The sequence below is a fragment of the Salvelinus alpinus genome, chromosome 38 (assembly GCF_045679555.1).
Source record: "Salvelinus alpinus chromosome 38, SLU_Salpinus.1, whole genome shotgun sequence".
Taxonomy (NCBI): Eukaryota; Metazoa; Chordata; class Actinopteri; order Salmoniformes; family Salmonidae; genus Salvelinus; species Salvelinus alpinus.
In genome coordinates this window covers 8439981-8579003 of record NC_092123.1, presented here as the reverse complement: position 1 = coordinate 8579003, position 139023 = coordinate 8439981, and the positions used below count along the sequence as shown (strand labels likewise).

Sequence of the window (139023 nt, the reverse complement as noted above, 5' to 3'; positions counted from 1 at the left end):
GTATTATTGATGCTGTGACTGCTGACAAAAGTAGCAGGATGAATCCTGAAGTGTTTAGGGCTATATTATCTGCTCAGATTCAGCCAAATGCTTCAAAACTCATTGGACGGCGCTTCACAGTGCAGATGGACAATGAGCCGAAGCATACTGCGAAAGCAACCCAATACTTTTTTAAGGCAAAGAAGTGGAATGTTCTGCAATGGCCAAAATCACCTGACCTGAATCCAATTGAGCATGCATTTAACTTGCTGAAGGCAAAACTGAAGGCAAAATGCCCCAAGATCATGCAGGAACTGAAGACAGCTGCAGTAAAGGCCTGGCAGAGCATCACCAGGGAAGAAACCCAGCATTTGGTGATGTCTATGGGTTCCAGACTTCAGGCAGTCGATGACTGCAAAGGATTTGCAACCAAGTATTAAAACTCACAATTTTATGATTATGTTATTTTATCCAATTACTTTTGAGCCCCTAAAATTGGGGGGCTATGTATAGAAATAGTTGTAATTCCTACACGGTTTCTACAATAATTTTGACAAAACCCTTAAATTGAAGATTAAAGTCTACACTTAATTAAAGCACATCTTGATTGTTTCCTTTCAAATCCATTGTGGTGGCGTACAGAGCAAAATGATGCAAATTGTGTCACTGTCCAAATATTTATGGACCAGACAGTATATTACACTGAGAGTACAGAACATTAGGAACACCTGCTCTTTCCATGACAGACTGTGTAAGGAGTGCGTACTGGCGGCAGAGAAGTCAGGCGCAGGAGAGCAAAGACTGTGTTACAACGGTACAGTTTAATAATAAAAATCACGTGAACAAAAACAATATATAAAATGGGACAAAACCCCATCGCACACCAGACATAACGTGCACAAGCACTATACAATAAACAATTCCGGACGAGGACATGGGGGAAACGAGAGGGTTAAATACACAACATGTAATTATGGAATTGGAACCAGGTGTGTGGGAAGACAAGACAAAACAAATGGAAAATGAATGGCGATGGCTAGAAGGCCAGCGACGCCGACCGCCGAACGCCGCCCGAACAAGGAGAGGGACCGACTTCGGCGGAAGTCGTGACAGACTGACCAGGTGAATCTAGGTGAAAGCTATGATCCATTATTGAGGTCACTTGTTAAATCCACTTCAATCAGTGTAGATGGAGGGGAGGAGACAGGTTAAAGAATCCTTCAGACAATTGAGACATGGATTGTGTATGTGTGCCATTCAGAGGGTAAATGGGAAAGACAAAAGATTTAAGTGCCTTTGAACAGGATATGGTAGTAGGTGCCAGGTGCACCGGTTTGAGTGTGTCAAAAACTGCAACGCTACTGGGCTTTTCATACTCAACAGTTTCCAGTGTGTATCAAGACTTGTCTACCACCCAAAGGACATCCAGTCAACTTGACACAACTGTGGGAAGCAATGCGGACAACATGTGCCAGCATCCCTGTGGAACGCTTTCAACACCTTGTGAAGTCCATGCCCCTGCGAATTCAGGTTGTTCTGAGGGGCAAAAGGGGGTGGAACTCTTTCTTGCGGAACGAACTGCTCTCATTATGTAAAAAAATATATGAAAAAGATTGAGCTAAGTTCAACAATTATCCCTGCTGTTGACAGGGAGCCAAGGGGGTAGCTCTGCTCCGCGCTCACATCTTACATTCCTGCCAAATGACTAGTTAATGCTGGGACCACTGAGACTGAGAGGGGTATTGTATTGACACCTTCCTCCTCTCCTTGCAAAGTCTGATCCACCTGCCTCTAAACATGATATCTGTAAGAGGAGAGTCCCTTGTCCATGTGTCCTGTAATGGAGGTAGATGGGACATCCACGTACCTATCCTGGAGGAATACCAGGACCTACAGGTGGCTTTTTCAAAGACTCATGCTACATGCATGCCCCCTCGTCACCTATGGGACTGCACTGTCGACCTGCAAAAGAGTTGCCTCTCATACCCACTGTGATCGAACAGATGCACGGTGCTCAGTACTTTACCAAATTGGATTTACGCAGTGCCTACAACCTGGTGCGCATCAGAGAGGGGGATGAATGAAAGACCGCCTTCAGCACCGGCCACTATGAATACAGGGTAATTCCCTACGGCATGACAAATGCACCCTTGGTGTTTCAATCCTTCATTAACAAGGTGTTTGGAGACATGTAGTGGTGTACATAAACGACATCTTGGTGTACTCCACTACACCCGAGCAACATTTCTCTCATGTCAGGTCTGTTTTGGAGAGGCATCACTGTTTTGAAGAGGCTGACAGGGTGGTCTCCTTCCTGGGCTATTGGATATCCACCACGGGAGTGGAGATGGAAGGGCAGAGGGTCAGTGCAGTATGGTTGTGGACTGTTCCATCCAACATCAAGGTGGTGCAGCGCTTCCTAGGTTTTGCCAACTATTTCAGGTGCTTCATTAGGGGTTTCAGCACAGTGGTGGCCCCTCTCACCTCCCTCCTGAAGGGAGGTCCTAGACAGCTGCGTTGGACTGATGAGGCCAACGAAGCATTCCGTGCGCTCAAGGAACGTTTTACAAACACACCTGTTCTGGCTCATTCTGACCCGTCTCTGCCCTTCATTGTGGAGGTGGACGCCTCCGAGATGTAAGGACTGTTCTCTCCCAACGCACTGGATCGTCGCCTAAACTCCATCCATGCGCCTTCTACTCATGGAAGCTGTCTCCCGCGGAGCGGAATTATGACGTGGGGGATCGTGAGTTGCTGGCCGTCAAGAAGGAGCTGAAAACATGGCTGGACCCACTGGCTGGAAGATGCTCAACACCCATTCCTTGTTTGGACGGACCACCGGAACTTATAACACCGGAGTATATTCGAGCAGCGAGGAGGCTGAACCCGCATCAGGCCAGGTGGGCTCTATTCTTTGCCAGGTTTGATTTTACCCTCTCCTACCGGCCGGGATCTAAGAACGTCAAGGCTGATGCATTGTCCCGGGTGTATGACACAGAGGATCGGAGGGAGAAAGTGACACCCATTATTCCCCTGTTCTGCATTGTGGCTGCTCACTGTCACGAGGGGCGTACCTACGTGCCCTCTGATGTGCAGGACCGTCTCCTCGCCTGGGCACACACAGCACCTGTGTCGGGGAACCTGGGTATAGCCCATACTATCGACTGTCTCTCCGCCAAGTACTGGTGGCCCACCTTGGCCCAGGATGTCCGGGTTTACGTCTCTTCCTGTTCCACCTGCGCACAGAGCAAGACACCGAGACGCCTCCCCTATGGCAAATTCCACCCGCTGCCGGTTCCACAATGACCCTGGTCCTATCTCTCCGTGGACTTTGTCACAGACCTTCCCCCCTCGGAGGGGCACACCACCATTCTAGTTGTTGTGGACCGGTTTTCCAAAGCCTGTCGTTTGATTCCTCTGTCTGGTCTCCCTACGGCCATGCAGACCGCGGAGGCTCTCTTCTCTCACATCTTCCGGCACTACGGGATTACGGAGGACATTGTGTCTGACCGTGGTCCTCAGTTCACCTTCACCTTCCGTGTCTGGAAGGCCTTTATGGAACGACTGGGGGTCACGGTCAGCCTCACCTCCGGGTACCGTCTCCAATCTAATGGGCAGGTGGAAAGGGTAAATCAGGAACTGGGTAGGTACCTTCGTAGTTAAAGGTCAGGACCGGCCTTCTAGCTGCTGCGGAACCTGCTGCTGGCAAACGCCATTCACTCATCAACCCCGGACTTGTCTCGTCATCATTACACACACCTGGTTCCAATCCCCACCCTATCACTATATACACTCCCTCTGTCATTTGTCTTTGTTGGTCATTGTAAATGTTGCTTGTTTTCCTGAGAGGAATCTCTCCTACTATTTCCTGAGTACTTTGTTATTTTGCACTTTGGGTTTTGTCCCGCTTTAATAAATTCAGTAGTTCTAAACCTGTGACTGCCTCCTGCCTACTCCTCTCTACACTTGTGACAGTAGAGAGCTTTTGCAAGTGCAGCTGCATTATGGTGGGCATGGATCTAGGTCTAGGATATGAACTTTCATGTCCGGGGACGTTCTGAGAGAAAGCTTTCCTCCGGCCCATTCCATTTGCAACGCACTCACCCAACAGCTGACCTAGACCTAGATGAACAAACTGCTCTATCATTATGTCAAAAAAAAATATTAAAGAGATAAGCAACCCATGATTACCATTCCTTAGAATGTGCAGAACCAAAACAGCTCAAAACACTGTATTGTCTAAACTGGGAAGAGTTGAATACTTAGACACCTGAGGTATAACTACCTCAAGGGTCAGATCATTGCAATATTTCAATATGTCTGCGGTGGATGAAGTGAAACAACCGGTGGGGGATGCACCAATGCAGGATCAATGAATGAGCCAGTTAACTAAATATTCTGAAATAACTTTTACTTTTTTAGAAAAATAAGCTTAAAATGGGCATGGTCTAATTGACTCAACAACATATCTAAGCGTAGCTTTCTCAATGACGCAGAAAATCTATAGTTATTCCTGATTATTCCTCATTGATCCTGCTTTGTACTATACCCCTTTGATGAAGTACAAAGCCCAGTAAACCGCTGTAGGATTACAGGGTATCTCTTTTTTTATCTCTTTTACCCATGCAGTGAATTCCTCTGGATGGTACAGAACAGACAGTGCTTTCACCAGGCTCCACCTGGATTGTGTGTGTGTGTGGTGGGATTGGTCTATCCTGCTGTTGACAGGGAGCCAAGGAGGTAGCTCTGCTCTGCGCTCACATCTCACATTCCTGCCAAATGACTAGTTAATGCTGGGAGCACTGAGAGGGGGCATTGTACTGACGCCTTCCTGCTCTCTTTGCGAAGTATGATCCACCTGCCTCTAAACATGATCTGTAAGAGGAGAAAAAGAGAGCTTTTTAGGATATAAACTTTCATGACCGGGGACGTTCTGAGAGAAAGCTTTCCTCTGGCCCATTCCATTTACAATACACTCACCCAACAGCTGACCTAGACAGATATTGGATTGTCACACCCTGATCAGTTTCACCTGTCCTCGTTATTGTCTCCACCCCCTCCAGGTGTCGCTTGTTTCCCCCAGTGTATTTATCCCTGTGTTTCCTGTCGCTCTGTGCCAGTTTGTCTTGTATGTTTCCAAGTCAACCAGCGGTTTTCCCGTTCTCCTGCTTTTTGCATTCTCCTTTTTCTAGTCCTCCCGGTTTTGACCCTTGCCTGTTTCTGGACTTTGTACCTGCCTGCATGACCATTCTGCCTGCCTTGACCACGTGCCACTGTACCTCCTGGACTCTGATCTGGTTTTGACCTTTTTGCCTGTCCACGACCATTCTCTTGCTACCCCTTTGGATTAATAAACATTGTAAGACTCCCGTGTCTGCATTTGGGTCTAGCCTTGTGCCTTGATATTGGATACCATTTGGACCACACAAAAGCAATTATGATACACTACTACTGTGTTCTGTAACTCATCAAGCATAAAACAAACTAGGAGGTTGAGTTAGAGTTTTTCTGGATGATTTCAGCTGAGCTCAGGGAAAAATCCACCCAATCCCAAACAAATATCTGATCATATCATATACACTCATGACGTGACAGGACTGTTGGGGGGAAGGAGAAAGTGTTGACAATGGATTTCTTTCTCTCTCTTACCTTATTTAACTCAGCCTGCCCTTTACAGAATAGGTCCTGAAATGACTTAGTAATGCCTGTGTTGTGAGTAAGATTGATGGCATCTTGTGAAGGAGAGTTAGGAGTCTCTCCTCTCCTCAGGACTCTTACTGCATCCACTCCCATATGCAGCGAGATTGATGGGTGAATTTGTGGCAGTGAATCAAAGATCAGAAACCACTATGCACATCACGATGCATGTATGCACAGAATGAGTGTCTTGAGGCAGCGTGGCGTCAGTTTGAGTCGGATTCATGAATGTTGCCTTATGCTATTAGACCTTGGTGCTGCTCATACTGCTTAAATGTAGTGGCTACATAGGAAAATGATAACCGGAACTGACACTAACCATGGAATATCTAGATGTCAGAGAATAACAGCTGCAGAGGAGGACTGAGTCCCATATGGCACCCTATTCCCACTTTTGTTCAGAGCCCAAAAGTGGGAATATATAGGGAATATAGGGAATAGGGTGCCATTTGGTACTCAAACGAGGTCTCTCTTGTTTCCGTTTTCTGTAAACGGCAGATCCTGCATAACTAAAACCTCTAAAATGCACCAGTCACATATGGTTAAAGGGGCCATACTACAAAAACATGGAGATAACCAACATGTGGTATCAGCACATTTCAACCAGATGACATTGGCCTAGAACACATGTCAAACTCCAGTCCTCAAGGGCTGTGTGTCTGCCGGTTTTTGCTCCTTCCTTGTATGTGACTGATCAACTAAGGTAATTGATTAATTAGGAACTCCCCTCACCTGGTTGTTAAGGTCTTATTTGGACCCAAATTGAAAGTAAATAATAAAAACCAGCATACACACGGCCTTCCTGGAATTGAGTTTGACACTTCTGCGGCTTAGACGATAAATCTGACAATTTATGCTAATGCTAAGATACTTGTTGGGCCAGGTCTGTAAAGCATGTGCAATTGTATATCTGATACATCACAAGACTGAACTGTCACAACAGAGAAGAGTACACATTGACTTGGAGATCACATGGACTTCGTCACTGATTCTTCAGTCACTTTTTAGCTTGTTTTTCTCGCTCTCCCATCTCACATGTTTTTATTCGCTGCCTCTGAGAAGAGGATTTGAAGCCTTCACCACTACCACCTAATTAAAGGCTCTGTGAAGGATCGTCTCCGTCTCCATTCCCATCTCTGTCTCTGCTACGCTAATAATTAAAATGATAATGAGAAATTTTTATAGCTCCGGATAGAATGCAAATGAGGCCCTGTCTCTCTCCCTTTCTGGCTGTCTCTCTGTCCCTCTCTCTCTCTGGCTGTCTCACGCTCTCTCTCTCTCTCTCTCTCTCTCTCTCTCTCTCTCTCTCTCTCTCTCTCTCTCTCTCTCTCTCTCTCTCTCTCTCTCTCTCTCTCTCTCTCTCTCTCTCTCTCTCTCTCTCTCTCTCTCTCTCTCTCTCTCTCTCTCGCGCGCGCTCTCTCTCTCTCTCTCTCTCTGTCAATCTCTCCCTCTCTCTCTGTCTGTCTGTCTCGCTCTCTCTCTCTGTCTCTCTGTCTGTCTGTCGCTCTCTCTCTCTGACGCATCTCTCTCTGTGCTACTCCATCTCCCCAGCAATCTAAACTCCCCACAACTGCTGCTTCTCAGAGAGGATCAACAGAGAAACGAGAAACACACCAGCAGCGAGTTACCCTGCGTCTGAACTCTGATTCATCTTGTCTTCAACAGAATTATAGATGAGAATATTCATCAGAGTGATTGCCACCAGAGCCTACTGTGATGTTCAACAGACCCTGGTTCGATCCCGGGCTGTATCACAATCGGCCGTGATCGGAAGTCCCATAGGGCGGCACACAATTGGCCCAGCATCTTCCGGGTTAGGGGAGGGGTTGGCCGTGGTAGGCCGTCATTGTAAAATAAGAATATGTTCTTAACTGACTTGCCTAGTTAAATGAAGGTTAAATCAAAATAAAATAAATAAACCTGAGTGTGACCTCTTTAGTGAATTTTTTGTTTCTGCACTTGGAACACTGTTATGCCATAGTATGCTCTGAAGTGCATGGGCAAGATCAGGCTTCATCAGAAAGCCGTGAGAGTCTTTGTCTTTCCTCACTTCAACAGTCTTTCCTCACTTCTCTTGCATATGTAACCTACCGTGGCTGTCAAAGCAGACAGTAGCTCCACATAAAAGTGGTCTTTCTTCTCTTTGTGTTAACCCACACTTCAGAGAGAGACAGCCAGGGTTTGGATTCAGTCTGACTGAGCCTCCACAGACAGATGCCATTAAGTCCCCCCCCCCCCTCCCTCTCCTCTCTATAATCTGTTGAGCTGTTGTGGGGAATTCGACAGAGAACTGGCCATAGATCATACTCCTTCTCTCAGACTTGAGTTGTTACAGCTTGTTTACTATGTTAAAACTCATAAAAGTGTTTCGGAATATAATTATAGCATGCTTCTGTCCCCCTTCGGAACATGCTTCATCAAATGGCTGTCTAATGTCATGTAATTGTTTATGAAGGAGGAAGTCTCAGTTATTGTTTGTCCATTCAATGCTCACCTCTATGACCCTCTATAAACCTGTAGAACCTTTTATGTCTCCCTATGAACTCTTGGTTCATAACAACTGTCCTTAAAGACCCTGTTTGTTGATATGTCACATGCTTAGGGTTTGTCACAAGGCAGTTACTCAAAATGTACTTCGCTTACATAACACTGCAGTTGATTTCTATCCTGTCCAAATGGCAAACGAGATTTCAGGCTATACTTTCCTCATCTCTCAGTGGTGTATCTGTCTGAAACCCTCTGGCAAACATGGGAAAATCCCAGACCGGTAATGGAACTTACGTAACACGGAAAAATACACAATAAAACATATTGAAAGGACTTTTACATTCTTTTATGCAAATTCTCAAAAGAACGAGGGTCGGAATAGTCACGAGCTTTAGGGCCCTTAGGGCCCTTAATTAGTATATAGTCTATAAGGGGTTATAACAAGTCAACCAAGTCAACGGCTCTTTGACAGAGTCCAAGTGTCTCCTCTGGCTCTTTTCCTTACACGTTGGTCAGCAAATGATTAATGTCTAATGTGAAGATGAAGACTTATGGTTTGAGAGATAAAAGAGGAGAGGAATGAGGGGGAAGAGAGTAGTGTTCTATTTGAACAGAGGAAGAACGGCATGATCAGGTCCCGAGATGGACAACACATGTGTAGTCCAAGTGACTATAAAGCTAGCACATGTTCACATAAAAAAAAACATGCCCTGACTAAACATGTACAACCTGCATGTCAAAACGGCCGTCGTGTTCTCCGAGTGACTATGAAGCTTGCACACGGTCACTGAATGATGGCCTGACAGAATGTGTGCAATCTGCTCGTTACTCTATACCACTATGATGCCTTCCTAATCACTGAGCCACATGGAAAGGAGAGGCTTAAGCACATTCCCATCCCTATCATCCTTGTTTGCGGAGAATAAAGCAGCCTCAAGCTCAGTGGGGGGGGGGGGGAAAGCACAGTCTCTCTTCTCTTTTCGGAACGAGCTCAGCTGATGTCGCTGGAGATGAAAGTCAATGGATTAATCTACTGAAGAAGAAAAAAAACAGAGAGATTTAAATATCCCCACATTCATTCATGACCACCGACATAATCCATAAGAAGAGGTGGCTGAAAAAGCAAGATTATTCAATATTTAAGACCTGGATGGATAAACAAAAGAGAGAGTACAGTATATAAATGTGGCTAAGTAGGTCTGTATTTTACAGTAGGTTAGGAATAAATGAGTGAGAGAGAGAAACAGCAAAACAGCAAGAGTTTTATATGTGAGTGGGCGGGAAATGACGCAGGGAAAACTAGGGCAACAAAATAACACAGTCAATTGGAATGATCTTTTTCTGTAGCTCCCCTGTCAGTCGCTGCTTGAGTCAGTGAGAAATAGGTGAGGAAATGTTTTAACATTCGTTTTTGTGACTCTCACTGGAGCTACCTGAGGAGGCGGTTTAATAAATGGCCACTTTTTACCAGCCATGTACTTGACTATATAGAGAAACATAAAGTATATGCAATTATACTCCTATGGAGTCACTAGAAATACTTACCACCTGATGTAGACCTATTAGAAAAATCAAGCTATTTACATCTACTGAGAAATGCAGTTAAAGATGAAGAAGTAGAAGAAGAGAAAAAAGGGCATCGAGGGCAGAAACTAGTACTCAACTCCAACTTCTAACAGGCTCCTTATAGCAGAATAACAACACTCTCCCTGCAGACATACCTCCAGGGCCTTTCACTCCTCACTCCTGAAAGTGAGTGCATCTCCTCTACATTCCCCCATAGATACGTGTGTTCACTGACATCCCCTTGCTTTGCCCTGCTGTAAGAGCAGGGCAAGGCAAGCCTACCAAGGGGAAATGGCACGGCCGGGATGGAGGATGGAGTCTGTGTGTGTGTGTTAGGAGATGAGAGTTAAAAGCCTCTGTGAGAGGCAGTGAAGAGAGTATGGATGACAGGTGAAAGGATGTGAGAGGAGACAGGAGCAGAGTGTGTGCACTTCAGGACGAGTTTGTGGGAGAGAGAGAGGAGAGAGAGAGGAGAGTGAGAGCAAGAGAGAGAGAGAGAAAGTGTGTAAAATGTGCACTAGATGTGCACTAGATGGCTGCCTTCACACCCCTCTCACTCAGGTAGGAGTGTAGCAAAGTTGTGTGATGGAATGTGAGGGAAGAGATAGCTCCTGAATATTTCAGGAAGTGAGAATGAGTGCCTGAGTCCAATCCCTAGCTGGGCGGTGTCCCAAATGGCACCCTATTCCCTATGTAGTGCACTACTTCTAACCAGAGCCCTATAGCTCCTAGTCAAAATTAGTGCACTAAATAGGCAATAGGGTGCTATTTGGGACTCATCCCTGGTATCCTACAGTAGTTTATCCTAGAGGAACCACTCCAATCCAGAATTCCCTTTCATGTTGTATTTAATTGGCTGTGGTGTCTTACTTTAGACTGTAACCCAATAGCTACAGTCCAGGAGGAATAAGCATTTAGTGCACTAATGTTATGGTTGTACATAGTTTTAAATAGATTTATTGTGATTGCTATGCCAAATGACAAGCATTGTGTTTTTCAATTGGCATGCATGATTATGAAGGATAACATGTTATTACATTGCTATTTCAATCTAGAAACTTAATAACCCATTGTAAACAACAGCTTCACAACCCAAATGTATATATGAAATTTGAAGATGACAATAGGGGTTTTAAATGCTGTTTGTGCAAGACATTGCATTACCACCACAATAATAGTGGATATCACTGTGACTGTAATCGTGTAGTATATAATGGCGAACAAAACAATATCTCTTTGTTTTTCAAAAGAACACATAATATTGTCGACTAAGTCAGGTTAAGAAAGCTATATTACCTCCCTTTGCAACCTGCACAGTACAAAAATGTGTCACGGCCGTCAAAGAGAGGAGACCATGGGATGGGTACATACTAATTTATTAAAGAACGAACACTAAACAAACTAACAAAATAACAAATGAACCGTGAAGCTATACAAAAATGAGTGCTGACAGGCAACAACACATAGACAACTACCCACCAATACAGGTGGGAAAAGGAAACCTAAGTATGGTTCTCAATCAGAGACAATGATAGCCAGCTGCCTCTGATTGAGAACCACACCCGGCCAAACACACAGAAATACAAATCATAGAAAAAGGAACATAGAATGCCCACCCAAATCACACCCTGACCAAACCAAAATAGAGACGTAAAAAGCTCTCTACGGTCAGGGCATGACAAAATGTCCTGTTCATTTTACGGTAACTTACACCCAGCCAGTTGGCTGTAAGTTACTGTAAAAAAGGTATTTTACAGTAATTACTTGGGATTGGTTTAAGCATTGTTGGCTGCTAGCTAATGTGTTTTCATATTACAGCATACAAATATTAAGTTAATTGCAGGATTTGCTGTGATTAATCGCGATTATTTGCAAATTCAGAATTTGCTCAAAGTTAGCTGTAATTTAAGATTTTTTATACAACATTTCTTTACAAGAATATTGATGTCTTGACTTTGTCTGAAGTAACGGTTGGCAACATTTTGTAAATTGAGGAAGCATACTTTCTTTAACCTCAATGTCAACTTGTTTTTACATGGCTTTGTACATTTTTTATGTTTTCAGTGTATTTTCAACGATTTCAGACAATGTGATTCATTAAAAGGTGCACTAAAATGACAAAACCTCCCAAGGGATGATGCCAACAGGCTGAACAAAATCATCAAGAAGGCTGGATCTATCATCGGCACCCACCAGCAAAATCTAGAGCCCATCCTGGATAATCGGATCCTCAAGAAGCTCAGGCAAAGCGTCAATACAGCACTAAGATCGAATCGTACTACACCGGCTCCAACGATCGTCAGATGTGGCAGGGCTTGCAAACTATTACACACTACAAAGGGAAGCACAGCCGAGAGCGACACGAGCCTACCAGACAAGCTAAATTACATCTATGCTCGCTTCGAGGCAAGTAACACTGAAACATGCATGAGAGGATCAGCTGTTCCGGACGACTGTGTGATCACGCTCTCCGCAGCCGATGTGAGTAAGACCTTTAAACAGGTCAACATTCACAAGGCTGCAGGGCCAGATGGATTACCAGGACGTGTTCTCTGAGCATGCGCTGACCAACTGGCAAGTGTCTTCACTGACATTATCAACCTCTACCTGTCCGAGTCTGTAATAGCAACACGTTTCAAGCAGACCACCATAGTCCCTGTGCCCAAGAACACTAAGGTAACCTGCCTAAATGACTACCGACCCGTAGCACTCAAGTCGGTAGCCATGAAGTGCTTTGAAAGGCTGGTCATGGCTCACATCAAAACCATTATCGCAGAAACCCTAGACCCACTCCAATTTGCATACCGCCCAAACAGATCCACAGATGATGCAATGTCTATTGCACTCCACACTGCCCTTTCACACCTGGACAAAAGGAACACCTATGTGAGAATGCAATTCATTGACTACAGCTCAGGGTTCAACACCATAGTGCCCTCAAAGCTCATCACTAAGCTAAGGACCCTGGGACTAAACACCTCCCTCTGCAACTGGATCCTGGACTTCCTAATGGGCCGCCCCCAGGTGGTAAGGGTAGGTAACAACACATCCGCCACGCTGATCCTGAACACGGGGGCACCTCAGGGGGGGTGCGTGCTCCGTCCCCTCCTGTACTCCCTGTTCACTCATGACTGCACGGCCAGGCACGACTCCAACACCATCATCAAGTTTGCCGATGACACAACAGTGGTAAGCCTGATCACCAACAATGAAGAGACAGCCTATAGGGAGGGCGTGTGGAGCCAGTACAATAACCTCTCCCTCAATGTGATCAAGACTAAGGAGATGATTATGGATTACAGGAAAAGGAGGACCGAGCACGTCCCCATTCTCATCGACGAGGCTGTAGTGGAGCAGGTTGAGAGCTTCAAGTTCCTTGGTGTCCATATCACCAACAAACTAACATGGTCCAAGCCCATCAAGACAGTCGTGAAGAGGGCACAACAAAACCTATTCCCCCTCAGGAGACTGAAAAGATTTGGCATGGGTCCTCAGATCCTCAAAAGGTTCTACAGCTGCACCATCGAGAACATCTTGACTGGTTGCATCACTGCCTGGTATGGCAACTGCTCAGCCTCTGACCACAAGGCAATACAGAGGGTAGTGCGTACATCACTGGGGCAAAGCTTCCTGCCATCCAGGACCTCTATACCAGGCGGTGTCAGAGGAAGGCCCGAAAAATTGTCAAAAACTCCAGCCACCCTAGTCATAGTGTTCTCTCTGCTACGGCACGGCTTCTAAACAGCTTCTACCCCGAAGACATAAGACTACTTAACATCTAATCAAATGGCTACCCAGACTGTTTGAATTGTCCCTCCCTCCTGTAATTTTTAAAAGTATTTTTCATTGTTGGTTAAGGGCTTGTAAGCAAGCATTTCACTGTTGTATTCAGTGCATGTGACAAATTATAATTTCATTTGATTTGAGTATAGAGGTCAACACTGGCCACCCACGCGACAGTATCTGCTTGGAGCATCTCAGTGCGATATCAGACAGATTCATTTTACCTAGGTCCAAAATACTGTAGATCGTTTTTACGTTATGCCATGAGACTTTTTAATTCTTTGTTTTTATATTCATTGATGATGTGCTGCTATTAGTGTCTGTGTTTCCTTGTTGTGTTTTAATTGTGTGTTTATTGGTGATGTACTCTATGTATTGGCTGGTGCAATCAAATTTCTCCTCTGGGGGATTAATAAAGTACTATCTTATTTTATATACACTGAGTGTACAAAACATTAGGAACACATTTACATTACATTTAAGTCATTTAGCAGACGCTCTTATCCAGAGCGACTTACAAATTGGTGCATTCACCTTATGACATCCAGTGGAACGGCCACTTTACAATAGTGCATCTAAATCTTTTAAGGGGGGGGGGAGTGAGAACACCTTCCTAATATTGAGTTGCACCCTTTTTGCCCTCACAACAGCCTCAATTCGTTGGGGCATGGACTTTACAAGGTGTCGAAAGCGTTCCACAGGGATGCTGGCCCATGTTAACTCCAATGCTTGAGAAAAAAGAAGAAACGCGCACACTGCTCTTGCTTGTATCACTGCTCTTTATTATTAAGCTTTACGTATCGGCCTCAAGGCCTTCGTCAGAGCTTTTACTCCAATGGCTGGTAGACTATTCTTGATACGCGCGGCAAACCCAGCAGCGTTGCAGTTGTTGAAACACTCAAACCGGTGCCCCGGGCACGTACTACCATACCCCGTTCAAAGACACTTGAAAATGTAGTCTTGCCCATTCACACTCTGAATGGCACACATATACAATGCATGTCTCAATTGTCTCAAAGCTTCTCTAACCTGTGGATTTAACAAGTGACATCAATAATGGATCATAGGGTTGACCTGGTCAGTCTGTCATGGAAAGAGCAGGTGTTCCTCATTTTTTTGTGCACTCAGTGTATATACTATGTAGTGCCTTCGGAAAGTAAGACCCCTTGACTTTTTCCACATTTTGTTAGGTTACAGCATAATTCTAAAATTGATTCAATCGTTTTTTTCCCTCATCAATCTAAACACAAAATCCCATAATGACAAAGCAAAAACAGGTTTTTATTTTTGTTTGCAAATTTAGAAGAATAAAATATGTATAAAATATCACATTTACATAAGTATTCAGACACTCAGTACTTTGTTGAAGCTCCTTTGGCAGCGATTACAGCCTCGGGTCTTCAAGGATATGACACTACAAGCTTGACACACCTGTATTTGGGAAGTTTCTCCCATTCTTCTCTGCAGATCCTCAAGCTCTGTCAGGTTGGATGGGGAGTGTCGCTGCACAGCTATTTTCACGTCTGTCCAGAGATGTTCGATTGCGTTCAAGTCCTGGCTCTGGCTGGGCCACTCAAGGACATTCAGAGATTTGTCCCGAAGCCACTCCTGCATTGTCTTGGCACGTGCTTAGGGTCGTTGTCCTGTTGGAAGGTGAACCTTCGACCCAGTCTGAGCGCTCTGGAACAGGTTTTTTATCAAGGATCTCTCTGTACTTTGCTCCGTTAATCTTTCCCTCGATTGGGACTAGTCTCAGAGTCCCTGCCGCTGAAAAACATCCCCACAGCATGATGCTGCCACCACCATGCTTCGCTGTAGGGATGGTGCCAGGTTTCATCCAGACATGACGCTTGGCATTTAGGCCAGAGTTCAATATTGGTTTAAACAAACCAGAGAATCTTGATTCTCATGGTCTGAGAGTCCTTAAGGAGCCATTTGGCAAACTCCAAGCGTGCTGTCATGTGCATTTTTACTGAGGAGTGGCTTCCGTCTGGCCACTCTACAATAACGGCCTGATTGGTACAGTGCTGCAGAGATGGTTGTCCTTCTGGAAGGTTCTCCCATCTCCACAGAGGAACTCTGGAGCTCTGTCAGAGTGAACATCGAGTTCTTGGTCACCTCCATGACCAAGGCCCTTCTCCCCTGATTGCTCAGTTTGGCCGGGCGGCCAAGAGTCTTGGTGGTTCCAAACTTCTTCCATTTAAGAATGATGGAGGCCACTGTGTTCTTGGGGACCTTCAATGCTGCAGACATGTTTTGTTACCCTTCCCCAGATCTGTGTCTCAACACGTTCCTGTATAGGAGCTCTACAGATAATTTATTTGACCTCTTGGCTTGGTTTTCAATCTGACATGGACTGTCAACTGTGGGACCTTATATAAACAGGTGTGTGCCTTTCCAAATCATGTCCAATCAATTTAATTTACCACAGGTGGACTCCAGTCAAGTTGTAGAAACATCTTAAGGATGATCAATGGAAACAGGATGCATCTGACCTCAGTTTTGAGTGTCATAGCAAAGGGTCTGAATACTTATATAAATAAGGTATTTCAGTTTTAATTTGTATATATTAGCATATTTTTGTAAATAAAAACCTGTTTTGGCTTTGTCCTTATGGGTTATTGTGTGTAGATTGATGAGGATTTTTAATACATTTTTTGAATCCATTTTAGAATAAGGCTGTAACGTAACAAAATGTGGAAAAGGTCAAGGGGTCTAAATACTTTCCGAATGCACTGTATATACGGACTTATTGGATCCCTTGATAAAGATGAGCAAAAAAGACTGTATAAAATAAATAATACAAATACTCAGCTTTATTGAATGCTCTTTTTTTTTACTATATTAATACAATTGCTCAGAGAATGTTGTATAACAAGTTTTAAAAAAAAATCTTTAGAAGAATGGGGGTCGAAATGATTGGATCCCTTGTTTTTCTGAGACCATTCCTCCATACAGAATCTTTCCAGATCCTTGATATCCTTTCGTCTGCGCTTATGGACTGTCCTCTTCAATTCAAACCACATGTTTTCAATGGGGTTCAAGTCTGCAGACTGAGATGGCCATTGCAAAATGTTGATTTTGTGGTCAATTAACCATTTCTTTGTAGATTTTGATGTGTGTTTGGGGTTATTATCTTGCTGGAAGATCCAAGTGTCAGCCTCCTGGCAGAGGAAACCAGGTTTTTAGCTAGAATGTCATGGTACTTGGTAAAGTTCATGATGTCATTGACCTTAACGAAGGCACCAGGACCAGTGGAGGCAAAACAGCCCTATAACATCAAAGATCCACCACCATATTTTACAGTAGGGATAGGGTTATTTTCTGCATATGCCTATTTCTTTCAACGCCAAACCCACCACTGGGGTTCATGGCCAAAGAGCTCTATTTTCATGTCCTCTGACCACAGCATAGGTTCCAATCCAAGTGCCAGTGTCGTTTAGCAAACTCCAGGCATTTACATTAGATGACATGAAAATAGAGCTCTTTGGCCACGCGCACCAGTGGTGGGTTGTGAGTTGAACGATATAAAATATCGTCTCTGTCTGATGAAAACCTCATCTCCAAAACAGAAACTTTTCAGGAAATTGAAAAAACGGACACATTTTACCATTAACAAATCTAAAATGACCAAACTGCAGAAGCTATTTTGCATACATTGTCTTGGTCCTAGAATCATGAAATGATCCGAGTACATTGAGGAGAGTTACTGCTTTCAATACATGCAACATTTTGCACAAATTGAGTTACAAGGTTTTCATCAGACAGCGACGATGAAGGATATCAAGAATCTGGAAAGTTTATGTATGGAGGAATGGTCGAAGATCCCTCCCAATGTCTTCAAATAAAACATTTTAGAAAAAGGCTTACTGGCACCCCTGTTTTCAATATCTTTCAATACCTCACCTTGTGAGGATAATGGCACTGATAATTGTGAGGACAGACACTTGGAGATGAGAAGCAAGTACAGGGAGTGAACATTTAATAAATAACGGACATGAAACAGAACACAGACAGCGTCTTGCCAGGGGAAACAAAATGACATTAATGCTGGCACGGGGAACAAACTCAGGAGCAGACAGATATAGAGGGGGCAATCAACAAAGTGAAGGAGTCCAGGTGAGTCCAATGAAGCGCTGATGCGCGTAATGATGGTGACAGGTGTGCGTAATGATGGGCAGCCTGGCGCCCTCGAGGGCCAGAGAGGGGAAGCGGATGCAGGAATGACAGATAATGATATTAATATATATATTTAGAAACTGGGTGGTTCGAGCCCTGAATGCTGATTGACTGACAGCCGTTAATCCATGACGGCGTAGTGTGTTACTAATGGTTTTCTTTGAGACTGTGGTCCCAGCTCTCTTCAGGTCATTGACCAGGTCCTGCCGTGTAGTTCTGGGCTGATCCCTCACCTTCCTCATGATCATTGATGCCCCACGAGGTGAGATCTTGCATGGAGCCCCAGACCGAGGATGATTGACCGTCATCTTGAACTTCTTGCATTTTCGAATAATTGCGCCAACAGTTGTTGCCTTCTCACCAAGCTGCTTGCCTATTGTCCTGTAGCCCATCCCAGCCTTGTGCAGGTCTACAATTTTATCCCTGATGTCCTTACACAGCTCTCTGGTCTTGGCCATTGTGGAGAGGTTGGAGTCTGTTTGATTGAGTGTGTGGACAGGTGTCTTTTATACAGGTAACGAGTTCAAACGGGTGCAGTTAATACAGGTAATGAGTGGAGAACAGGAGGGCTTCTTAAAGAAAAACTAACAGGTCTGTGAGAGCCGGAATTCTTACTGGTTGGTAGGTGATCAAATACAGTACTTATGTCATGCAATAAAATGCAAATGAAATACTTAAAAATCATACAATGTGATTTTCTGGATTTTTGTTTTAGATTCCGTCTCTCACAGTTGAAGTGTACCTATGATAAAAATTACAGACCTCTACATGCTTTGTAAGTAGGAAAACCTGCAAAATCGGCAGTGTATCCAATACTTGTTCTCCCCACTGTATATAAAATATTTATGAATATCTGGTCTTTTATATCACTTGCATTTTTAGAGGCCTTTTCAAAGGCTTCCAAACTAGCAATGACTACAGTGCAAAACAGACCAAAGGACATGGCAAATACTCAATCATTACTTACTGACACTCCAATCTGTCCCCTATACACATGTAATTGTTGGTACACTACTACAGTACCACATATCAATGAAATGGGTACATCACTCTCACTAACGGGTGCAATACATGCACCCTCTTACAATGCACGCCTCAAAATATGTTAATGAGACAAAAGGTTTTAGGTGCTCCAAAAATACAGTAGGGTACTGTATTCTGTGGAGTGAAATTACAGGACCATTCGAAATACAGCAAGTCTTTACAGTAATTTACTGTTAAACTACTACTGTTCTTTGGCATTTTTTGTATAATTTACCAGTTATGCCTAAAACCAGAGTCCATTGCAATCTATTAATAATTAATAATTTACTATTCGGTTTATTGTATAATACTGAAAATAATAAATACAAAAATCACGGTGTGATATATTTTTGTGTCCCTCCTTTTAAACGCCCCTTTCTTTGAAAGGTAAAGTGTGTGGTTGGTTAGCATGAACTGGTCTGGGACATCCCATCATCACCGGCTCCTGAGTGGCACAGCGGTCTAAGGCACTGCATCTCAGTGCTAGAGGCATCACTACAGACACCCTGGTTTGAATCCAGGCTGTATCACAACCGGCCGTGATTGGGAGTCCCATAGGGCGGTGTACAATTGGCCCAGCGTCGTCCGGTTTTGGCCGGTGTAGGCCGTCATTGTAAATAAGAATTTGTTCTTAACTGACTTGCCTAGTTAAATAAAGGTCAAATAAAAAAAATAATCTGCCTAAGTCCATTAGCCTCTGTACCTGAGATGTGACTGTGCGCACACATTTTTTGTCACACTGTATAAGCAGTTTTAAAATGTAAGAATGAATGATGTATTTTGTATACCTCTTCACTTTTTAAATATTCTACCTACTACTAAAAAAACATCCTGTCACAACACAGTTGTATAGATATACTCAGAAAAAGAACAGTTTCAATGCAAATCTATCTGCATTGGACAATCAGCCAACAATCTCCACATTTAAATTACTCAGTCAAATCAAATCAAACACACTTACTAACATACCATTAAGTGTCAATACCTCTCAAGAAGTAAATAAAAGTGTACAAGTTTTGTTAACAAACATTTTAATTTCGAAAAAAATATGAATGTGTCTTACTGTACATACAGTTTGGTTTTTCTATTGTTGGCTAGTTATTATTCTACCAATAATTATTATTATATATATGTAGTTTTTTTAACCTTTATTTAACTACTACCAATGTAAACGAGGAAGTAGCAACTAGAACAGGCTGAGTATCATGCTATTGAAGTGAGAACACATAGGTTGCGGTCCAAACACTTAAAAGACACACGCTCGTCCACTTGCCTTCGCCTTATGCCCTTGGGGGAATCCCCGTCGCCATCTTGGCGGGCGGTCCAAATGATTAGCCAAGCAAGGGAAGTTTGCAACGTAAGCCCCTCAGCCCTCATTTTTAGTCGGCTTTGCGAGTGTACAATTATGTTCACACCGAGGCCTGAAACTCCCCATAATTCAATTCGTGACGATTGCACATCTGCTAAGAAAAGTCAGCGAAAACTTAAAAACAACATCAATGGAGAAGTCAACATAAAAGTGTAAGTAAAAATGAATGCAAATAAGTTTGAAATTGTGCTACTAATGCACATGACGGCACAAGCACGTCTCGTAAAAAGTAAATACGTTTTGTTTGGTTATCTTTTAGAAATTGTAGAAATAAAACATTTACCTTCTTCAGAAGTTCCAGCTACAGTAGGCAGGCTAACATTAGTTAGCTAATTAATTTGCTAGCTATCATACAGTAGGCGTATATTAATAATTATATATTTAATATAAGTAGACATGCACTCAAAATTGACTGTAGGGCATATATGAAAACACAATCATTATGTGAAAACACATGGGACCACACAGCCATCATATCGCTCAGGAAGGAGACGCGTTCTGTCCCCTAGAGATGAACGTACTTTGGTGCGAAAAGGGCAAATGAATCCCAGAACAACAGCAAAGGACCTTGTGAAGATGCTGTAGGAAACAGGTACAAAAGTATCTATATCCACAGTAAAACGAGTCCTATATCGACATAACCTGAAAGGCCGCTCAGCAAGGAAGAAACCACTGCTCCAAAACAGCCATAAAAAAGCCAGACTACGGTTGCAACTGCACATGGGGACAAAGATCGTACTTTTTGGAGAATTGTCCTCTGGTCTGATGAAACAAAAATAGAACTGTTTGGCCATAATGACCATCGTTATGTTTGGAGGAAAAAGGGGGATGCTTGCAAGCCGAAGAACACCATCCCAACCGTGAAGCACGGGGGTGGCAACATCATGTTGTGGGGGTGCTTTGCTGCAAGAGGGACTGGTGCACCTCACAAAATAGATGGCATCATAAGGCAGGAAAACGATGTAGATATATTGAAGCAACATCTCAAGACATCAGTCAGGAAGTTAAAGCTTGGTCGCAAATGGGTCTTCCAAATGGACAATGCATACTTCCATACTTCCAAGCATACTTCCAAAGTTGTGGGAAAATGGCTTAAAGCCAACAAAGTCAAGGTATTCGAGTGGCCATCACAAAGCCCTGACCTCAATCCTACAGAAAATTTGTGGGCAGAACTGAAAAAGCGTGTGCGAGCAAGGAGGCCTACAAACCTGACTCAGTTACACCAGCTCTGTCAGGAGGAATGGGCCACAGTTCACCCAACTTATTGTGGGAAGCTTGTGGAAGGCTACCCGAAATGTTTGACCTAAGTTAAACAATTTAAAGGCAATGCTACCAAATACTAATTGAGTGTATGTAAACTTCTGACCCACTGGGAATGTGATGAAATAAATAAAAGCTGAAATAAATCACTCTCTACTATTATCCTGACATTTCACATTCTTAAAATAAAGTGGTGATCCTAACTGACCTAAAACAGGGAATGTTTACTAGGATTAAATGTCAGGAATTGTGATAAACTGAGTTAAAATGTATTTGGCTAAGGTGTATGTAACGTCCGACTTCAACTGTATGTTTAAATTTATATTGCAACTCTCGCGTACGCAACGCGAGTCGTGTGGTCAGCATGTAACACGGAACTCAATCCGACTGCGTGCATGCGTCATCGTGCATAAATTTCCCCCACACCAAACACGATCACGACACACAGGTTAAAATATCAAAACAAACTCTGAACAAATTACATTCATTTGGGGACAGGTTGAAAAGCATTAAACATTTATGGCAATTTTGCTAGCTTATTTGTCCTATTTAGCTAGCCTGCTGTCGCTAGCTAATTTGTCCTGGGATATAAACATTGAGTTGTTATTTTACCTGAAATGCACAAGGTCCTCTACTCTGACAATTAATCCACACATAAACCGGTCAACCGAATCGTTTCTAGTCATCTCTCCTTCTTCTAGGCTTTTTCTTCTATGGACTTTATATGGCGATTGGCAACTTTCATAAATTAGGTGTATTACCGCCACTGACCTCGTATGTCTTTCAGTCACCCATATGGGTATAACCAATGAGGAGATGGCATGTGGGTACCTGCTTCTATAAACCAATGAGGAGATTGGAGAGGCAGGACTTGCAGCGTGATCTGTCACAAATAGAACTGACTTCTATTTTAGCCCTTGGCAACGCAGATGCTCGTTGGCGTGCGCAAGCAGTGTGGGTGCAATAATGGAATAATATAGATTTTTTTATTAATTTTTGCAACGCGACGCTAGCGGTGTAATCAGCCTGTAAGGCGAAAGTAAGTGAACGAGGGTGTGTCTTTTAAGTGTTTGGACTGCAGTCTCAAACTTTCTGAGTGTGGGCTAATGACTGTTTCATTAAAATTACACTATAGTGGCCTGGAAATCCGATGATATTACTAAAGACAAATAATTAGTAGAAAACAACTTTGCCATCATTATGATGTCGTCAAGTTTACTTGAGAGAGATGGCAATGTTGCCGTGAGATAGCAAAGTTTGTCAGAAATAGGTAACTTAACAATGCTAATGTTAGCTAGCAAAAATGTTGCACTCTCCCCTCAATCTTAGCTAGCTAAAGTTATACTGCATCTAAAGTCAATCTGGCGACATAACAATAATGACAAAAGCGTGTCCTACTAATTATTAGCCTCCTTTCGGAATGTCATCGTGTTTCCAAGCCACAGTAATGCACTTCAGACTAAATCTTCATCGGCACTTATTGACACTGCATTAAGTAGAATGGGCATCAGTCATGAAACAAACGTTCAAGATAATATTGTGATGAAACGTGCAAAATATGAATAGCCTTCTTTATTTGAAAGACACCTTAAACCCAATATAGGCTATTGTATTATACTATAAAACAGCACTGTTTGCCCAGTTAGAATGAAATGGACGGTCTCTCTCAAAATCCGTTAGTAACATAAACAGAGCGTGCAAAGTGGAAAAATAAAATTATAAGCACATTTATATTGATTAATGACGTCCATTCCAATCAGGAAATAATGTGGGCTACTCCAGTCTGTGTAGGCCATTCACTCTTCAAGAGAAAAAAAGTATTGACAAGAAAATACTGTGACGCAGCAACAAACAGGTACCACCAGCCTGCCAAGGACATTTCTGATTGCAAGAGGCAAGCTTTTATTTTCCTCCCTCTGTGTGATTGAATGTAACAGCACAGCTAAAAGTGACGAACTTCACCAATAACTCCAAAGCTATACCGTGTATCATAATAAACCACTGCAAGTGTAACAGTCTGCATAACAAGAATCACCTGACATGCCGACTATAGCAAAAGTCATGGTACAGCTCAGAAGATAGCGGTCAACTTCACAGTAATGACTTTTTATCTCTTTTTCTTTTGTTTCAATGATTTCCTTCGTTTCACAATCATTTCATACAGTTTATCCATGCCTTCATGGAGCCCTTCACCTATGATGGCACATGCAGGCTGGACATGGTAAGTGGTAGAAGGGCTGAGCTCATGCAGTGCCAGTTGCTTCTCAATCTCATGGACAGGTAGAGACTTGGGCAAGTCCTGCTTATTGGCTATCACCAGTAGTGGAGTCCCTTGGTTTTCTGCGAATTTGGTCACTTTATGCAGTTCTGTTTTGGCTTCCTCTAGTCTGTCCACGTCCACTGAGTCCACTACGTAAATAATGCCATCCGTGCACCTACTGTACGATTTCCATAACGGTCTTAGCTTCTCCTGTCCCCCGACGTCCCAAAAATGACAACTAATCCCTTTGGCGGTACCGTTACTCAGTTTTATCCTCTCGGTGTTAAATCCGATTGTGGGAACAGTGTTCACAAATTCGTTGAATTTCAGGCGGTACAGGACAGTCGTTTTACCGGCAGAATCTAAACCCAGCATTACAATGTGCAGGGACTGAAAAGCAGCTATGTTAGAAAAACTGTTACCCATTTTACGCACTAGTGAATGAGAAGTCCAATAAGAGGGACCTGCTTTATGCTAAGCATACACATAAGCTATAGCTTTCTGAGATCTATATGAAAAAGTAATTGTTGTTCCATCTTCTGCTATTGCGTTCTGCAAGCACGCATTTCTCAAGGTAGACAACATGTATGTATTGTAGACGAGCACAATTAAGTACTATCTGAAATTGTTATTGTCATCAGTCCCCCTTGGTCTATCAATAAATGCTGCGATGAGATGCAGTCACCTCTGGCACGTTGTCTCCCGTCGCATACAGCTGCAGCCAACAAATGCTATTCAATAATCGGATGCTGCCTAACAATCCACCACGGGTTGTTGTATTAACATCTCATCTTGACATGAATTAATATGCAAATGCTGACCTTCTCTGAAGAGGCCAGGTAGCCTAAATTCAGAAAATCTCTGTTATCAGCGAAAAAAATAACATCCTGAAGCCCAGCGCTGTGGACAGACTGTTGGTTCACAAGGTTGCCACAGGGGTTACCATTCAGCGTTGCGCACACATATTAGTCTACTACACTAGGAGACTCCGCCTTCGCGTAGCAGACAAATCAGGAATGTTATAGACTTCAGTATGGAGGGGCGAAACTTCACATTACCCGTGCCACATGTGCATAGCGGCAAGCAAACTGCACTAAGGGTCAATAGTGAAACGAAATTTCAAGGTTACAAAACTTTGTACAGTGTTATATTTATTTATTAAAATACATTGCTGGCACCTATGTAAAGCTATGACATGCAAATAAAGATACAAATGAAGAATATGTAGACCTATGACATGCCATGAATACTGCACCATAATTGAGGAGGTGGAGTTTAGACACACATTTTTACCAGGTGTTTTTCTCAGGGTTTTTTTACAGGTAGGCTATTGCCTTTTTTTATGACCCATGGCAAGTTACATTTACATCACATTACAAAAAAATGCATGTGTTGCAAAGATTCACCACTAGATGTCAGGACAACTCCCCAGCAGGCTTCCATAGCAAATCAAGTGGCAGGGCTGCCGTTTTATTTTTTATTTTATTTTATTTCACCTTTATTTAACCAGGTAGGCTAGTTGAGAACAAGTTCTCATTTGCAACTGCGACCTGGCCAAGATAAAGCAAAGCAATTCGACACATACAACAACACAGAGTTACACATGGAATAAACAAAACATACCTTCAATAATACAGTAGAAAAATAAGTCTATATACAATGTGAGCAAATGAGGTGAGATAAGGGATGTAAAGGCAACAAAAAAAGGCCATGGTGGCGAGGTAAATACAATATAGCAAGTAAAACACTGGAATGGTAGATTTGCAGTGCAAGAATGTGCAAAGTAGAAATAGAAATAATGGGGTGCAAAGGAGCAAAATAAATAAATACAGTAGGGGAAGAGGTAGTTGTTTGGGCTAAATTATAGATAGGCTATGTACAGGTGCAGTAATCTGTGAGCTGCTCTGACAGCTGGTGCTTAAAGCTAGTGAGGGAGATAAGTGTTTCCAGCTTCAGAGATTTTTGCAGTTCGTTCCAGTCATTGGCAGCAGAGAACTGGAAGGAAAGACGACCAAAGGAGGAATTGGCTTTGGGGGTGACCAGTGAGATATACCTGCTGGAGCGCGTGCTACGAGTGTGTGCTGCTATGGTGACCAGTGAGCTGAGATAAGGCGGGGCTTTACCTAGCAGAGACTTGTAGATAACCTGTAGCCAGTGGGTTTGGCGACAAGTATGAAGCGAGGGCCAACCAACGAGAGCGTACAGGTCGCAATGGTGGGTAGTGTATGGGGCTTTGGTGACAGAACGGATGGCACTGTGATAGACTGCATCCAGTTTGTTGAGTAGAGTGTTGGAGGCTATTTTATAGATGACATCACCGAAGTCGAGGATCGGTAGGATGGTCAGTTTTACGAGGGTATGTTTGGCAGCATGAGTGAAGGATGCTTTGTTGTGATATAGGAAGCCGATTCTAGATTTAATTTTGGATTGGAAATGCTTAATGTGAGTCTGGAAGGAGAGTTTACAGTCTAACCAGACACCTAGGTATTTGTAGTTGTCCACATATTCTAAGTCAGAGCCGTCCAGAGTAGTGATGCTGGACGGGCGGGCGGGCGGGTGGGTGCAGGCAGCGATCGGTTGAATAGCATGCATTTAGTTTTACTTGCGTTTAAGAGCAGTTGGAGGCCACGGAAGGAGAGTTGTATGGCATTGAAGCTCGTCTGGAGGTTAGTTAACACAGTGTCCAAAGAGGGGCCAGAAGTATACAGAATGGTGTCGTCTGCGTCGAGGTGTATCAGAGAATCACCAGCATTGTGTGGGCCTTTAATGTAACAGCCTGCCTCAGGGGTTATTAACTAAGCACCTAATTAATATTTTCTCCATTTATCACAGTTCAGCCAGAGCTGCATTTTATTTTCTGATCAGCCTTTCCTAATCATATATGAGACTATTTAGGGTAGGACTATTAGTGTATGCCTATGCTTAGGACTATTAGTGTATGCCTATGCTTTGTAACTAAATAGTTTATGCATAAATACCCACACTGCAACATATAGACTTGTTGGCTAATAGGCTATATATTTTGTTTATTCCTACAAAAACGTTTTTTCCCCAAAGAAGCAAACTAATTATACAGCTCAACTCAAGGCAGGTGAGAGAGAGTAGAGAGAAGAGAGAAGAGAGAGAGAGAGAGAGAGAGAGAGAGAGAGAGAGAGAGAGAGAGAGAGAGAGAGAGAGAGAGAGAGAGAGAGAGAGAGAGAGAGAGAGAGAGAGAGAGAGAGAGAGAGAGAGAGAGAGAGAGAGAGAGTAGAGAGAGAGAGAGAGAGAGAGAGTAGAGAGAGAGAGAGAGAGAGAGAGTAAAGAATGATGCTCCTACTAGGATCCAGTCAAGGGAGGCCTATAGCCTTTCTAACTATCTAACTGTGCAACCTGACTCAACAGGGCCGTGTTCCCCACAAGTTGCTTTATATCCTTGCGTGGCTCATTGATGCAGCTTGTGGTGGGAGCTGGGATCAATAAAATTAAGAAAGGAAGCTGAGGCTCATCACAAATCAACACATTGCAAATAATGTTGCCCTATCCAGCTCCCTAAAGGAAGACAAAGGAGTCTCTCTCTCTCTCTCCCTCTCTCTCTCTCTCTCGCTCTCTCTCTCTCTCTCTCCCTCTCTCTCTCTCTCTCTCTCTCTCTCTCTCTCCCTCTCTCTCTCTCCATGTGAAATGTCACTTCTTTATTGGTGTTTAACCAGTCCTACTGCCTGACACCTGAGACATCCTTCCAGCCAGGCTAGCTCATGCATTTTACATTAGCTCTGATGTAAAGTGCTTCAGTGGCATGAAGAGACATCAGCAACATTGATTTCCTTCCAGTTCTCTCAGTTTGCGTCTCAACTGGCTGTCTTTTCCCTATATAGTGCACAACTTTTTACCAGAGCCCCATTGGATGTGGTAAAAAGTAGGGCACTATGTGGGGAATAGGGTGCCATTTGGGATGCAAAGTGACTTTGTTAGTTTTTGTTAGTTTTAAAAGAACATTTGGTGCCAAACAAAGTGATTTTAGTAGCCCACGGTTTCTGTATATTACACCTGAAAGCCTGATTAACAGCTAAATGAGGATACATTTACTGTTCTAACTTCTGCTCTATCTAGTTCTACGTTCAGCGAGGTTTGACATTTCTCCTCCCCTGAAATCGACCCCACACACTCAGAAGTCCCTTCACTTTATCTTTCACTCCATTTCCAGTGTACCTGGTACTGCCTCTGCTATGGTCCAGCGGACACAGCCTGCCTGCAGAGGAGAGGGTACACTACAGGTGGACGGAGAAACAGTGCTGAAACACTGCTGCTATTTTCAGTAGGGAAACCGGAGTAAAATGGACACCACACACACACACACAGACACATGCGCAAACATGCACACACACACAAGCACGCACGCATGCATGCACAGAAACACACACACACACAAGCTGTTGTGAAGCAGGATTTGCATATCGTCTTTAACCAAAAATGTAGTTAACAGGAAAAAATGTACTTTATTCTATTCTATACTATTCTATTAAATGATATTTGTTTATAGATTAAATCAAACGGGGCAGCCTGTCACCTACACACAATTTCTTAGAGGAGCTTGAAATGGTGTGTGGATTAGAATAATATACATATTGAGATGGAAAGCAGAACACTCAACACATCTGAACACATGGGACCCATTCTGTTGCTAGGCACTGGCAGTTTCAAGAGCCTTGAAGTGTTCCTGAGACGAAAGGAAACGTGTCAAGGTATAGACACAAGGATGCATTCAATGGAGAATAGTAACACCCAGTAGACTTCATTTTGAGCTCAGACTTAAGCAACGATAAAGGTTAAAACCATAGAGATACATTGCAATACAATGCAATTTCATTCTGTGGCTAAAACACAGAACAGCCTATTTTTAATTTAAATTTAAATTCATACTTTTTTTAAAGGGGTGGATCAGCTTTAATATTGCGGAAATATTGTTGCTTCCATCAATGTAATTGTCTGCATCATTTCCTATCCCCCATATATGACATAAACATGAATATATATATATACACATATATACATACATACACATACATATATACAGACATGCATATACAGTACATACTTTTTTTTAGAATATACCTTTATTATTCCCCACAAACCCTGCCACCCTCCCCCCAATTGGAGTAAACTAATAAACAATAACACTTAGGCTTCTACCTTCAGTTTATACATCTTATACACATTTTACAGACACAATCTATTTTACAATAGTTATATTTTGTTTGTTTTTAGTCCTTCCTCTATTTACTACTGTATATACATTTTAAGGACCCTGTATGTTTGCATTGGTTATCTTGTTGTTATTAGTCCCACCCTTCAGCTCCATTCAACTCATCTCATCTGTCTCTTAACACCATCCATTTTGGATTTATTTTTGCCATATATTTTTCAACTGTGCTGTGATGCATCACAAAAGTACTGAACCTTTCTATTCTCATAGCTTCTACAGATTGTACATTAAAGAGAAACATTTTTGCTAAAATAATTATTATATTATTGATTGATTGACTATGGCTTTTCAAATCACCCAGTATTGCTATCTGCAGCGTTAGTTTTAGGCAAATGTTGCAATTCTTCAACCATTCCTGGGCCTGTGACAAAAAACGAGCTACATATGGACAGTGTCAAAATAAATGATCTAATGACTCTGCCTCCTCACAGCAGAATCTGCAGAGCTGGGAAGATTGTATCCCCCATATATATAACGTTCTATTGGTTGCAAGAAATTAGTATAATCATTTATACTGAAAAATTTTACGTTTTGGGTCAGGGTTGTTTTGCATGTCAATTCATAAACCATGTGCCATGGAATAGGTACATCGAAAATCTCTTCAACTATTTTGCAATTTATCTTCCTTACTTTTTCCCCCTTCTACTTCCCTCTTCCATTTCTGTGGTAATTCTGCAATTAGTTGGTTGTAATTTTGGGTAGAGCAGACATTTCAATATGTCTGTGTTAGCTGCATGTGTGACATAATACCACCAGTCCTATTTATGATATAATTTTAAAAAATTATACCTTTTTTAAACATTTTATCGAAAAATACGTTTTTTTTTAATCAATTAGTATATTTGTTGTATTATTTGTTCTGTATTTTCAGGTGGATTAAACTTAAATTGCGACCAACTGTCTAAGGCTTGTTTAAAAAAATCACAATATTTTTGAGATTATTTCCTTTTCAAACAACCGAAAGTGAGCAGGTGTAATCTGAATAAAGGGAAAAAGGCCATTCTTGAACATGGGGTGAGACATTCCTACCAATTTACTAGAGAACCATTTCGGATTAAAGTATAACTTTTGTATGACTGATGCCTTTAGTGAGAGGTCTAATGCTTTAATATTTAATCATTTCTGCCCTCCGAATTCATATTCGTTATATAAATAGGCCCTTTTAATTTTGTCCGGCTTGCCATTCCAAATGAAATGGAATATTTTTTTGCTCATATAATTTAAGAAGCAGGTCACTAGGTGTAGGCAAAACCATAAGCAAATAGGTCAACTTATTTAGAATGACTGTATGGAAGAAATCTACTGTAGGCTAAATGAAACTCCAGTCATGTTTTTAGAAACAATTACTACAGCACTCCTAGTATAATAATCACTTTCTCATTTGCAGAGGTTAGAAGAGGGGATGGTCTAATAACCTCCTATTGATTATTTTTAATTTTTAAATGTAACCTTTATTTAACTAGGCAAGTCAGTTTAAGAACAAATTCTTATTTACAATAGCGGCCTACCCCGGCCAAACCCGGACGATGCTGGGCCAATTGTGCGCCGCCCTATGGGACTCCCAATCACGGCCGGATGTGATGCAGCCTGGATTGGAGAGAGAAATAGAGAGAGAGACAGACATAGAGAGAAAGAGAGAGGGGAGAGAGGGAGAGCGAGAGATGGAGAGAGAGGGGGAGAGAGAGAGGGAGAGAGTACCAGTCTCCCTTCGCTGCTGAACCAGTGAGACCTCTAATTAAAGTGTCCCCTTTGTGCCATGGGTGTCCTGTCCTCCTCCCGTCCACCTGACTTTACTCCTACTCTCATGTGCTGACAGTATAATTTACAGAACTCTACAAGACTCCATGGGACGCTAGTGAAAAAGTGAACAGGAAAAGTAACAACAAGGCCATTTGGTATACTGCTTAGGACAGCCTTTTTATATGACCAGGCCTAGAGAGTAAGACTACTATAACTATCCTACACTGGTTTCACCTGAAACTAGGTTAGCAGGCTTTTGTTTCCTGGTTAGATTATTTATTTCCACAGATAAAATCTTTTTGAATATTGTATAAACATTGAATTGAAATCAACAGGATTTAAGATAATCACGGTGTGTAGTGTTGTAGAGTGACTAGACCCTCCCCCTCTCTCTCCCTCAGTGTCAGGCTGTTGGCAGTAGAAACTCAAGTGCTTTCCCCCTCTTCTCAGACAGAGGCAAGCTCACTCCCTTGGCAAGTGTTTATATGGAGAGGTTACCATGGAGACAGCAAATCATCAAAGCAGCACATTCAGCCAATATGTTCTCCCTCCCTATAAATTACAGTACTTTATGAGTGAACACACACACATACACTGGTACATGGACACACTGGCATACACACTATAGAGTCACATACACACGTGCATACATGCACGGACGCACACACACAGAGTCAGGGACAGAGGTGATTATTCATGATCCCAGGGAGACAGGATATGAAATCAAACAACATTTAGTAAATGGGACAAGCATTGCCCTCAGCTCACAACATCTTCCATCTGTAGACTAATGATCACATCATCCTTACCTCAAAAGGGCTTCCTCCATTATAAAACCCACTAGCCTAGGCACCTCTTTTGACTATAACAGTTAATTTACAGTTTGAGAAATTAAAGAACACATGAGGTGAAACATGGGCCTGGGAAACTAAACCCTTGCCCTGTCCCAAGCTTCAATTCCTCAGCTTATCTGAGAAAGTGACGATTGTAGGCCTGCTTTGCATTTGTACTTTGCATTTGCGTGAGGATTTCTTTCACAGCCATCCTCAATGTCCCAATACACTGTGTATGGTCTGGACTGGCCTTAATGTCTCATGGGCATTCATTGGTTTATGCATGATTCACAAGCAGAGGGTCGAACCCCAGACAATGGTGTGACCCTCTCTCTGAGCACGCACGGTGAAGGCCATTGAGCTGTAACCAGGCGACGGGCAGGGAGGAATGTTTATCGCCGTGGTGACTCATATGGAAGCAGGAAGAAGGGAACTGCAGGTGCCCCTCCATCACCATGGGGAGTCTGTCTCCGTTAGGGAGGAATAATTATCATAGATTGAGTTTAATTACATTTTTTTAACAATCACTTTGGCACTAATTTCAGAACCTTGATGTCATTTTTCAAAACTCTACACACAAAACTCACAACCAATGATCAAAATGCAAATTTTTCAAAACTCTAACACTTTTTCCAATTGCTTGGATACAATACACATAAAGCTAAGACCATTTGTTCATTGAACTAAAATCAACTGTTCAAAATGACACAACTTAACATCAAAGTATTACCATTTCAAAATGCAATTCACACAATTCACACATCTGAGATGACTGTCTATTCATTTCATTACAATGATCTAACTATCAATTGATGCAACTGCTCAAAATGATAAGTAACTGTTACATTACTCTTAATGCATAGTTTTATGGAAACTGACAAACAATATTCCATGTTTAGATCATGAAAGTTTCAGGATAACAAGATCCATTGACACCAATTACCGTGGAACATGAGCCAATTCGACTACATTATCTATGGATGTAATATTTCATCATCATTCTTTATCAGACACTGTTTCTATGGTCCCATGTACCACTTTTCCAGACCATGTTTTCAGATTTGACGTTACTGTACACTCACCGGCCACTTCATTAGGTACACCTATCTAGTACTGGGTAGGACCTCCTTTTGCCTCCACAACAGCCTGAATTATTCACAGTGTTGTACGTTAAGAGATGCCCTTCTGCACACCACTGTTTTAAACAGCTGTTATTTGAGCATTTGTGACCTTTCTGTTAGCTTGAATAAGTCTGGACATTCTCCTCTGACCTCTCTCATTAACAAGGTGTTTTTGCCCACAAAACTGCCGCTCACTGAATGTGATTTGTTTATCGCACAATTCTCTGTAAACTCTAGAGACTGTAGTGCGTAAAAATCCCAGGAAGGCAGCTGTTTCTGAGATGCTGGAATCACCATGTGTGGCATCAACAATCATACCACGGTCAAAGTTGCTTAGATTACGCATCTTGTCCGTTCTAATGTTTGGTCGAACAACATCTAAAGCTCTCTACTCTATATACTCTATATATTGAGTTGCAGGCAGCCACATGATTCGCTGTTCGAATGTAACCTTCCTTGATGGGCTAAATCAGGTCTGTAGAGCTGATGGAATGACCTATGTCATTGTGTGGGATAATGTCAGGTTCCACCATGCTCAAATGGTGCAAGCATGGTTTCAGGCCCATCCACAATTTACCACCCTGTACTTACCCCCATACTCTCCTTTCCTTAACCCGATTGAGGAATTTTTCTCCACATGGAGGTGGAAGGTATATGATAGGCGCCTTCACGAACAAGCCACCCTTCTCCAGGCCATGGATGACGCATGTAATGACATCACGGCAGACCAGTGTCAGTCCTGGATTCACCATGCCCGAAGATTATTCCCAAGATGTTTGGCTAATGAAAACATCCATTGTGATGTGGATGAGAACCTGTGGCCAAATCCACAAGACAGGGTTGATGGAAATATAGAAGTACAGTAATCAATCTTTTGTTTTGCTTTTTACAGTAAACCAGGTGAGGAACACTGGCCTTTACTGTAACTGTTTTTTCTATTTTTGTAGCTAATTCTTTTTGCTTTGATTCAAAGAAACCTATGTTGGGATTTTATTGTATTTCATCGATAAATTTCATATTTTGTTCAATGATTCCACTGTGTCTGTAGTATTCTCTCTACTAGTCCTTTTACAGTGATGTATTTACGTGTAGTAGCATAATGAAACATGTATCACATATTTTGTACTACAATATTTAATGATTGTACGAACAACTACACAGTGAAACTATTGGTATCTTGTGTGTGGGTGATCTAAATGAATGTTCCTATGGTAATTCATGATAAATGAGTTATTTGAACCAATGATTCTGCAAGTGCAAGGTTTCTGTAAAGATATGAATGCACAATGCAATGTTTTGAAAATTGGACAGCCTGTGTTACAAGTGATGACCGTTTTGAGTTTTGTGTCGAGAGTTTTGAAAAATGACCACAAGGTTCTGAAATTAGTGCCAAAGTGATTGTTAAAAACTGTAATTAACCCCATTATTATTATATAAAGGTGTGACAGGACAGACAGCTACACAATAATAGACGTGATCTATACGTTTAGGAATGCATTGGTGTCTGGCTACTCTTCTCCATCTCCTCTTTTTTGCTCCCCCTCTTTCTCCTTCATCCTCCTCTCTTTTGATAGATGCACGTTGAGCCTGTCCTCTCTCTGTCCAGACTGTGGAGAGGTGAGGGGGAGGCACATTTCGATCAGACCTATGGAAATCACATTGATTCAACTGCTGCAGTGCCCTTTGCTAGGCTCTAATGAGAGCTCTACCTTCAATATTGGGCACAGAGAAAGTTTCATACATTTAAACATCCTTCTACTGAACTATGTGTAATACCTCGGCTTGGGTAGCCACTCTCATATCGCTTGAACTCAGATCAACCAAGGCCGCCCATGAACTCCAACAACTAGTGACGCAGGTCCTAATCCAGGCACTAGTCATATCCCGTCTGGACTACTACAACTATCTGTTGGCTGGGCACCCCGCTTGTGCAATCAAACCCCTGCAACTTATCCAGAATGCCACAGCCCATCTGGCTTTCAACATTCCCAAGTTTTCCCAGGTCAAAAAATGTAAATAAAAGTTGCACTTGTCTTGCTGATAGCTTCTTTACTGAGGAAGAATTGACTTACTACGACTGTGATATGTGGTCGTCTCGCCTAGTCATCTTAAGATGAATGCACCAACCATAAGTCGCTCTGGATAAGAGCGTCTGCTAAATGACTTAAATGTCAAATGTAACGAACAGACAGTGGCTGCAACCCAATCTCACTTTTTGACGGCATAATTTGACATTTGACTTGCAATTAGACCTTGGCGCAACTTGGACGAACGTCAAGACGGGACATTTGTTTGTGAGATCCTGTTGCATACAGTATTTCATCCATCCATATATTACAGTGATTTGTTGTTCATTATAATATCTTTGTGTTTTCATGAATTCCAGAATTGTTTTAGCTTAATTCATTAATCAGTTACCTCATTAAAAGTACCTTTTTTTTATGGGAATACAAAAAAAAAGTGGGATTCCTTTTGCAAGTCTACAATTAATTGTGTTATTTAAATTCAGTATGAGATTGATCTCCTTAATCAGCCTGATGCAAGTGCTTAGGAATGTCTTAAATTAGCAAACAAGCCAACTGGCCACTAGCCCAAGAGTCCGATAACTCCTCCTCAGAAAACACTATAGCCTAGGCTACTCTCTCACTCCTTTGTGTAGGGCCATACTGAGACAAATCACATTGAATAATGTCTGTGAATGTCGAATCACGGAACACAAATTCCGACCATGAACCTGCCGGACAGAAGCACTTTAGAATTGTCAGTCATTTTATTGAGTCAATACGAACCAACGGGTAAAGACAACAACCAATAGAGGCATCGATGTGCAGAACTTGCCAATCTGTACCGTCACAGACCAGTGTGACCATTTAACTACGCAAATAATACTATTAATATTTCATCTGAAATTCACAAAACATACAAAATACAGCTCTTGCACTGAAAACACACAGTAGCGTTACACGAAGAGAAAGACTGTATAACGATTAATAGCTCCGGAGTTTAAGCTTTTGATTGATATCATTGAAAATGCAAAACACAGCAACCAAAATACATTCATGAGCAAATCAAGGACAAAAAGGCTTCATTAGTTCACAAGCTTCAAAATGGCGTACCAAACCATTGAAACCATCACAGCCAATTTAATTCCTCATGATAATTGTTCATTCCGTTACTGCCGGTTAAACAAATGAAATGAAGAGACCATGTTGTGAGGTAATTCTGCTTTTCAACTTTCAGAAAACAAAGAGAAAAGATCCTTGTTGGATACATTATGTAATTATTATTCAGCTTTTTGTGGCACGCATTTTGTCCTAAAGTGAACATAGAGGAAACTAACCAAAGGGGGGTTATTCTGAACTTATGATACTTTTGTGTAGAACAATAAGCTGTGATAGCTAGGCTAGCACCTAACTGTTTTGGCAAGCAAAAAGTACAAAGAGCAGTCAAAAAGAGATTTGAAGCACAGGAACACTTAAGGGCGATAGAAATCCAAAGAGGTTGCGTATAATATAATGCACTTCATAAATCAAGTTTCTGTACATTTTTCATTTGAAATATATCTATATATTTAGTGGGAAAAAAGCAATAAAAACGAGTGCTATGCCACTTTCTGTAGAAAAAAAATGTGTAGCAAAAGACGATACAGATTAAAAACCACCCTTTAGAAATTGATTGTAACATCAACCATTATGAAATCACATCGATATTGTGGCTTAATAATAATCTACTGTAAATTCCAATAAGAGTGTTGAGTGTTTAACCCTCTAGAGAAATAGACCTACAGTCTATATCTATGTGCTCTGTGTGAAGTGGTGGTAACTGGTTACAAACCATTGTAGTCCTGTGCAACAGGATGGGAGCAGGGTCAAGAGTTGAACGTTCAAGGTATAACAGCTACGGTCAAGGTCCGATTGGTGATTGGTCATCCTGAGGGCTGGAGGAGGCCAGTAGTAGTCCTGCTGGATCCATAGTGCCAAGCTCCAGAGACTCAGTGTGCATCCTAAATGGCACACTATTCCCTATATATCGCACTACTTTTGACCAAGTTCTTGCAAAAACTAGTGCACTACTATGTAGGGAATAGGGTGCCATTTCTGACATAGCTTCAAAATTCTCTGGGTGTGAACTCTAACTTCAAGTTAAACCAAACGTTCACCTAGTCTCCCACTGACGTCAGTGCATGACTAAGTTAACATTTCACGTCAGTGGAAGTTAGGAATCACCCCTCAGCTCCTGAGACTCACTACTTCCTACATAGTGCATTGCTTCTGACCAGGCTCCAGCCAAAATGTGTGGCCTACATTTACACAGGCAGCCCAATTCGGATCTTTTGTTCACTAATTGGTATTTTGACCAATCAGATCAGCTCTGAAAAAGATCTGATGTGAAAAGATCTGATGTGACTGGCCAATTAGTGGGAAAAATATCAGAATTGGGCTTCCTGCGTAAACGCAGGCTATTTAGGGAATAGGATGCCATTTCAGACGTAGATGGTTTAAGATCAAATGGCATAGTCCCCCTGTCCTACAGGGCTGAAGGCAGAGCTGCGTAACGTATCTAGGCTGTTGACCAGAATGAGCGTTCCGGTGAGGTGCTTCCAGCGCTTGGTTATGGGATTCTTCATCCGGTCCAGGCCCAGGTGCAGCTCCTGGATCACGTCCCGGTAGCTGTCCCCAATTTGGGCCGCCCAGGTCAGCAGGAAGTCATAGGCTGGCTTCCACATTGACTGTCAACATAGGATCAATCAATCAATTGACTGTCATAGAACAAACGATCAATCAATCAATCCAATGTACTTGTAAAACCCTTTAAGATCAACAGAGGGGACAGAGAATCATTCCAAATGCGCGTCTAAGGTCAAGTCTGACTGGCTGATATAAAAGAACACTGCACACAAGAACCAGATGGCAGGGTTAGCATTTTCTCACGTCCATTTTGATTACCGGTCTGAGGCAGCCAACATCAGTCACACCCAGTAAATGTTACAGTACCTAGAAGTAATGGGCTGATAATCTCACCTCATTGTCCACCAGGCCGTTCTTGTCCCTGTGCGGAGCCTCGTATTGCTCCATCTGCTGCTTGTTCACCCGGGCCAGCTTCTCCGCCAGCTCCCTCCAGCGCGGGGCCACCTCCACGGCCGTGGTCAGCAGGACAAAGTCCATGATCAGCCTGGCCACCAGACCCTGGCAGTCCATCTTCAACAGGGCCTAGAGGAAAGGCCACACAAAGACAAGTTGATTTACTCATTCAGGCTTTTAATTCCTGCTGGAGCATAGGTCGTCGACAACAGAAGACAACATTTAGCCACGACACAACAGTTCAACAACACACCCCAAGGATCAGCAAAGACACACCATTGTGTCACATGGTGTTCACCATTAAAGGGGGTAAAGACATGACTATCTAGACATAGTGAAAGGAGTGGGGAGGAACAGCATTAGGGGGCCAGGGTATTGTCTTGATACAATACATGTGCGTCTCTAACTACGGCTACACTATCCCTCCCGACTCTCTACAAAGCCTGCTGTGAACTCTGAGGGTGATTTATAGCATGATTGAGAAGAGCCTCTCTAGGTCTTACCACACAAACGCACATATGTGTTGAACAAGAATGAAACCAGGAGGCCAGAGAAAATACACTAGTAGTCCCATCCTCTCTCCACCAGAAACACCACAGACGAACAGGGGATGAAAGAAACAGAGAGACAGTTAATCAAGTCTATCAGGATCCCACGAGGAGGTGGGCTGACATACAGCATGTCTGTGTAGGCTACAACCCAGGAGGGCTATAGAATATCAAAGGATAATGGAAAGTACAACCCAGTAAAAACAATATGTTTTATGTACAGGAACTCGTGTTTTCAAGTCTGAGCCAACCAGTTTAAGCCTGCCAATAAGAGACCGCATATTTTTCACCACTAAATCTTACAAAACAGTTAATACATAAACGTTTTTTCCACTTCAAAGTCTCTTTGGAGAGTTTGCCTGCCACTTGACAGGATCTACTGAGACAGGTACACTATGTATATCTTGCACAGTACCGTATGTAAATAGAAGAGCCAGCATTTGTTTGCTTTGCAGAAAGAGAATGAGGCACACTGGGAGCTGAGTGCCTTCTGCATCCCAAATGGCACCCTATTCCCTATATCGGTGTTTCTCAACTCCAGTCCTCCAGTACCGCCAACAGCATATATTTATGTTGTAGCCCTGGACAAACACACCTCATTCAACTCATTTAGGGCTTGATGAATAGTTGAATCAGGTGTGCTTATCCAGGGTTATGTTGGGGTACTCGAGGACTGGAGATGGGGAAACATTGCCCTATATTTATTACATTTTATTTAACCTTTATTTAACTAGGCAAGTCCCCTATGGGGCCGTGGTCAAAAGTAGTGCACTAAATAGGGAATAGGGTGCTACTGGGACACATGCACTGTCTTCAAAGCATTCCAGTGCTACTCCAGTCACCTCGGCCACCTGGCCTGACTCTGAACAGCACTGTTTTAATGAGCTGGCCTCTGTCCTGCGCTGACTGCTGAATCAGGACTCACATTTCTGTCAAAGTTACTAAAATAGGACTGCAGCATAACGTCCACCATCACCACCACCTGTCTGGCTACTGGGCCGGCTTCTACCGCCATCTGCCAACAATGGCAACTGAGTCAACCGTGAATGACACAGTGGAGGGACTCAGTTCAATCACAGACCTAATGCTGTGTCATTCACACCATCTGACACTGGTCTGGCAGGGCCGAGTAGTCAACATGGTAGCGTAGTCACTAGGCTGAGTACCAAATGGCACGCTATACCATGTATCAGGGGTATTCAACTCTTATCCTACGAGGTTCGAAGCCTACTGGTTTTCTGTTCTACCTGATAACGAATTGTACACACCTGGTGTCCCAGATCTAAATCAGTTCCTGACTAGAGGGGAACAATGAACAAAATGGTGTGGAACTGGCTTCGAGGTCCAGAGTTGAGTTTGAGGGCCCTATACAGTGTACTACTTTTGACCAGACCCTTATGGAGTGCCCTTTGGAACGCAACTCTCGTTACCATGTCACAGTGTAACGATCGTCCGAGTAAGGGTCGGACCAAAATGCAGCGGTAAATGTGGACATAATGATATTTATTAAAGTAAAGACGAAACACGAAAACACTTTAACAAAATACACGAACGACAAACGAAACAGTCCCGTGTGGTAAACATACAGACACGAGAGACAACCACCCACAACAAACAATGTGAAACAACCTACCTTAATATGGTTCTCAATCAGAGGAAACGTCAAACACCTGCCTCTAATTGAGAACCATATCAGGCAACACATTTCCCAACATAGAAACACATAACATAGAATGCCCAACCCAACTCACGCCCTGACCAACTAAACACATACAAAAACAAGAGAAAACAGGTCAGGAACGTGACACACAGTTATGTCATATAGCCTTCAACCAGCAGGAAGATTAGTTGAATCACTGTCTCTTTAAACCTCTTAACTCAACATCCATCTTCATAATCCTTCAATCACTTCCTGTCATGGAAACCTACAACCGAATGACATGTCATTTCCCCATACAGTGCTGAGGAGTTGGGTAATTTATTCCATGGCAGCAGATAAACTTTGTGATAATGTACTATGGTTCATGCAGTAGTCTTTTATGAAACCAATAGCTAGTAATGTCATATTCCATTTTCTTTATCTTCAGAGAGGTACTGTATAAAAAGGAATCCAGCTCTTTTGAATGACCTCTTGCACAGTTCAGTGAGCGATCTCATTTATTTTTCAAACATTCCAGAGTGCAATGGAGCCTTATAAAAACTTCCAAATCCAAAAGGCCTTATGCCATTCACGTTTACCTCTCGTTTCAACTCTTAACCTAAACCTATGATAAAACTACGTGACTCGCTGAAATGTTCTGAAGCATATCCTGCCTGCGCACACGCGCGCACGCACACACACACACACACACACACACACACACACACACACACACACACACACACACACACACACACACACACACACACACACACACACACACACACACACACACACACTCAGACAGTTTCTCATCCGTTCAGAGAGCGGCACCTGAATGCCAGTGGTAAGCAGGCTGATGAAAATGAGGAAGCTATAGTGACATCCTTCAAAATGTCTGTGTGTGTGTGTGTGTGTGTGTGTGTGTGTGTGTGTGTGTGTGTGTGTGTGTGTGTGTGTGTGTGTGTGTGTGTGTGTGTGTGTGTGTGTGTGTGTGTGTGTGTGTGTGTGTGGATTACTCCATCTCTTTGACTTGATCCACATGTCCACTGGGGGAAAGCCCTGACAGACATGACTGACATCTCAAAAATACCCTGTGCACCAGAGCTCTCAGAGGCAGTTATCTCTCTAAGCTCCATTCCAAATGAGCCTGTCTGGCTCTTCTCCCTGCATTTAAAAGGCAGGGAAAGGAGCGTGCACACATACACACAAACACAAAGTGTCCCTGAGACTAACATCAGGGGAGAGGAGAGAGGAGATGGGAGAACACAGTAAGAAGGACTCAACCTCCTCATTAAAGTCAACCAGGGACTTTATAGGTGAGGAAAAGTTATCTACATCAGCAGTCTATAAACTTCTCTGTAGTTTGAAATAGGGAAAGTAGGCCCAACGGCGACTTTCAGTCATTCTATTTAATGGTGCGTACAGTACATAGGATGATGGCAGTGGTGACTGAAATCATTGCCATATCTATTTGTCAAAAGTGTTTGTGCAAAGTAATTCTCAACTTGCAGTGTCTCACTACACACAAAATGTATTACATGTATTTTTTAAATTTTGTATTCATTTATTACAATTCATATTTATAGATTGATTACATTTCATATTTAAAGATGATTTTTTATTAAAATGGTCAAAAATATATAAAAATAGCTTCTTAGTAAAGAGCAATTTATCAAGCAAGAATTTTGCTAGGACTGTCTGGGAGTGGTCTGAGTAAGGAGGGGAAAACAGAAAACTAGCTGTTATTGGCAGAGAGGTTTGGAACTCCATCCCACCAAAACAGGCTGAAATTTCAGGCGGTCTTTTCAAACTCTTACAATAAAAGGTCATTTTGGTCATTTTCACACAATTCCACAGTAGTATTCCAACCTCATAGTGTGGATATATACAGTTGAAGTCAGACGTTTACATACACTTAGGTTGGAGTCATTAAAACTCGTTTTTTTCAACCACTCCACAAATTTCTTGTTAACAAACTATAGTTTTGGCAAGTCGGTTAGGACATCTACTTTGTGCATGACACAAGTAATTTTTCCAACAACTGTTTACAGACAGATTATTTCACTTATAATTCACTGTATCACAATTCTAGTGGGTCAGAAGTTTACATAAACTAAGTTGACTGTGCCTTTAAACAGCTTGGAAAATTCCAGAAAATTATGTCATGGCTTTAGAAGCTTCTGATAGGCTAATTGACATCATTTGAGTCAATTGGAGGTGTACCTGTGGATGTATTTCAAGGCCTACCTTCAATCTCAGTGCCTCTTTGCTTGTCATCATGGGAAAATCCAAATAAATCAGCCAAGACCTCAGAAAAAGAATTGTAGACCTCCACAAGTCTGGTTCATCCTTGGGAGCAATTTCCAAATGCCTGAAGGTACCACGTTCATCTGTACAAACAGTAGTACGCAAGTATAAACACCATCTGACCACGCAGCCATCATACCGCTCAGGAAGGAGACGCGTTCTGTCTCCTAGAGATGAACGTACTTTGGTGCGAAAAGTGCAAATCAATCCCAGAACAACAGTAAAAGACCTTGCGAAGATGCTGGAGAAAACAGGTACAAAAGTATCTATATCCACAGTAAAACAAGTCCTATATCGACATAACCTGAAAGGCAGCTCAGCAAGGAAGAAGCCACTGCTCCAAAACCACCATAAAAAAGCCAGACTATGGTTTGCAACTGCACATGGGGACAAAGATCATACTTTTTGGAGAAATGTCCTCTGGTCTGATGAATCAAAAATAGAACTGTTTGGCCATAATGACCATCGTTATGTTTGGAGGAAAAAGGGGGAGGCTTGCAAGCCGAAGTACACCATCCCAACCGTGAGGCACGGGGGTGGCAGCATCATGTTGTGGGGGTGCTTTGCTGCAGGAGGGACTGGTGCACTTCACAAAATAGATGGCATCATGAGGCAGGAAAATTATGTGGATATATTGAAGCAACATCTCGAGACATCAGTCAGGAAGTTAAAGCTTGGTCACAAATGGGTCTTCCAAATGGACAATGACCCCAAGCATACTTCCAAAGTTGTGGCAAGATGGCTTAAGGACAACAAAGTCAAGGTATTGGAGTGGCTATCATAAAGCCCTGACCTCAATCCTATAGAAAATGTGTGGGCAGAACTGAAAAAGCGTGTGCGAGCAAGGAAGCCTACAATCCTGACTCAGTTACACCAGCTCTGTCAGGAGGAATGGGCCAAAATTCACCCAACTTATTGTGGGAAGCTTGTGGAAGTCTACCTGAAACGTTTGACCCAAGTTAAACAATTTAAAGGCAATGCTACCAAATACTAATTGAGTGTATGTAAACTTCTGACCCACTGGGAATGTGATGAAATAAATAAAAGCTGAAATAAATCATTCTCTCTACTATTATTCTGACATTTCACGTTCTTAAAATAAGGTGGTGATCCTAACTGACCTAAAACAGGCAATTTTTACTAGGATGAAATGTCAGGAATTGTGATAAACTGAGTTCAAATGTATTTGGCTAAGGTGTATGTAAACTTCCAACTTCAACTGTATATAAAACACAGGAATATCATGTTTTTGACTAGACTGTGTCTTTAATATGTGTACTGAAGTATTACAGGGATCATTTGTAAAAGAGACCTGGGTCTCAATACGACACCCTGTGTAAATAAAGGTTAAAGAAAGAAAGAATCTGGAGGTGTCTTTCTGCTACCCATAAAGATCCTCATATGATATTCATTGATGAGAGAAAAGCAGTCCACTTGTATAGCCTAATGTCTTACCACTCTGTGGAGTATGCAGGTGTCTCTCTCTGTCTTTCTGGTTGGCCATTGGGATCTATTTCAGTGATGAGCAGTGGGATGGCATTTCAATTGTCCGCTACCTGAGCAACGCCATCCATCACATTGAGAATTCTCAGCGGTGTCAGTTTGCGTTGGTCGCTCAACCCCCCCTGGCCTGCGATCTGGCCTGACCAATGTCTCCTTTCCTCTCCTCACATTTCAACTGACAACACCTGTCAGACCATGCTAGCGACTCAGAAAAAAGGGAAGGCAGGCTAGTAAATCCCATAGAGCACAGCGTTGTTTAGGCTAGACAGAGCTTTGTGAGGATTTGAATCATAGGCCACTTAGCTGATAAGTGATAATCTCGGTTATCTTCTATTAAGAGACTTTTATATAATAATCAGATACACTATATATACAAAAATATGTTGACAACCCTTCAAATTAGTGGATTCGGCTATTTCAGCCACACCCGTTGCTGACCGGTGTATAAAAACGAGCACACAACCATGCAATCTCCATACACAAACATTGTCAGTAGAATGGCCCGTACTGAAGAGCTCAGTGACTTTCAACGTGGCCCCGTCATAGGATATCACCTTTCCAACAAATCAGTTTGTGTCACGTTCTGACCTTAGTTCTTTTGTATTTTCTTTGTTTTAGTATGGTCAGGGCGTGAGTTGGGTGGGTTATCTATGTTTTGTGTTTCTATGTTGGGTTTTTCGTTTGGCCTGATATGGTTCTCAATCAGAGGCAGGTGTTAGTCATTGTCTCTGATTGGGAACCATATTTAGGTAGCCTGTTTTCTGTTGTGTTTTGTGGGTGGTTGTCTTCCGTGTCTGTTTGTTCACGGTACGGGACTGTTTCGGTTTTATATTCTATTCACTTTGTTATTTTTATATTGTTGTCGTGTTCAGGATTATTAAATATAATGGACACTTACCACGCTGCGCATTGGTCCGACCTTTCTTACTCCTCGTCAGATGAGGAGGACGAATTCCGTTACAGTTTGTCAAATTTCTGCCCTGCTAGAGCTATCCTGGTCAACTGTAAATGCTGTTATTGTGAAGTGGATAGGTCTAGGAGCAACAACGGCTCAGCCACGAAGAGGTAGGCCACACAAGCTCACAGAACGGGACCTCTGAGTGCTGAAGCGCGTAGCGTGTAAAAATCATCTGTCCTCAGTTAAAACACTCACTACCGGGTTCCAAACTGCCTCTGGAAGCAACGTCAGCACAAGAGCTGTTCGTCGGGAGCTTCATGAAATGGGTTTCCATGGCTGAGCAGCCGTATACACGCCTAAGATCACCATGTGCAATGCAAAGTGTTGGTGTAAAGCTCCAGCCATTGGACTCTGGAGCAGTGGAAAAGTTCTCTGGAGTGATGAATCATGCTTCACCATCTGGCAGTCCGACGGGCAAATATGGGTTTGGCGGATGCCAGGAGAACACTACCTGCCCGAGTGCATGGTGCCAACTGTAAAATTTAGTGGAGGAGGAATAATGTTCTGGAGCTGTTTTTCATGGTTCAGGCTAGGCCACTTAGTTCCAGTGAAGGGAAATCTTAACGCTACAGCATACATTGACATTCTAGACGATTCTGTGCTTCCAACTTTGTGGCAACAGTTTGGGGAAGGCCCTTTCCTGTTTCAGAATGGCAATGCCCTCGTGCACAAAGCGAAATCCACAGAAATGGTTTGTTGAGATAGGTCTGGAAGAACTTGACTGGCCTGCACAGAGCCCTGACCTCATTCTCATCGAACACTTTTGGGATGAATTGGAACGTTGAGTTCAAACTAGAGGTCGACCGATTAATCGGCCATTCCGATTAATCGGCCGATTTCAAGTTTTCATGACAATCGGAAATCTGTATTTTTGGGCGTCGATTTGCCAATTTTTTTTTTTTACACCTTTATTTAATCTTTATTTAACTAGGCAAGTCAGTTAAGAACACATTCTTATTTTCAATGACGGCCTAGGAACGTTCTGCCTCGTTTAGGGGCAGAACGACAGATTTTTAACCTTGTCAGCTCGGGGGATCCAATCTTGCATTGATTACATTGCACTCCACGAGGAGCCTGCCTGTTAGCGAATGCAGTAAGCTAAGGTAAGTTGCTAGCTAGCATTAAACTTATCTTATAAAAAACAATCAATCAATGACTGTCATTGCTCCAATGTGTACTTAACCATAAACATCAATGCCTTTCTTAAAATCAATACACAAGTATATATTTTTAAACCTGCATATTTAGCTAAAAGAAATCCAGGTTAGCAGGCAATATTAACCAGGTGAAATTGGGTCATTTCTAATTTGCCAGAACTTTACGTAATTATGACAACATTGAAGGTTGTGCAATGTAACAGGAATATTTAGACTCATGGATGCCACCCGTTAGATAAAATACGGAACGGAATAAACGTTTTGTTTTCGAGGTGATAGTTTCCGGATTAGTCAAAGGTATATGGTTTAGACAGAAATAGTCGACGCGTTATAATTCCTGTAATAACTTGTGGCTGAATTTGAAAGGGGTTCCTTCGTTATTTTACCGTTCATGTCTTCCATAGAGAATGTCTAAATCTACTTCAAATAAGGTCTGTGTTTCGTGCAGGCTTAAACCGCCTCGACGTTTTGATACCCGTGTAAATCTCACTAGGATAAGGTAACGTTTGTCAACATATTTTCATAAATCCACTCTACACATTTTTTTTATCTTCGCTTATATTTAGCCAATATTGATCAGAGTTACCTTGTCCTATGGATATCTACACAGTTATAAAATTGGCACGGTGATGTAAGCCTACACGAAACACAGACCTTATTTTAAGTGAATCTAAAAATATCCTATGGAATAAATGAAGGAACCGCTTTTCAGATTTTGCTAGGTGTCATGGGAATTATGACTCACACTTTGGTTGTCAATTCTTACCATGCCCATTATTAAAATAGGATTTCCTGCATATAGAAATTAAAGTTTTTGTTTTCAACATTCATCACAGGTAACTTAAACTCTATTTTTATTCAAACAGTTGAGAGTATTTGTCTCCTAAGCAGACTCTTCAGTATCATTGTCACTTCAGAGCTGTGTGTGTATTTATGTATTATATTAAGTTAAAATAAAAGTGTTCATTGTTCATTCAGTATTGTTGCAATTGTCATTATTACAAAAATGTGTGTGTGTGTGTGTGTGTGTATGATATATATATACGTATATATATTATTATTATTATTTTTTAAATAAATCGGCCGATTAATCGGTATCGGCTTTTTTGTCCTCCAATAATCGGTATCGGTATCGGCATTGAAAAATCATAATCGGTCGACCTCTAGTTCAAACATCAGTGCCCGACCTCAATAATGCTCTTGTGGCTGAATGGAAGCAAGTCCCCGCAGCAATAGTCCAGCATCTAGTGGAAAGCCTTCCCAGAAGAGTGGAGGCTTTTATAGCAACAAAGGGGGAACCAACTCCATATTAATGCTCATGACTTTGGAAGGAGATGTTCGATACTTTTGGTCGTGTATTTTTTGTTGTTGTGTTAATTCAGACAAGCATATGACCTAACCACGGTTCAGTTCTGTCTAACGATGCCTACTAACTGAGCTTTAAAGCTTCTTAGTTTACTTCTTGCACACATGTTTTGATTAACACTTTTAGTCCAGAGAAGTAATTACTACTGTGTGAGAATAAGGTCACCAAAAGGGCAAATTACTACCTTTGAGGAAAGGCCACAGAACCACAGAATGACCACAGAACAACAGAAAGACCACATAACTCTCACTACACTCACCATAGACTCTCACTATAATGACATAATGTGCTTCAATATTGTCAAACCTTTGTGCAACCATCTCCCCCACACAAACCTATATACAGATCTCGTATCTTAATTTGAGCCAGTTTCACATCGCAGATAAATAATCTTGTAGCAACAGGATATGTCAATTCTTATGTGGAATATAATTAACTAAAAAAATGTATAGCATCAAGGAAATGACTAACTTTAGGAGCCTTTTTAAACCTTGAATACATTACACGTTTGCATTTCTTCTTGCTATGCAGGAAAATTCCTGCAACAACAGGAGGATCAAAGTAAGACACGGCATCTGTAGACTACAACACAGCAATATCAATGGTCCTCAAGATCCTGCTCTAATGTACAGTATTTCAGGGATCAGTATGGACCAACAGTTGTGTCACTGATGTTATATCTGGTGTGTCTTGGCCTGATCAGGATAGGCAACAGCACTCTGTTTCTACTGTGGCTAGAAGGCGATCAGGACTGGCTGGAATGAAAAGATAAGACATGGATCTAATTCAAAGACCGCTTCCAGGCCACCATTAGCAGAGATACCAACAACCAGATGCCTCCAGGTTTCAGGGATACAGCTCATTCAACCTAGCTTCCTTTTCCACTGAAAACCGGATGTGGGAACTCCACTCGTGTGTTTTCTTTTACGCTTGCTATGTTAGGTTACTCCCAGGCTAGTGGGCACATTAAACAGATCTGTTTGTCCACCATAAATAGTGTGTGTGTGTGTGTGTGTGTGTGTGTGTGTGTGTGTGTGTGTGTGTGTGTGTGTGTGTGTGTGTGTGTGTGTGTGTGTGTGTGTGTGTGTGTGTGAGGAGGGGTAGTACGAGGGCTTTGGGCATGGTTCATTGCTTTCTGGGACCAATCCATCGTCATCCCTTTGTCTACTCAGCTTATCATGCCTGATGGCAGAAAAATGGTTGCTTGTTTGAATTCTAGCCTGCCTTTGATCAGAATACCATTGAAAGGCATAGACACCTGATATATTTCATGCCAAAATAAACTGATATATGCTAGCTCTTACTGATAAAATGTTTCCAAAAGCAAGCATTGTGAAAAAGACATCAACCTCACTTTCACAGACAGATCCAATTTCTCCACAGATCCAAATTCAAGCAACGGTTGCCTGTTTGTGACTGATGCAATGTGGGCTATAGTTACATTACCAAGCACTTCTGTCTAAAACTTAAAAAGGACAAGGGTGACTGGAGACTGAGAGAGAGAGAGAGAGAGAGAGAGAGAGAGAGAGAGAGAGAGAGAGAGAGAGAGAGAGAGAGAGAGAGAGAGAGAGAGAGAGAGAGAGAGAGAGAGAGAGAGAGAGAGAGAGAGAGAGAGAGAGAGAGAGAGGTGGGAGGCATGTTGAGTCAACACTTTCTGTCACAACAGCAACTCTGCCTGCTTTGAGGAGAATCTCTGTGAGTTGCACTGAAGGAGGTGGTGTAGCTGTGTTTTTGTGCATTGTAAGTCACACCACACTTATTCTCCCAACCAGTAGGCCTACTCTTAAGGCACCCTGAGGCGATAAGGGAAAACTGCTTACCACATGTGACTGAATAAGCTGAGTACAGTAACATATCAGCCTCCCCATCTCACAGTACATCACAGCCCATTGCCTCTGACAGAATGGGAACACCATGTCAACATCTGCTGCTGATGGAAAATAGGGAATAAACACAGAAGCGCTACCCATTTCCAGGTGAAAGTGGAATTTCCTATTTTTTAGCTTTTGATAAGGTTTCTGTATTGAACCATACATTTGAATCGCTTCTACAACCTAAGAGGTACAATGTGCACGATGAGGGGTTTCCAAACACACACACGCACGCACGCACGCGCACACACGCACATGCACACGCACACACACACACACACACGCACACACACACGCACACGCACACACACACACACACACACACACACACACACACACATCAGAGAGAGAGAGAGAGACAGAGAGACAAACACACACACACACAAACGTACTGTCATGAGTTCCTTCTGGAAGGTCTTTCTCTCCTTGATGTCCACGTTAGTGCAGTCCTCCTTGAGCTTCTCCAGAACCGACGCAACCTTCTCAGGCTCGTTGTCCAGTTCTGTCCGACAGAAATACGACAAAGGTAAGTTCCCATATCCCAGCGCGTCTGCAAAGGCCTTCCAGTTCCCTATATTCTCCATGAGTACCGTCCTCACAGAGGCGTAGATGTACGTGAGAAATTTGCAAGGCTTCAGAATCTCCTCCACTAGCACGGTAGTCGTGAGGTCTGGACCACAGAAATAAATAGGCTTGACTTTCCCCAAAACCAGAACGTTTTTCGCATGAACAAGCCCGGTCTTTCCCTGATAATATCCAATATACCACTCTTTGGTCCACAGTTGTCCTCGTAGTTTGATTTTCTCCTCACTCAGCAAGGCGATCACGTCTCCCTTCTTGTATTCCAACAGGTATGTGCTCTTGTTTTGCCTGATCACAGTTTTGAGCAACTTGCCAAACTTCAGGTTGGTGATGCAGCGCTCCTGAAACTGTGGATATTTGGCAGTGATGGCCAGAGGCGACAGAAGAATCTTACCCACCACCTCTTTCTTCTTCAGGAACCTCCTTTGGCCGGAGTTCCTCGCTCCACTCTTTGGAGGCGGTTGCGGTGTTTGGACGCAGAACTGAGCCAGAATACAGTCCAGGCCGTCTTTGACCTGGACCTGCAAGGTGAAGTCTGAGATGTCTTCAGGGTTGTTGGATGTGATCATGTAAATGAGTCGGCTAACCTTCCCCAGTTTGACCTGGGAGCCCCGAATAATCCTGGCTTGCTCATTAGCCTTGATCATATAGGTAGACATGTTGGAGTATAGACCAACCTGGAGGTCCTGGGGCCGTCCCAGGAAAAACTGATGCTTCCCCCACAGCGTGAGCGCCACTGGAGGGGTGGAGTGGGCCTGCTTCCCCACCTCACTCACCAGTAGGGTGTTAGGGGCACAGTCATGCCCAAATAGGGCCACGACCGTCTTGAACGAAGGATGGATGTGCTTGGGCCCATAGACACCCAGGGTGACTTTCTTCAACACATTGTCCCATACAGTTGTATTAAGGTTGACGTGCTGGGCCTGCACCACTACTACAACGTACATACACGGCTCCAAGTTATCCAACTGGACTTGTACTGTGTCCTTGTATAGGTAGGCATGTGGGATGATTATATAGGGTCCCTCCTTGCAGTCACTCCGGACGCAGAGCACCTCGGCTACCTGACCGCTGTCTTTCTTCACCGTCACGGACACAGTCATCTCCAGAGTGATGAAGGACTTGGTCTCCATGTTGGACAGTTTGATTTCCACCACTGGGCTGACCGTGGAGCAGTGGTCATTGTTCAGCTCCAGTGGAGGGTCCAGTAGGGCCTTCATGGAGATCTGCTGGGTGTCTTCAGGACCCACGTGTCCCTCAGGGACATGGACGCTGATCTGGGTGTCTGGGAGCTGAACGGCCCCTCCACGACTGTCTAGTTTACAGACAATGTTGGTCTCCACCGGCTGAGTCTGTCCCCAACCAGGGCTCTGCCCCAGAGAGTCCAGGTCATGGCAAGATCTGGCCAGCTTCCGATGGTTTAGCCACGCAGTCCTGAAATCCTCCCTGCTCTGAAACTGCTCTGGCGAGGGAGCCTTGAGGCCAGTGAAGAACCCGGAAGAAGGCAAAGGGGGGTTGGATTGCGTCTGTAGGACGGACAACTCCGATAAACTGTACGATCGCTTGCTCCTGAAGAATGGGTTATCCCTTCGTAGTGTCTGTAAAACCTGTTGGTCCTGGTTGGGGCTGGTGGATGTCATCATGTCAAAGATGTTGCAGTTACTGAAGCCATTGATCATGGTGGTGCTGGAGGTAGAGTTAGGTACCGAGGGGGAGACTGGGGATTCCAGGGAGTCAAAGACCAGCAGGTCCGTGGACCTTCCCCTCTCATTACAGTTCTGGTCCAGAGAACCACGTAGATGAGCACTGTTGATGAAGGGGTTGGTGGAGGAGGTATGGAGGGAGAAGGGGTTGCTGTTAAAATAAGGCGAATAAGGAGTGGTCTTAACGGATACCCCTGTCCACTCCCCTAGGAGATCCAGCTCCTTAGCCACTTTGTCTGTACACTCCCCTAGATTGTCTATCATGCCACTATCACTGAGCGATGAGTTTCTACAGTTGATGGGCTGGACGTATGCTGAGGGGATGTAGCCCATCTCTGTGTTGTTGTGGGCATACCACCACTCTCCACCCGACGTGTCCATCACATAAAGCCGGTCACCTTTGGAAAACTTTAACGTGGTAAAGCTAGACGGGCAGTAATCTTTGATGGCGACTACTTCACGAGCAGTTACGAGGGACTCTGAATTGTCCAGCCGTAAGGCACTGGAAGAAGGCACTGGATGAAAAGAAGAAGAAGATCAAAAATTCACATAAACATTCTCAATTCACATTTAAATCAGTATATCTTTAAATGCTGAATAACTGTCTGGTACATTAGTCAGTATTGAATCCTGACCTTTGACATCTGTGAGGCTAGCCTCAGAGAGCCCTTCGTTGAGATCAATGAGCGTGCCCTCCGATTTGCAGCGAGGGAGAACATGATTACTGTTGGTCACTCTGATGATCCGGTGGGCCGCCATCTTGGTGCGAATTGCCCGAGTTGCAGTCGCACTACCACTCTTCCATTTCTCCAATGATGATATTCAGTCTTTGGCAGCTCTCCATTGTATCTATACGAAAGGAAACAAAAATGAGAACATCTTCATTAGCTGTGACTGATCCATTCTTGTAAGAGCCATAAATGATCAAATCATCACAGTTTACAACATGGTTTGATTCAGTAAGAAGTGGGGACAGTCTTGGCTAGGGACTAAAATGAATGGGATTCCAGTAGATGCCAAATAATATCCAGTGAAGAGAATAAACATTCTGAGCAGTGCACCCTGCCTTGGAACAGTTTAACATCTTATGACACTCATAACCCACTGTTCACACACTGGTTGAATCAACATTATTTCAAAGTCATTTCAACGAAATTACACTGAACCAATGTGGAATAGACGTTGAATTGACGTCTGTGCCCAGTCGGTCTTCTGCTATCTTAACACCTTTCCAATTACTTTACAGTCATTGGTGTCCTCAATATGCCTGAATTGGCTAATTCTGAGTTCTGTATCTGTGTGCAGTTGAGGATGATAATTGCATATTTTCCATCTCCATTCTGTTGCTTTGCGAAGCATAAATCCTCAGGGAGGGACACTGAATCACATGGAGGATAAACAGGAAATCATGGACCATTCCCTTCTTAAACCTTCTCAGATGTACTACATTCAGTAAAAACCTAAGTGCAGACTAGATACAGTGCCTTGCAAAAGTATTCTCCCCCTTGGCATTTTTCCTATTTTGGTGCATTACAACCTGTAATTTAAATTTATTTTTATTTGGATTTCATGTAATGGACATACACAAAATAGTCCAAATTGGTGAAATGAAATGAAATTTTAGAAAATTATAAAAAATACAAAAAAGGAAAAGTGGTGCATATGTATTCACCCCCTTCACTATGAAGCCCCTAAATAAGATCTGGTGCAACCAATTTCCTTCAGAAGTCACATAATTAGTTAAATAAAGTCCACCTGTGTGCAATCTATGTGTCACATGATCTGTCACATGATCTCAGTATATATACACCTGTTCTGAAAGGCCCCAGAGTCTGCAACACCACTAAGCAAGCGGCACCACCAAGCAAGCGACACTATGAAGACCAAGGAGCTCTCCAAACAGGGCAGGGACAAAGTGGTGGAGAAGTACTAGCTACAAGACCATGGTGCTTGCCCACAGAGCTGTGAGGGGAACGGCACCTCCGTACCTTCAGGCTCTGATCAGGCCCTACACCCAAACAAGGGCACTGCGTTCATCCACCTCTGGCCTGCTCGCCTCCCTACCTCTGAGGAAGTACAGTTCCCGCTCAGCCCAGTCAAAACTGTTCGCTGCTCTGGCACCCCAATGGTGGAACAAACTCCCTCACGACGCCAGGTCAGCGGAGTCAATCACCACCTTCCGGAGACACCTGAAACCCCACCTCTTTAAGGAATACCTAGGATAGGATAAAGTAATCCTTCTAACCCCCCCCCTTAAAAGAGTTAGATGCACTATTGTAAAGTGGTTGTTCCACTGGATATCATAAGGTGAATGCACCAATTTGTAAGTCGCTCTGGATAAGAGCGTCTGCTAAATGACTTAAATGTAAATGTAATGTAAATGTAATGTAAATGTAATGTAAATGTAAGTACAGATCAGGGTTGGGTTATAAAAAAAATATCCGAAACTTTGATCATTCCACGGAGCACCATTAAATCCATAATAAGAAAATGGAATGAATATGGCACCGCCCCAAACCTGCCAAGAGAGGGCCGCCCACCCAAACTCACAGACCAGGCAAGGAGGGCATTAATCATTAGAGGCAACAACGAGACCAAAGATAACCCTGAAGGAGCTGCAAAGCTCCACAGCAGAGATTGTAGTCCATAGGACCACTTTAAGCCGTACATTCCACAGAGCTGGGCTTTACAGAAGAGTGTCCAGAAAAAAATAAGCAAACATGTTTGGTGTTCGCCAAAAGGCATGTGGGAGACTCCCCAAACATATGGAAGAAGGTACTCTGGTCAGATGAGACTAAAATTGAGCTTTTTGGCCATCAAGGAAAACGCTATGTCTGGCGCAAACCCAACACCTCTCATCACCCCGAGAATACCATCCCCACAGTGAAGCATGGTGGTGTCAGCATCATGCTGTGGGGATGTTTTTCATCGGCAGGGAATGGGAAACTGGTCAGAATTGAAGGAATGATTGATGGTGCTAAATACATGGAAACTCTTGAGGGAAACCTGTTACAGTCTTCCAGAGATTTGAGACTGGGACGGAGGTTCACCTTGCAGCAGGACAATGACCCTAAGCATACTGCTAAAGCAACACTTTATTTTTTTTATTTTTTTATTTATTTATTTATTTCACCTTTATTTAACCAGGTAGGTTAGTTGAGAACAAGTTCTCATTTGCAACTGCGACCTGGCCAAGATAAAGCATAGCAATTCGACACATACAACAACACAGAGTTACACATGGAATAAACAAAACATACCTTCAATAATACAGTAGAAAAATAAGTCTATATACAATGTGAGCAAATGAGGAGAGATATGGGAGGTAAAGGCAAAAAAAGGCCATGGTGGCGAAGTAAATACAATATAGCAAGTAAAACACTGGAATGGTTGATTTGCAGTGGAAGAATGTGCAAAGTAGAAATAGAAATAATGGGGTGCAAAGGAGTAAAATAAATAAATACAGTAGGGGAAGAGGGTAGTTGTTTGGGCTAAATTATAGATAGGCTATGTACAGGTGCAGTAATCTGTGAGCTGCTCTGACAGCTGGTGCTTAAAGCTAGTGAGGGAGATAAGTGTTTCCAGCTTCAGAGATTTTTGCAGTTTGTTCCAGTCATTGGCAGCAGAGAACTGGAAGGAAAGATGACCAAAGGAGGAATTGGCTTTGGGCGTGACCAGTGAGATATACCTGCTGGAGCGTGTGCTACGAGTGGGTGCTGCTATGGTAATCAGTGAGCTGAGATAAGGCGGGGCTTTACCTAGCAGAGACTTATAGATGACCTGGAGCCAGTGGGTTTGGCGACGAATATGAAGCGTGGGCCAACCAATGAGAGCGTACAGGTCGCAATGGTGGGTAGTGTATGGGACTTTCGTGACAAAACGGATGGCACTGTGATAGACTGCATCCAGTTTGTTGAGTAGAGTGTTGGAGGCTACTTTATAGATGACATCCCCGAAGTCGAGGATCGGTAGGATAGTCAGTTTTACGAGGGTATGTTTGGCAGCATGAGTGAAGGATGCTTTGTTGCGATATAGGAAGCCGATTCTAGATTTAAGTTAGGAATGGAGATGCTTAATGTGAGTCTGGAAGGAGAGTTTACAATCTAACCAGACACCTAGGTATTTGTAGTTGTCCACGTATTCTAAGTCAGAGCCGTCCAGAGTAGTGATGCTGGACGGGCGAGCAGGCGCGGGCAGTGATCGGTTGAATAGCATGCATTGAGTGGTTTAAGGGAAAACATTTAAATATCTTGGAATGGCCTAGTCAAAACCCAATCCAATTGAGAGTCTGTGGTATGACTTAAAGTTTGCTGTACACCAGCGGAACCCATCCAACTTGAAGGAGCTGGAGCAGTTTTGCCTTGAAGTATGGGCAAAAATCCCAGTGGCTAGATGTGCCAAGCTTATAGAGACATACCCCAAGAGACTTGCAGCTGTAATTGCTGCAAAAGGTGGCTCTACAAAGTATTGACATTGGGGGGGTGAATAGTTATGCACGCTCAGGTTTTCTGTTTTTTTTGTGTTATTTCTTGTTTGTTTCACAAGAAAAATATTTTGCATCTTCAAAGTGGTAGGCATGTTGTGTAAATCAAATGATACATCCCCGCCCCAAAATATATTTTAATTCCAGGGTGCAAGGCAAGAAAATAGGAAAAATGCCAGGTCAGATAGGTTTCTTCCTTGACATAGCTATTGTCTTGACAAGAATTTGGACATGACTTAGTGTCATTTGACTTCGTTTCACATGTAACATTTCAAATGTATGTCATGTGTATAGCGCAAGCAAATATCGCACAGCTGAGTACCATGTCACACAGCTTCCGCTACTTACAACAAACTAGCTCAAAGACCTCTCTCATGATTTCACATTTAGCCAATCCATCATTCAAAACACACTGTCAGTCGAGCTCAGGAGGAGAGTACTTTTATATGAGTGAGACCGTATTCTTGATTCCAGCATTTTCTCTCGCACAGGAAGCAGCAGGGGGTAGCGAGCTACACTACACCTCAATGCAGTGAACCGTACAGCCCTGGCCTAAAAGCGAAAAGGAGACACTAAAGTCCCCAGAGATGTCAGGAAGAGATTTCACACCCACTCTCAAGCCTTGAGGTAAATATGTGGCTCAATGTAACCTGTTAGTTTCTCCTTCCCCTTGCCAGGGAGCTAGCTAGGCTCGGGGGACAGTGACAGTCCATGGATGTGGGGATCAATAACGCTCGACTGACAAAAAGACTGGCATTCACTTCGATGCTACAGCGGGGTCAGATTGCTGCCGATGTTCTGCACCAAGCTAAATAGCAGATCCTTCCTGAGATGAATCCACAGATACCACAGCCAGACATGATGAACTGGAACCGGAAGCCACTTCTCCTTGTCACTGAGTCTCTGAAGATGCTAGATTGAGAGTCTCTCTAGATGCTATCAATCTTCAATTCAGTTCATGCCTGTGGGTGCAGCATAATCCAAACTTTCCCAATCAGGCTAATTACGTTGTCAAACGTAAGGATGTTAATCACGATATAAAATGTAATAAAATATCCAAATTATTTATGAGACTCAGAGTTTTCCCCTTCAATACATTCCGAAAGGCCTCATTTCCGTCAATACGTTCTGAAAGGCCTCATCTAATCTAGCTGACAAAGTGGAAAGGGTATATTGTTTCAGCAAACCGTTCCTTAAACACACGCGAGGGAGCTGAGACTTTAACACGCTTAATTAACTCCACAGCAATTTTCTCTAATCCCTGATTGACTTTCTACTTTAATTACCTTTTCCAAGTATGTTCTCAGAGATTGTCTTTCCCCCGTTTTTATAGCAACGTCATTAAGCGTATGCCTACTGCTTTGGCTCCTAGAAATATCTGCGGTCATTATAGGAATGAGAAGCCTGTCAGAAAGACGCAGTCTATGTAAAAACAGCCATTCACGGCAGGCCTTGTCAATAACAGTTACAGTACGCACAATTTCAACCGATGTGTAACAACTGTTTATATTCTTATATATTATATGTTTATATATTCTAATGTTTAGATATATTTCATCTATAAACTAACATTAACAGTTTCTAAACTATTTATAACCTTGTTTAGTATTTGTTTGTATATCTTCACCTTAATGTGTAACCTGATTTTCTCACACTATGTCGACTGATTCGTGCCAATGTCATCATTCTGTCCTGCTTCACTGACAAGCGAATGACTTTGTCAAAAGCAAGGCTGTGAATCCCGATACAAAAAGTAGCAAAAGATATGAATTATTTACGAGACTCTTAGACGATGTGAATGATGAGTCTGTAGGTCCCTTTAATTTGAGACCACAGAGAGCTAATGGTTGAAGTAAATCAGAACTGGGTTTAGTTCCTAGCCGAGGGATGAGAGTATACTGCAGTAAAACAGTCAGGACTTATACTTCTTTCAACATAGACCATTAGACCTTAGTCAGCATAGACCTATTGTTCTAATGTTATAACCAACAGTACTATGTTATTGGTATCCACTTTGGTGTGGAGAAGATCTCTGCACAAGAAGACATGGGTATGGTAGTCAACCGCGAAATAATTTGCATTCATTAGCATTAGTTCATTCATTAATTGGTGTTAAAGCATCCATTATCTCGCTAGAAACAACTAACAAGAGAACTATAGGAGCCTGATATTGAAGTCATGCCTTAGGCGAGGGAAGGATAAATGAGCTCTTAAAGAAAGCAGCCTTCCGGGAAGCTCAAACGCTGATTATTAAATTAATTTCCAACACAGTGACACAACATCATAATTAAACTGAAGTTATTTCTCAGCTAATGGAACTAAGTGGAGCTTTCTGACACTAATGGGCTTCAGACTGTTTCACTGAGAGAGAGAGAGAGAGAGAGAGAGAGAGAGAGAGAGAGAGAGAGAGAGAGAGAGAGAGAGAGAGAGAGAGAGAGAGAGAGAGAGAGAGAGAGAGAGAGAGAGAGAGAGAGAGAGAGAGAGAGAGAGAGAGAGAGAGAGAGAGAGAGAGAGAGAGAGAGAGAGAGAGAGAGAGAGAGAGAGAGAATATGTGTGTATATGCAGGCTGTAATAGCTAGGGCTAGGCCTATATCTCACGAGAATACATTAGATAAATATAAATTAATTCTACCCTAACTCTGCATTTAATGTCGCTCCTCATATCAGAGGTGCTAGGTGTTTTATCAAAAGGATTAGTAAGCAAGGTACTTGTGTTTAGCCCAACCATTAATTATGAAATGGAAAGTTGGAAAACAATGTTATTTTTCAGCCTTAGCTTAGCTAGCTCTAGCTTAGCTAGCTCCTGAGGGAAAAAGGCTTCCAGCATTACCAAAACCACCAGATGAACAAAACCAATTTTGGAGGTACTTTTGTTCCAATATTTTGAGATGTGTATGGTTGCTCGCCCAATATTCTCCCCCTGTCGGGTATGTGACTTCTAAAATTGATGTGAACCACAATGTGTTTGTATGCTCTCGTGTATGTGTATGCTTCGTGTGTGTGGAAATGGCCCACATTGTGATTGATCACATACTCTCATTGCCCTTGTTCCTCCATATTTTAGTACAGTCCTCTGGCACAGCCAGGCCTCGTTAATATGATGCCAGCCTCTGAGTGGGAGCAGGGTTAAAGAGAGGTTGACTGGTGAGTGACCCAGCCAGCATGACAGAGACTGAAACCTCATCATTATACTGTACTAGAGGTCGACCGATTATGATTTTTCAACACCGATACCGATTATTGGAGGACCAAAAAAGCCGATACCGATTAATCGGCCGAATTTTAAAATGTATTTATTTATTTGTAATAATGACAATTACAACAATACTGAATGAACACTTTTAGTTTAACTTAATATAATATATCAATAAAATCAATTTAGCCTCAAATAAATAATCAAACATGTTCAATTTGGTTTAAATAATGCAAAAACAAAGTGTTGGAGAAGAAAATAAAAATGCAATATGTGCCATGTAAAAATGCTAACGTTTAAGTTCCTTACTCAGAACATGAGAACATATGAAAGCTGGTGGTTCCTTTTAACATGAGTCTTCAATATTCCCAGGTAAGAAGTTTTAGGGTGTAGTTATTATAGGAATTATAGGACTATTTCTCCCTATGTATTTCATATACCTTTGACTATTGGATGTTCTTATAGGCACTTTAGTATTGCCAGTGTAACAGTATAGCTTCCGTCCCTCTCCTCACCCCTACCTGGGCTCGAACCAGGAACACATCGACAACAGCTACCCTCGAAGCATCGTTACCCATCGCTCCACAAAAGCAGTGGCCCTTGCAGAGCAACAACTACTTCAAGGTCTCAGAGCGAGTGACGTCACCGATTGAAACACTATTAGCGCGCACCCCGCTAACTAGCTCGGGAGTTGATAGGCTTGAAGTCATAAACAGCTCAATGCTTGTAGCACAGCGAAGAGCTGCTGGCTAACGCACGAAAGTGCTGTTTGATTTAATGCTTACGAGCCTGCTGCTGCCTACCACCGCTCAGTCAGACTGTTCTATCAAATATCAAATCATATACTTAATTATAACATAATAACACACAGAAATACAAGCCTTAGGTCATTAATATGGTCAAATCCGGAAACTATCATTTCGAAAACAAAACGTTTATTCTTTCAGTGAAATACGGAACCGTTCCGTATTTTATCTAATGGGTGGCATCCATAAGTCTAAATAGTCCTGTTACATTGCACAACCTTCAATGTTATGTCATAATTTCGTAAAATTCTGGCAAATTAGTTGGCAACGAGCCAGGCGGCCCAAACTGTTGCATATACCCTGACTCTGAGTGCAATGAACGCAAGAGAAGTGACACAATTTCCCCAGTTTAATATTGCCTGCTAACCTGGATTTTTTTAAACTAAATATGCAGGTTTAATAAAATATACTTCTTGATTTTAAGAAAGGCATTGATGTTTATGGTTAGGTGCAATATATTATGGTTAGGTTATGCTTTTTTCGCAAATGTGCTTTTGTTCAATCATCCCCCGTTTGGCTTAGTTGGCTGCTTTTGTTAGGAAGAAATAGTCTTCACACAGTTCGCAACGAGTCAGGCGGCCCAAACTGCTGCATATACACTGACTCTGTTGCACAGAACGCAAGAGAAGTGACACAATTTCCCCAGTTAAAAGAAATTCATGTTAGCAGGCAATATTAACTAAATATGCAGGTTTAAAAATATATACTTGTGTATCGACTGACATTGGTGCAACGACAGGGCTTTTTTCGCGAATGCGCTTGTTAAATCACCCATTTGGCGACGTAGGCTATGATTCAATGATAAATTAACAGGCACCCGCATCGATTATATGCAACGCAGGACAAGCTAGATCAATTAGTAATATCATCAACCATGTGTAGTTAACTAGTGATTATGTTAAGATTGATTGTTTTTTATAAGATAAGTTTAATGCTAGCTAGCACCTTACCTTGGCTCCTTGCTGCACTCGCATAACAGGTTGTCAGCCTGCCACGCAGTCTCCTCGTGGAGTGCAATGTAATCGGCCATGATCGGTGTCCAAAAATGCTGATTACCGATTGTTATGAAAACTTGAAATCGGACCTAATTAATCGGCCATTCCGTTTAATCGGTCGACCTCTATACTGTACTGCACCAGACAAGCTAGCAGAGAAGGGAGACAAGCTTCCGAGGAAACTTCAATGAGACAGTAACGGGTAATAGAAATGAATGGCTGTTTGTGCCCCTTCCCTTCCAAACAAATAACCCCTATTTAGAGGTTATTTGGCTATAGCTTGGTAACTAATAATTTGTGATGGGGGAAAAATCTATGCAGTTACATATGGGGATATTATTTATATCGTGTGGTATTGTTTGGACAATTTTTGCGCTAGCTGGCTGTACCAGTCCTGCACCCAAAATTTTTTAATTCATAGCTTGTTCCCCATCTTCTTTTTAAACAGGAAGACCATTTGTTTCCAGCACTTTTATTTCCATGACAGATCAAAATGTGTTTTCTCATGGCTCTCTCTTGTCCCTCTTCAGCAGACATATGTTTGGAACATCAAATCACAATAAAATTATAGAATCGAATCACAATACATATAGAATCGCAATACATATCGAAGTCAGCACAAAAGTATCGTGTTAATATCATATTGTGAGGTCCCTAGCAATTCCCAGCCCTATTAATACTAATATATATTGGTCCTGTTTCACACATGTACAAGTGTGTATTATACACCTGTAAAATGGAAATGTGCATATCTCAACTCCCCCTGAGAGTGGGGTCACAGCCAGGGTCAGTATCACTCCCTGACCTTAGATATCTCTGTTTTTCTATATATGTTGGTTAGGTCAGGGTGTGACTAGGGTGGGTACTCTAGTTTTGTATGTCTAGGGTGGCCTGATATGGTTCCCAATCAGAGACAGCTGTTTATCGTTGTCTCTGATTGGGGATCATATTTAGGTAGCCATTTTCCTCATTTGTGTTGTGGGATCTTGTCTATGTTTAGTTGCCTGTCTGCACTATTTGTATAGCTTCACGTTTCGTTAGTTGATTTTGTTGTTTTTGTTCAGTGTTCATTCATTAAAGAGAATGTACGCATACCACGCTGCACCTTGGTCTCTCTCATACGACGATCATGACAGAAGATCCCGCCAAAAATGGACCAAGCTGTGTGTACAGGAGGAGTGGACTTGGGAGGAGATCCTGGATGGAAAAGGACCCTGGACGCAGGCCGGGGAGTATCGCCGTTCTAAGGAGGAGATAGAGGCAGCGAAAGCGGAACGGCGACGATACGAGGAGATAGCTCAACGGAGCAAGCACTAGAGGCAACCCCAATAAACTTTTTTTTTGGGGGGGGAACATGGAGCAGTCGGCGGAGCCGAGGAGTGAATCAGAGCCAGTCAGGGATTCGAATGAGGAGCTCGACGCAAGATTCCGGAGAGAGGTGCTGTCATTGAGAGCGCTGCAGAGCGGGCGTGCTGAGGTGCGTGTCATCAGCCCGGTGCCACCTGTACCGGTCCCACGCATCAGGTCTCCAGTGCGCCTTCACAGCCCAGTGCGTCCTGTGCTAGCTTCCCGCACTTGCCGGGCTGGAGTGAGCATCCAGTCAGGAAGGGTTGTGCCAGCTCTGCGCTCTAGACCTCCAGTACGCCTCCACAGTCCAGTACGTCCTGTGCCTTCTCTTCGCACTCGCCCTGAGGTGCGTGTCATCAGCCCGGTGCCACCTGTACCGGTCCCACGCATCAGGTCTCCAGTGCGCCTCCACAGTCCAGTACGTCCTGTGCCTCCTCCCCGCACTCGCCCTGAGGTGCGTGTCATCAGCCCGGTGCCACCTGTACCGGTCCCACGCATCAGGTCTCCAGTGCGCCTCCACAGTCCAGTACGTCCTGTGCCTCCTCTCCGCACTCGCCCTGAGGTGCGTGTCATCAGCCCGGTGCCACCTGTACCGGTCCCACGCATCAGATCTCCAGTGCGCATCCACAGTCCGGAACCTCCAGCGACGGTCCCCAGTCCGGAGCCTCCAGCGACGGTCCCCAGTCCGGAGCCTCCAGCGAAGGTCCCCAGTCCGGAGCCACCAGCGACGGTCCCCAGTCCGGGTTCTCCAGCGACGTTCTCCAGTCCGGGGCCACCAGCGACGAGCTGCAGTCCAGAGCCTCCAGCGGTGGTTCCCAGTTCTGAACCTCCGGCGATGATCCACGGTCCGGTTCCACAGAAGCGGAGGGATCAGTGTAGGGAGCGGGGACTACGCCCCGAACCGGAGCCACCACCGAGGGTAGATGCCCACCCGGACCCTCCCCTATAGGTTCAGGTTTGCGCCCGGGAGTCCGCACCTTTGGGGGGGGGGGGGTACTGTCACGCCCTGACCTTAGATATCTCTGTTTTTCTATATATTTTGGTTAGGTCAGGGTGTGACTAGGGTGGGTACTCTAGTTTTTGTATGTCTAGGGGTTTTTGTATGTCTATGTTGGCCTGATATGGATCCCAATCAGAGACAGCTGTTTATCGTTGTCTCTGATTGGGGATCATATTTAGGTAGCCATTTTCCTCATTTGTGTTGTGGGATCTTGTCTATGTTTAGTTGCCTGTCTGCACTATTTGTATAGCTTCACATTTTGTTAGTTGATTTTGTTGTTTTTGTTCAGTGTTCATTCATTAAAGAGAATGTACGCATACCACTCTGCACCTTGGTCTCTCTCATACGACGATCGTGACAGTCAGCCATTATCAGCAGCGCCCCTGAAGAAATTAGGATTAAGTGCATTGCTCAAGGGCACATCAACAGATTTTTCACCTTGGGCATTCAAACTAGCTACCTTTCAGTTACCAGCCAAACGCTCTAACCGCTAGGCTACCTGCAACCTTTAATGGGGAGGCTGGATTGAGGCTTTTGAGGACTATGACACCGTTTGCTCTTCACAGCTCTGAGATGGCAGGAGAAAAAGTGAAGAGGAGAAGAGGAAGATCATTTGAATGTTAAAATCACCTTTATTAGGAGGTCAAACTCCCTACTATATTTATTTTTACGCGCTAGGATAATTTGTCATACCATTTCCCTGAGAGTATTAAACGAGACCTGACCAAGGCCCCTTTCACCCTCTCATATAGGAATAACCCCAGTTTATGTATTTTCTCTTGCAAAACTCTGTCCAGACCAGGGTCATTCTGAGTGAGCAGTTTTAGCGCAATAGAGTTAATATCCTGCTCAAGTGCTCTCAGTTCCTGTTTACATACACACGTAAGGGTAAATCAACGAGGGGCTATGCGCTATATGGAAATTAAGAACCGACGTGGAAGGTATTTTCCACGATGTGCAAGGGAGTTGCATTATTTTCCAAGGAATGCTAAAAATGTGTTAATTTGCGGGTACAAATGTATTCAACATCCACTGAAATAGCTTGCAAGTTTACTAGATAGCTACAGTATTTGTTTTGGTAACGAAACAAATAGACTTGCTAGTTTTGCTAACCAAACTACCTTGCTAATATGGAAATCGATTTCAACAATGCCAATGATGTTTTCCAATCTACTTTTGCTTTCAAAAGCAGCGCAAACATAGAACATTTAACAATTAACTATAGCCATTGAATTCTCCCGTTATGATATACAGTGTGTTACAGGGAAATAATCCACTCTCTAGAATGCCCTTGCCTTCAAGCCAATCAGAAACAAGTATTCAACACTGCCATAGTATAAAGAGATGTATACAGTGCATTCGGAAGTATTCAGACCCCTTGACTTTTCCCCCCAAAAAAATTGTTACAGCCTTATTCTAAAATTAATCTCATTAAAAAAATTCTCATCAATCTACACAAAATAAATATAAAATAATATAATGACGAAGTGAAAACTGCTTTTTAGACATTTTAGCAAATGTATTAAAAACAAAAAAGTATTCAGACCCTGTTCTATGAGACTCGAAATTCAGGTGCATCCTGTTTCCATTGATCGTCCTTGAGATGTTTCTACAACTTGATTGGAGTCCACCTGTGGTAAATTCAATTGATTGGACATGATTTGGAAAGTCCACACCTGTCTATAAAAGGTCCCACAGTTGACAGTGCATGTCAGAGCAAAAACCAAGCCAAGAGGTTGAAGGAATCGTCCGTAGAGCACATATCTGAGCACATTTTTTTTATTTATTTATTTAACCTTTATTTAACCAGGTAGGCAAATTGAGAACACGTTCTCATTTACAATTGCGACCTGGCCAAGATAAAGCAAAGCAGTTCGACACATACAACAACACATAGTTACACATGGAGTAAAACAAACATATAGTCAATAATACAGTGAAAAAAAATAAGTCTATATACAATGTGAGCAAGTGAGGTGAGATAAGGGAGGTGAAGGCAAACAAATATATGTATAAATAAATAAAAATATAAAAGGCCATGGAGGCGAAGTGAGTACAACACAGCAAGTAAAATAAAAACTAAAAAAACACTGGAATGGTTGGTTTGCAGTGGAAGAAAGTGCAAAGTAGAGACAGAAATAATGGGGTGCAAAGGAGCAAAATAAATAAATAAATAAATACAGTAGGTAAAGAGGTAGTTGTTTGGGCTAAATTGTAGATGGGTTATGTACAGGTGCAGTAATCTATGAGCTGCTCTGACAGCTGGTGCTTAAAGCTAGTGAGGGAGATAGGTGTTTCCAGTTTCAGAGATTTTTGTAGTTCGTTCCAGTCATTGGCAGCAGAGAACTGGAAGGAGAGGCGTCCAAAGGAAGAATTGGTTTTGGGGGTGACTAGAGAGATATACCTGCTGGAGCGCGTGCTCCAGGTAGGTGCTGCTATGGTGACCAGCGAGCTGAGATAAGGGGGGACTTTACCTAGCAGGGTCTTGTAGATGACCTGGAACCAGTGGGTTTGGCGACGAGTATGAAGCGAGGGCCAGCCAACGAGAGTGTACAGGTCGCAGTGGTGGGTAGTATATGGGGCTTTGGTGACAAAACGGATGGCACTGTGATAGACTGCATCCAATTTATTGAGTAGGGTTTTGGAGGCTATTTTGTAAATGACTTTATAGATGACATCACCGAAGTCGAGGATTGGTAGGATGGTCAGTTTTACAAGGGTATGTTTGGCAGCATGAGTAAAGGATGCTTTGTTGCGGAATAGGAAGCCAATTCTAGATTTGACTTTGGATTGGAGATGTTTGATGTGAGTCTGGAAGGAGAGTTTACAGTCTAACCAGACACCTAGGTATTTGTAGTTGTCCACATATTCTAAGTCAGAGCCGTCCAAAGTAGTGATGTTGGACAGGCGGGCAGGAGCAGGCAGCGATCGGTTGAAGAGCATGCATTTGGTTTTACTTGTATTTAAGAGCAGTTGGAGGCCACGGAAGGAGAGTTGTATGGCATTGAAGCTCGCCTGGAGGGTTGTTAACACAGTGTCAAAAGAAGGGCCAGAAGTATACAGAATAGTGTCGTCTGCGTAGAGGTGGATCAGAGAATCACCAGCAGCAAGAGCGACATCATTGATGTAAACAGAGAAGAGAGTCGGTCCAAGAATTGAACCCTGTGGCACCCCCATAGAGACTGCCAGAGGCCCGGACAACAGACCCTCCGATTTGACACACTGAACTCGATCAGAGAAGTAGTTGGTGAACCAGGCGAGGCAATCATTAGAGAAACCAAGGCTGTCGAGTCTGCCAATGAGGATGTGGTGATTGACAGAGTCAAAGGCCTTGGCCAGGTCAATGAATACGGCTGCACAGTATTGTTTCCTATCGATGGCGGTTACGATATCGTTTATGACCTTGAGCGTGGCTGAGGTGCACCCATGACCAGCTCTGAAACCAGATTGCATAGCGGAGAAGGTGTGGTGGGATTCGAAATGGTCGGTAATCTGTTTGTTGACTTGGCTTTCGAAGACCTTAGAAAGGCAGGGTAGGATAGATATAGGTCTGTAGCAGTTAGGGTCAAGGGTGTCCCCCCCTTTGAAGAGGGGGATAACCGCAGCTGCTTTCCAATCTTTGGGGATCTCAGACGACACGAAAGAGAGGTTGAAGAGGCTAGTAATAGGGGTGGCAACAATTTCAGCAGATAGTTTTAGAAAGAAAGGGTCCAGATTATCTAGCCCGGCTGATTTGTAAGGGTCCAGATTTTGCAGCTCATTTAGAACATCAGCTGACTGTATTTGGGAGAAAGAGAAATGGGGAAGGCTTGGGCGAGTAGCAGAGGGGAGGGCAGTGCTGTTGTCCGGGGTAGGGGTAGCCAGGTGGAAAGCATGGCCAGCCGTAGAAAAATGCTTATTGAAATTCTCAATTATAGTGGATTTGTCGGTGGTGACAGTGTTTCCTATCTTCAGAGCGGTTGGAAGCTGGGAGGAGGTGTTCTTATTCTCCATGGACTTTACGGTGTCCCAGAACTTTTTTGAATTTGTGTTGCAGGAAGCAAATTTCTGCTTGAAAAAGCTAGCCTTGGCTGTTCTAACTGCCTGTGTATATTGGTTTCTGGCTTCCCTGAAAAGTTGCATATCACGGGGGCTGTTCGATGCTAATGCAGAACGCCATAGGATGTTTTTCTGTTGGTTAAGGGCAGTCAGGTCAGGAGAGAACCAAGGGCTATATCTGTTCCTGGTTCTAAATTTCTTGAATGGGGCATGCTTATTCAAGATGGTGAGGAAGGCATTTTTAAAAAATGACCAGGCATCCTCTACTGACGGGATGAGATCAATATCCTTCCAGGATACCCCGGCCAGGTCGATTAGAAAGGCCTGCTCGCTGAAGTGTTTCAGGGAGCGTTTGACAGTGATGAGTGGAGGTCGTTTGACCGCTGACCCATTACGGATGCAGGCAATGAGGCAGTGATCGCTGAGATCTTGGTTGAAAACAGCAGAGGTGTATTTGGAGGGCAAGTTTGTTAGGATGATATCTATGAGGGTACCCGTGTTTACGGAATTGGGGTGGTACCTGGTAGGTTCATTGATAATTTGTGTGAGATTGAGGGCATCAAGCTTAGATTGTAGGGTGGCTGGGGTGTTGAGCATGTTCAAATTTAGGTCGCCTAGCAGCACGAGCTCTGAAGATAGATGGGGGGCAATCAGTTCACATATAGTGTCCAGAGCACAGCTGGGGGCAGAGGGTGGTCTATAGCAGGCGGCAACGGTGAGAGACTTGTTTTTAGAGAGGTGGATTTTTAAAAGTAGAAGTTCAAATTGTTTGGGAACAGACCTGGATAGTATAACAGAACTCTGCAGGCAGTCTTTGCAGTAGATTGCAACACCGCCCCCTTTGGCCGTTCTATCTTGTCTGAAAATCTTGTAATTGGGGATGAAAATGTCTGAATTTTTGGTGGTCTTTCTAAGCCAGGATTCAGACACGGCTAAAACATCCGGGTTGGCAGAGTGTGCTAAAGCAGTGAACAAAACAAACTTAGGGAGGAGGCTTCTAATGTTAACATGCATGAAGCCAAGGCTATTACGGTTACAGAAGTCATCAAAAGAGAGCGCCTGGGGAATAGGAGTGGAGCCAGGTACTGCAGGGCCTGGATTCACCTCTACATCACCAGAGGAACAGAGGAGGAGTAGGATAAGGGTACGGCTAAAAGCTATGAGAATTGGTCGCCTAGAGCTACTAGAGCAGAGAGTAAAAGGAGGTTTCTGGGGGCGATAAAATAGTTTAAAGGAATAATGTACAGACAAAGGTATGGTAGGATGTGAATACAGTGGAGGTAAACCTAGGTATTGAGTGATGATGAGAGAGATATTGTCTCTAGAAACATCATTGAAACCAGGTGATGTCATCGCATATGTGGGTGGTGGAACTGAGAGGTTGGATATGGTATAGAGAGCAGGGCTAGAATCTCTACAGTGAAATAAGCCAATAAACACTAACCAGAACAGCAATGGACAAGGCATATTTACATTAAGGAGAGGCATGCTAATCGAGTGATCAATAAGGGTCCAGTGAGTAGAGGTTGGTTGGGGTCGTGGCGATCCAGACAGCTGGCCGGGTATATGGCTATCGGTAGCAGCATAGGATGGAGGTCTGTTTGTAGATACCTCGTGCATTTCCGTCGGTAGGTTAGTGGGGTTCCGTGTAGTGGGGTTCCGTGTGGTAGAGGGGATCAATCCAAATTGGCAAAATAGATATAGTGACCCAAGGAAAAAATAAAATAAATAAATAATAATAATAATAATAGTTGTCCGATATACTTGTTCAAATAGCAGCCGATAAGACAGCTAACGATTAGCGGGCCTCAGATGAGCGTTCAGGTAACGTCGGGACGGAGGTGCCAGTTCGATAAATCCCTCGGGCAGATAACGTCGGCAGTCAGTCGCGGCAGTCAGTCGTGAAGGCCCGGTGGGGTTCCGTATCTGCAGCAGCAACAAAAGAAACGGGTCCGGATGGTGATGGAACTCCTCAGCTGGCTAGCTCCAGAATGATTTGAGTTTGCTCCGGGGTCGACGTAAGCCAATAGTCACACGGTTTGCAGCTAGCTAGCTGCGAAATCAAGGTGCAAGTGTCCAGAGCCTGCGGCTGGAATCCGGGGAAACTGAGAGAAAAAGAGTCCCGGAATGCTCCGGTCCGAGTCGCGTTGCACAAAAGTGCCGGTAGATTATCGAGCTAAAGGAATAGCTGATGACCACTAAACGTGGGCAGCTGAAACACCAACGCTAGCCAGCAAACCGGCTAATTTCGGGGCAGCTACAGATTAGCTTCTGGCTAGCTATCGGAGTAGCTTCTGGTTAGCTTTCAGGCTAGCTTCTGAATTAGCCCCTGGCTAGCTTCCACGATGGATTTTCAGATTGAGGTAAATAATACTTTTTGTAATTGGTGAAGCGGGTTGCAGGAAAGCTTTTGCAGGAAAGCTTTTGTAGTTGAGTTCTTGGATAATAAAATAAATAAAAGATATGCGAAGAAAGGTGTAAATATATATATATACAGGACACGACAATACGGAACAGAAAAAGACGTCTGAACTGCTAAGCCACCTTGGAACAAACTTGTCTGGGGAATATCTGGGGAAGGGTACCAAAACATTTCTGCAGCAATGAAGGCCCCCAAGAACACAGTGGCCTCCATGATTCTTAAATGGAAGACATTTGGAACCAGCAAGACTCTTCCTAGAGTTGGCCGCACAGCCAAACTGAGAAATCTGGGGAGAAGGGCCTTGTTGATCAGGTAGGTGACCAAGAACCCGATGGTCAGTCTGACAGAGCTCCAGAGTTCCTCTGTGGAGATGGAAGAACCTTCCATTAGGACAACCAACTCTACAGCACTCCACCAATCAGGCCATTATGGTAGAGTGGCCAGACGGAAGCCACTCCTTAGTAAAAGGCATGACAGCCCGACTGGGAGACCAGTCAGGATCTAGGGAAAGATGAACAGAGCAAAGTACAGAGAGATCCTTGATGAAAACCTGCTCCAGAGCGCTTAGGACATCAGACTGGGGTGAAAGTTCACCTTCCAACAGGACAACGACCCTAAGCACGTGCCAAGACAACACAAGAGTGGCTTCGGTACAAGTCTCTGAATGTCCTTGAGTGGCCCAGCCAGAGCCAGGACTTGAACGCAATCGAACATCTCTGGACAGACATGAAAATAACTGTGCAGTGACACTCCACATCCAACTTAAGTAAATGGTCTGAATGGTCTGAATACTTATGTAAATGTGATATGTGCAAGTGGTCTGTGGTCACCACCTGCAGAACCATTCCTTTATTGGGGGTGTCTTGCTAATTGCCTATAATTTCCACCTTTTGTCTATTCCATTTGCACAACAGCATGTGAAATTTATTGTCAATCAGTGTTGCTTCCTAAGTGGACAGTTTGATTTCACAGAAGTGTGATTGACTTGGAGTTACATTGTGTTGAATAAGTGTTCCCTTTATTTTTTTGAGCAGTGTATATATATATAAAACAGAAAAATCATGTTTTTGACTACTACTATATATATATACAGTATATATACTGTATGTCCACACTATGAGGTTAGTGTGGAATTTGTGAAAATTATGACAATGCCCTTTTAGTGTAAGAGTTTCTATCTGACCATTTTAATTGAAACAATTACAGTAAGGTACTTAATTGTTACCCGGAAATTATTTGATATTGAGAAAAAAAAACGGCTGCATCTGACCTTTAATGTCTCAAAGTGACAAAATGCTGATCTGTAAAACCCATAGGAGTAATGGCACACTGCATAATTCTACCACTGTAGTGGTCAGATACATACAGCATGGTTAGCCTTGCTACACTGACCTTACCATCACCGTCCTTAACCCATGTGTACTGCCTAACTTTTGTGTGTTTGACCCTCAACACATCAGACAGCTTAAACTCAGTTAGTAGACTGTTAGGTGACTGACTGTAGGTTATGGCTCCTCCTCACCAGTGCGAACAAACAGTGAAATACACAGTACAGTTCCAGTCCCCTCCCAAAAGTATACACCTCTCCTATCCTGGTCACACTGTCGTAAAGTTTCCTTTATTTGATCAAAGACAGCAATGTGCCCTGTACCAGTAGAAAAACGATATTAAGCTTTTTCTGTCTTACTTCTGAAACCAAAGCCCTCTTTTTCCTATGTCTCCCCCCATTAATTAAGAAGAGGAAGAGAAGAAGAGAAGAAAACAGGAAGGAAGAGATGCAGTAAAGGAGAGAAGAAGAGCGGAGGACGAGACGAGACGAGAGCAAGACAAGAGGAGATGCTTCTCTGATGGGAAACAGACCAACTACAGGCAGGTCTCCGGTCTACTACAGTAGAGCACCTCTCAGCCCACATTCCTGCTGTAACGTAGAATCCCCCAACCCTCTGGTTTAAATCATCTCAGCCAGGAAATGAAATGGTGTCTGTCTGATGTCACACAGCAAGACGGCAGAGCTAAGCTGCATTCAACTGCCTTTAATAAAGTCACGAGAGTCATGAAAGGTGTAGTTACTATGTTATTATGATCATTTCTTTTTGCACCCATCACGGGTTTAACAACATAGATTCTGGATCGCTTTGAAACCATGGGGTGCAAGGTATTTCATTGAATGAATAATAACTATGCTTGGGAAGGACCGGCCTATGACATAGTCTGATACATTCATTTGAGTCAAAGGCCCACAATGTTGAGTGACAACAGTAAAGGGTAGGCGTGAGGGGCATGTCAAATGTGAGTGAGAGCTGCATGTTCTCCAACACGTCCTGAGCCTTTGGTTTGTGTCCCAAATGACACCCTATTCCCTATAAAGTGCAGAGTCAAAAGTAGTGCACTATATTGGGAATATGGTGCCATTTGGGACGCACCCTGGTGGATAAGGTCATCTGATAAGCCTAAAATCCCCTCACTACCCAGGCAGGCCGCTACCCACGTCCCCGTCTCAGTCCCAAGCCCTGATCCACTTCTAATGCAGTCTGGGAGAAAGGCAATAAGGGCCTCCCAATACTAACAACAATGCTGTTCTGTTGCCACACACACACACACACACACACACACACAAACACACACACACACACACACACACTATGAATATGTAATTACCAAAATAATACTGAGGACAAATGGCCTGGCTTCAAAACCATTTTGGGGGAAAAAACGGTATCAAATTTGAAAGACTCCAATAGCGTAACCCTTTTCCTCAGTCGAATGACTAGTGTTATTCATATTTTTCAGAATTCCATAATTAATAAACAGACTTTTTTTAAACACCCGGAAATCTGTCAAACCATTTTGTTATATTTCCGTCTTCTGTGATGTATATAAAGTGCAATATTGGGATGCAAACTATAACCATGTGTGTGAGGTGTGTACTTTTGTTTCAAAGTAGATTTGTTTAATACTACCAAGAATCACTCTGTGTGACCCTGATTTAGCCCACTGCAGTAAAAGGTTAATGAATGTTACAACATGGTAAATCGCATCATTCATTACTTTCTATTTCTCCTTGAATTGAATGTGTGATATTTAGGAGCATATCCCTTCATTATGACAACAGACATGATATATGATTTGCTAATAAAGAATGGAGGAAGAGGAGAATAGGTAACAAGAGAAAGAAGAGTATGATGATGATGATGGTTTCTATAGTTCTATATTTTTATACTATGTTATAGTATAAAGGTGATGTTGATTTTCTTATTTCATTTATTTAACTAGGCAAGTCAGTTAATAATAAATTATTATTTACAGTGACAGCCTACCCCGGCCCAACCTTAACCTGGAGGACACTGACCCAATTGTGCAAAAACCTATGGGAGTTAGCCAGTTGTGATACAGCCTGGAATCGAACCAGGGTCTGTAGCGACGCCTCTAGCACTGAGATGCAGTTCCTTAGACCGCTGCGCCACTCGGCATGATGCTTCTGGTGAAAATGTATTATTTGGTAACACTCCAAACATTACAGGAAACCCCATATTGTTTCATAGCAACAGCTCTTGTGGTAGTGGGCTACACATGGTCAACGGTGTGGTATGAAGTGTCAGTTACCGCTGTTTGCCACATTCAACAAAGAGAGTTTCAGAAAAGACTATTCAGGGCTATGGTAAAGACTTTTAAATTAATTGCGCATTATTACAACCATTTATACATTATGTAACGGATACGACAAGTAAGGCATGACTTCAGAAAGTATTGGAAACCCAATAACGATGACTTGTGTGCTTCATCATTTAATCGGTTATCATAAATAGGCCTACTGTATCTTGACATCTCTCTCGTTTAACGAAATGTAAAATAGTTTAGAAGCTTGACATACCTCACCAGGGTTTGTGAACACCTAATCAAAATGTTGACCGGATTCCAAAACGTATCGGAAACTTCGGGAAAGGGCTTCGGACGTTGCTCTTTTCCAGCTCCCTTAGATGAGTGCTCGTTCTGTAAAAAGCGCTCTGCTCTAAGAGATTGGTGACGTCATCGACGGGGAGGAGACTGGAAACGGAGGCTAAACGAATGAATCAACATTTAATTGTACAGGCTCTGAGTCTGTAATGATGATGATTAGAGCTATAAATAAGTTACAACGTTATGCTCAATGTCATCATTGATCCTAATATCGTTAATGCTGTGTAACTATTTTTGTGTATCAACTTTATAATAACGCATTGTTCCTATGAGGCGAGAAGAGAGAGGTAGAGAGAGATAGAAAGACTAATATAATTTTCTCTTTGGAATCTTGTGTGGTTTTGGTGGTTGATAATCCCTATTGATTTCAATTCATTATAGGGTAGTGAAAGTAGCGCTCACAAGCAAAAAGCTGTCCCCTTAAAATTGCCTGCTACATCACATACAGTGCCTTCAGAAAGTACTCACACCCCTTGGCTTATTCAACATGTTGTTGTGTTGCAGCCTGAATTTAAAATGGATTAAATCACAATACCAAATAATGTCAAAAATAAAACTTATTTCCGTAAGTATTCACACCCATGATTCAAATACATGTAGGAAGAACCTTTGGCAGCGATTATAACTGTGAGTCTTTCTGGGTGAGTCTCTAAGAGCTTTGTACACCTGGATTATACAATATTTATCACATTATTATTTCAGAAATTCTTCAAGCTCTGTCAAGTTGATTGTTGATCACTGCTAGACAGCCATTTTCAAGTCTTGGCATAGATTTTCAAGCCAATTTAAGTCAAAACCGTAACAGGAACATTCAATGCTGTCTTGGTAAGCAATTCCAGTTTATATTTGGCCTTGTGTTTTAGGTTATTGTCCTGCTGAAAGGGGAATTTGTCTCCCAGTGTCTGTTGGAAAGCAGACTAAATAAGGTTTTCCTCTAGTATTTTGCCTGTGCTTAGCTCTATTCCATTTATTTTTATTCCATTTTTATTCCTAGTCCTTGCCGATGACAAGCATAAACATAACATGATGCAGCCACCACCATGCTTGAAAATATAAAGAGTGGTACTCAGTGATGTGTTGTGTGTGATTTGCCCCAAACTTAACGCTTTGTATTCAGGACAAAAAGTGCATTTCTTTGACACATATTTTGCAGTATTACCCTTGTTGAAAACAGGATGCACGTTTTGGATTTTTCCTTCTTTTCACTCTGTAATTTTGATTAGTATTGTGGAGTAACTACAATGTTGTTGATCCATCCTCAGTTTTCTCCTATCACAGCCATTAAACTGTGTAACAGTTTTAAAGTCACCATTGGCCTCATGGTGAAATCCCTGAGTAGTTTCCTTCCTCTCCGGCAACTGAGTTACTAAGGACACCTGTATCTTTGTAGTGACCGGGTGTATTTATACACCATGCAGTGTGTAATTAATAACTTCAGCTTGCTCAAAGGGATATTCAATGTCTTTGTTCTTCTTTTTTTCACGCATCTACCAATAGGTGCCCTTCTTTTTGAGGCATTGGAAAACCTTTCTGGTGTTTGTGGTTGAATCTGTGTTTGAAATTCACTGCTCAACTGAGGAACCTTACATATAATTGTATGAGTGGGGTACAGAGATGAGGTAGTGATTCAAAAATCATATTAAACACTATTATTATTGCACACAGTGAGTCTATGCAACTTATTATGTGACTTGTTGAGCACATTTTTACTCCTGAACTTATTTAGGCTTGCCATAACAAAGTGGTTGAATCCTTATTGACTCAAGACATTTCAGCTTTTCAATTTCAATACATTTGTTTTAAAAAACTTTGACATTAGGGAGTATTTTGTGTAGGCCAGTGACACAAAATCTCAGTTTAATCAATTTTAAATTCAGGCTGTAACACAACAAAATGTAGAAAAAGTCAAGGGGTGTGAAAACTTTCTGAAGGCACTCTATGTGCAGAAATGTCCAGCATGTTATTGCTTTCTCTCTCGCTCTGCTGTGGGTGCATCATGTGCATCTTGCTAACTGTCATTCATATGGCGAGGAGCTGAAGCTCATTGGTTAAACTCGAATTGCTACGGGCTGGCCAGCTTGGGGTTAAAATGTAGTGAAAATGGCGCAGCACAGCTTCCAGAAAATCATTGCTTTCAAACTAGGGATTTTGTGGCAAATTGAGGTAAAACAGTACTTCTGTTCATAGATTAGGGATGTATGAACCACACATTGAAACATCCAGCCCAAAGCGGGAGGTTTAAGAAATACTTGGTGTACTACTCACCAAAGTCCTAGAGCATGTCTTTTAGTACAGCCTACCATAACTGTCTGAGGTTAAGGCCTTCCTCCAGCTAACAGAAGTTATGCCCAAGTCACCTAACTTCAGCTCCCTGGAATGTGGAATGTGAGCAGCACTGACTCAGACTCTACTTGGTTGTACATTCACTACCATATCTGGCACTTTGTTAGAGGGTGTCAAGTTTTTGGTTGTTGTCTTCTGGAAAGAGTTGTAGACAACGTTGGGTAGGTTACTCACTGGGAAACAAATACACAATAGCAGACAACAGAACTTAGATTTCAGGATACATTAAGCCAAACAACTTTATAGAAAGCAGAGGAGAGCAATGTATTTATTATTTGGATCCCCTTAGCTGTTACAGTCGCAACAGCTACAAACGACGGGCTTCCTTCCTCGCAGGCTGGAGTTGAAAAATTGCCGATCAAGAAAGAAAGCATCTGTCAAGTCAGTGGACTGTGGGGAGCATAACTTAGATATGGAAGGTACAGTAACGTGTACTTTTCTCAGAGACAGAGGATAAAAAAGAAAAGAAAAAATTTATCGTAACTGCTCTCTCCTACCGTTTCATCTCCCTGTCAGAAGGCTATCGACTGTATGATGGATCTCCATGCAGAACTCCATAGCAACAGTAGACTCCAAACCGTATTGTCTCCAAGTGATAGATCCAATGTAATACTCCGATATTGAGGCTGTACTTTACTTTTTGCTGTCACCTTGATTCTGAGAGCCAAGCACTATGACATATGACCCCTGGTTAAAAGGTCTAAAGCTTTAACAAGAGCAAGGGACTGTGTTTCATTTGAAAACAGCATAACATTTTTGTAAAAGCAGAATATTTCAGTCATTCCATTGGAAGAGATGGCTGTTCCGAAGAGAGCCAAGAACTTGAGAGGAACCAACATCTTCCTCAACAAGGATTTCTCTGAAGCTGTGTGCCAGAGGCAGAAACAACAGCTATGAAAGATGCCAGAGAACACAGGGACATTGCTTACGTCTGCTATGACAAGCTCATTGTCCACCCTCCTTCCTAAAAGCCTGGGATGAGTGAGAGAGGCAAGCTTCCTGGTCAGTAGCTTCAACCCAACATCACACACACACACACCAACTGACAAGTATCTGATTGACTAACTCTATTAGCCAAAAAATGTCTTCATTTTTATTTCATTGATTTGTTGTCCAATAATCTACCCAGGAAAGGGCTAAGAATAACCCATATTAATAGATGTAGCCTTAGTAATAAAGTTAATGAAATCAATAACTTGCTAACGTGGGATATGGGGGAGGTGTTGCTGTATATATGTTCAGAGCCATATTCCTGTAAAGCTTAGAGAGGATATCATGTCAAATGTTTTTGAAGGGTTGTGGTTTCAAGTTCACCTGCCTCATCTAAAGCCTATTTTTGGGGTGCTGCTATAGGCCACCAAGTGCTAACAGTCAGTATTTGGATAATACGGTATATGTGCAATGCTGGATAATGTGTGATGATGTTAACAGAGAGGTCTATTTTCTGGGTGACCTAAACATTGACTGGTTAGCAACTAGCTGTCCTCTCAAGAGGAAGCTTCTAACTGTGACTAATGACTGTAATTCGAACCAGGTTATCCCTCAACCAACTAGAGTGCATACCAGTAGTGTATTGATCATCTCTTCACTAATGCTGAAGAGCTTTACTCCAGAGCAATATCAGGTCCCACTGGCTGTAGTGACCATAACATTGTGGCAATAATAAGGAAAGTCATAGTGCCAAGGTTGGGCATAAAGTCATTTTTGTTTGGGATAGGGGGCAGTATTTTGACGTCCGGATGAAAAGCGTTCCCAAAGTAAACTGCCTGTTACTCAGGCCCAGAAGCTAGGATATGCATATAATTGGTAGATTTGGATAGAAAACACTCCAAAGTTTCTAACACTGTTAAAATGATGTCTGTGAATATAACACAACTGATATGGCAGGCGAAACCCAGAGGAAAAATCATCCCCCCCAAAAGAAATTCAGCTTACCACTATTTTCAATGGCTATCACTTTTATTATAAGGCGAAGTCCTCCCAGATTGCAATTCCTAGGGCTTCCACTAAATGTCAACAGTCTTTAGAAAGCGTTTCAGGCTGGTTTTTGGAAAAATGACGCAGAAATTGTAGTTTTTCTAGGTGGCTCCCATTTTGGCTGTAGTGTTTCCAAGCGCATGGAAGAGAGCGCAATAACGATTCTCCGACTTAAATTTTATAATTTATTTGCATATTATAAATGTTGTTTGACTTGTTTTGAAAGGTTTATTAGTAACGTTTGGGATTTATTTTGTATGCATTTTGATGGAGGGAAACTGGGTAGATTATTGACTGAAGCGCCCCAGCTAAACTGAGATTTTATGGATATAAAGAAGGACATTATCGAACAAAAGGACAATTTGTGATGTAACTGGGACCTTTTGGAGTGCCAACAGAAGAAGATCATCAAAGGTAAGGCTTTTATTCTATCGCTATTTCTGACTTTCGTGTCGCACCTGCCTGGTTGAAATATGTTTTCAATGGTTTTGTATGCGGGGCGCTGTCCTCAGATAATCGCATGGTTTGCTTTCACCGTAAAGCCTTTTTGAAATCTGCGGCTGGATTAACAAGAAGGGAAGCTGTATTTTGATGTATTACACTTGTGATTTTATGAAAGTTAAATATTTATAATACTGTAGTTTGAATTTCGCGCTCTGCAATTTCACCGGATGTTGTCGAGGTGTCCCGCTAGCGTCACGCCTTTCCCAAAGTTAACACCCAGAGTTGTCTGTATTGTAGAACTGCCGGTCATTATGTGTCTACCTGTCCTTTAAATAGACCAGGCTCATCAGTAGGTACGAATACTCTGGTGGGCCATATGGAGAGTTTTTCTTCTCCCCTTACACGCACCCCTCTCCATGCCATCCTGCTGTGGGGCGACCAGTCTAAATCTCTCCGGGTTCTCTGGAGTCGACGAGAGTTTCATGGACGCCACCCTGATGTCTGAGCTGGGCATCCCCACTCAGCCCCTCTCCAGTCCCCTGGACGGGCTCTCTGTAGGCAGGGTTACCCACAATACTACTCCTATCCACCTGCGTGTGTCCGGTAACCACAGTGAGTCTATACAGTTTATGCACATCAAGTCTCCTCGGGTTCCCGTGGTATTGGGGTTTTCTTGGCTCCAGTGCCACAATCCCCTTATCAACTGGACTGCTGGTACTATTGTGGGCTGGAGCCTGTTCTGCCAGGCCCATTGCCTGAAGTCGGCACAGCCTGCCCCGGGATGTCTTCCTGTGGGCTCGGAAGAAGCCTCGGACCTCTCCGCTGCCCGCTCCCAGGACCTGGAAAGCCCTTCTTTTTAATTTTTAAATTTGATTTGACCTTTATTTATACAGGTTTTTTCTCATTGAGAAACAAAATCTCTTTTCCAAGAGAGACCTGGTCCAATAGCAGCAGAGGGAACAACGTTTCAGACAAAACAACTTACCTAAACTAACACAACATTAAACAAAACTATAAACACACATACAGCACAACAAAAACATTTTACATTAAAAACACAAACGTCTTGACTAAAAACAGCTGGCCTAAAAACAATTACACTCTTCTATGATATATACATTGATCAAGTGTTTAAACTCCACCAACGAAACTACTTCTTACATCAACTGATGTCACAAAGTGCTGTACAGAAACCCAGCCTAAAACCCCAAACAGCAAGCAATGCAGGTGTAGAAGCACGGTGGCTAGGAAAAACTCCCTAGAAAGGCCGGAACCTAGGAAGAAACCTATGAGGGTGGCCAGTCCTCTTCTGGCTGTGCCGGGTGGAGATTATAACGGAACATGACCAAGATGTTCAAATGTTCATAGATGACCAGCAGGGTCAGATAATAATAATCACAGTGGTTGTAGAGGGTGCAACAGGTCAGCACCTCAGGAGTAAATGTCAGTTGGCTTTTCATAGCCAATCATTCAGAGTATCTCTATCGCATCTGCTGTCTCTAGAGAGTTGAAAACAGCACGCCCAGTGAACAGGTCAGGGTTCCATAGCCGCAGGCAGAAGAGTTGAAACTGGAGCAGCAGCACGGCCACAGCAAGGAGTCATCGGGCCAGGTAGTCCTGAGGGCTCCTAGGGCTCTGAGAGAAAGAAAGAGAGAGAGAGAGAGAGAGAGAGAGAGAGAGAGAGAGAGAGAGAGAGAGAGAGAGAGAGAGAGAGAGAGAGAGAGAGAGAGAGAGAGAGAGAGAGAGAGGGAGAGGGAGAGGGAGAGGGAGAGGGAGAGAGAGAGAGAAAGAGAGAGAAAAAGAGAGAGAGAATTAGAGAGAGCATACTTAAATTCACACAGGACACCGGATAAGACTGGAGAAATACTCCAGATTTAACAGACTGACCCTAGCCCCACGACACATAAACTATTGCCGTAGAAATACTGGAGGCTGAGACAGGAGGGGGCAGGAGACACTGTGGCCCCGTCCGACGATACCCCCGGACAGCGCCAAACAGGCAGGATATAACCCCACCCACTTTGCCAAAGCACAGCCCCCACACCACTAGAGGGGTATCTAAATAAATGGATAATAAGTGTCCCGTTCTCCCTCCCTGGTGGGCGAAGGCGCCAGGCTCCCCAGCATTATGCACTCCTTCCACCATCAGTACGCACACCTGCCTTTCCTCGTCACGCGCATCAGCGTTTTATTGGACCCACCTGGACTCAATCGCCTGTTTATTACCTCCCCATCTCTGTTCCCCGCTGCTGCATTAATTGGCATTTGTCCTTGTATACCCGTATGCTGACGCTGCTTCCGTCTTGTTCTCTGTCTATTCCTCATTAAATGTCAACTCCCCGCACCTGCTTCTCTACTCCGGCGTCGGTTCTTACAGGATGCAGCAGCCATCATATGAAACATCGGGGAGCGCTGGCGTTCCGTTTGGTGGTGACGCCAGCTCGTCCCCAAGCCAGCTCGTCCCCTTATGCCGTAGTTTGTACATCTCAATTGTCAGTAGAAACCACATTTGTTTAAAAGCAAGTTCGCCATATCAGCTATGTTTTTTCAAAAGGCAGTAAATGAGGCTGAATGAACTGTTTCGCTGCCAGACAATGCTCCGCTGAAAGCCAGGTGTAGCAGTGGTAAGGTGTTGGGACTGATGTTGGGGCCTTAACAGTTTGTGAGCACAGTATAGTGTAATTAATGTATTGTTTAGTGTTTTGTTGAGTAGTGGCTTTGCTGGCATGCATCCCACATGTATTCCCCCCCCCCCCCCCCCCACACACACCAAGATAGCTAGTCAACTTTTGATGATCATATCAACATGCTGTAGGTTTGAAAGCAAAACAGCAATAGCACTTGTACTATTTAATAAAAATGCCTGTTCATTGGATTCTACTGTTACTGGACTAGATGAACACCAATCTATCATATGTGTTTACTGTAACACACACTGAGTGGGATGGCAGCTCTCTGGGCTGGCTGTGGAGTGAGCCAAGAGAAAAGCTCCTTTGAAGTCCAATCCATGCTCTTCTGGTTCCCATGGTACTAGATAGAACAAATGGCCCACAAAATAGATACCCAAGCACTAATTGACCAACACCATGGAAGTGTTGGTCTGCTCAACCAATCTACCCTGGCACTGTATCCTTTTTGTACAAGTGCAATTGCTGTTATGCTATCAAACATACAGCATGTGGATATGTTAACCAAACAATGACTAGCATCATTTGATGTAACAACTGCCATGAGTTGAGTACATGTATTTACAGTGTATACTGCCCAGATAGACTACACTGCTTCCCACATCTGTCTGTCTCCTACATAACCATGAGAACATGTCGTTGAGGGGGAATCATAAATGCAAAATTAAAAAAATCCCCATCAAAATCCTTCAATTTAAGCTTGCGATATCTGGTGTTTTGCATCTCAGTACACGTGGTGTGCGTTTGTGAGGCCGGTTGAAAGTACTGCAGAATTCTCTAAAACAACGTTAGAGTCGGCTTATGGTAGTGAAATTAACATTCAGTTCTCTGGCAACAGCAGACATCTGTTGCATTGTGTTGCGCGAAAAAACGACACATTTTAGAGCGGCCTTTTATTGTCCCCAGGACAACCCCTAGCACAAGGTGCACCTGTGTAATGATCATGTTCTTTAATCAGCTTCTTGTTATGCCACACCTGTCAGGCTGATGGATTATCTTGGCAAAGGAGAAATGCTCACTAACAGAGATGTTAACAAATTTGAGAGAAATAAGCTTTTTGAGCATATGGACAATTTCTGGGATGTTTTATTTCAGCTCATGGAACATGGAAACAACACGTTACATGTTGTATTTATATTTTTGTTCGGTATAATATGACCACTCTGTGGAAAGATGAGACTCTCACGAAAACGATGGTCCATTTTGCTCTACGACACCTACAAGCCCCATGGGACTCGTCTGAAGGTAACCCATACAAATGATTGGACGTTTTGAGGAAGTTTTGTGCCAACAAAAATAAGGAGTTAAAAATGTTTTTTAAAAAACAGAAATATTTCCTGAGCTTTCTTATATCTTCTAGATATAGGACAGACGCATCAAATCCTTATTCGTTATGATACAAATTTTTACTTTCTCTTTTGCCATTTATGAATGTGTTATTCAATATGTTTCTATGGGCTATAGTAAAGACCAAATTCAATATTTTATCAAATAATTATTTTATATTTTTTGGTGATAGCTAAAGGGGTACCAATATTGTAAATCAAATAGCTAAATGATCTAATGTATGGCCATCTTAAAAAAAAAGAATCCATATGTTAGCTCAGTAGAACAAACCCCCCCCCCCCCCCCCACACACACACACAAAGTAAAAATAACTGTGTGTAAAATCGCTAGATCCGTTCAGACATAAGTCCAGCTCAGGAGGTGACAACACATTCACGTTAATGTAACCTAATGCACATTTACTGTAAAAATACATCCCCCTCTTACTGCACACGTTGACATTCTGCAGAGACTCTGTGCATTCAATGGTGGAGGTCATTTGACATTCATTACAACACAGTAATACCTGGGAGAACTAATAATGGGCAGCAAACAGACGCTTCCTGTGCGTTCAGTTTTAATTGACGACACCGCTGTTAGCGCTCTGTCTCAGGTGAGATCAGTCAAAGACATGGAATAGCTGTCTGAGCCTCACACTAGGGAAAGGGGGTACCTAGTCAGTTGTACAACTGAATGCATTCAACCAAAATGTGTCTTTCGCATTTAACCCCTCTGAATCAGAGATATGCGCGGGGCTGCCTTAAACGGCGTCCACGTCATCGACACACCAACAGCATAACAAACGAGATAACATCTTGGAATATACTAATATATTGGAGAAATCAAACACCACACCATCGAGTGGGGTCATCAAATAAACACGGAGCAGTGAGCATATCGTTACTAAATGAGCAGTTTGACAGAGTGCTGAGAGAATATCATTGCATGAATCCAAAATGGCATCCTATTCCCTATGTAGTACACTACTTTTGACCAAGGCTCATAGTGTGTGTGCGTGTGTGTGTGTGTGTGTGTGTGTGTGTGTGTGTGTGTGTGTGTGTGTGTGTGTGTGTGTGTGTGTGTGTGTGTGTGTGTGTGTGTGTGTGTGTGTGTGTGTGTGTGTGTGTGTGTGTGTGTGTGTGTGTGTGTGTGTGTGTGTGTGTGTGTGTGTGTGTGTGTGTGTGTATGCGCACAGTACACCTACCCATCCCCAGAGGATATTTACATCGTATGTGTCTGGGGCTTTGGCTCTGGCCGATGCCCTTTAAGAATGATCTTCCCTAGTTAATGAAGTTGGCAGGATACAGAGGTGTAGGTTTTATAATCAAGGCAAATGTTTTCAATTTGCTCTCCGGTCTGAATTAATCTAGATGGACAGAATTTATCCCATTGCTAGACTCTGCAGTGAATCAATAAATCAATAAAATGTATTTATGAAGCCCTTTTTGCATTAGGAGTTGTTACAAAGGGTTTATATAGAAACCCAGCCTAAAACCCCAAAGAGGAAGTAATCCAGATGTAGAAGCATGGTGACTAGGAAAAACTCCCTAGAACGGCACAAACCTAGGTAGAAACCTAGAGAGGAACCAGGCTCTGAGGGGTGGCAAGTCTCTTTTGGCTGTGCCAGGTGGAGATTGTAAGAGTACATGGCCATTTATGACAGATCATTCTTCAAGATGTTTTAGCATTCATAGACAAACAGCAGGGTCAAAATATAATCACAGTGGTTATAGAGGGTGCAACAGGTCAACCCCTTTAGGAGTAAATGTGAGAGAGAGAGAGAGAGAGAGAGGAATTGATTTATTCTCAGCTCAGAGTCACGTCGTCAACTCTTTCACCTACCCGTCCAACAGTCCTGTCAGGTCATTGGATAGAGTGCATATGATATGATCAGAGGATTGTTCGGGATTGGGTGGATTGTTCTCTGAGCTCAGCTGAAATCATCTAGAAAAACACAAACTCAACCTCCTACCAATAACATTTTCCAGAGCGTAGTTTGTTTTATGCTTAATTAATGAGTTAGGGAGAGAAGAGGTATGGGAGGGGTGAAGCAGAACGTTTTTGGACACATAAATGAACAGACGTTTGAACAAATCACGTGAAAAATATCACTTGTAAAAAATATATAAAAAACAATTCACATGAGTCAGACATGTGGTTTTCAGACATGTGTGAAGTCTCATATGGATTTGTCACATGACTCAGACATGTGGTTTCCTAACATTTCACTGCTTTTGTAACCGGTGGGATTAGAACCCAGGTCTCCATCTCAGACTGTTCAATTAAAAAAAGGTCTGTCAAACATTTAACATTTTATTGAGTTAATTGCAGGATTTGCTGTGATTGATCACGATTAATCGCAAATTCAGAATTTGTCAAATTGAACTGTCATTTAAAAAATGTTTTAATATAAAAAGGATAGAAAGAAAATTGATGTCTTGATTTTGTCCAAAGTAATGGTTAGCAAGAGTAAATTGATAAACGCACACTTTTTTTAACCTCAATGTCAATTTGTATTTTGGATGATTTCAGACCATGAAATTAATCCCGCAAAAAATAAATGTGCACAAAAATTACAAGAAGTTAACTGATTAACTCTTACAGCCCTATTTCAAAATCATGTTTTTGTAGAAATGTATCTGTTTGCATTCATTCCAGTGGCAAACACATTCACACATTTTTAAAAACAAAAAAATCCCTTTTAGGGATTTTTTAGTTTATTAAATGTAACAAAAACCAATGGACAGCTACCAATAACTGAAGCTAAAAATAGCTAAGGCTAGCTAAGGGAAGCTAAAAAATGGAAGGCTAGCTATCGTCTATCACTAAGCAATCTAGTGGTTAGAAATTATGTGACCATTACATACACATTTCATAAAAAGTTACCTTCTAAAACCATCAGGGATCAAGGTAAGACTCAAGTGCAGACTGGGTGAAGTAACAATGTTTATTGTAACAACAGGGGCAGGCAAACGACAGGTCAAGGCAGGCAGGGGTCGATAATCCAGAGTAGGAGCAAGGGTACAGGATGGCAGGCAGGCTCAGTGTCAGGGACAAGCAGTGGTCAGGCAGGCGGGCTCGGAGTCAGGACAGGCAAGGGTCAAAACCAGAAGGGTGAGAAAAGAGAAACTGGAAAAGGAAGGCGCTGAGACACAAAACGCTGGTAGGCTTGAACAAACAAGATGAACTGGCACAGACAGACAGAAAACACAGGTATAAATACCCAGAGGATAAGTGGGGAAGATGGGCAAAACCTGGAAGTGGTGGGGACAAGCACAAAGATAGTTGAAACAGATCAGGGTGTGACAAAAATACATATCATTACATTGGTCCATATTTATACATTTACATACACTCATATAAAAGTGAGCTAGCTAGCTTCTTGGCTACACTCAAGTAGCTTGTTTTTCAATCGGTCAAAACAACAAAATTATACATCAAGATGACCAGAAAAGTGAACACAGTATATTTAAACATGCTATCTCTTGATTTGAAAACGTACAAATGAGTACAAACCGGAACACAGGATACAAAATAAGGGGAAATAGAGAGCAAGCTTCTGTGTTTTTTTCACTGGGCTTCTTCCAACGGTGACAGACCATTGACAAAGAACAGGCACAGGCGCCTGCAGCAAAGGAGCTCCGAATGCCTTTCCTAGTGGTAACGCTATGTAAACATGTATATACAGTGCATTTTGTTATGTTGCAGCCTTATTCTAAAATGGATTCTACACACAATACCCCATAATGACAAAGCCAAAACAGATTTTTTATAATTTGGGCAAATTTATTAAAAATACAAAACAGAAATACCTTATTTACATAAGTATTCAGACCCTTTGATATGAGACTCGAAATTGAGCTCAGGTCATCCTGTTTCTATTGATCACCATTGAGATGTTTCTACAACATGATTGGAGTCCACCTGTGCTAAATTCAATTGATTGGACATGATTTGGAAAGCTACACACACCTGTCTATATAAGGTCCCACAGTTGACAGCATGTCAGAGCAAAAACCAAGCCATGAGGTCTAAGGAATTGTCTGGAGAGCTCAGAGACAGAATTGTGTCGAGGCACAGATCTGGGGAAGGGTACCAAAACATTTCTGCAGCATTGAAGGTCTGCAAGAACACAGTGGCCTCCATCATTCTTAAATTGAAGAAGTTTGGAACCACCAAGACTCTTCCTAGAGCTGGCCAAACAGGGGAGATGGGCCTTGGTCAGGTATGTGGCCTTGGTCAGGGATACTCGGACAGAGCTCCAGAGTTCGTCTGTGGAGATGGGAGAACCTTCCAGAAGGACAACCATCTCTGCAGCACTCCACCAATCAGGCCTTTATGGAAGAGGGGCCAGACAGCACATGACAGCCCGCTTGGAGTTTGCCAAAAGGCACCTAAAGGACTCTCAGACCATGAGAAACAAGATTCTCTGGTCTGATGAAACCAAGATTGAACTCTTTGGCCTGAATGCTAAGCGTCACGTCTGGAGTAAACCTGGCACCATCCCTACGGTGAAGCATGGTGGTGGCAGCATCATGCTGTGGGGATATTTTTCAGCGGTAGGTACTGTGAGACTAGTCGTGATCAAGGGAAAGATGAATGGAGCAGAGAGTGCAGAGAGATCCCTGATGAAAACCTGCTCCAGAGCGCTCAGTACCTCAGACTGGAGCGACCCTAAGCAAACAGCCAAGACAATGCAGGAGTGGCTTCGGGACAAGTCTCTGAATGTCCTTGAGTGGCCCAGCCAGAGTCCGGACTTGAACCCGATCGAACATCTCTGGAGAGACCTGAAAATAGCTGTGCAACGATGCTCCCCATCCAACCTGACAGAGCTTGAGAGGATTTGCAGAGAAGAATGGGAGAAACTCCCCAAATACAGGTGTGTCAAGCTTGTAGTGTCATACCCAAGAAGACTTGAGGCTGCAATCCCTGCCAGAGGTGTTTCAACAAAGTACTGAGTAAATGGTCTGAATACCTATGTAAATGTGATATGAAAAAAATCTTTGCTTTGTCATTACAGTGTGTAGAATGATGAGGGGGAAAAAACATTGAATGCATATTAGAAGAAGGCTGTAACGTAACAAAATGTGGAAAAAGTCAAGGGGTCTGAATACTTTCTGAATGCAGTATCACCATGGAGGACTAATATAATAATAAATAAATAATCACTTTTAACGCACTTTAATTATTATACTCATGGTGTCTAAGTAGCCTTTTTACAGAATGGAATTACAGAATTTGAAATTCCACATGTGGGAACATTGCTACAGCAACATGTTAACATCAGCTTTTCACGTACAGTATGAGGAGAATAACACTTTTTCACCCCCACATGTGAACTTGCAATTCCACATGTGAAAGTGAGATTTTTTACATGTGGAGTTTTCTTACATGTGAAACTGCAAATGTGACCGTCACGTGTTCATTTTCACATGTGTCCTCTAGCGGAACCAGTGGACATTACAGACTTATTATAGAGACTGAAGTGATGCAAGTGAAAACTACCACACCCTTCAAAAAGGTTACACGGCCATTTCCTCCCGTCCAATTGCTCAGCTCTAGAATGTGTGTGTGTGTGTGTGTGTGTGTGTGTGTGTGTGTGTGTGTGTGTGTGTGTGTGTGTGTGTGTGTGTGTGTGTGTGTGTGTGTGTGTGTGTGTGTGTGTGTGTGTGTGTGTGTGTGTGTGTGTGTGTGTGTGTGTGTGTGTCCAACATGATTGGAGTGTAGTAGAGAGAGGCCAGTAATGAATTGGACTGTATAATAGGACAGAGTTACTGTAGGGGTACCACCCCCATACATTACTGTGAATTATATTCCCTCATATGGTTCAGGAGGGAAAGCAGTACTAGCAGCAAATGAGCTCTGTAGATCTGCATAGGCTTTTGACTAAGCATCATTTTAAAGCTAAACTAATGCTGAATTGATAGTAATTTATCAGGCGTCATTGTAAATTCTTGGCATATCTATTGTGTAACAAAACCAAGCAATTCTACCATTAGATTTTGTCTTACAGTACTGTAGCTGTATTCTAATTTATTCAAAACAATTTTAAAGAGGCTTCTGGCTGTTGGTAATAGTGCACCTAATCAAGGTGTTCTCTGCTTTATCAGTAGCACCCTTAAACAGAGGTGCTACTACCTCTTTAATCCAACTCCTATTACCATAATGAAATCCCCAGTTCTATTACAAATCCTTTCTGAATAACTGCGTGCCTAGATCTGAGGAAGAACGTAGGCCTACAAGGCTATACTCATGAAGGCTGTTCACATTGCTACCTGAGGCTACTATCCTTTTAGTATAATAATCAGACCTTGTCTTCTCCTAATCAGCCTCCACCTCTGATTGTAAGACCATGAATACAATCATTTATCACAGTAGTTATTCTTCTGGTGTTACGCAAAGAATTAAGAACAAGTCGAGACTTGTTCCAAAGTCTCAGCTGCCCCATGTAGTTCTGGTAATTCTCTTCGCTAAGCCTAGAGCTACATGGCCTGATGTCATGTGACCTCCGTTTCTTCCCCGGTGGTTTGTTCTGTTTGTTTGCCTCTTCTGGTGGCGTCTCTTCCCGGCAGAGACCGGAGACCCACATATGGTGTTAGGCCTGGCAGACATTAGCTGTCTGTCTCACTGAGGCAGTTGCCAGAGTTAGTAGGGAGTCTGAATGACAGGATTAGCCAACACACACACACACACAAGCAGACACACAAGCAGACACACACACACACACACACACACACACACACACACACACACACACACACACACACACACACACACACACACACACACACACACACACACACACACACACACACACACACACACACACACACACACACACACACACACACACACACACGCACACACACACACACTACTCATCCCCAGCCCTGCCCAGCCCTGCTAGTACACTGACCCATAATCTAACTAGGGGTGTATATGTTGCTATTCCTGTCCCTGGTCACTTCTAGAAGTCTCCTGACTGAGCCACTTCCCTTTCAAGTGTATACAAACAGAGGAGCACTACTGTTGCCAAGTCTGAATTACAACTGAGTTGAGCTTCAATCTGCAGGTTCTCCAATCAACAAATAAACCCCCACTAAATTGGCCTATTGTTGCTTTCTTTGCTATATGGAAATATCCATAGTTAAAGACTAGTTAATATTACAGTATGTGTTTCTGGCATCGAAAAATTGGTCCATACAGGTAGTGTACTATCAATCTAAAGTACACAGAAAATAGAGCTGTACTTCACAGGAAATATACTTAGAGTGTTGGCCAACAAGGATGTCTGTCCATCTGGGTGTTTTCTTTGTGGGGGGATGAAGATTAAGTAGATTGTGGGTGGGGATTGTATCCCCTGACCCCTGTCCTACTTTCAGTGAGAGTTGCATTGGAACACACACACAGGATTAGGATTGGCGGATATAGGCTCTCTCATGGTTACTCTGATGAACTGAGAGGCACTCAGGAAGAAGTCCAAATGCCAGTTAGTAGTTAATCCAGAGTGTGGGTGTCATCGGCCAATCTTCAGACAACTGCCAAGGTGGTGTCAGTATACTGTGTCAGTATGGCACAGTGTTTGTCTAATATAGACACAGTGATGATAACTACCAATCAATGGGTCAGTGGCAGTGCAAGTGGTCCTGTGTGGCTTAGTCGGTAGAGCATGGTGCTTGCAAAGTTAAGGGTTAAGGGGTTCGATTCCTGCAGGGGCTACCCATATCTTAAAATGCATGCGTGCATGACAGTGAATCTCATTGGCTAAAAGAGTCTGCTATATGGCATATTATTATTATATATCAAGTGTGAAGACTCCAAGTTGGCCCACACTTATCTCATCACATGGCCATCTTGTGACATCGAGAAGATGGTGGGTGTGATTCTCTGCCCAGGCGTTGCTGACGCATGCCAGATCTTACAACGCCTGGATAAGGTATTTTACGTATCAGCTAATCACATCATATTTTATAGCAATCTGGTGCCCGACTGCACAGTCGATTATGTGGCATGGGACCATTGAATGATGCATGCAACATTTGAGCAGGGGAAAGCGACTGGTCGCGTTGATAGGTAAAATGCCTATCCAGGCGTTGTAAGATCTGGCATGCGTCAGCAACACATGTGCAGAGGAACGCGCTCTATGGCATACATCTTGATCTGATTGGCTTTCACAAGCCTACTGAGATGGGTTGTAAGAGCCTACTACCAGCCAATGGGTGTTCTGTATGTGGGTATGCCAAGAATTCAAGAGCTGAAGTCACAACTTCTTTACCAAATAAAGTGTTTAGTTACTTCCCTCTAGTGGTGAATAGCGTAACATTATTATCATTATAAAATCTAACTCTCATCTAACTCCTATCATTTCATGAATGGACCAATTCCAGATATCTATTTTCTTCAGAGGGAAATGTTCTGGGAGTCGCTGCTAGCAAGGTACCTCACCATATAGAGTTCATTACTTTGCGGAATAGATCGTCCCCAACCTTCCTCAACCTTTCCGCCACTCAATTCCAGTGAAATGCTCTACTTATCTGTGCAAACGCTGGCGATGGGACTTGATGATAACCCGTCGAGTACATCAAATATGTTAATAGATGCAATGTAATTAGTAGAAGTTGATGAGGAGTGGTGTCCCTGAACACAGATTGAATCCAGAGGAAAATGAAGTGTCTTTGTGTGTTGAACGAAACGTTACATTTCCTTCTCATAAAAACAGTGTTCCCTGCAGGATGTGACTTTCTCTCCTCACCCATATCATAAACAGTGCGTTTTTTTAAAAATCTGATGGGTGCTACATGATGAAACTGCTAACGTTTTTCTGTGTCTTGAAACTTGAAACTTGTCCTCTATGTACAGCATGGGTGCCACCTTGTGGCAACGAGTCCAACATTACATTTCTAGAGGTCTTTTAAATGGCAAGCTAAGGGGATCAGTGGAATAACTGGTTAACCTAAAGCCCCACTCGAATGGATGACTTACAAGCAATATATATATATCCCAGTTGAAGTAGAAATTTACCAACTGGAGAAGGGGAGAGAATGGAAGAGAAGGAGAGAAGAGAGAAAAGGGGAGATAAGGGAGAGAATAAGAAAGGTCAGAGAAGAGGAGAGAATGGTTGAGGAGAGAATGGTAGAGAAGGGGAGAGAAGGAGAGAGATGAGAACATACTGTATGTCCTCAGATGACCAAACCTCAGCGTTGTTTTCTTAGTTCTACCCCTGGTTACTCCCCTAGTCAGTGTCCAGACCACTAGAGCTCCCTGCACTCTGCCAGGGATGAGTCAGCCACTTGGCAAACCTTTTCAACTCAGCGAGAGGCTCTGACCTGTAGCCATGGTTACAGCAAAACACAGGGAGGCCGCATTATCTCACACTACAAAAGCTGACATCTCTCTTTTGGAGAGTTCCAGCGAGAACTTTTTTCTTAAACATTTTAAGGGGGGATTTTTAACTTGTAAGATGTAAACTCAAATGTTTAAAAAAGTTAGAATACTGAACTAGAATTCTTATCTAGAATCTTTATTTGCTATACCAATTTTGAACTTATAAATTCATGATATATTGATGATGATATTATTGCCTTAACTCCCTTATCTTACCTCAATTGCACTCACTGTATATAGACTTTTTGTTTTCTTTTTTCTATTGTATTATTGACTGTATGTTTTGTTTATTCCATGTGTAACTTTGTTGTATGTGTCGAATTGCTATGCTTTATCTTGGCCAGGTCGCAGTTGCAAATGAGAACTTGTTCTCAACTAGCCTACCTGGTTAAATTAAATAAAGGTGAAATAAAAATAAAATAAATAAATATATACCCATTGATTCTTGAAGAATATAACATATCAATAGCTTAGTTCAACTGTCGTACCCCATCAGGGGCCTGTTGCACAAAACTAGGATAAGGGATTAAGCCAGGATATCTTGGTGATCCTGGCTCAATTGATCCGTAATCCGGTTGCACTAAAGATGGATAGGGGGCAGGAGGATATGTTATGGTATAAATTACCATGGAGATTTATTCTGTGGAGCTAGCCTGCTCCAGACCAGGCTAAATTCCAGGATCTATTTAATCTCATCCCTAATGTCAGTCAGCAGTCACCACAAATGGAAACCAATAGTTATTTCACTGCTCACTATACATTGTTATCACATATAACTAGACCCACTGTTATTATTTAAACGTTTGTGATCATTAATTTCAATGATTTTGGATAAAAAATGATTTTTAGATGATGTTGCTATCATTAGATCATTTACAGTTTCCCATAGACTATAAGGCTATATATAAAATGATAGAATATTAGGGCCACAGAGGGGAAAAAAACACAAGTCATAATATTGTAACCAGTTGTTTTAAAGGAGGACAGTTGTTAAAATGACAGATGTGGGGCATTTCGTGAAATTGTACTTCAGTATGGTTTCATAAACAAAGACATGCTGATGTGCCAGAATATTAAGTATCACATTGTCATAAGTATCAAAACTGTAAAAACAATATGTAGCTTTTCTGCAGAAAGAACCAGCCTCATAAATTTATGACTTTATCCTTTTTCTTCAGTGTGGCCCTAGTACTCTGTCATATAAACAAATACACATTCCATATGAATATAAAAACACAATGTGTAACATTATGTTCCTTTATTGAATAAGGACAAAACAAAGCAGGTAAACCATCAGCTCCTTTCGAAACTGAAGTCACAGTGACTCTACAAGATGGAAAGCACAGAATCCAAGCATATTATACAAAATGATACATACACATTCAAAGGTCTGTATATAACACACCCTGCATGTCTGCACACTAAAATAAATGCAGGACAAATCCATACACATCAACTGAACAGACAAATGAATGGATGCAGTAGCCTCCCTGCAGCCTTGTATTACACACAGTATACCGCACAAACATCATAAGAGGCCAAATTCGTCAAAAAACGAACCCAAAAAAACCCAAATTCCTCTGCCACCGCAGGACATATTTAACCAAAACTGAAAGCACACATACTAACTAAAATAATTCAACACATATTGGTCCCTCAGCAGCCGACCACTGTCGTCATCAGGGAAGATTGCCGGATTGTCCCAGTCCATGGCTGGTGGCACTCTGGGGGCCCTCTCCTTCCTCAGGCAGGCCACATTGTGGAGGACAGCACAAGCCACAGTAATATCACATGCCCTAACAGGGCTGACCCTTAATTTGTGAAGGCAGTGAAAGCGTGCCTTCAGGAGGCCAAAGGTCATTTCAACTCTGGCCCTGGTCCTGGCATGGGCATGGTTGTAGGCCTGCTGTGCTTCCTGGGGGTCTGTGAAAGGTGTCAGGAGAAAAGGCTGGCAGCCATACCCCCTGTCTCCCAGCAACACACCAGAGAATTCACCTGTCAACACAAAATCTCATCATTACTACCTCATAAACACAGTGATATTCTTGACACAGCCATGATGGTTATAAATAGGGGTTGTGTGGCTTACCTTGTGATAGGCACTGATAGATTTCAGAGGCCCGAAAGATTCTGGAGTCATGGACTGAGCCAGGCCATTTTGCCACAACATTGCTGATCACACAGTCAGCATTGCAGACCATCTGAAATCATAAGATGAGGAATATTACACCAATCAATGCACATCACTGGCAATGCAGAGTGTTCGTCAATGGACAATATCAAAAAGTTATGTTCACCTGAACATTAATGCTGTGAAAGGATTTCCTATTCACAAAATCAGCCTCATGGGCACCTGAGGGGGCTTTTATCCTTATGTGTGTGCAGTCCACTGCACCAATGACATTGGGGAAACCTGTCACACAAAGTAATGAGTATCCTACTATGTGTTAACAGTTGTCCTGTAATTTGTAGATCCTCTTACCTGCAATCCTATAGAACTCCTCTTTGATGTCACAGAGTCTTCTGTGGCCAGGGAAGGAGATGAAGACATCTGCTAATGCTTTGATAGCCAGACACACACTCCTTATTGTGCGGCAAATTGTGGCCTTGTTCAGCTGTTCTGCATCCCCCACTGAGTACAGGAAGGCTCCACTAGCAAAAAAGCGCAAGGCCACACAAACCATTTGCTCCACACTCAGTGCATGGCTCCGTGCAGTGCGGTGCTTAATCCTGGGACCCAGTAGTCTGCATAGATACCTGATGCCATCTGCAGAAAACCTGTATCTTTCATATAGATGGTCATCAGGGAAGGCCAGTGGGTCCAACCGGTCCCTGAAGACCCTTTCTCGCCTGAAGGCTCTCCTCAGCACAAGTGCTTCTTCATCCACCACATCTCGCACGAATGGGCATGCCATTGTCAGAGCAGAAAGGAACACACAATTTTGGGCCTTCATATAGGCTAGTGGCCACACCTGGTGCTGGGGGGGTGGGCAAAAGAGGGCGATGCCTTATAACGATGACTTGGTTGTACTGATTGCTGGGAAAATAAAAAAAACCTTAGAAAGATGCCACCGTCCTGTGTGCTCACAATAAGAGCTCATATGTCATGGCTCACTTGACTTTACGAGAATATACCTAATTTTTATTTTGAGCTGTGTCATCTTCTTGGAGCTGGGGGAGGAAAGAAAAATAATGATTAATACATTTGTGTTACAGTTAGCATACAGTGTACATTGAAGGCATATCTCACCTCCCTCTCAAGTTTTTTTATTTCAAGGTCCAGTTTCCTAATTGTCCTCTTTTTTATTTCGGACTCCAGTGCAAGATTTTCCATCTTTTTCTTCTTGTACTGAATGTCTATGTCTGCCAGTTCTATTTGGCGCCGGAGGTGGTTGCCATACAACTTTCTGATAGCTTGTGAGCTCTGTGAACACAATACAATTAGCGCAGCTGGAATTTGGCAGGATGTGGTGTCCTTTTATTAATACGCACTATGTTGCCAGGCTGGTTTTCCCACTGTATAGCATCTGGGTCCTGTAAAAGAAATTAGATTTTTTGATTTTGATGAGGACTCCTCACCATTGTAGAGTAAATAGTACTTTCACAGTCTTAACATGATACCTCATGCCTTCTGGAATCCAGAGAGATGGTCTCCTCCTCATCATCGTCTCCATCATGTGCTGTTGCTGCTGCACTGGGGCCTTCACCCTATCACATTTAATCGGATTCATATTGAAGCTAGTAGACAAGACATGCCAGGCCTACAGTATGCCTTTGATGGAGTACTCACTGGATCAGCATCGTCTGGTGCTTGTGCTGGTGGCTCTAACAGGAACACAGTGCTGCCAGACACTGCAAGGCAATAGGTAAACCAAAGTCAGACAGTCCAAATTGATTCAATATGAATGTGGTTGTATCCCATGTAGAGATGGAAGGACATACCTTGAATGAAGCGGGTGGCATCTTGGGAGGAACCTATGCTCGTCTCTTTCCCCCCAGGGATCCCCTCTAAGACGGGCCTGCCTTTATTTAGCTCCAAGGCCATGTCCTCTGCTGGGGTAAGGTCAGCCTTTGGTGACCCACCACCCGTGCCTTGTCTGTGGGTATTCTTTTTCACTGCTAAAACAGTACAGACAATGTGTGAGCAGGCACCTTCTGGGTACAATATATGCTTGTGCTTTGTTAAATATTAGTCAGGGACCATACCATTCTGCAGAATGTTCTTGTATTTGATTTTGACCTGCTGCCATGTCCGTTTTGGCCCGTTCATGTTTAATCTACACACACACACACACACACACACACACACACACACACACACACACACATTTAATGGAGTCACACTGCAAAAAATTACTTGGTATTTTTGTCTTGTTTTCAGTAAAAATATCCAAAAATTTATCATGGCTTTATACAGTGTGATGGAGTTACTTTACACAATTTCACTCATATCTGCAGTGCATTTCAATTAAAAATTTAACCGTTTCATAATTACAGTACAACTGCATTTTTGGAGATGTGAATTAAATATTTGAATTGTAATTGTGATGTTTCAGCGGAGCGGTGAGTGTGTAATTGTGCACTACTTACGCATTCAGGCGGTCTGCAATACTTTGCCACGCTTTTTCTCTTTGCTTTATCACTGTGGCGGTGTTGCCTTTCTTCTTAATTATATCTTTTACCTCCTCGTATGCCTCCATGAGGATTTGTCCTTCCGACGGGGAAAAGTACGCGGCTCTAGTTGCCATGGTAAATCAGTTAATCTGTGATCTGTGGCGGGGTCTATTTGAGTGAGCCGTGAGCGCGCACCTATCCAGGATTGGTTTCACCTGGCTTAATGAATCCGTGTCTGCTCATCCTGGCTTGGTCTTTGTGCAACCAATTAAGCCTGGACGCACATGTTTTGGCTTCATTGAGCTCAGCTGAGTCATTTATCCCGGATGTCTTAATTCTACTTTTGTGCAACAGGCCCCAGAACACAAAATATAAGCTTGTTTTTTACTGCAATGTTTGTAAACAATTTAAAAGTAAACAAACACTGTATAACCTCAAAACATCCATGATATCCATGATATACATTATATCCATGATATCATGGATGGTCAGTCCTTGCATCCATAGCTCTGTCTATGAATTTCAGAGTGATTACATTTCTCCAGGCCCAACCCTCAGCTTTTTACCAAAATAGAGGTGGGGTAAGCACTTTCTTATTGTTTCAATGAAGAACTCTTGCTTTAAGCCACAAGTATAACAAATCTGTCTACCAACATCTCCAAGCCATATAATACAGTTTTGGGGTTGGGTTAACACCAGTATCAATAGCAATATTAAAGACATTGATGGATCGCTAGCTGATATGGACAAGGAGTGACAGTCACACTCACATCCTGGTACTACAACTCCTGCCCTGAGATGACTAGTCAATGGGAACACGTGATTGGTTGCTTGGCTGGTCTTTACAGAGCCCTGTCTGTTGTGTCTTCACTACTATCCCAGCATCCCCCATAACAGTGGCTCATCATATGCATCTCTTAAAGATGGGAAGTCACAAGTCCACCACACCTGTCAGACCCACCAGACCCAATACAATACCTTATTCTGTTCATCTTGAACTGTATGAACCCTTTGACCTGAAACGTGATACACTGAAATAATGCTGCATTTACCATTACACCGATTTGTTTGTTCTCTTAGGATCAACATTGATCAGAGAGACAGAGAGACAGAGAGACAGAGAGAGAGAGAGAGAGAGAGAGAGAGAGAGAGAGAGAGAGAGAGAGAGAGAGAGAGAGAGAGAGAGAGAGAGGGAGAGAGAAGAGAGAGAGAGAGAGAGAGAGAGACAGAGAGAGAGAGAGAGAGAGAGAGAGAGAGAGAGAGAGAGAGAGAGAGAGAGAGAGAGAGAGAGAGAGAGAGAGAGAGAGAGAGAGACACAGAGAGAGAGAGAGAGAGAGAGAGAGAGAGAGAGAGAGAGAGAGAGAGAGAGAGACACAGAGAGAGACACAGAGAGAGAGAGACACAGAGAGAGAGAGAGAGAGAGAGAGAGAGAGAGAGACAGAGAGAGAGAGAGAGAGAGAGAGAGAGAGAGAGAGAGAGAGAGAGAGAGAGAGAGAGAGAGAGAGAGAGAGAGCGAGAGAGAGAGCGAGAGCGAGAGCGAGAGAGAGAGAGAGACAGAGACACAGAGAGAGACACAGAGAGAGAGAGACACAGAGAGAGAGAGAGAGAGACAGAGAGAGAGAGAGAGAGAGAGAGAGAGAGAGAGAGAGAGAGAGAGAGAGAGAGAGAGTGCCCACAAAATGAGGTGGAAACTGAGCTGCACTTCCTAACCTCCTGCCCAATGTATGACCATATTAGAGAGACATATTTCCCTCAGATTACACAGATCCACAAAGAATTTGAAAACAAATCCAATTTTGATAAACTCCCATATCTACTGGGAGAAATTCCACAGTGTGCCATCACAGCAGCAAGATTTGTGACCTGTTGCCACAAGAAAAGGGCAACCAGTGAAGAACAAACACCATTGTAAATACAACCCATATTTATCCTTATTTATTTTAACTTGTGTGCTTTAACCATTTGTACATTGTTACAACACTGTATATATATAATATAACATTTGTAATGTCTTTATTGTTTTGAAACTTCTGTATGTGTAATGTTTACTGTTAATTTGTATTGTTTATTTCACTTTTGTATAATATCTACCTCACTTGCTTTGGCAATGTTAACAGCCATTTATGACAGATCATTCTTCAAGATGTTTTAGCATTCATAGACAAACAGCAGGGTCAAAATATAATCACAGTGGTTATAGAGGGTGCAACAGGTCAACCCCTTTAGGAGTAAATGTGTGAGAGAGAGAGAGAGAGAGAGGAATTGATTTATTCTCAGCTCGGAGTCACGTTGTCAACTCTCACCTACCCGCCCAACAGTCCTGTCAGGTCATTGGATAGAGTGCATATGATATGATCAGAGGATTGTTCGGGATTGGGTGGATTTTTCTCTGAGCTCAGCTAAAATCATCTAGAAAAACTCAAACTCAACCTCCTACCAATAACATTTTCCAGAGTGTAGTTTGTTTTATGCTTAATGGATGAGTTGGAGAGAGAAGAGGTATGAAAATGATAGATTGTGGGATTTGACCGGATCTGTTTCTATGGTCATCTGACTACAATGACTATAGACAGTCTTTCAAAGCAAGCAACGGTGATTTCTTCACACAAGAACAACTGTTTTCGGCGGACAATGGTCAACTGTTGTCAGAAGTATGTGAAATATATTTCGGAAGAGACAAAGAAACATTTATCAATGCTGCAAAAAGCACTTTCTCCCAAATGCTTCCTGAGAAGAATGCAAAACAGATGCTGGCCAGAGAGTTGAGAGAGTTTGTGGGAGGGTGAAGTGAGTAGAACAGGAATTCAATGTATTCTGGAACTTGATCACATTTGTTTTCAACCTCTTTTTAATTAAATGGTAAGGGATTATGTTGCTACTGTAGGTTAAGCTTTTTGTATCTTGTGCATACCTAGACTTTAGACGCCTCAAATTTGGAAGACTTAGCTCAATAGTAAATAAACGGAATCTGAGCCCTCTCTATTTCTGCTCTAGTTAACTGTAAACACTTATCATTCCTACAGTTCAGGCATATATTCATCCTGGTGAAACAACACAACATATTTCACTTTTTTAACATGAGGTTGACATGGATGGCTGTGCCTACTTAGTAGTCAGGGAATGCATAGGGCACACGTCTGGCCAACTCCACAAGTGAAAAGAAACGTGTTCATTAACATGCACAACCATCCATTTCCTCTGAAACAGGCCATTGTCTCAGACAAAACGCTGGTGGGGATTGTGGCAACCAGAAGGTCCAAAGTCTGAGGGATCAATACAAATGGCCATGCATAGAAAATCCTCTTTACAATTACAGGTAAAGTGGTTTAAGGGTGGAGGTTAGGGAGACGTATAGGGGGAGAAGGTGAAAGGCCTGTTTGTGCATTTTAGCCTAAATCATTTGGCAATATTTTAAACGGGGGTATACAGTTCGTAACTGTAAATTGTCTAACCTTTTTAAGGACCCAAAAAATGTATTGCCTGTACAATCATATGAACATTAGATAGCCTATTATGATATAACGCACTCTTTCTTACACATCAGTTGTAAACCTGGAAGCTCAAATCCACAAATTCAGCTCAAAGCCATACTGTCATTCAAAACAATGGTATTCAAACAATACTGTAAATTGACCATTTTAACATGGTAAAAGACTGGCATAGCCATCAATGGTGAATTCTGTGTGAGAATACAGTGGAGTGAGAGGGTGAAAAAGAGCCTATTGGTCAGTGTGCTGGACTGGCAGGGTGGTTGACCAGAGGCACTAGGCCCTCCCCACATCAACTATAAAAGCCTATACTCTTTGTCCCTCCACAGCCACTACTCACTCTCATCTGCAAATAACCTTTGTTTTCAGTCCGAGACACACTGGTAAGTCAAGATTTTTTATTGTATCTGCTGTTTCTTATTGAGTTGATCTTTAACTGGAGGCATTCGTTTGATTTGGGGATTTGTACCGTGTAACGACAGGCTTAAAATGTTATTTTAAATTGTACGAGTATCTTGATTACTCCCCGCTAATCACTGTGCTGTCCTTTTTTGTTGAGAGAGAGAGGTCTGAGAGATAGAATGTCATCATCTGATGCATTGAAGTTACATGACTGCTTACAGGTGTAGGATCTTACTGTTTCATTCACCCTGTTGCAGGTTCCTCCAATGCAGGAACTGTAAAACTTGTAGTATATTTGAGGTTAATGAATTAAGATCCTACATCTGTACGTGTTGTTTATGTCACATAGTAGGCCTAGAGATGAAATGTTTTTTGCTCTACTTTGTAGATCACATTACAGACCACAATGACTGATCTGGAGAGTTCACTGGCCACCATCATGGAGGTGTTCCATAGGTACGCAGAGAAAGAAGGAGACAAGCACAAACTAAAGAAAAGTGAACTAAAAGACTTGATCAATGAGGAGCTACCAGCCCTTACAGGGGTGAGTATATCACTACCACATTTCACTACAATATTTCATACTTCATTGTTTACATTGAACATGCAGTTTGGATCTAGGCTATGGTTACAGCGTAACGCACGTTTATCAACGCATCATATATAATTCTACAGACTTTGTTGCACTAAGCTCGTGAGCCATTCACACATTATTATTTTAGAATCAATGGGTGAAATGACCATAAAACCAGCTGTAAATATTGCAGAATGCACCTTTAGTCATCAAATATGACCTTATCTATCTCTGTTTATCTGTTTTTGCCCTCAGCAAGTGAAGGACCAGGCCACTATGGACAGTTTGATGGAGAGCCTGGACACGGATGGAGACTCGGAATTAGACTTCCAAGAGTTCATGACATTTGTCACCATGGTAACTGTCTGTTGCCATGATTTCTGCGAGCACCATGAGGACGAGTAGCTAGGCACCAGTTAAACAAGAGAGAGAGAGAGAAAGCCAGTAAATTATAAAGTAGGAACTTTAGTTTGATAAAAAACTTAAATGTCAATGAAAACTTTGTATTTTTCCAGTTGGTCCCATTTAGATTCAATAGGTTTCTTTTACCCTGTTTGCCTACAAAGGGTTAACGCACTTTGTTTCATTGCCTGTGTCTTGTCAGAGTTGACAAAGCCAAATTGGTTTAGTCCTGAAACTTCATAGAATAGTTTTTTGCCAACAAAGCTCAGAGCACTTTTCTTGTACACTGTAAAGCTAAGAACCAATGTAATAGATTCATGCATTTCTGCGGCTCTAAATTGGTTAAATTGTTATCACTAACAATGCATGTATAATCAGCTACCCCATTCATTGGACATGGTTTGGCAAGTAAAACAAATATTCTCCAGTTTGATTTTGACCCCCCCCCCAAAAAATGTTGAATTCCAGCCAATATCTTGAATTGAATTCTGTTTTTATGAAAATGGTTTTCAAATTGAACTGTGCTTTGTGAGATGCTATTAAAAGTATAACATAGATAATCAATAAAGATGATAAAAATGAATACAAGGACAGACTTTTCACCGGTTACACCATGTCCTTTTTACTTGAGATTCATACAATTCATATTTCTGTCTCCTGTAGAAAAGTTGTGATGTGTACCCCTATGTGGCAGTGTTGCTCCATGACAAAAGCATCGGCGCTTCCTGGATGTACGTAAAATATATATCGAATCAGTGACACAGAGAATGTATGCATCTTCCTGATGCATCTTCAGTAAACATCTCTACGCTATCATAACTACGTGCCATACGTGCTACCTCTTGATGTCTGTCGCCAATTCTGTGTTTTAACTGTATTGGGAATGAAGAGACAGCGAAAGCAATAAACGGAGTGGTCTACTGAGCCAATGGCAACACTCTCCTGGGAGACCATGTTCTCAGAACGTATATACACAAGGGATGACACAGGATGAGATTTTTCTCTCTGAAAAAACACAGTCAATCCAAACAGTAAAACCTTTTAGAGTGGACACGAAAGGGGACAATAGTTTTGTGATGCGATAGGTTAAACATGGACCACATTGATCAGTTTACTGTAGCAGAAGCAGAATTACTGTAGATACATGATCCACAAATACACAAACATGTAGCCACTGACAATGGATTCTTCTATCACTCAGAATCAAATGGTACTGTCAGTTGCGTCATGCACCCCAAAAAACTGAGGAGGGCGGGAGGCACAAAGTATGTGAGGATAGCTGGGGGGGGGGGGGGTGTTCGCAAGGGTGCTAGGCTCCCCATCCGTAAGTTAGAGAATTTCGAATTCTTTCAAACACCTGAAACAGCACTTTCCTGCAATCTAGAGCCATAATCATTACGCTTGATTCTATGTCAAAAAGTATATGTTTATTTTCATGCACATCTAAGCATACCTCTTGAACTGTCTGTGTCCCTCTAAATGGTGGTTCTTTTTTAAAAAGAAACAAAAATATGCATCTCTGCTAAAAGCTGAGTAAAAGATTGAAAGGAATGTGAGTCTTATTCAGTACATTTAGTTATTGCTTGCTTTTCTAAAGTCTACCAACCTTGCCAGCTAAGATAGTTAAACGAGCTAGATACTCTAACTTGGTAGTCTGAAATGGCTTTTTCCTATGGACATGACAGCGCTGGGTATACTTATTGTGGATATAAAATGTAAAAAGTATTTATGCAAGCGGGACATAAACGCCTCATTTAAACACCATTCAACACAGGCTGCTGCATCTGGTGCTGAACATAATATAAAGGTATAGAGAGCTGCCTCAGCCCCAGTGTGAGACCAAGAAATAAAGGGGATGGGCAGTGCGCCAAAACTCTGAGGGAACATTGTGAGTTGGCAAATAGCTTGTTTTTGCTCCTCAATAGAGACAGACATTAATGGCATTTGGGAAAAGTTTAATTGGACTATAAATCTCTGACGCACTTACTTGATGGATTCCTGGTCATTTTGACACGACTAGGCAAGATGTGGTCCCGTGTGGCTCAGTTGGTAGAGCATGGGTTGTGGGTTCATTCCCCACGGGGGGACCAGGATGAATATGTATGAACTTTCCAATTTGTAAGTCGCTCTGGATAAGAGCGTCTGCTAAATGACTTAAATGTAAATGTAAGATGTATGTGTTGCGTGTGAGACAGCAGAATGTTACTATACACACGGTGCATCTGTTAAAACATGCATGCACTTGTTGAGCGAGTGCGCGTTCACAAAATGCATCCTTCTTATTGGTTGTAACCATCTTAATTGGCAGGGCCTCATTGGATAATGGCCTGTGGTATATCCCTGCTACCCTTTGAGCGGGCGCAGATGGAGAGATCTACGGATGTAGTCATGTCGTCTCCTCTGTCAAAGGCTTAATAAACTGCCAATTCGAGATGCTCTCCTGTACACTGCCGTGTTCCTTATTCAAGAGCAAACTAACCCTTTAACCAGGAATGTAACCGTATGTTTGCGCCTGCGTTATTCAGATATGCCTGTGGTGGTCACACCCAAAAAACATCTGCTTGGCCACGGTGTCTAATGAGTCAGTACAATTTGGAACATATTGTTCAATATAAATGGCAATTAAAAGACATTATGAAGCTTCTCATCAGTCCCATCAGACCCTTTAACACCTCCCAAGGAGCTGCAAGTGACAGGTGGGCTTGAATATTGTATAGTAGAAGTGTTGTGGAAATGGCTTGTTGAGACACTGACAGATGGTCCAAAAATAACTCCAGCTGTTTCATTACTTGAGTGGACTGTAATAGACCTTATTCACGTGGGATATTCCACCTGTAATTAGGTCATACTGTATATATATTGGCTCCGTCTCCATACACACCTCATTACATAGAGGTAGATCTCGTATCCATCCGCTTAGACATTAGCTGGAAAGTAGAGATGGGACCTCCTTTTAATCTTTCCATAATTATTTGCAGTCTAGGTTACATTATGCTGCTCTTATGCTACTTATTATGCTACTCTAAACAAAGGGATTAGTAACGGTACGTGTGTTTTTGCGCTGGAAAGGATCACTGTACGCCTTCAACTCCTGTTCTATTCAAAGATGACAAAGCATAACAAATGACTTTGCAGAGACATTTTTGGTTTGTTTACGATATGTGAACTGCTGGTGCGTTGTGTGTGTGTGTTTTAAGCACTCCTGTTTCTGATCCAACAATACACCCAGCCGGACAATATATTGAGTTCCACTGCAATTCATTCTGGGAGTTGATCTAGGAGAGCTGTGATGGGGACTCTGTGGGGTAAATTGTATGCCACTTAAATTCCCATCAACCCATCTGTTCTGTTTATTACCCCCTGCTGAAGTTTGTACATTGGATGTGACATTTCAACGCTGAAATACTCTGGAAAACCCATCTCTGTGGAGGCTACCTATAATTATGACAATGACATACTGTGGGATCAAATGATGCAATGACAATATTCCCTGTGTTAATAGGTTGTTAATGGGCTATCAGCATGTCTCAGTATCACAGTCTTCTCTCATGACCTGCGTCCCAAATGGCACCATAGTCCCTATTTAGTGCACTGATTTTGACCAGGGCCCATAGGGTAGTGCACAAAAGAAGTGCACTATGTAGGGAATAGGGTACTATTTGGGACATATACATTGTGTCTCTGCAAAACATTGTCGTGGCATGACAGTGCATCTCCCCTGCTGGGACGAGCAAGGTCTAAAGTGGAAATGGGGAGCATTGTCACTCTGGTGGGTCGATTGCTTGTTCCTTTTCCCATAGTCACCAACAGAGGAACCATCTGTTTCATGGAACTAGATTGGTTACCACAATGGGACTCAATGGCAATTACTGACATAGACTGACTGACTGTGGGACTTTTATTAATGACATTCAGGCACCAATGGGGACTTTCCTTTCATGACATACAGTATACACTACCAGTCAAAAGTTTTAGAACACCTACTCATTCAAGGGTTTTTCTTTATTTTTACTATTTTCTACATTGTAGAATAATTGTGAAGATATCAAAACTATGCAATAACACATACACAATCATATAGTAACCAAAAAAGTTAAACAAAAGAGATTCAAATTCAAATAGCCATCCTTTGCCTTGATGACAGCTTTGCACACTCTTCGCATTCCAGCTTCATGAGGAAGTCACCTGGAATGCATTTCAATTAACAGGTGTGTCTTATTAAATGTTAATTTGTGGAATTTCCTTCCTTCTTAATGCGTTTGAGCCAATCAGTTGTGTTGTGACAAGGTAGGGGTGGTATACAGAAGATAGCCTTATATGGTAAAAGACCAAGTCCATATTATGGCAAGAACAGCTCAAATAAGCAAAGAGAAACGACAGTCCATCATTACTTTAAGACATGAAGGTCAGTCAATATGGAAATTTCCAAGAACTTTAAACGTTTCTTCAAGTGCAGTCGCAAAAACCATCAAGCGCTATGATGAAACTTGCTCTAATGAGGACTGCCACAGGAAAGGAAGACCCAGAGTTACCTCTGCTGTAGAGGATAAGTTCATTAGAGTTACCAGCCTCAGAAATTGCAGCCCAAATAAATGCTTCAGAGTTCAAGTAACAGACACATCTCAACTTCAACTGTTCAGAGGGGACTGTGTGAATCAGGCCTTCAAGGTCGAATTTGCTGCAAATAAACCACTACTAAAGGACACCAATAATAAGAAGAGACTTGCTTGGGCCAAGAAACTCGAGCAATGGACATTAGACCGGTGAAAATTTGTCCTGTGGTCTGGAGTCCAAATTGGAGATTTTTGGTTCCAACCGCTGTGTCTTTGTGAGATGCGGTGTGGGTGAACGGATGATCTCCGCATGTATATTTTCCACCGTAAAGCATGGAGGAAGAGGTGTTATGGTGTGGGTGGGGGTGCTTTGCTGGTGACACTGTGATGTATTTAGAATTCAAGGCACAATTAACCACCATGGCTACCACAGCATTCTGCAGCGATATGCCATCCCGTCTGGTTTGGGCTTAGTGGGACTATCATTTGTTTTTCAACAGGACAACGACCCAACACCTCCAGGCTGTGTAAGGGCTATTTTAACAAAAAGGAGCGCGATGGAGTGCTGCATCAGATGACCTGGCCTCCACAATCCCCCGACCTCAACCAAATTGAGATGGTTTGGGATGAATTGGTCCCGGAGAGTGAAGGAAATGCAGCCAACAAGTGCTCAGCACATGTGGGAACTCCTTAAAGGCTGTCATCAAGGGAAAGGGTGAATACTTTGAAGAATCTCAAATATAACATATATTTTGATTTGTTTAACACTTTCTTTGCTTACTACATGATTCCATATGTGTTATTTCATAGTTTTGATGTCTGCACTATTATTCTACAATGTAAAAAATAGTTTTAAAAAAGAAGACAAACCCTTGAATGAGTAGGTGTTCTAAAACTTTTGACTGGTAGTGTATGTAAAACTTTTTTTTTTATTAACCTCTCCAATGCGAGAAATGGTAACAGCGATCCTGGGCATTAAGGGCATTAAAAAAAAAAAAAAATCTCCATTGGCCGATGGTATTGTCAGCCACTAATGTTTTTTTGGCTGACTGTAGCACCTGTGTGTCACAGATTGGCATTTATTGTCATGAATCTTGACCTGGAGGCAGTTCTGCAGATAAAGAAAATAAAGAACAAAAAGCAAATGTTTGTTTTCATGAATTTTTACGACATAGCCAATTTTGTTTATGCAGCTGGCCCATCTAGTGCAGGTCTACCTCCAGGAAAGATTCATGACAGTAAACGTCAACCTGCCTGTGGGTCCGGCCCTTGAGGATTAGGAAATTGTCAGTGACAACTTGTAACTTTTTTACTCTGGACAAGTCCCACACTTTATCACCACAAAGGTAAAGATTTTTGTTCGGTGAGTGTTGCAGGTAAGCCGACTGATTAATTTAATTAATGATTGACTGAGAGATTGAGAAAACATCGCCCCGGGGCAAGCATATCAGTATGTTCCAGTCTGTCCACCCCTGAGACAACATCAGTATTATCAAGTTTCAATTATCTTTAAGATCTGTCCTACAGGGAAAAGAATACACATCTAAATCCATTAAATCAAGTGAACATGAACTCGGTTGGAATGACATCAGTTCAACCAGTCTGGTATTAGCTTTTAATCCACAAAAAGTGAAGCTTTTGTGAAAAGATAAGAATCACGGCAAATGACACCTAATCAGTTGCATTCAATGTACAGAGCATTTGCGTCAACATCGATACGCGTTTGAAATGCATCAACAAGTTTCTGGTTTTAATGACACTGAATAGTTTTTCACACGGGTTTGGAGGAAATATTTCCCTTTCAGCCACAATTGGTATCTGTTTTCTAGCAGAGGAAAAAATAAAGTAAAGAAAGTTTCATATCCATTTTCAGAAATGTTGGTCAATTATCTTTTATTGTTTAATGAAATTATGAAAGAAGTGCATTTTTTCACTATCTAATCATGGGGATGTTCAATGGCAGACTTGATGGTTTAATTTCAGTCTGCTAGTTTTTACACAGTCAACTGTAGCAAATAAATACATATTTTATATGCTGGGTTCATATCTATGGCCAGATCGTACTGTTACGCGTGGCGGAGCAGGTGAACCCAGGTGCAGACTCAGACGAGGAGACAGGGATAAGGTAACTAAGGTATTTATTGAAAAGCGGGGGGGAGATGGGGTGCAGGCCAGGGGAAGTTTGGGCGGGTAGCAGGGAACCAGGAACTGAGGCTGAGGCAAGGAAAGTAGGGGCAGGGTAATCAGGTCCAGCGCAGAATCCAAGGAAGCAGTAGAGGGCAGGGAACCAGGACTGACAAGACGAGGGACCGGAGACAGGGACCTGAGTCAGAGTGGACGGAACTGTAGCTGAGAGAAAAACAGGCACAAAAGGATAACAAGCTCTATGTCGGAACAAACAGCTTGAACCGCAGACTGACTGAGCAGAGGCTACGATCTGGCAGAGTGGAAGTGGCAGGGCTGAGTAATTGTAGAGGTCTTGATTATGGAACAGGTTGCAGCTGATGGGGATCTGCTCTGCCTCTAGCACACCTGTCTCCACTCACACAATCACATACACCCACACAGAGAGACAGAGGGAGAGAACACTGGGGGAGTGGCGGCAGGTTAGGGAGACGCAGGATGAGAAGTAGAGGGCGTGGCAGGAGCAGATGTAACACTTACAGTCAGTGCATTAATTTTACGATAGCTAGGTGAGACAGAGAACATTCCATTCCAGCTAAATAATAGATACAGTTGAACTCTGAAGTTTTCATACACCTTAGCCAAATACATTTAATCTCAGTATTTCACAATTCCTGACATTTAATCCTTGTTAAAGTTCCCTGTCTTAGGTCAGTTAGGATCACCACTTTCATTTTAGGAATGTGAAATTTCAGAATAATAATAGAGAGAATGATTTATTTCAGCTTTTCTTTCTTTCATCACATTCCCAGTGGGTCAGAAGTTTACATACACTCAATTAGTATTTGGTAGCATTGCCTTTATATTGTTTAACTTGGCTCAAATGTTTTGGGTAGCCTTCCACAAGGTTGCCACAATAAGTTGGGTGAATTTTGGCCCATTCCTCCTGACAGAGCTGGTGTAACTGAGTCAGGTTTGTAGGCCTCCATGCTCGCACACGGCTTTTCAGTTCTGCCCACACATTTTCTATAGGATTGAGGTCAGGGCTTTGTGAAGGTCACTCCAATACCTTGACTTTGTTGTCCTTAAGCCATTTTGCCACAACTTTGGAAGTATGCTTGGGGTCATTGTCCATTTGGAAGACCCATTTGCGACCAAGCTTTATCTTCCTGACTGATGTATTGAGATGTTGCTTCAATATATCCACATCATTTCCCTTCCTCATGATGCCATCTATTTTGTGAAGTGCACCAGTCCCTCCTGCAGCAAAGCACCACGACAACATGATGCTGCCACACCCATGCTTCACAGTTGGGATGGCTTGCAAGCCTCCCCCTTTTTCCTCCAAACATAATGATGGTCATTATGGCCAAACAGTTGTATTTTTGTTTCATCAGACCAGAGGACATTTCACAGAAAAGTACAATCTTTGTCTCCATGTGCAGTTGCAAACCATAGTCTGGCTTTTTTATGGCGGTTTTGGAGCAGTGGCTTCTTCCTTGCTGAGCGGCCTTTCAGGTTATGTCGATATAGGTCTTGTTTACTGTGGCTATAGATACTTTTGTACCTGTTTCCTCCAGCATCTTTACAAGGTCCTTTGCTGTTGTTCTGGGATTGAATTGCACTTTTCGCTACAAAGTACGTTCATCTCTAGGAGACAGAACGTGTCTCCTTCCTGAGCGGTATGATGGCTGTGTGGTCCCATGGTGTTTATACTTGACGACTATTCTTTGTACAGATGAACATGGTACCTTCAGGCGTTTGGAAATTGCTCCCAAGGATGAACCAGACTTGTGGAGGTCCTCCAATTGACTCAAATGATGTCAATTCGCCTATCAGAAGCTTCTAAAGCCATGGCATAATTTTCTGGAATTTTCCAAGCTGTTTAAAGGCACAGTCAACTTAGTGTATGTGAACTTCTGACCCACTGGAATTGTGAAACAGTGAATTATAAGTGAAATAATCTGTCTGTAAACAATTGTTGGAAAAATGACTTGTGTCATGCACAAAGTAGATGTCCTAACCAACTTGCAAAACTATAGTTTGTTAACAAGACATTTGTGGAGTGGTTGGAAAATGAGTTTTAATGACTCCAACCTAAGTGTTTGTAAACTTCCGACTTCAACTGTACATCGCGTTTTATAAAAAATAAAAAAAATGAAATGTATGAATACGAAATCTGAGAAAAGTAATATTTTACAAACACATGAAGGTACCTAATTTCTGATCAAAGAACACAAATGTGAAAAATGTGTGGATATAGTGTTTAGGAAATAATAAACTCTGTAAATATACTATACTGTAAGTCCTGCTGGTCCAGTGATAAATGACCTGTATCATGTATCAGCCATGCAGATAGATCTCCAGTGATCTGTAGTGGCCTTGTAAACAGTGCAGCAGATGCAGATGCGGGCCAGAGGACAGCGACAGCCCCAGGTATGTAAGCCACATGGACATGTAAATCCAAAATCCTCTAAATCCCTCTATAGGGAGCGACTTCCACAGCAGGGTGGGACTCAAGCACGATCTGTCTTATTCTGTTTCCAAGGATAATAAAAAAAATACTAAGCCTGGCCGAGGTACAAGGATAAGCATACTATAAACATGCATAAGGCCGATCTGCACCAGATAATACTGTGGTGAAAATGTTTTTTTCAGATTAAGCATTTTTTTTATATGCTTAATCTGGGTCTGGTAAACTCCTAACCAACATTGTTTTCCTGGTGTCCTGTTTCTGTTTCTGGTACCATTGGAGCTGTTTTGAGAATGATGATAGTCCCTGACAGGAGAGCTACATTTATGTCATAATATTAATTCTATAAAATCATGCATGTGGGTCAGGTTTGTCATCTGGGGACTATGAAGTCTAATCATCAAGTTATCGCTACATTTACTGTAAAGCGCTTTTTTTATGACGATAAACCTTTGCTTAAAGGAGTCTTCATGGTTTCATGGTCATAATGTTGGCATGGCCAGGTGACTCTTGGCTTCTGGAATAATCTACCTTTAACAACATTTTTTAAATGACATTTTGATGACATCTGCAGCAACATGGGTCATTGTTCTAGTTGTGGATCATTAGGATAATATCACTATCATGATGCCATTACAGGCGTACAGATCTACAGATCATAGACTGGTTTTGTACAGGCGAGAGGACTATATTCTCCTTGTTAAACTCAGATTGTATGTTATCCTTTAACAAGTACCGATCTATAATCTGAGATCTTGAATTTGAAGTGCGCACTGGAAAGCTTCCGGAGTCTGTGTTTAGCCCCACCAACACTTGCTTTAAAGTTAAAACTCTGTAGACAGATAAACTAATGGCTTAAATCTCTGAGAGCACAGTTGTACCCTTGGTATTCTGACATTAGCTACGTAGGCAAACTAGGTAGACTTTACACTTACACAATGCAATCTGCTCAAAATGTTCCTGTGAAGTCGCAGAGCAGGTGAGGTGGAATGTTGAGAGTTATGAGGATAGCTTGGCTTCTCTGTGACATTCGCTAATGTAACTGGCGTCCCCTGGGTTTTACAGCCAATCTGCAGGTACCAGCCTGAGGCAATAAAGTCCATTTACTTGACTAAAAGTAGGCTAAAGTTATTTGGACTGAAATTTCAAATTAATAAAACATTAATGACAGTATGATGTATCCAAGGTTGGATGTTCAGACTGTAATCAGATAGCAGGTCTTTCAAAGGGTCATATTACATATTATTAATAGATTGTCTATTGAATGGCATGTGTAATGATGATATCAGGGATATGACCTGCCATTATATGATGTCCATACATGGAATCAGGCTATTTGACCTCTATTATAAAGGTTTCTCTATATTTAAAATGAATTGAACGCTTGGGCAGTGAATGTCTTTGCCACAAGTCCATCAACAGGTTCCCTGCACATCTCCAGTATTTGGAGAAACTGTTAAGAGGGCCTAGTTATTGGTTGTACCGTCTCATGTATAACCAACCCATTGGCACATCATGCCTGGCTGTGCTTAAACGAAGGCAACCAAACTGATTGATCAACCGTCCAAATGGGATAATACTGTCTGCTGCTGCTGCTGGGCAGGGTAGCAGGCAGCTGGGCACTGGAGCTGTCTCTTGCCCAGAGCAGATGATCACTCATGGCCAGCACCAGATCATTTCCCCCCTCGCCTCAACAGACAGATTTTTAGGAACCCAGCCATATTTCACATTACAGCAATGAAATAGTGAAATAGAAATTGTAATCTGACATAGACATGTAGACATGTACGGGAAGCACACAAACACACACCTAAAGCTAATACCCCCACAAACACATTTGTTTGAGGACACATTCTTGGTGTCTCTGGAAAGCTGTATCCTGCCCTCCCCTGGGTATCTCCTTCCATCATGCTCTCTCAGTCCTTGGATAAACAGACATCCCGCCAGGACCGGCTGAAATTGATTGTGCGCTTGCTGAGATTAAAGTGCTGTCTGGGAACACGACGTGGGGAGGCTATTGAAAAATGGTAATGAAATTAAGTGAAGCGTGAACATGCACAGTAACAGAAAACTGTAGTTTAAGGTATTATCAACAGTAAAAAACTCTTAAATGTTTTACTACGGCATACTGTCAGTTATGTTGCATTGTGGGGAAATTGCTGTATTTCGAATGGTACTGTTCCACCCCACAGAATACAGTACGGTATCTGTAGAGGGCCAAAAACCTTTTGACCACTAGTGGGTGCATGGTATTGTTGTTTCTGTCTCATTAACATATTTTGAGGTATGCCTTGTAAGAGGCTATATTTGTTGCACCCGTGAGTGAGAATGCTGCACCAATTTAACTCATGTGGTTATAGTGCCCCATCAATTTAAAATGTATAGTGGACAGATTGGAGTGGCAGCAAGTCATTAAATGGTTGAGCATTGCAATGTGTAAGCTGGGAGTCGGGAAGCAAGTAAAGGGAGTGCAATTGTAATAATAAATAGAACATAGTACAAAATGAGAAACACGAAAAGGGTACAGACATGAAAGAGAAACAGAGTTGATAGGAAAAGAACTAAGGGGAGTGACAGATATAGTGGAGGTAATCAGGAAGGTGATGGAGTCCAGGTGAGTATCATGAGGTGCAGGTGCGCGTACTGATGGTGGTAGGTGTGCGTAATGATGAGACAACGGGCGACAACAAGTGCCGGAGAGGGGTAGCGGGAGTAAACGTGACAGTACCCCCTCCCTGACTCGCGGCTCCAGCCGCCGGACGACTCCGACCAGAGGGACGGTCCCGAGGACCAGGAGCGGGACAGTCGCTTCTGCTGAGGCACAGGAACCTGTAGAGCCGGCTGAGGCATGGGAGCCTGACGAGCCAGCTGAGGCATCCCCGGTTGCATCGGCAGCGGAACTTGGACCCGACGTCACCAGTAAAAAAATATATATATAATCCCTTTTGCTTCCCCTTTGTGAGGCTTTATTCTCTAACGTGCATGTTGGGAGTTGGGAAGCAAGTACAGGGAGTGCAAATGTAATAATAAATAGAACATAGTACAAAACGAGAAACACGAAAAGGGTACAGACATGAAAGAGAAACAGTCAATAACACCTCAGGAAAGAACCAAGTGATAGATATGGTGGAGGTAATCAGGAAGGTGATGGAGTCCAGGTGTAATGAGGCGTAAGTGCGTGTAACGATGGTGACAGGTGTCGTGTAATGATGAGACAACTGGCGACGTTGAGCGCCGGAGAATGCTTCCAAACTGGCAGTGGCTACATGGCAAACAGATCAAAAGGACATGGCAAAATGCTTGTCACGTTTAGACAAGCATTTTGCCATGTCCTTTTGGTCTGTTTTGCCCAGTAGCCGCTGCCAGTTTGGAAGCCTTTTTTAAGGCCTCTAGAAGTGCAAGTGTGGTGGCATATTTCTGCTTTACCAAATGAGGAGAGCTACAAACTACACACCAGTCAGAGTTATACTTAAACTCCATCTTTAATAATAATAAGCTTTGCAATAGCCTTTTTGACTTTCAATGATGCGCTATCTCTAATGAACCATTGAAAAGTGACTACAGAAAAATACAAAGATCTTTTATAGCCAAGATACACCCCTCTCAACTTACATGACGAACCACAGATCTTAGGAACTGTTAACAAAGAAAGACTTCTTCTTGAGAAAGGAGTATCCCTTAGCCAGATAACATTCGCTATAAATTATCGTTCAGTTTGGTCCCTAATCTCGTACCTGGTCCCTAATCTCGTTCCTGGCGAGGTTCTAATCTCGTTCCTGGTACTTCATAGTACAAAAACACCAACTCATCCAATGGCATATATCAATTATCAACTCTAGATACTCCCATCTCAAGTAAACCCCCTCTTGACCCCACTCCTGGACAAGCTCACTGAGGGGAGTGAGCCTCTAGGTCATATACTATCCCAGGATAAGTGTAAGATCAAAGAGGACATACAATGTTTCCAGACACTGCCATACACCTCCCGCCAATTGGAAAAGGAGGGAGTGACTGGCGCACATACATTGTGGAGACAAGTAATTGGTTCCCCATTAATCACGCAATCCCTTCACATGGTTTAAGAATAGGTAAAGACACATTCACATATGAAGACAATGTTCCATTCTGTTCTCTTCCCTTTCTGATATTCTGCATAGCACCAGGGACATGTGAAAGACAAGCCTGACCTCTCCCCTCTCTGGGCCCCAAGTGACTGAGCCCCAGCTTAGGGAAAAGTGCAACTGCCAACACTATAGTCCAAAAGGATACATTCTAATGACAAGTATCTCACATAAGCATATTATGCAAATAAAACATCTTAATTATCTATGTTACCCAACTAATTCTGATTCATCCGCCACACAAGTGATATAAAACACCAAATATATGCTGTAATGTGTAAACACTATACCTAGTAGCCATCCTGCTTGCACCAATCCCTTGTCATTACAGTAAAATGCTGTGAAATATTATGGTAGCATTTACTTTTTTATGGTATAATAAAGTCAATTTTACAGTTATGCAGAGTGTGTCATTACACAGTTGTCACGCTCGTCGTAACGTTTAAGTGAAGAGGACCAAGGCGCAGCGTGATAACTATACATCTTCTTTAATGATGAGAAGACGAAACGAAACGAACAACACTTTACACACTAAACAAACCGACGAACGTGAAGCTATACAAACAATAAGTGCAGACACTGGCAGCATAGACATAGACAATCACCCACAAACTACCTAATGACTATGGCTGCCTAAATATGGCTCCCAATCAGAGACAACGATAGACAGCTGTCTCTAATTGAGAACCAATCTAGGCAACCATAGACATACATACACCTAGACTAAACACTGCCCCATAAACATACAAAAACCCCTAGACAATACAAAACACATACATCCCCCATGTCACACCCTGGCCTAACTAAAATAATAAAGAAAACAAAGATAACTAAGGCCAGGGCGTGACAACAGTACTTTCTTTGGTACCGTATTTATATTACAGAAGGTGTACTGTAATATGAAATACAGAATTTTACTTGCCACCAAGCTGCCTGTAAATTACACGTCAATCCCTTTACAGTGTGGGTTCAGCTTTTGTCACTAGAGAACATTAGAAATCAATGCTTTGGACTAAAGAAATTCTTAGTCAGAGAAACACATGGTCTGGCTCTACTGAGACTGTGACGTCTAATATATTAGCAAGTGTCGACTCTAATTCACTCAGTAAAGTCATGTTATATCAGTAACAAAATAGATGTAGATTGGAAATGAGGATGTGGAGCTATGTGTTGATAAACTATTTATGACAGACTCCCATTAAATACTTGTTATGGACAGACAAATAAATAGGCCAATAGTCAATGATTTCATGTATTGATATGTTGAACCATACATGGACCTCTATAGACGGTTATTGCTATAAGAATAACAATCATCCTTTTCGTGGAGTCTTTCTTTTGTAACCTGTAATGTTGGACCTGGGTTTATTCTGCTCTCCTTGAGATCTGTGTAAGGAGAGAAGGAATGAGATGTAGCGGAAGGATTCATTTCTCCGATCATCATTTATACCGTATGAAGCATGGGCAGGATCCAGGGCCCTGAGGCAAGGGCAGAACACAGCTGATATGAGGAAGGAGGTGAGGAATTCAAGCTGACATTAGAGGCCTTGGGAGAATGGAGTGGAGGATGGAGGCTCTCCTCTTGTTCAGCGTCTGAGCCGATTTACTGAATGACGACTGACTTCCACAGGGCCAATGATATTTTGAAAGATAAAGCAAAGTACTTTAAGCATTGCTTTTCATTTCAGTCTCCTCCATCTCCTCTAACCGAAGCTAATTGTTTGGATTTTTTTTCTATGAATAATGTAAAATTAACAGCCATACAGAAAGACTAATGTGAAGAGGAAATTACAGAAGAGGAACTTCTTGATACAGTTAAAGCCTTTAAGTTTGGGAAAACTCCAGGGCTGGATGGCATACCAGTTGGGCATAGAATTAAAAAGGTATTGTCGGACATTATTCATTCTAATCAGACAGGTTTTTGACATGGACGATATGTTGGAGATAATATAAAGCAAGTACTGGAAACAATAGAACACTATGAAAAAACTGGGAAATCAGGCCTGTTATTCATAGCGTACATAGAAAAGGCTTTTGATAAAGTACAACTGGAGTTTATATATAAATGCCTGGAACTTTTCAATTTTGGAGAATCTCTTATAAAATGGGTTAAAATAATGAAAAGTAACCCAAGTGTAAAAAAGTGTATAATGGCTACTTCTCAGAAAGTTTTAAACTGTCAAGAAGAGTAGAACAAGGTTGTCCACTATCGGCATATCTATTTATTATGGACATCTAAATTTTAGCTATTAAAATCAGGTCCAACAATAATATTAAGGGATTAGAAATACAGGGCTTAAAAACAAAGGTGTCATTGTACGCTGATGATTGTTTTCTTTTAAATCCACAATTTGGATCCCTCCACAGCCTCATAGAGCTAGATAATTTTTATAACCTCTCTGGATTACAACCAAATTATGATAACTGTACTATATTATGTATTGGATCACAAAAAAATACTACTTTTACTTTACCATGTAGTTTACCAACAAAATGGTCTGATGGTGATGTGGATATACTCGGTATACATATCCTGAAATAAATCAATAATCTCACTCCAATACATTTTAATAGAAAGTTAGCAAAAATAGAAAGATCTTGCTACCATGGAAAGGTAAATACCTTTCTATTTGTGGAAAAATCACCCAGATTTACTCTTTAGTCATATCCCACCTATTTGTTGATGGTCTTGCCTACACCTAGTGAACAGTTTTTTAAATTACATGAGAAAAAAATTAACAATTTTATTTGGAAAGGCAAGCCAGACAAAATTAAATGGGACAATTTATATAATGAATATGAATTCGGAGGGCAGAAATGATTAAATATTAAAGCATTAGACCTCTCACTAAATGCTTCTGTCACATCTGCTCCTGCCACACCCCCTAGTGGTCATCCGGTGTCTGCTTGACCTGCAGCCATTCCCCCAGTACACTCTCTCTCTCTCCCCCTCCCTTTCTGTTTGTGTGTGGTTGGAGACAGGTGTGCTGGAGTCAGAGCAGATCCCTACCAGCTGCAACTCATTCCATTATCAAGACCTCTACAAATACTCAGTTCTGCCACTTCCACTCTGCCAGATCTAATTCTCTGCTCATTTTGCCACCCTGACTCTGGCTCCTGTTCCACATCTCACCACCCTGCTACCCTGTTCTGGACTCACCACACCACCACTCCCTTGGATTCCCCTCTGGACCTGTTTACCATGTCCCAACCCAGTACACTCCAGCCTCCACATCTGGTTTCCTACAACTCATCCAAGCTTCCCCGGATCCGCACTCCATATCTCCCTGTGTTACAATAAATACCTTGGCTTCAGTCATACAGAAGTTATATTTAAATCCAAACTGGTTCTCTAACAAATTAGTAAGAATGTCTCACCCTATGTTCAAGAAAGGCCTTTAACCCTTTATTCAGTAACCCTTTATTCAGATTACAACCTCTCACTTTCAATTATTTGAATAGGAAATAATCTACCAAATATCACTATTTTTAAAACAAGACATCGAAAGTTGGTTGCAATTTCAATTTAATCCACCAGAAAAGACACAACAAATAATACAACAAATAGTGTGGTTAAACTCAAATATACTAATTGATAAAATTATATATTTTTTTATTTAAATGTTTATAAAAGGTATAGTCTTCATAAATACGAATAGTGGAGTTTTGTCATACATGCAGCTAATTAAAACTTAAGGAAATGTCTGTTCTACCCAAAATTACAACCAACTAATTGCAGCCTTACTGCAAAAATGGAAGAGGAAAGTGGAAGAGGGAAAAAGTAAGGAACTTGTCACGATCTATCACAAGGATGACGCTGGAGAGACGAAGCAGGTACGGGGAGTAACATTTAATAAATAACGGACATGGAACGAGACATAAACAGCTTAGCAAACAGAAAAACAATCAATGCAGAAGCGGGGAACAGAGCTGGGGAACTGACACATATAGGGGAGGAAATTAACAGGTGATAAGAGAGTCCAGGTGAGTCCAATAACGCTGATGCGCGTGACGAGGAAAGGCAGGTGTACGTGATGGATGGCAGGAGTGAGTGATGCAAGGCATTCTGGCGCCCTCAAGCGCCAGGGGGAGGGGAAGAGCGGGAGCAGACGTGACAGTACCCCCCCACTAGGGGCGCCACCCGGCGTCCCACCTGGGCAAACCGGCCGAGACATGGGCGCTGGGCAAGCCGGTTGAGGCGTGGAAGCCCGACGAACCGGCTGGAGCGTGAGAGCCTGGCGAGCCGGCTGAGGCATGGGAGCCTGACGATCCGGCTGAGTCCAGACGCCTGTCGATCCCGCTGAGGAAACCCGATGATCCGGTGGATTGTGACGTGGGATGGGAAGCCACCGAGCCAACCGAGGCAATGAAACCTCTCGAGCCAGCCAGGGCATGAAAGCTCGACGGGCTGGCTTAGGCACCCCCGGTTCCATCGGCGGCAGAATCCACCCCCGACGTCACCGACAAAACAAAAAACAAACAAACAAAAAACTCCTGGACAGGCTGGGCAGACAAGAACTGACGATCCAGCTGAGGCCCGATGTGGGATGGGCGCCCTCCGAACCAACCGGGGCAAGGAAACCTCTCGAGCCTGCTAGGGCGTGGAAGCCCGACGAGCAGGCTAGGCACCCCCGGTTCCATCGGTGTTGACCCAGAGCCGATGCCACTATACCAACCAGAACGCCAGTACTCCCCGATGCTTCGTGTGATGGCTTCTGCATTCTGTCACGATCTATCACAAGGATGACGCTGGAGAGACGAAGCAGGTACGGGGAGTAACATTTAATAAATAACGGACATGGAACGAGACATAAACAGCTTAGCAAACAGAAAAACAATCAATGTAGAAGCGGGGAACAGAGCTGGGGAACTGACACATATAGGGGAGGAAATGAACAGGTGATAAGAGAGTCCAGGTGAGTCCAATAACGCTGATGCGCGTGACGAGGAAAGGCAGGTGTACGTGATGGATGGCAGGAGTGAGTGATGCAAGGCATTCTGGCGCCCTCAAGCGCCAGGGGGAGGGGAAGAGCGGGAGCAGACGTGACAGAACTTGCCTGTTGGCCCTGCATTAAAGACCATAATTGGTTAAAGAAAATTGTGATGAATAAAAAAGTATACCAGTTTCATTAAAGGACCAAAAACTTGACAGCCGTTCAATATAGATTGCAAAATAGTTGGGAAGATATTTTTGACGTACCGATTCCATGGCACATGGTTTATGAACTGATACGCAAAACTTAACATTTTACAATTTAAATTATTATACAGAATTCTTGCAACCAACAGAATGTTATATACAGTTGAAGTCGGAAGTTTACGTACCCCTTAGCCAAATACATTTAAACTCAGTATTTCACAATTCTTGACATTTAATCCTAATAAGAATTCCCTGTCTTAGGTCAGTTAGGATCACCACTTTATTTTAAGAATTTGAAATGTCAGAATAATAGTAGAGAGAATGATTTATTTCAGCTTTTCTTTCTTTCATCACATTCCCAGTGGGTCAGAAGTTTACATGCTACCAAATACTAATTGAGTGTATTGCCTTTATATTGTTTAACTTGGGTCAAAAAAATTGGGTAGCCTTCCACAAGCTTCCCACAATAATTTTGGCCCATTCCTCCTGACAGAGCTGGTGTAACTGAGTCAGGTTTGTAGGCCTCCTTGCTCGCAAACGCTTCTACAGTTCTGCCCACAACTTTTCTATAGGATTGAGGTCAAGGCTTTGTGAAGGTCACTCCAATACCTTGACTTTGTTGTCCTTAAGCCATTTTGCCACAACTTTGGAAATATGCTTGGGGTCATTGTCCATTTGGAAGACCCATTTGCGACCAAGCTTTAACTTCCTGACTGATGTCTTGAGATGTTGCTTCAACATATGCACATCATTTTCCTACCTCATGATGCCATCTGTTTTGTGAAGTGCACCAGTCCCTCCTGCAGCAAAGCACCCCCACAACATGATGCTGCCACCCCCGTGCTTCACGGTTGGGATGGTGTTCTTCGGCTTGCAAGCCTCCCCGTTTTTCCTCCAAACATAACGATGGTCATTATGGCCAACAGTTTTTGTTTCATCAGACCCGAGGAAAATAGTACAATCTTTGTCCCCATGTGCAGTTGCAAACCGCAGTCTGGCTTTTCTTATGGCGGTTTTGGAGCAGTGGCTTCTTCCTTGCCTTTCAGGTTATGTCGATATAGGACTTGTTTACTGTGGATATAGATACTTTTGTACCTGTTTCCTCCAGCATCTTTACAAGGTCCTTTGCTGTTGTTCTGGGATTGATTTGCACTTTTCGCTACAAAGTACGTTCATCTCTAGGAGACAGAACGTGTCTACTTCCTGAGCGGTATGATGGCTGCGTGGTCCCATGGTGTTGATACTTGACGACTATTGTTTGTACAGTGGAACGTGGTACCTTCAGGCATTTGGAAATTTCTCCCAAGGATGAACCAGACTTGTGGAGGTCCACAATTTTTTTTCTGATGTCTTGGCTAAATTCTTTTGATTTTCCCATGATGTCAAGCAAAGAGGCACTGAGTTTGAAGGTAGGTCTTGAAATACATCCACAGGTACACCTCCAATTGACTCAAATTATGTCAATTAGCCTATCAGAAGCTTCTAAAGCCATGACCACATTTCTGGAATTTTCCAAGCTGTTTAAAGGCACAGTCAAGGCAGTGCCTTTAAAGGTATGTAAACTTCTGACCCACTGAAATTGTGATACAGTGAATTATAAGTGAAATAATCTGTCTGTAAACAATTGTTGGAAAATTACTTCTATCAAGCACAAAGTAGATGTCCTAAAAGTCTTGCCAAAACTATAGTTTGTTAACAAGAAAGTTGTGGAGTGATTGAAAAATGAGTTTTAATTACTCCAACTATAAGTGTATGTAAACTTCCGACGTCACCTGTATATTCTGTATGCATATATACAGTGGGGAGGACAAGTATTTGAAACACTGCCGATTTTGCAGGTTTTCCTACTTACAAAGCATGTAGAGGTCTGTAATTTTTTATCATAGGTACACTTCAACTGTGAGAGACGGAATCTAAAACAAAAATCCAGAAAATCACATTGTATGATTTTTAAGTAATTCATTTGCATTTTATTGCATGACATAAGTATTGGTATTGACATAATGGAAATCAAATTTATCAACCCATGGAGGTCTGGATTTGGAGTCACACTCAAAATTAAAGTGGAAAACCACACTACAGGCTGATCCAACTTTGATGTAATGTCCTTAAAACAAGACAAAATGAGGATCAGTAGTGTGTGTGGCCTCCGTGTGCCTGTATGACCTCCCTACAACGCCTGGGCATGCTCCTGATGAGGTGGCGGAGGGATCTCCTCCCAGACCTGGACTAAAGCATCCGCCAACTCCTGGACAGTCTGTGGTGCAACGTAGCGTTGGTGGATGGAGCGAGACATGAGGTCCCAGATGTGCTCAATTGGATTCAGGTCTGGGGAACGGGCGGGCCAGTCCATAGCATCAATGCCTTCCTCTTGCAGGAACTGCTGACACTCCAGCCACATGAGGTCTAGCATTGTCTTGCATTAGGAGGAACCCAGGGCCAACCGCACCAGCATATGGACTCACAAGGAGTCTGAGGATCTCATCTCGGTACCTAATGGCAGTCAGGCTACCTCTGGCGAGCACATGGAGGGCTGTGCGGCCCCCCAAAGAAATGCCACCCCACACCATGACTGACCCACCGCCACACCGGTCATGCTGGAGGATGTTGCAGGCAGCAGAACTTTCTCCACGGCGTCTCCAGACTCTGTCACGTCTGTCACATGTGCTCATGTGCTCAGTGTGAACCTGCTTTCATCTGTGAAGAGCACAGGGCGCCAGTGGCGAATTTGCCAATCTTGGTGTTCTCTGGCAAATGCCAAACGTCCTGCACGGTGTTGGGCTGTAAGCACAACCCCCACCTGTGGACGTCGGGCCCTCATACCACCCTCATGGAGTCTGTTTCGGACCGTTTGAGCAGACACATGCACATTTGTGGCCTGCTGGAGGTCATTTTGCAGGGCTCTGGCAGTGCTCCTCCTTGCACAAAGGCGGAGGTAGCGGTCCTGCTGCTGGGTTGTTGCCCTCCTACGGCCTCCTCCACGTCTCCTGATGTACTGGCCTGTCTCCTGGTAGCGCCTGCATGCTCTGGACACTACGCTGAGAGACACAGCAAACCTTCTTGCCACAGCTCGCATTGATGTGCCATCCTGGATGAGCTACCTGAGCCACTTGTGTGGGTTGTAGACTCCGTCTCATGCTACCACTAGAGTGAAAGCACCGCCAGCATTCAAAAGTGACCAAAACATCAGCCAGGAAGCATAGGAACTGAGAAGTGGTCTGTGGTCACCACCTGCAGAACCACTCCTTTATTGGGGGTGTCTTGCTAATTGCCTATAATTTCCACCTGTTGTCTATTCCATTTGCACAACAGCATGTGAAATTTATTGTCAATCAGTGTTGCTTCCTAAGTGGACAGTTTGATTTCACAGAAGTGTGATTGACTTGGAGTTACATTGTGTTGTTTAAGTGTTCCCTTTATTTTTTTGAGCAGTATATATATATATATTTATTTGCAAAAAAAATTATGGGGGATTGGAAGTGATGCAGACAATTACATTGATGGAAGCTACAATCTATCTGCAATATTAAAGTTGATCTACCCCCTACATTTATTTTTTAAGTGACAAAAAAAATGATAATATAAAAAAGTATTTTTTTTAAATGCCTCTTGTCAGGCTCCAAGTAGTCTTTGGAACCCTGAATCAAACAGTCAGTCACGAGAGACTTGGCTCCCACAAACATGCATATGTAACCTAACTGTACTGCCCTACTGTTGAAACTACACTGATAAACCTTTCAAATATCCTGTATATTTCAAAGTTAAAGTCTACAGTACTGCAGGTTTAGAAGTTCGGAGAGTGTTACTTCAGAGTGGCTAGACGCACTTTACTGCTGCAGTAATTATATATTCTAGTGAGGGGGGTCACCACCCGTGATAGTTTCTGAACCTTGACTGAAAGGGAATGACACAATAGATGAATTCATTAATCTTTCCTGACCTCTCCACCCTCCTTCCACTCTTCTGTCTTGCCTTCAGCTTTCCTGATACCCAGATGTCAACAGTGTTGGAGGCTCGAAGGGAGGGGACAGGTGCCTGTCGCAGTTGGGGCTGAGAGATGAGATGACACTGAGGGTGAGATCACAAAGATGGCAATTCATCACTCTTCCAAACCGATAGAAACCTATCATGTTTCATGTAAGACCCAGATGCAGACAGTGTCGAAGTAACAAAAGTGTATTACTAGTACAGGGGGAGGCAAAACGACAGGTCAAGGGCAGAGGGTCAGAGCAGGCAGGGGGTCAATAATCAGTGCGGTGTGGCAAGTGACATAACGGCAGGAAGGCTCAGCGTCAGGGCAGGCAGATTGTTCAAAACCGGGAAAAACTAGAAACAGGAACTAGAACAGACAGGAGCAAGGGGAAAACCGCTGGCAGGTTTCACAAAACAAAATGAACTGGCATCAGACAAACAGAGAACACAGGTATAAATACCCTGGGGATAATGGGGAAGATTGGCGACACCTGGAGGGGGGTGGAGACAAGCACAAAGACAGGTGAAACAGATCAGGGTGTGACAGATACCTTCCCCCCCAGACACTGTCTGTCTGAGTGGAGGGAGACGGAGGCAGATATCTGTGCAGGGTCTAAGTACTCTCTGCCTTTCTTAATTAAGGAATTCCAGACCTTGTCATGGTTGAAAAAGCTGGTTGTATAGACCCCTTTCTGTGTTTGCAAACATTGCTGCACGAGGGCGATGTGCACAAGTTGGTGCCAGAACACGGGGGAGTTCTTATAGAACGCCAGCAATAAAAACCTCTATTTACATGTTGCTTATGAGTGCATTTCACACTACTTTTGGATTATAATTGGATATTAAGGCTCGTATGAATGTCCTGCTTAATATAATGTTTATGTCATCATCGAAACTCAACTGCATTACACTTCATGGCTCTTTGGCTAGCTTTTGCTACAGTAAATGTTGTTACAGTAAATGTTGTCGGTCAATGAATGTTAGCATTCTAGCTAACAACTGCTGAATCCAAAATAGTTATTTTGCAAACACCACAAGAAAATATATTTTCTTAGTGACTGTTCAATCAATAATCCAAACGTTATTGTAAGCATATGAGAACCCCCAGAAGTTATTTTGTAATCAAAACATACGGGAGCAAATGGCGAAGGCTTGCTTACTGCAACCAAAAGTCACTCTCATCTGAGCATGACTTCAATGTGCTGTGTACTGAAAAGGGACCTATAGGTCATTGTACCCCTTCTATGGGTTAAATTTTGCCTGGAGATTGTGGAGACACTCTGAGTGTAGGACAATGTGCTAATCAGGAAGCGAGGTGTTTGGTTTATCTTTTATCCCAAACCATTGTTGAAATGACAGTCAGCGACACATTGACACATTGACAAATGAGCACATCCAAATAGCAAATGAGATGCAGGACACATATCTAAATGAACGTCATTTGTTGAGGCAGTATAAGACGGAAGCAATAATTGCTTCTGTGCACCAATGTTTAACATGAATATTAAGCGGGGACCTTACCTAACTTCAAGCATAGTCATCCCTGGTTATATATATGATTAAACTCTAAACTCTATGCAAATGGGAATGTAACATTTTGATTAAAATAAACAATCTGATTGATAGGCATTAACTTTAAAACAATTACATTCTAATACTTTTTTTGCATTCGATTGCAACTCTCAGTTCAGTCTTTTCTTTGAGCGAAAGGGTCAGCACCAAAAATATTTTTTACAAGAATAATGTATTTGGTTTTAATATTTTGCACAGTATGGCAATTTCCAAAAACAGTGAATTGCTGTTGGTGCTATTTAGTAGAGGCACTTATAAACATTCTTACTGTATATACTGTACAAATTGCTTTTTCATTTAAGAAGCCTGATCTGCAGGAGGAACATGATCTTGTAATGGCTGGAGCACACTGAGACACAATGTCTGTCCTCAGAAGGGGATTTAGTGGCCAGGGTCACAGTCCTACTGTCGCCATGTCCTCTCCACTGGTCTCTCACGACATCTGAAACTGTTTTGTATCATCCTCAGAGATTTGGATCTACATGCACTATGGACCCTCTGGGACAAGATGCATTCTTCAAAACAGAACTAATGAAGATGCATTACGGAACAGACCATCTTACTGGAAAATGGATTCATTCTTGGAGAGTCAAGTGTCAAAGCTATCCTCCCATTTCTTGCAAGTGATTATTGACCATTGTTTCAGTAAATTCTTAAATAGGGCATCATGATTCATGATCAAAAATTATTAGATGATTCATCCAACTTAAACTAAGCTCAGGGAATGTGATACAAGCTCTTCATCTTCACGCGCATAACAGTACGACAATAGTCAATAATGAATGTTGGGGCCGCAGAGGTTCACTTTTCAGACATCCGATATCTTTTCAGATCGCAGCTGGACAACTCCCTCTGCCTCTTAGGCAGGTATGTTTCGATGTGTTAGAAGACACAGGTGAAAGGTTTGAAATGAGAAACGCCGTGGCCCTCAGACACGGGTGAATATAGCAGAGAGAATGTGTCGGGTCAGTGGAGCTGGAAAAGTATGTTATCTTACCACGCTAAACTGGTTTTAAACAAGTGAGTTTAGTACTATTTTTATACAAGCTCCCGAACAGTGTTAGTAATCACTTAGTAATCACCTCAATAGTGTGACTGTGTTGATTTGACTACGTTGCAAGGCATTCAAAGACAGTCCAGAGACAGAAACATCAGTTTATTCGTCTAGCGCGCCACAAAGTACAGTCTGACTGTGGCCTCTTTGTAAGGTTGTCTAATTGTTCAGATCTGATGGCGTCTCGGCTTCATCGTCATATTGATGTATTGAATGCGACTCTCTGTTTGGCTGCTGTGAAACCACAGACAGTATTTGCTCCCCATAGTTAGCCTGACCACCTTCGTGTTCAATAAAGCAGCAGCACCTCAGACTCTAATTGTGCCATGGCCTTACCAGAAGAATATCAAGAGAATATTGAGATCTAAAATGAGGCATTTACAGGACGCCTGAGCTCAGCACAAATTCTGTCTTGTGTTTCATGTTCCATTACTGGCTTACTGAATTTGAACATTTAAACCTGAAATGTAGTTTAAAAATGTAATGTTTGTCAATTTGAGAGTTATTCAAATTTTATACAGAGGGTTTAAAAATAAGGTTTTCGGGGTATGAACAAAAACGTGTTCATGGCATGTCTTATAATGCGTAATAACTGCCTCACAATGCATTACATGCAGGAAATAAGTAGTGTTACTATACGTTCATAATACATGATTTATGATAACCTACCTCTTAATCCTTTAGCTGAATTGTTCAGATGCATCAACGATAACAGCCATAAGACCAGCTATAAGCTGACGAAACATGACCATATAGATAAGATGTAATGTGGAATGGCTTTCCGCTTCAGCCCAGTTCACATTTCTCCAAGCTATTACTGAGCAATCTTGTCTCTCAATTGCCTCAATCTTGAGCAATCAGGCACCAGAAGGGTACAAGTCTAGCTGATGATGGCTAGCTACATTTCTAATGACAAAGAAAATGAACAGAGAGAGACAGAGGAAAAGTGCCAAATGGCACCCTATTCCCTATATAGTGCACTACAGTACTTTTGCTCATAGCCCTATTGGCCCTGGTCAAAAGTTTTTTTCTGAACCATATACATAGTGACTTGCGAAAGTATTCACCCCCCTTGGCATTTTTCCTATTTTGTTGCATTACACCCTGGAATTAAAATATATTTTGGGGGGGGTTGTATCATTTGATTTACACAACATGCCTACCACTTTGAAGATGCAAAATATTTTTTATTGTGAAACAAACAAGAAATAAGACATATAAACTGAACTTGAGCGTGCATAACTATTCACCCCGCTCAAAGTCAATACTTTGTAGAGCCATCTTTTGCAGCAATTACAGCTGCAAGTCTCTTGGGGTATGTCTCTATAATTTATCTTAGGGCTAGGCCCCTTTTTTCTCAATTTCCGCCTGAATGACGTGACCAAAGTAAATTGCATGTTGCTCAGGCCATGAAGCCAGGATATGCATATAATTGGTACCATTGGAAAGAAAACACGTTGTAGTTTGTAGAAATGTTAGAATAATGTAGGAGAATATAACACAATAGATTTAGTAGGAGGAAATCCCCCCCCCAAAAAAACAGCATTTTTTTGAGAGCGAGACCATCCTCTTACAATGGCAAGTATAAGGGCATACTGAAAATTAGCTCCCATGATGCAATTCCTATGGCTTCCACAGGGTGTCAGCAGTATATGTTCAAGGTTTCAGGCTTGTAACTTCCAAAACGAATAAGAAATATCCGTTTTAGTACAGGGAAATTGGAAATTCGTGTTTGCGCGCGCCATGAAGACAGGACGCACCTGCTAAAATCGGTTTCCTATTGAACATACTTCATTTCATAAGAAATATTAGAATGTTATTACATTTTAGGGTATCTGAGGAGTAAATAGAAACTTATTTTAACTTGTTGAAACAAAGTTTAGGGGTAGATTTTCGGATTCCTTTCTCTGCATGTTGAACGAGTGGATTACTCAAATCGATGGTGCCATCTAAACAGACTTTTTGGGATATAAAGAAGGATTTTATCTAACAAAGAAACACTACATGTTATAGCTGGTACCCTTTGGATGACAAATCAGATAAATATTTTCAAAAAGTAAGTGAATATTTAATCGCTATTTGTGAATTTATGAAACCTGTGCCGGTGGAAAAATATTTTGATGTGGGGCACCGTCCTCAAACAATCGCATGGCATGTTTTCACTGTGATAGCTACTGTAAATCGGACAGTGCAGTTAGATTAACAATAATATTAGCTTTCAACCGATATAAGACACTTATATGTACCTAAATGTTTAATATCCATAATTTTGATGATTATTTATTTGAATCGCGCGCCCTCCAGTTTCACCGGAGGTTGTCCCGCTAGCGGGACGCCTAGGCTTAAGAAGTCTCTATAAGCTTGGCACATCTAGCCACTGGGATTTTTGCCCATTCTTCAAGGCAAAACTGCTCCAGCTCCTTCAAGTTGGATGGGTTCCGCTGGTGTACAGCAATCTTTAAGTCATACCACAGATTCTCAATTGGATTGAGGTCTGGGCTTTGACTAGGCCATTCCAAGACATTTAAATGTTTCCCCTTAAACCACTCAAGTGTTGCTTTAGCAGTATGCTTAGGGTCATTGTCCTGCTGGAAGGTGAACCCCCGTCCCAGTCTCAAATCTCTGGAAGACTGAAACAGGTTTCCCTCAAGAATTTCCCTGTATTTAGTGTCATCCATCATTCCTTCAATTCTGAACAGTTTCCCAGTCCCTGCCGATGAAAAACATCCCTACCACCATGATTCACTGTGGGGATGGTATTCTCGGGGTGATGAGAGGTGTTGTGTTTGCGCCAGATATAGCGTTTTCCTTGATGGCCAAAAAGCTCAATTTTAGTCTCATCTGACCAGAGTACCTTCTTCCATATGTTGGGAAGTCTCCCACATTCCTTTTGGTGAACACCAAACATGTTTGCTTATTATTTTCTGGCCACTCTTCTGTAAAGCCCAGCTCTGTGGAGTGTACGGCTTAATGTGGTCCTATGGACAGATACTCCAATCTCCGCTGTGGAGCTTTGCAGCTCCTTCAGGGTTATCTTTGGTCATTTTGTTGCCTCTCTGGCCTGGTCTGTGAGTTTTGGTGGGCGGCCCTCTCTTGACAGGTTTGTTGTGGTGCCATATTCTTTCCATTTTTAAATAATGGATTTAATGGTGCTCCCAGGGGTGTTCAAAGTTTTGGATATTTTTTTATAACCCAAACCTGACCTGTACTTCTCCACAACTTTGTCCCTGATCTGTTTGGAGAGCTCCTTGGTCTTCATTGTGTCGCTTGCTTGGTGGTGCCGCTTGCTTAGTGGTGTTGCAGACTCTGGGGCCTTTCAGAACAGGTGTATATATACACTGAGATCATGTGACAGATCATGTGAAACTTAGATTGCACACAGGTGAACTTTATTTAACTAATTATGTGACTTCTGAAGGTAATTGGTTGCATCAGCACCTTTTTTTGTAAGAGTGTACTGGTCTGAAAATCTTTCCAGAATCTAAACCAAAGCTTATCTATTCACACTATCTAGTACACATCTGTAGAGCATCCTGGCACAAGGAATAGGATGTTTGCCACCTAAATCATGGAGGCAATATATGGCATAAAAATATGTGCTGGTGCACAATATGTGCTGGTGCACCTGGTCTCAAGGCAATTCGTAGGACTTGGTACGGGAAAATAATTCCTCCATTTAGTACGATATATTACATTACATCAGGTTACAATAAGAATGGAATAGCGGTCATAGAATATCATACATATTAGAGGACGTATACTATCATACGTTTTATCTGGCGGTACAATATCATACGAATTGGATAACGTTACCTATCATTCATCTATGTGAACATATACTAGTATATGACTTTCTCTGAGACCAAGCTACTTTTTGAGAGGTAATGACAAAGGTTAGGATAATTTAAGTAAAATCAAATCAAATTATTTGTCACATGCGCCGTATACAACAGGTGTAGACCTTACAGTGAAATGCTTACTTAACCAGCCCTTAACCAACAATGCAGTTTTAATTAAAAAATACCTAAAGAAAAATAAGAAATAAAGTAACAAATAATTAAGGAGCAGCAGTAAAATAACAATAGCGAGGCTATATACAGGGGGTACCGGTACAGAGTCAATGTGCGGGGGAACTGGTTAGTCGAGGTAATTGAGGTAATATATACATGTGGGTAGAGTTATTAAAGTGACTTATACATAGATAATAAGAGAGAAGCAGCAGCGTAACAGGTGGGGGGGGCAATGCAAGTAGTCTGGGTAGCCATTTGATTAGGTGTTCAGGAGTCTTATGGCTTGGGGTTAGAAGCTGTTTAGAAGTCTCTTGGACCTAAACTTGGCGCTCCGGTACCGCTTGCCATGCGGTAGCAGAGAGAACAGTCTATGACTAGGGTGGCTGGAGTCTTTGACATTTTTTGGGCCTTTCTATGACACCGCCTGGTATTTAGGTCCTAGATGGCAGGAAGCTTGGCACCAGTGATGTACTGGGCCGTACACACTACCCTCTGTAGTGCCTTGTGGTCGGAGGCCGAGCAGCCACACCAGGCAGTGATGCAACCGGTTAGGTTGCTCTCAATGGTGCAGCTGTAGAACCTTTTGAGGATCTGAGGACCCATGCCAAATCTTTTCAGTCTCCTGAGGTGGAATAGGTTTTGTCGTGCCCTCTTCACGACTGTCTTGGTGTGCTTGGACCATGTTAGTTTGTTGGTGATGTGGACACCACGGAACTTGAAGCTCTCAACCTGCTCCACTACAGCCCCGTCCAATGAGAATGGGGGTTAAGGTTAGGAAGGGTTAGAAAGGGGTAGCATAAATGCTACAGTTGTCCACGACACATTTTGAACACGCAACCTTTGGATTGTTAGACTTGGATTGTTAGGTCGCAGGAGCAAGCAGGAATAGACTGTATGTAAGGACAGCAAAAGTCACGAATAGGCAGGAGAGGACATTTTCAGTTTTTCCTCCTTTGTGAGCTTCTTGTGACCTGGCCAACCTTTGGAGAGAATCACACAGCTGTGAGATTGTCCTTGTCCAATTGCAGGCCATCAGGGGAAAGTGAAGCTCACAAAAAAACTATCTCTACAAGACTTTAAAAAATAATAATAATTGGTTGCTGTGGACAGACTGCCTCAAAGCAACTAAAAGCAATGCCACTGTGACCTTTATATAAAATGCTACTTATTTTCTCCTTATATCCGCACCTGATCTGATTCAACCAGTGAGATATGTCAAGGGCAGAGCAGGATAAAGTATGAATTTAACATGCTGAATGCATTTATTGAATGCTCATTCACCAGCCTCAGATGAAGGATCATAATTTGATCACCCTGTTGCAGGAATTCAAACTTTGTAATGAATTTGACATTTTATAAGGTTTCTGAAGTTTGTAATTTCCACTTTGAAATTTCAGACTTGATTTTCCTGAGCAAAAATGTTTCATCCCCTACAAAAATATCCATGAACTATAATCCACATAATAATTCACATTTCTTTGTTGCAGGTTGCTTTTTAGAATAGTTTGTTTTAATATCTATGTTTTGCATGCACATTGATTGATTAATTGATCTTATACTACACAAAGTTAAATAAAAACGTTCTTAACTAATCCAATCTGTAATTGGTTGGACTTATTTAGCTCGTTATTGAGATGGTTGTCAGTTTAGACGGTTTAGGTAGTCCCATTTATCAATCTTCCCTACCTTGGCAGTCATTCTAACTGTGATTAAAAGTTCAAATTATTTGGATTTCCTAACTCTAGTGATGAGAAACCGAGGCTTTTTGAAGGCTTCGGCGCTTTTACCAAATTGTGGCGAAAAATTGTTCGTTTCTCAGAGCTTCATTATCTGTTCACAATGCACATTAGTGACATCTGCTGGTCAGCAATAAATAGCAGCGTGAGATTATCAGATATATATTTTTTTTCTCCACTGTTTTCATTAAAACTTCGTGGTGCACCGGTAAGTCATTGGCAACAGTAGCCTATAATCAGTTGGAATTCCAAGTTTACTAAGCTACTAGTCAGGTGAACCTTTTTCTCCAAAATCCTAGCTATATTTGTAAGTAGTGGTCGGTGTTTGAAAGCAGAATTGAAAAAAGCACCGGAACCTCGGCAAAATCAGTGGGATCTTGCATTTTTCGACACACAGTTTAAAAAGAACGTGATCAAATGAAGCTTCGGACGTCAGTGATGACGTACTTCTGATAAAGTGATACACGCATCGGCACACTGCTTCGAAGCTAGCTGCTTAGCGATTTTGACACATGCCTCTGAGCTCCGTATCAAACATAACATCACTATCTAACTCTGGCTGGATTCCAATAGGAATTATATAACACTTTCCAAACCAGCATAATATGATTTGCTGATGTGGCCTGCAAACCAGGAGTTTCAGACCACTGTGTTATGGTAGAACTAGGCTGTCGAAGTATGGTATTTTCAAAAAAATAATGTATTGTCATATAATAAATAATGTAATTTTTATAATAAAATATTAACTTGGGGAAGGCTATGGAACTGAAAGATATCGAATGCAACAACCATGTCTCTGTCACTAGAAAACACAGTCATGGGTGGTACTGGTACCTAAAAAAAAGTTGCTTAATAAGCACCCTGGGAAATAAATATGCAAATATGGATCTACATCGTACAGTGTTAAACCAACATCCCTAAACTCGTTACTTTAACACAATAGATGTAAACACTGAGAAAGTGTATTAGCATCAGCTCTAATAAAGTATTAATTTGTCTGAATTTGCAAAACCCATGGTGTTGGTGACGCAACTATCTTGGGGTGTTTGTTTATCAACACTTTAAAAAGTGTGAGTTTAACCCTATTTTGGTGGGTTCATATATAATTACTAAGAAAGTGTTAAATGTGCTATGTAGGAGTGCCTATTCAGACTGAATATATGATAGTATTAAGCCCATGTATACTACGCTGCATGCAGAATAAAATTTGTCCTGGATTTCTCTGACGTCAGGGGATTAAATCTGCCATTGGTCTTTGAATATCTTAAAACTTGTCTAATTTAAAAGAAGACCATCTTCTGTTTGTGTATGAATTGTATATTTTCTGTACATTTACTCATCTTGTAATGCCTGGGTGTCGGAGTGTGAAGTCAAAGCGCAGGAAACAGCAGGTGCAAATACAAATGTTCTTTAATGAACACGGACAAACTAGGCCACCCTACTAACACACTGGGTGTACTTCTTAACCAACCCCAGACACGGGGGAAACGAACACAGTCCAGTAAACACGTAGCACAAAACCAACACCACTACTTACAAACAAACAATCCCGCACAAAGAAACGTGCGGGCCGGCTGACTAATAAGCCCAACTAATTAACCCTAATACAAAACAGGTGAACCCAATAAACACATAGGGAGGGGGAGAAAAGAATCAGTGGCAGCTAATAGGCCGGTGACGACGACCGCCGAACGCCACCCGAACGGGAAGGAGAGCCTGCCTCGGTCGAAGTCGTGACACATCTACTCTACAGTCTTTTGGGATAGTGAATTTCTAGATGTTTATAGAGGTTTTATAGATGCTACAATTTTGGCTGTCCCCAAAAAATAATTTCTTTTTCAGATCTGTGCACTTTTAATTGGAATTTGGGTAACAATAAGACCACGTATCTACTGTTGTGTAACAGACCAGGTAATGTCATTAAAAAGTTATTAGGCACACTCTAGTAAGTCTAATAAGAATGGCACAGTATATGTACAGATCTCCAATACAGCACAACAACATTCCATTATCAAATGTAAGTTTAGTTATCAAATTCCTAACAACTTCGTTGGCATGGCAATGAATGTTATATTTCACATAGAATCTATCTTTACCATGATTTAATTGGATCCAGTTATCTTTATATTAAACCTGCAACTAGTCCTTCAAAAGTGCCTTTCAATTACATGAAAGCGCACGAACGACGAAACGTTGATCTACTTGGATGGATGGCGTATTTGTCGTGTCCAACCTGAGTTGGTGAAAACAGAAGAGAGCTTATTTAAAGCTGTTTTAAACCTTCCATCTGGCCTTCTAGGGTTATGGCTGCATGTGTACCCACAGAAAACAGATGTTGACTAGCCTTGCCAGACAACCCAACTGAGCACTGCATTATGTTATCTATGGAACAATGCTCCTATATGATCCAGGATGCACTTAAGTGTGTGTGTGTGTGTGTGTGTGTGTGTGTGTGTGTGTGTGTGTGTGTGTGTGTGTGTGTGTGTGTGTGTGTGCGTGCGTTTAAAAATAAAAATGTAGGACACACATCACGACAAGAGAGACAACACTACATAAAGAGAGATCTAAGACAACAACACAGCATGGCAGCAATACATGACAACACAGCATGGTAGCAACACAACATGGTAGCAACACAACATGGCAGCAGCACAACATGGTAGCAGCACAAAACATGGTACCAACATTGTTGGACACAAAAATGTATTTAATTAGACATTTAGTTGAGAGAAGAAACCAAAAGTATAAAAGTACAGAGAGAGCAGCCAGATCTGAAATATTATTGCAAATAAGTGATTAATAAATAAAATGACATGATTTATTCATGATTTTAGAGCATCTGACCGTCCAATTTCAAATGGATACTGTTGTAACACGGATAACATCACTTTCAGTCCGAATGACCTTGCTGGATTAATGGTGCAGAGATGATATGAGATAGATTAGGATTAGGTTTAGTATATGATGACTAACACGTTACAATGCAATAATCTGTGATAGGCAATCACAATCAAATGCCAAGCAGCGTCTAATTAAATATAGGGCTGATGAGTTTATTATGGCATCTGAACTGAACAATCTATATGCGTCAAAATTGTTGGTCTCATGTGTTGATGCTATAGTGTGAAAGCACAGCGGGATATGCAAGTCCTGGCAAAAGCTTGGACGTCCGCGGAGCTGTCTGTGGTGCTGAATCTCTCTCTCGCTCTCTTTCTCTTTCTGTCTATTTGACACTTACTTTCTCTCTCTCTCACACACACACACACACACGCTTGCAAATGAAGCAGGTGAGATGCTCACTGCGTGCTCAAAATTCTGATTGATTTCCCATTGGAGTCGCGACGATGCTTGTGCGTCGGAACGCACCAGAAGTAACCACCAATCGTTGATGAAGAACGTAAAGCTATTGTCCTTATAAATAGCGACTTTTGTTGCTTTGGAAACAACGTCTTTAAGATTATATTTGTGAGAGGGTCTCTACGATTTAATCACATGGCTTTTACAAAAATATTTCGAGGGTAGAGCTGGAAAGGCACAGGAACATTCTGAGCAGTGGGGCGCACACATTTGGATCTATATTCTGGAGACCACGGGCAGATGCTGTAACGCAACTTGGATATAATGCCTGCTGTGTTGGCGAACATGGGCTCGAGAAGCGCCTCGTGGTTCTATATATTCAGTTACTTTGTTTTGAGTATTTGTGGATCCATACATGCAGCAAGTAAGTCAATTGCAAGTCTGTTTATAGCAGGGTAGCCTATTCGATATCGTTGTTTAAGGTTTGCAAATATATCTGTCACACTCCGACACTCATCCAACTCAAGTTTCGTTATGATTTTTGAGAGGTATATATAAAAATGTCCCATAATAACTCTGGTAGGCTATTGTTTTAACACATTAGGACAGTTATGTTAGGCTAAGAAAATGCATTTGGTGGGCTTTGGATGAATATTCAATTGTCTTATATACGATTGCATGGAGTCTATGTTGACTTCAAGTTGACAGGTGTTAAATGTTTATTAGGCTACTCAATGTAACTGTTTTGGAGGAGTCAGATGAAGTAGGCTACTGTTTCAGGTGGTTTGCTGGGACACTCCCTCTTTCCCTCCTGGAGGCAGTGTTTCACACTATTGTTCACTGTAAGGTATAAAATAACCAAGATACTCTTTCAGATAATTGCAATGGACCATTGTTATCAGTTTTGCCTGAGTCATCTTTCAAAAGCTCTTCAACGTCCTCCAACAGTCAGCTGCCTCACTCTGCTAAGCTAAACAGAAGAGAGGGTAAGTATTGCCCCATTCACTGTAAGCAAAATATTGTCAGTTCTAGTGAGGGATTTGGCTGTATTGGCCGGCATCATTAGAATAAGAAGATTCTGAGTGTTTAATAGTCACATGTACAGGGTTGCGGGTGTGAGTGCAGGGTAAAGTGAAAAGCGTGGGTTCCGAGCTCCGACATACAGGACTAAGTGAAATAAAATAATGAAAATGGTAATAAAAAAACAACAAAAGAAATTGCACTATATACATCATAACTCTGGCAGTGATGAATAAATAAATGTCCATTGGGGTGGAGGCAGAGTAAAGACTGTTGAGAGGGTGGGGGGGAATGACCGTAGGGGGAGCAGCATGACCACTGAGTGGGTGTGAGGACCAAGTGAAATAAAAACAATAACAATTATCCTAAAACAAAAGACATAAATAATATACATATTAACAACTGCAACAGTGATGAATGTCGTTGTTAATTGTCAGAGACACAGACACACACACACACACACACACAAACACGGAGAGACACACACCCATTGTACCCGTTCCTGCTGCAGGAGAGGGTGGCTGGGCCCCGGAGCGGTCAGACAGACAGCCGTGGCTCCAGCTGGACCTCAGGCAGAAGATGGAGGTCACGGCCATCGCTACACAGGGCCGTTCAGGGAGCTCTGACTGGGTGACCAGCTTTATGCTGCTGTTCAGTGACTGTGGCCTGGCTTGGAAGCAGTACGGACAGAGCGAAGACACTGGGGTGAGGCTCTGCCTGTCTGGCAGGTTGATGTTTATTGTCATGAGTCTTGCCCTGGAGGCAGAAGTAAGCGGCTTTTCCCGCTAGATGGGCCAACTGCAAAGTCAAAATTGGCTATATCGTATAAATTCATGAAAACTAAAATGGCACCATGTCACTGGATTTAGGTTAAAAGTTGGGCGGAAAAAATATGACATTTCCTTATGTGAATTACTTTTTCAGAAAAGATGTGCCTGTACCTCAGTGATTGAGTGAACAGCATATCTTACATCATTAGAGGGCATTTGAAGTTGACATGTCACTTCGAAAAGCATAATGAGAAAAATAAGATTTGTGTAAGAAGTAGGGATTCATATCAGGTTTGAACGGGAATCCTTCCGTGGCAGATATTATAAGACATTTTAAAGCTGTAAATTAGAGATTTTGGTGAAGTACATGAGAGAAAAGTAGAATGCGAAAATTAAATGTTTTGCTGCAATTAATGGAAGAAAATAAGAAGAAAATCAGAAAGAATGAAAATGTCACACTTCTGAAAATACTAAATGTAAACTTTTGTTTACCTCATCAACCCCCAGCTATTTTCTGCTCTCTGTACTCTCCCCCCAGATGCTCCGGGTGGCCGCTTGAGAGATACACAGAGCATAAAACACAGTCAACACAGTCTTCTGCCCTCTAGGGTCCAAGCTCTGCTGCCTTCCTTTTTGCTTGACTTTAATTACTTTATTTTTGGGGGTTTGTTGTATTTGAACAACTTCTGAATTGATTTGTGTGGCCACTGTGCCCACCAGAGACAGAGGTCGCTATTGCTTCTTCTCATGCTGAAAGGCGAAACAAATGGGCTCAGATGGGCTTAGGCCTCCACAGAAGAACCAATACAAGTCATTAAAGAGTTTCATCGTCCCCGTAAATGTCATGTTCCTCCTCATTCTTCTCAAAAGTTTTGGGGAAGAAATAGAAAAACTGCATCTTGACACAAAAGCAAAGCCCTCATTTGCCCTCGTTAGGTCTGGTTACTATTCGTGGCTTTTTTTTACATTATCTTTAAATGAATGATGACTTTTCATGATCTGTTACCAATTGTTAAAAACTTTGATTTGAATGTAGTAAATATCTATTCTCCCGCTCCTCTTCTCAGCAGACATACACAGGGAACACTAACTCAGAGGGTGTGGTCCAACACAAGCTGGTCCATTCCATCACAGCTAGGTTCCTGCGCTTCATCCCAGTGGACTGGAGCACTACAGGATGGATCGGCCTCAGAGTGGAGGTTTATGGCTGTGTATACAGTGAGTGGGTCATCACATCAGGCTGTCTCTAGTCAGGATATTGTTTGTGTCAGCTGTTTGATCACCCGCAACCGCCCGACTATGTGTGATCGTGAAAATCGGAGGCCCGCAAAATATAGAAAATGTGTTGTACTCTGACTGTACGGCACATTTTCTATATCAGAGATGGCGAAAACATTTTTGACAGGCCTTTTTATGTTTCTGCTCATCATTTCAGATTTTTTTTGTATGTTATTTGTTACTCGACTATAATTAGGTACATGCAGCTTCTCTTCTGTCATTACGTGTTGCGCTAGAAGACTAAATAAACCCTTGCTCGTCAGAATAATGTCATACATTTATAGAATTAATGTTTCAATGTAGTTGACATCTCTAAAGTTTGTTTTCGCTTCCCTCTTTAATCTCTGCTTCTCTCGCGCAGCAAAGATGTTTAGGGACCGGGGAGAAAGTGCAATAATTTTTTTTTAAACTGGAAAGATTTTCAGTGCAAAATGTCCACATGACATCGGTTTGACTGGTTTTAATGAAAATGGTGTGTATTTGGCTCACTAAAATTAAGCTCTAAAGCTTAGGTTTAGGCTCCGCACTAACGGCAGATAAAAATAATGAAAGAAAAACCTTAATGTAGCCCAAAGTTAAGAATTGCACATGGATTTTTAATGCATTATTATTTAACCTGCCCGCCGCACACTGTTAAATTTAAGTGCTTCGTAACGACCAAACTAGTGGCAACTGAGCTGCCACCAACTTGAAGGAGACGAAACTTTAACTTTGCTGGAGTATTGAAACTCATCATCCTGAGATGTTTTGAAACATTACATGGTGTG

At 42.4% G+C, this 139023-nt stretch overlaps 5 protein-coding genes across 9 annotated transcripts in view; 2 read left to right on the top strand and 3 right to left on the bottom strand.

Annotated features, from left to right (window-relative positions):
* Positions 1 to 17477: 17477 nt before the first annotated feature.
* On the bottom strand, positions 17478 to 24560 carry LOC139566318 (ADP-ribosylation factor-like protein 4C). The gene has a single exon (XM_071387432.1). It carries the CDS (start codon positions 24027 to 24029, stop codon positions 23451 to 23453), a length of 579 nt encoding a protein of 192 aa, XP_071243533.1. The 5' UTR covers positions 24030 to 24560; the 3' UTR covers positions 17478 to 23450.
* A 10727-nt stretch (positions 24561 to 35287) lies between these two features.
* LOC139566183 (SH3 domain-binding protein 4-A-like) lies at positions 35288 to 73527 on the bottom strand. 2 transcript variants are annotated; one of them, XM_071387189.1, is made up of 5 exons: positions 73410 to 73527; positions 51890 to 52103; positions 49362 to 51769; positions 37558 to 37746; positions 35288 to 37265 (listed from the first exon to the last, which is right to left on the bottom strand). In XM_071387189.1, exons 2-5 carry the CDS (start codon positions 52011 to 52013, stop codon positions 37041 to 37043), a joined length of 2946 nt encoding a protein of 981 aa, XP_071243290.1. In that variant the 5' UTR covers positions 52014 to 52103; positions 73410 to 73527; the 3' UTR covers positions 35288 to 37040. The 2 variants fall into 2 exon arrangements, with proteins under 2 accessions (XP_071243290.1, XP_071243291.1); XM_071387190.1 differs by having other exon boundaries at positions 73415 to 73527.
* A 19354-nt stretch (positions 73528 to 92881) lies between these two features.
* Positions 92882 to 96364, bottom strand: LOC139566405 (myb/SANT-like DNA-binding domain-containing protein 4). 4 transcript variants are annotated; one of them, XM_071387549.1, is made up of 10 exons: positions 96247 to 96358; positions 95863 to 95933; positions 95599 to 95775; positions 95447 to 95508; positions 95278 to 95364; positions 95149 to 95190; positions 94907 to 95080; positions 94792 to 94827; positions 93746 to 94693; positions 92888 to 93651 (listed from the first exon to the last, which is right to left on the bottom strand). In XM_071387549.1, the coding sequence occupies exons 1-8, from the start codon at positions 96354 to 96356 to the stop codon at positions 94792 to 94794; spliced, it is 759 nt and encodes a 252-aa protein (XP_071243650.1). In that variant the 5' UTR covers positions 96357 to 96358; the 3' UTR covers positions 92888 to 93651; positions 93746 to 94693. The 4 variants fall into 4 exon arrangements, with proteins under 4 accessions (XP_071243651.1, XP_071243648.1, XP_071243650.1 ...); XM_071387548.1 differs by having other exon boundaries at positions 92890 to 93651; positions 93746 to 93857; positions 94139 to 95080; positions 96247 to 96361; XM_071387547.1 differs by having other exon boundaries at positions 92886 to 93651; positions 93746 to 95080; positions 96247 to 96361.
* A 3717-nt stretch (positions 96365 to 100081) lies between these two features.
* On the top strand, positions 100082 to 101736 carry LOC139566254 (protein S100-B-like). Its single transcript, XM_071387301.1, has 3 exons — positions 100082 to 100141; positions 100549 to 100704; positions 100990 to 101736. Exons 2-3 carry the CDS (start codon positions 100567 to 100569, stop codon positions 101137 to 101139), a joined length of 288 nt encoding a protein of 95 aa, XP_071243402.1. The 5' UTR covers positions 100082 to 100141; positions 100549 to 100566; the 3' UTR covers positions 101140 to 101736.
* Positions 101737 to 135064: 33328 nt separating this feature from the next.
* Positions 135065 to 139023, top strand: part of LOC139566364 (contactin-associated protein-like 5) — a 24247-nt gene continuing 20288 nt past the window's right edge. Inside the window, exons 1-4 of the mRNA XM_071387488.1 lie at positions 135065 to 135612; positions 136064 to 136174; positions 136720 to 136913; positions 138046 to 138196. Of these exons, the coding sequence (XP_071243589.1) occupies positions 135513 to 135612; positions 136064 to 136174; positions 136720 to 136913; positions 138046 to 138196 (556 nt within the window). The 5' untranslated portion in view covers positions 135065 to 135512. The remainder of the gene's footprint in view (positions 135613 to 136063; positions 136175 to 136719; positions 136914 to 138045; positions 138197 to 139023) is intronic.

What these genes read in the sequence shown, in the direction of transcription:
- LOC139566318 (XM_071387432.1), bottom strand. Translation starts at nt 24,029, where the DNA reads ATGGGTAACAGTTTTTCTAACATAGCTGCTTTTCAGTCCCTGCACATT.
- LOC139566183 (XM_071387189.1), bottom strand. Translation starts at nt 52,013, where the DNA reads ATGGCGGCCCACCGGATCATCAGAGTGACCAACAGTAATCATGTTCTC. An exon ending in TAGCCTCACAGATGTCAAAG is followed by an intron (nt 51,770 to 51,889) that starts GTCAGGATTCAA and finishes CTTTTCATCCAG; the next exon opens with TGCCTTCTTCCAGTGCCTTA. An exon ending in TCCAGAAGGAACTCATGACA is followed by an intron (nt 37,747 to 49,361) that starts GTACGTTTGTGT and finishes CCTTTCCTCTAG; the next exon opens with GCCCTGTTGAAGATGGACTG.
- LOC139566405 (XM_071387547.1), bottom strand. Translation starts at nt 96,356, where the DNA reads ATGGAGGCATACGAGGAGGTAAAAGATATAATTAAGAAGAAAGGCAAC. An exon ending in TGCCACCCGCTTCATTCAAG is followed by an intron (nt 95,509 to 95,598) that starts GTATGTCCTTCC and finishes ATTGCCTTGCAG; the next exon opens with TGTCTGGCAGCACTGTGTTC. An exon ending in TGGATTCCAGAAGGCATGAG is followed by an intron (nt 95,191 to 95,277) that starts GTATCATGTTAA and finishes TTTCTTTTACAG; the next exon opens with GACCCAGATGCTATACAGTG.
- LOC139566254 (XM_071387301.1), top strand. Translation starts at nt 100,567, where the DNA reads ATGACTGATCTGGAGAGTTCACTGGCCACCATCATGGAGGTGTTCCAT. An exon ending in AGCTACCAGCCCTTACAGGG is followed by an intron (nt 100,705 to 100,989) that starts GTGAGTATATCA and finishes TTTTGCCCTCAG; the next exon opens with CAAGTGAAGGACCAGGCCAC.